Source organism: Manis javanica, chromosome 10 (assembly GCF_040802235.1).
Source record: "Manis javanica isolate MJ-LG chromosome 10, MJ_LKY, whole genome shotgun sequence".
NCBI lineage: Eukaryota > Metazoa > Chordata > Mammalia > Pholidota > Manidae > Manis > Manis javanica.
Genome location: NC_133165.1, coordinates 66,576,870 through 66,721,048, shown reverse-complemented (window position 1 = coordinate 66,721,048; position 144,179 = coordinate 66,576,870). Strand labels below are relative to the sequence as shown.

Here is a 144,179-nt window from a genome sequence, read left to right as displayed (position 1 = left end):
ATTAAAGAACTCAGAATAGTAGAATACATCTTCTATCCATTTTCTTGAATAAGATAAGGTCATAACAGAAAGGACTGGGAAACACTCAGAAACCAGAAAAATAAGTTACAAGGTGCATAAGGAAGTGCTCTATAGGGAAATTTTATTTCTTTTGGCTTTTAAAACTGAAATTTAAAAAAATATTGTGAATTTAAGACTCATCACAACTGTGGAAAGCATATTGACTCCAGCTGAAATTCTTGTCTCCCCTTTTAATATGTATGCTTAGTGTGTTTGTGAAATTTTAACTTTTTGTTTTAGTTTTTATGTTTTAAGTATTAGAAATAAGTGTGTATCATCTATGTCCATTCATTTATGTTAAACATGGACATTACTGTGTTTTCTGGAGACTGGAAGATGCCCCTGTACTCATGGAAAGTTCCCGAACAGATAGATAACAAATGAACAGAAAGCGTTCATTTTGTACACCAGGACTGAAAACACAGTCATAGCCTACACCCATTAATTAAAAAAAAAAAAAACTCAAATAAGAAATTCTTGCTTTCTTACTGATCGTTAAGATATCTCAAATTCTGCCAATTATGAAATAAAGGTGCATCACAGTGGAGATGGGAAAGGAGCGGAGAATCTAGTCAAATCCATCTATTTTCCTTGAAATCGGCATAAGAAGCTACTTTCCAATGCCATCCAAGTATGAGATCCTCTGCTTGTGCTAAAACAGTTGAATCTAAAGCTCATTTCCAAATATAATGTTCTACCAAAGGCACTTAACCAGGGAAATAATGAAAGAATTGTACAGAAAATGAAATTCTGCCTGTTACTAAAAAGCAGACAGGACCCTATGAGGTTCTTTCTGTGACTAACTGCTGAATACAACTGACAGGAAAAATTATTACCAAAGAGGAATAAGTGGGCTCACAGAGAGTAATTTTAAGTCAAAGCTCCCACTGCGCATGCCGAAGAACTCACCATTCTTCCTTTCATTCAGAGAGGTAAGTGCTGGCTGGGCTGCAGCGAGAGTTCCTGGAACTCATGGGCAACGGATTCACTCTGAGGACTTGGGGCAAGACGGCCTAAAGGTCCCAGTTCATCCTTGGTGTCTAGTGCACCTGTGTGATCCATTGTGTTCCAGCCACGGGCAACAGGAGCTATGAAACACCGCTTAAATGTGGCCTGCTGAAGAGACTGACAAAATAAAGAATGTGTAATTAACAGCATATTCATCTTTTCTCCAGTTTGCACAAAAATATTAAAATGGGAACTCTGGGTTCAGGTTCAGTTTCACTGCTGTGTGACAACTGCCAATTAACTTACTCTTTTTGAACCTCACTTTCCTTGTCCAACACACAGGAAAACATACTTCCCATCTCAAAAAGTACCTTTGAGATTTACCTTTGGTAAACGTTGAGAGGTATTTTGTGTAATTTTTTGTACTATGGCTTAAAGAAAGTTACAGGTATTGGTGTCACTGAAGATTTTAATGCACCCTAAAATGAGATAAAAGTCAGTGAATGCTGATGAAAATAAAAAGGCAGTCCATCTTGAAAATCTGCCTTAACTCCTATAAATCAAACAACTTTATGTCAACATTCACAGCAACCAGCAATGTTTCAGATCCTGACTTTTCCATCAGCCTGGGACTCAGAGTGACAACAGGGAACAGAACTCTCAGCTAACCCACAATGGACATATCACTCATGACAAAACTATTTTAAGCCACTGAGATTTGGGGTTATTATGACAGCATAACCTGGCCCTTTCTGACTGATAGAGACTTTGGTAAAGGAAGTACCAAAAGTGCTAAACATGTGATATGGACTTAGTGGCTGAGTAATGGGCAGTAAGAAAACTGTTACTGAAAGGTGAAAGCTAAAAGGACGACAGTCCACATTACGCAATGGCAAAACATTTGATGATACTGTTGCTTGCTTATTATCATCCCATACCACAGTTTGCTTATCCATTCCCCTATTGAGGGACATTTATTTCAAGTTTTTTACTATTATGTAGAAAGATGCTATGCGTATACGTGTGCAAGCATTTATGTGGATATATGCTTTCACTTCTCTTGGTTAAGTACCTAGAAATGAAATGGGTGGGTCATATGGCATTTGAATGTTTAAATTTTTAAGAAACTAACAAACTATTTTCCAAAGTGCTTGTGTCATTTTGCATTCTTACCAGCAGTGAATGAGAGTTCCACATCCTTGCCATCACTTGATTATGGTCAATCTCTTGAATTTTAGTTATTTTTAATTAATGTGTAATGGTCTCTCACTGTGGTTTAATTTGCATTTCCCTAATGATGTTGAGCATCTTTTAATGTGCTTATTTGCCAACTGTGTAGCTTCTTTGGTTAAGTAATCAAATCTTTTGTTCATTTTAATCTTTTGTTCACTCTTATTACTGTTCTGAGGGTTTATATACTCTGGACAAAAGTCCTTAGCAGATATGTGATTTGCAAATATTTTCTCCCAATGTGTGGCTTATCTTTTTATGCTTTCAAACAGTGTTTTTATAAAAAACATGTATTTTTAAGTTGATGAAGCCCAATTTGTCAATTTTTTTCTTTTTATAGATCATGTTTTAGTGTTGTAGCTAGGAAATCTTTACTTAACCCAAGGTCACAAATATTATCTCCTATGTTCTCTTCTAGATATTTTATAGTTTTATGTTTTACACTTAGTCTATGATCCACTTTGAGTTGATTTTTGTATGTGCTGTGAGATATGAATCAAAGTTTATTTTGTTTATGTTTTGGCATAAAGGTATTTGATTGTTCCAGCACCATTTGATGAAAATGTTATCTTTTCTCCACTGAACTGCCTTTGCACCTTTGCTGCAAGCCAACTGTCCATGTATATTGGGATCTGTTTCTTGACTCTATACTTAGGTTCCCCAAAAGAAGTGAGCTGTAAAAGAGGTGCCCCTAAATTCTGTGTGTAAACTCTGCTCAAGTCTCTGCTGATCCCTAAATTACGTACACACAGGGCAGCTTCCCAAAGCAAAAAAAAACAGAACTGAGATTTCAGCTCTTGCTCACCATAGGAAACAAAGAGTTTGCACAAGTGAGTTCAGTAACATTAACTGACTACTAAAATAAAACAATAATCTTAAGGAAGAACTTTATAGAATACAGAGTCTCTACAACTCTGCATCCAGAATTCCATACCCAACAAAAAAAAAATATCCTTTAATAATGAAGACAAAACTGTCACAAGCAAAACACACTACAAGAAATGTTACAAGAATTTCTTCAGGCTGAGGGGAAGTGATACCAGATAGAAATGTGGATTTCAGGAATGAAAAGCATTAGAAATGGTAAACATGTACATAAATGTGAAAGATTAGTTTTTCCTCTTGATTTAATATTATCACTCAAAGTAAAAATTGCAACACTGTTGCCTAGGTAGATGTAATACATATGACAATTAAAGCATAAAGGATGGTAGACCAATATCCATATTCCAACATGCTTAAATATCTACTATACATTATAAAGAAGTCATATAATTTTAACTTAAAGTAGATTGAGAAGTTAAGACTGCATATTGTAATTCTTATAGAAATCATTAAAAAAGTTTTTAGCTAAAAAACCAATAGGGAAATTAAAAAGGAATTGTAAAAATATTGAACCTAAAAAGAAAGCAGAAATAAAGAGGACAAAGAATCATAAAAATCATTACTAATAATGATATTAAGTGTCAAAGGACTAAACACTATGATTAAAAGACAAATACTGACAGAATGGATTTCTAAAAGTTTAAAATTGTATGTTCAGAGGTGACATACTTTCAATATTAAAACATAAATAAAATAGAGTAAAAGGAGAAAGATAGGTCACATAAACAAGAAGCACAGGAAGGCTGGAACAAAACTAATGTCAAATAAAGTAGACCTCAAAAGGATGTGTTAGGTAGGTAAATTTGCATGTACAATGACTTATTTTGCTATGGAATATTAAACTGACTCCTAGAGTTTTTTCTATGATTTTTCATTTCAAATTATGCATGTAAATAAAATCTGTTCATTGCAAATGAGTTCTTATGATACAAATACCATAATGCCCTTATAATAGCAAGATCTACAAACTTTAAACACAAGTGCTAATGACTTGGAAGATCCTTTAGGCATAAGATTTTAAAATATTTTCATGCAATATTACCTGTTCTTTATATTGAAGAATGTTTTTCAACCTATTATTCCTTGACATTATGCTCACCTTAAACTCCCACATATCCTTTCAAATTATGAAAATTGTAAGCTAAGAAAATCTTTACAAAATGTAGCAAGAGGAAAATAATAGGTGTTCCAAAATTTTTAACTTAATATTCATGAACATTTTTGACTGAGTGTAGACTGTACCTATTCGAAATTCTACTAACAAATTTGCAAGCAGTCACCTATTATCTACTTAACTACTTGATAACTGTCTTTTGAAATGAAAGTCCAACATCAAACATAAGGGAACACTTTTTGTCCAGTAGTCTCTAATTGACATGTTAAAGAAATGGCATTACAATGGATTCTTTCACTGGGTCACAATTTAATTACTAAAGTGAAGCAATCATTTAGCTTTAACTAGACAAACTGTGATAAAATATTAATTGATCTAGAATCAACAAAATGAATGGAGTTATTATCTTACACACTCCAATAACATAACTTCATTCCAAAATGAAACTAAATAGCATTGATCAAGCACCAGGTCAAAGAACAGCACAACACTAGTAACATCAACCTGGGATATGATTTCTACTCTCAAAAACCAAACCATTTCACTGTGAGATGTTATGCCAGAGACAGAAAAAGTAACACAGAAAAAAACAAGAGACCTTTGCACTCTCATTTGTTCATCTACTGATTCACTCACATCTTCTGAATGAACTCAGGATAACACCAATAATGGCCTTCATTTAAAAAGATGCTTAGCTACTGGGCTAAGATACTCCCAAAATCAGTGCTAACACTTGTTTTGAACAGAGTAAAGTCCAAACCCGAATCTCTGCACTGTACCTTATTGCTTGTAATGACTAATTACTATGAAATATTAGTAAATAAAGTGGTATATAATCATTGCTATATAGAAGAAACACTAAATAATAAAGGAGTTCAAAGAATATTAATACCAAGCTTCAGAAGTTTAATATATTATCAGCCAAATGTAAAAGTTTAATATATAAACAGCCAAAGGTAGAATATCCAAATATACTGAAAAGAAATGTTTTAGAAACAACAGAACTATTGTTTGTCCCTGCCCATTAAAGTTCCCCTGAATTACAAACGTCAGTAAAACACCTGACTAATAGCCTGTAAAAATTAATTTTTAAGTTCAAATAAGGTAAAACTTGCATCAAGAAATTAACTATATACACAAAGTAATTTCCTACAGTAGAAGACTATTTACTACTAAATCCTGTAATCAGACAAGTTGCATTCTTACCAAATGCAATTTTGAGAAACAGAATTTTGTCATTGTGTCAGGTAAATTATTGATATCAATTCTGGGTTATCTGTTCTTTTCCCAAAGCTCAGAGTGATAATGTTAAATACCTAATGATAGGGTTCAAAATGTATGTACTAATATAATAAATTCTTGTCAACTGTATATATAAAAACATTTTCTAATAATATATTACTATTTCTATATTGTCTTCCAAATGGAATTTAAGTATATCAATTATTCAGGATCAAATCTGTTTACATTTTTATATAAATAACATTCACCTCCCAGTTTTACAGTTGAAGAAAAAAAAGAATCACAGAAAGGAACACTTTATCTGATTTGTCTATATTCAGTCTTAACAATTAAGATGAACCAGAAAATCAGAGTTCTAAAGTTACAGGTGTTTAGACAAATATTACTTCACTTTATACTACTTTCACTCTCATTATGAGAAGTGTTTCTGTTCCCCTAATTTTTTTCTCATTTAATTCCTGGTTTGATTTTCCTAATTTAGTTCCTGGTTTGATTTTTAAATATGAAACAACTGACTTGAATGCTCTCATACTTAAAAGACTATAAGTTCACAGACTAACAATATTTCAGCTGAAAGTTGTCTTAGAACCAATGTTTGGTATAAGCCCTTCTCAACTCTCCTCACAGTGTAATGATCATTTGAGGAATTTAAAAAATCTCTGATGAGGAGGGGTTGGATACATAAGGAAGATCTCCAGGGATTTTGATTCAACTGGTCTTGGACAGACTGATTCTAATGTGTAGCCAGTGCTGAGAATCACTAACGTAGTGAAACCACCTTGGTTTATGGAGAGGATAAATCATTTGCTCAATGAGCAGGAAGAGAGGTCAGGAGTAAATTAGTACAGGATGTATGAAAAATGACAGAATTTAAGTAATTACAAAATGCAGTGGGAATCTGAAGAATTAAATGTCTGTCTTTGAATAAGTTAGTTAAATCTAACTTATTCAAAGTTTGCAGACACAGGAGTTTGCAGACACAGAAGTTTTTCTCTTCAGTAAAAGTACAGCAGCATGAGCAGTTAACACCTGACAGCAAAAAGTTTGATGGGGCTAGTGTACAAAGGATGGAGTGGCAGAAGATAAGGCTGATGTGGAAAGATAAAGTACAACTGTGAAGGAATGTGGACTCTAAAAAAAACAGTGATATGATCAGATTTGTATTTTACAAAGATAATTCTGGAAGAGACAGGTTTACTGATAAAATCTAATGCTGAAATGCTGAAGGGCTGTTAAAATAGTAGAGATGCAGAAAGGGAATCAATTCAAATAATATATAAGAGGCAAAATGTCAAGACTGGATGACTGGCTCATTTGAAAGATGAAAGAGAAAAGAATTGAGGGGGCTGATGTTTCTAGGTTCCGGCCACTGGAAAGCTGATGGTGTCATTACAACAAGGCAGGGCGAGTAGAGGGGAAGACGAGTGTTCGCTTTGGGAAGAAGCTACAGGCCCCCTTGGAGGCGGCTCTGAAAAAAGGATGGCTGGAAAGACAGCTTTTGATTTCAGGCAAATCACTAAACCTCTCAGGGGCCCAGTTTCCTAATTTTAAAAACTGGAATGAAAAATAAAAAGAAGAGAAGAGAAGAATACTTACTCCTTTTCTCCTCGGCTTGGCCCAAAGTCTATTCTATGTTTTCCTTACTTTTGCCCATTGCCTTCCCTGTGGATAGGTATTATTCTCATTTTAGATGAGAAAACCAAGGCTTGAAAAGATTAAACAACTTCAAGAAATTAGCATAGAAGCCTGGATTCCAACTTCAGGGCCCATGTTCCTTCTTCCACAATAACATGATATTTATGTGCCAAAATGGTATCTGAGTTGGAGCAAGTAATTGAGAGAGAGAGATGATTTTGGGGGCATGAGGAGTCGGTGAGGAAGGAAGCGAAGCTGTGCAAGGACCCATGTGTACAGCCCTTTAACGAACACGCTGAAGGCTGAGAAGGCACCATCTGGGGCACTGGGCTCCAATGATCACTCAGTCATAAGCCCTGTATCTCCTGGAGATAAAGACCTTGTCCATTGGGCAATTACAACGTGATGCTGGTAATTAATAGGAGCTAGTAGAACACACCTCTGTGCATCAGAGGGAGGAAACACTGTCCTCTTACTGTTCCACTTTACTGAACACTAAGAATGTAACCAGAATTAAACTCCAGACTAGAAGAAAATGAAATCTACATCTACAATGGTAGACGTACTGCACATAAACAGGGCATGTTTTTGACATCAGGTTACAATTTTTTCAAATACACCCCTTCTAGGCAGGGCTTTTATTTGTAGCAGCTGGGTTTTTATGTGTGGCCATTAAATACATTGCAAAAATGTACTATACATATACCAAATACTGATAACACAAATACGCTGTATAGAAAAAGTTATATAACTGTTCTTCTATGCTTGAAGTGGCTGTTATAATTCTAAAAATGCCAATGTCATGATTTATTTTTTAACTTCTTTACTGTAGATTTGTATCAAATGAACAGAACATGGAGCAAATTACATACTTAACACCCTGCGAAAGGATGCATTCTTAAGTACTGTAACTAATAGTTAAGTAAACAGTGTTTCTGAAATATTCAATCTATGAATAAAAACTTGAATCAGCAATAGTTTAAAACACATATGGCTTCTAAATTACTACACAAAAAAGACATAAAGAACTAGAAGATCTTTTTGTCCTCCAAATAAATTGACCAAAACTCATCTTTTTAGTTTGAACAATTGCATTTTCCAAGATTATTCAAAATGAATGATTCAAAGAGAATGAGGATTGACTGGAGAGTTAATTTTAAGCTGAGACAGTTTCCATATTTAGCAAATACCGGGTTAAAAACAAACTCTTTTGTTGAACCATAATTAGCACTTATTTAAATTCTAAGAAGTAAACATTTGTAAACAGATTAAGCAAATGTTTTATTTAACAAATAAAAAGTATATTGTACTCCTATTTCTAAGTTCTCTGAGGCAGGGAGGGAAGGAGGAAGTGAAAAGGAGGAAGGGAAGAGGAAAAGAGAGAAAAAGAAAGAAAGCAGAAGGGAAAGGGACACGACCAGAGAAGTACCTTCTTTTTGTTTTCTAGCTCTTCACTCTTATTGATATCAAGAGCCAGTAGAATTTAAAACAATTTTGCTAAACTCAAAAGTATTGCAAAATACACTAAAAAAAACCAACAAAGTTTAATTTACTTGTCCAAGGTAACCATGACTAGTTAAGCAGTAGCTGGGACCATGAGTTCCCTAACTTATCCAATTCTCTGGTACTTAATTAACCAGAGGAGAAACACCCTTGTCTAAGACAACCATGCCAGGCAGCTAGTTGGTAAATTGAAAAACTCATTTAAAAGGTAAGTCATTAAAAATGATACACAGGAATCTTAAAACATTTCTTTTGAATTAGAGTGCATAAATGTTTGCCAGTCTTCCAATACAGAGTCAACGCCTTCTCTCTGGAGGTGTGTCAGTTCTCTGGTGTAACAACCACTGCCTATGATTTCTAGTTTCCATTTCTTTAAAGTAGAAAAAAAAGTTAAAGGATTTTTGAGCACAGAATGCCTAAATTTTTACAATTTTTAACCCAATTTTTTTGGCTTCACCCACACCCAATTCAGTACTATTATAAGTAACATGCCTCTGTGTTTCCAAACATTTAGCTTTTTTTGCACTCATATTTCATCAGTTTATATAAAATTTAGTTAAAATACATAATTGTGATTGCTACCACTCTTTGCCTAAACAGATTAGGAATAAACACAGCTGATTTTTGGTTAGTATATAACTTAACTGGTGAGAACAGAAATGCATCACTAGACTTCAGTGTGACTTCCTCACCGTTACCATTCAGTATGTTCTGGAACAAAGGGGTTGGAGAAGGTTGGTTCTACCCCAAAGATCAACCTAAGGGTATCTCAAATTAGAACCTTAGGTCTTTTAAAGTTTTCTGGAATCTGTTAATACAAATTCCTACCTTAGATATTTTTTTCATTACGGTTTTCTATGCAAAATATGTTAATATTTTACTCTAAGAAAGATATTCAGAGTACATACCAAATAAAAGTTCATATTCAGAGTTTTATAACAGCACCCTAGCAAACAGTACAAGTATAAATAAAATTCTAATGGCTTTAAATATGAAATAATCTATTCTCATTGTACTATTTTCCTTCAAACATTTGTGAGTTCTTTGCATTAAATACACTTTGGCATATTTCATAAAACAGCAAGCTCAAACAGCTGTGAAAATTTTATTGGTTTTTACAATAGTCATGGATAACAGTTTTTTTGTTGAGACATAATGCAAATGCCATAAAATCCACATAGTGTACAATTGAGTGATTTTTAGTATATTCAAATTGTATAACCATCACTAATTCTAGAACATTTTCATCCCATCTAAAAGAAATCCCATATGCATTAGTACTCACTTCCTGTTCTCTCCCTGCAACCCATGGAAGACACTGATCTACTTCTGTCTCCATGGATTTACCTATTCTAGACATTTCCTATAAATACATTCATACACAGTATGTAGATTTTGTGTGTAGCTCCTCTCCTCCTCTTGTTTTCAAGATTCATCCATTTTGTACCACTGTCCTCCTTTTCCTCCGATATTTTAAACTTACTCCTAGTCTCCTCAAAACTCAAACACTGGCACCAACCCTTTCATTCTTACGAATGACTTTGCATTTTACTTCACAGAGAAAACAGACCTCCACACCACCAGATGTAAACTGGTGGTTCGTGCAATATTCACCCTCCCCTCCATTCTTCTCTTCTGTTTCAGAGGAAATATTTCAGTTTAAAATCAGTTCTTCAGTCTTGATCTCATTCTTTTTTGCTTCCTCAAGATTTTGCCCCTTCAATCATCCCCACGGCCCTGTATGGTCAACCTTTCCTCTGCTTTGGATTTTTCCCATAAGAAGAGTTAAATAAATATTTCTTATTAACAACCAAATACAACTTTAATCCTGCATATCTCTATCTCTGTATTGTCCTTCAAAGTCAGACTTGAAAAGGTTTTCAATATTTCCTGTTTCCTTACGCTCTTCAATCTATCACTTTATGAATTTCACCCTCACTGGAAGCTGTCTGACTAGAGTTACCGACTTCTTTATCAGTCAATCCACTGGCCTCTTTACCTTAACTCACTTCACTTCTTGGCAGTCAAGTGCTATCCACTGCCTCCTTTTATGATGCCCATTCTCTCTGTTTTTCTCCTGTTTCTCTGGCAGCTGATTTTCAGGCAATAATCGTCTCTCCTCTATGGCCCCCTAGTGCCTAAGGGCTTGTAACACTTATCATGTAACATTAATTATATATATACTCCATGCAGGCAATAACCCTTAGTATTCTTAGGCCCTAGTGGATATTTCTGGTGGCTAATAATCAATGTTTGTTGAATAGTGAATAAGTGAAAAATGGAGAAGTCAAGAAGATGTAAGGCTGTTTTCCAAAGGTAGGTAAAATCAGTGAGATCTATTACAGCATGCTGTCCTACAACAGTCTTCACACCACAATACAGGTTTTTCTTGCCCCCTGTATCTTTTGATTTCACCTTTCTCATCATGGCTTTCAGTATGTGATCTCTGGACCCCAAATCTGCTCTGTATAATTATTTGTCCAGCCTTCCTATTTCTGCTTCTCCCCTGTTTCTCAGAGGATTTTTTAAATTCTTACCTTAATATGTTACCCTAAGTATTTTTAAACTGAAGTAATATTTAATAAAATGCAGTTAAGCCAATGCATGAAACACACTGGAAACTTTTTGGGAGAGATAATGGATTAAACACAAACTTTTTAGTTCCTCCTCAAAACTCCTCTAAAACAAGGGATTTTCTAAAAGGCATAAACTTATAAGGATGGGGAGGATGGGAGAGAAGGCAGAAACAAAATCTTGTATCTAGAATACAAATGGCAAGTGGTATAGGGCAGTCCTGAGAGAGCTTGAGCAGTCAGACACAATAAACCACACAATTTGGGATTCAGAAACACCCCATGTTTCAAGAACTTGAGTTTGTAGGGATCTCTGGAAGTAAGGGAAGGGAGAAGAAGAGCTAGCAAAAAAAAACCTGGATGAGTTTGTTTAAGAAATATTAAGGTCCATACAGCTGAGAAGTTGCCTTTTATTTATCCCCATGGGATAAAACAGGTAAAGCAGAATCTCTGCACTGAAGAACACCAGTGCTGAGGGAGGAACACTGTATAGAAGATAGGCAGATTAGTCCGACATGTCTACCAGGGGCTAAGATTGGATCCCTCCCTTAACTCTTACAATGCTGGCCTTTGCTTTCTAGCAGGGAATAAGGACAGGATTCTCCAGGTAATCTGACCAGCCTAAGAAGAAAGAGCTAAGGATCCCTAATAAAACTGACCTGATCATCTTTCAACGAAGTACACATGGTCAAATTCACATAAGCCCTTGGAACTTCAAATTAGTTTCTTAGTTTCCCACTCCCAAATTTAAGTAGATAACCAAAGGTTACCAAATAACTGAGAAATGCCTCTAATATGAAAGATATAACCCCAAATAAATTAACAAAGTGGCAGACTAGAGGAAACCCTGGGAAGTAAACTAAAAACAAAGAACCAAACTATTGTTATTATATTCAGATGAAATTAAAAAATAGTAAATATGACACACCAAAAAGGAAAAAACATGCAGAGAGAACAAAAAATAACTTTTGAAAATTTGAAATGATAGCAGAAAAGAAAAACTCAATAAATGGTTGGAAGATAATATCAAAGAAATCACCCAGAAAGTAGAGCAAAAGACAGATGGAAAACTGGACAGAAAAGATAAGAATATCTCTATTAGTTTGCTAGGGCTGCCATAACAAAGTGCTATAGGCTGGGGCGTTTAAACAACAGAAATTGATTTTCTCACAGCTGGGGAGGCTAGAAGTCCAAGCTCAAGGTGGTGGCGGTTTGGTTTCTCCTGAGGCCTCTCTCCTTGGCTTGCAGATGTTGACCTTGCTGTGGCCTCACATGGCCTTTTCTCTGTGGACACACATCCCTCTTGTCTCTTCCTCTTCTTATAAGGACATTAGTTAGTCCTATTGGATTAGGACCCCACACTTATGACCTCATTTAATTTTAATTACCTCTTTATAGTCCCTATATTCAAATATACTCAGTTGGGGGTTAGTGCTTCCACATGTGAATTTTGGAGGGACACAATTCAGTGCATAACTATATCAGAGGACCGGTCGAGAAATACCAGAAAGAAAAAACAAAGAAAATGGAAGGAAGGAAATAGTCAAGAAGTGCCGGAATCCAGCTCCAGTGAGTCCAGGAGTCCCCGAAGGAGGAACAGTGTCGGTGATTGAATGATGAGGTCACAGACACCAGCCGAATTGCTAAGCTGAGCCTTTATTGCTGAAGTTTATTAAGGTTATATATGTTTTGGGCATGCAGTTTCATAAAGATTAGATCATTTGATTTTTCTCAAAAAAAAGTGTTCACATAAAGGTAAACCTTTACAGATTAGATTACCTGTGCCTTAATAATCATTAATTTTTTGCATTTATGCGTGCTTGTTTGGCTTCCCTGGTGGTGTTGGAACAAACATGATTTAATTCTCAAAATGTTCCCTCACGCATGGTTGGCCTAGGCCCTACTTGCAGTTTCTTTTTTATTGATTCTAAAATAGCCATGGTTAATATTCATCTGATTAACAAATATAGCTAAGTCTGCTTTTCCAGGTCTAGAGTATTACCTGCAGATCTTGAGAGAAACATCAAAACAGTGTAACATCAAAGCAGTGTAGCAGGACTAAGCTGATTGTAATTATGGGAACTGAAAACTCTGTACTCTTGGGTAGGTGCCCAGTTTCCTAGAGACGAAAGCGTTGCACCTGGGGGGATGAGGTGAGGGGAAAATGACCACTGAGTCAGAAGGCATAGGGGGCCAGTGGGGCCACTTCTCTTCCCAGGGAGGGCAGGGGCATGTCCTTTTTAGAGTTTCTTTAAGCCATTTACAATAATGTCTGCAATAATAATCTTTTTATTGGGAGAGTTTCTACAATCATGCCAGGCCCTTTCACACACAATATCCCATCTATTATACATGCTGGCTCTCCTTTATTCTATTTTTCCCCCGGGATCCAACAGGTCTAGGAGTCATTTGGAAATTCCTCATGGGGCCGACTTGGGCAGGGAGAGGGAACTGGAACCCACTCAAACAATCCCTGTTTATTATATCCTAATAGTTGTTCCCAGTGTCCTCTCCGCATCCCCTTCTTATCATCCTGTCCTCCCTTTCTGGGAGAAAAGGGGGTCTTGCTCCTGGCATTTCTCCCAGGGTATTTTAAATTTGGTTTTCCAATTTAGGTGTGTAAGTGAACAATAACACTTCCAACCACCATATTAATAAGGAGAGAGAGCGGGGTTGTTCCTCTCAGAAGTTCGCTTTGCGGTTCCTTCTTTCTGGGCGGTGTCTGGGCTCTGCCATCAGACGGGAGGTTCGGACTGGCTCCCGTCATCTCCCCCTTTTTTATTTTTTAATTTAAAAGTTTGAAGCTCTATCGCCACCTAATGGATGCTGCTTTTTAAGAGCGAGACCAGGACTGGAAGGGAAATAAGAAGTGCGAATATTATTCCACAAATTCCAATATTAATTAAGATGTAAAACTCGTTTTATGAAAGTAGGAAGAAAGATTATTGAAAAAAGTACTGGAAACACTGGAGGAGGGAAAGTCTTCTCCTGCTGGACTAATATCATGAATTTCTTGATGTAATTTGGAGAGGTCAAAACTTAAATCTGAGTGGTTCTAAATTCCCATAATATGATTTCTGATTTTTTCCTAAGAGTGAATAGACTTATTTACTTGTAGAGGTGTGACACATATCCAATGATAATCAGCATGACATCGAAGAGCTAATCGTACTTTTAATGTCATTAACTCTCTTCTAATAGTTAGTATAGCTTCCTCTAAAGCATTAACTTTGGATTCTAATTTTTGGTCAATAATTTCTTGGGTTGCTAAAGCCAAGGATATATTATTGGAAAGCTGATCAGTAAATGTGGCAGTATGTGTTTCTTGTACGAATACTACAGTCGAAAGGGAAAGGGAAGTAGAGTTATGAAGGTAACAATTTCAAGAACTAGAGAAACCACAGAACACCGACCGCGGAGTCGAAGGGCACTAGTATCTCTCGGGGCTTATAAGCCATAATCATCAAACCACGAATTTAAAGTTACAGGAACCATTAAATACGAAGAATGGTGAACTATCGATATAATCTTAGCATTATTCTTAGCAGAATGCAATTAGAAAGGGTACAATGAGTACAATTAATCACAAATTTATCAACATGTGTAATATTCATAGAGACATGATTTTGAGATAAAAGAAAGGCATAAGGTGTATGTAAACAGGCTTGTATCTGAAAAGTAGTTGTACTAGAAGGTCTATGAAGGCCAGCTGGACTGATACTGCAATAGTTCGCCACAGTTCTGACCGAAAGAAACTTTTACCATTCAGGAATGTGGTCAAAATGGGAGGGACCCAAGCATAGCGATAAAAACAGTTCTACTCTTAATAGGCAAACCCTGAAGGCGAACTACAGCCTCGGCTTCCTCCGTCAGCTTCTTTATTTGGTCCCACGTCGAAGGGTCATTCTTTTGACTTTATCTTGCAAATCGCCGCTGTGGGGGAAGAATTGGTCACGCCCGGCCAGCTTCTCAGGAATCTTGCAGAGTGAGGTTCTGTAAACGCTGTTACTAGAAGTTCTTCAAGGCTTTTTCTTGGGCGGGGACTTTCACTTCGTCTCGGGAAGTTGTGTGGGGGAGGAGGTGGTGGTTGAGACTTGTCTGATCAGTCTGGTACCCACACCGGCGTATCTGAGTCCTGTGGAAAAATACAAGAATATCCTCTCCCAAAGGTTTTTAAAACATCGGGCCCTTTCCATTGCCCTGTAAGGAGGTCGTTCCATTTTACTAAAGGATTGGAATTAGTTGAAGACAAAAAGCCACAAAATAATTTTCTTTAGTTTACTTAATCTTATGTAACCAATACTTGTTCTGCTGAAATCTAGTTTTTTACTAATTTAGGAATAATCGAATAGTGACTACAAATGACAACAGACTTACACATGACAATGTTTAAAGATCTGATGAGAGCTTACTGTAAAACAGTTGATATAAGGAAATTTGGATATTTCTGTAACACAAAACATTCAGTAACAAAGTTTAGCATCATTCCCTTTGACAGTGCTTTCCAGGTAAATATATGTCAGATAAATAAGGCAAACTAGCAAAATATTTTCCCTGATGACGAGAAAAAATTCCTCTGACATATTCCAAGGCCCATCTGGAAAATATCGGAGTAAACTAGAGGTAAAAGCACCCTTTTGAATTTGATTTTGGGAAGTTGTCAGAAGAAAGTTTCTTTGGCACTTGCTTAAATAAGATTATAGTTTGCCATGAAGCAATACCTATCCATTTAACCAGAATGACAACAAAATACTTCAAAGGTAAATGCAGAAGATTACACAGGTGCTAGCAAAGTTTAGCTTTTAGTTCTTTTAATATTAGTATCTCATTTTCTTAAATACTCAAACAATTCATTGAGACTTTAAGGATGAGAAACTACTTTGATAAAACAATTAGAAAACTTTTTGCAATTTTCCAACATTAAGAGCAGACTAACAGTTTAAGAAAACTTTGTCCTTTTATCTGAGAACAAAATTCTAATTTGCTGTGTACCTGATATCAAGACTCATTTGCTTTAATTTTACATAGCATGACCATATTAATTCTTCCACAAAGTTTCTACAATTTTTTTTAAAGATTAACAGATAACATCAACCTAAATGTCTTTAGGTAAACTTAGGTAGCAGATAACCATAAAGACATGTCTGTTTCAGTTTAAGGCATTCAGTTTAGCATTAATGCTTAATATCTTTTATTAGAATTTTCTGGAATTTTAAGAATGTCCACTTTTTACAAGCGCTTGTCTTTAAATCAATTTTTAGTAATACCATCTGGAAGTAAAAAAAATATTTTTCATTTACACACTTAGACACAAACATACAGATTGAGACACAATGACTATAGTTAGCAACACTTTTCACAAAAGAACATATACACAGACAAACTGACACAAAATTTGAGTTACTCACAGTGAAGACAAGTAGTGATTCTACCACATCTTACTACGCTGATGGACAGTGAATGTAATGGGGTGTGTTGGGGGGATTTGGTGAATGGGGGAGCCTAGTAAACATAATGTTCTTCATGTAATTGTAGATTAATTATAACAAAAAAAGATTTGAGTTACTAATATTCAATTGCCTTCTTTCTTTTTAGCTTACTTGATTACAGATACCTTGGAATCTGGAGGCCTTTTAGCTAGTTGAGCAGCACCTATTCTAAAAGGATTATATTGGGCTGCAGTTTCTTCTAAATTCTCTTCTTCTTCTGGAGTTAATCTTTCATCATAAGGCAGGGGCAGAGGCCAGCATCACTCGAGGTTTTGCTATAGAGAGAAGCGGTGTCTTTTCCTCTGGGCTGTCTTCTGCAAGGAGGCTCTTCCTCTGAGGGAGCTTTTCTGCCTCCTGTTGGGGTTCTAAAACTTATTTAATTAAGTTCCAAGAGCAAAAGCATCAACAAGGACCATTTTGTGTATAATATTTTCTAAGCTGATTTCTAACTTTATTCCATATCTGCATATTAACAGTTCCCTCTTCAGGGAACCAAGGACAACATTCTTGCACAAAGTGTAAGAATTTTGCTAATTGTCCATTGGTGACTCTTATACCTTTACCTCCAAGCACATGCATTAAAATTTCAATAAAGAGTCTTCTTTCTTTAGACTCAGTATGGCCCATGACTTCTCAACCTTTAGTTCTGACCTACACACTATCTCTCACCCTGCCTATCTCTATGGTTGACAGCACCTTAGTGTGAAATTCCAACTGTCCCATATCGAGGGGGCTTACCTTCAGGTCCCTGTTCAGGCGTCACTTGCTGGAGTCAAGCTCCAGTGAGTCCAGGAGACTCCAAAGGAGGAATGGCATTGGCAACTGAATGATGAGGACACAGACACCAGCAGAGTTGCTAAGCTGAGCCTTTATTGCTGAAGTTTATTGAGGTTATATATGTTTTGGGCATGCAGTTTCATGATTAGTGATTCAAGAAATGTTTCCAGTAGTTAACAATGTAAGTTTCCAAACTAAAGATCCTACCTGGCACCCTTAACAAGATGAAAACAGGTTCACATCAAGGTACATCCCTGTGATCTTTTAGAACATTGGAAATAAAGAGAAGGTCCCATAGACTTCCAGGTTATAAAGACTCCAAATTCAGAATGGCTTTAGATTGCTCAAAAGCAACATTGTAATCGAGGGTACAGTGGAAGTCCCTAGGTGACACCATTGCAGTTGGCCACCTTCCAAATTCTGAAGGAAAGTTAATTCCTTGAAACTGCAGAATAGGAACTATTGTCAATAATATTGTAATATCTCTGTATGTTGACAGATATCAATTACCCCTATCATGATGAGCATTTAGTAATATATATAATTGTCAAATCACTATGTTGTACACTTGAAACCAGTATAATATTGTATATCAACTGTATTTCAATTAAAATAAATCTAAAAATTAAAATTACTTCCAACTAAACATTCCATAAATATTCCAACTAAAATATTCCATACCCAGGCAACTGTCAACCAAGTGTGTGAATAGAATAATGACAATTTCAGATATGCTAAGTGTCACCAAAAGAACCTCTTATATACCCATTCTCAGGAATAGTCTGGCAATGTGATCCCGCAAAATGAGGGAATAAACTAAGAAGGAGGAAATTATGAAACACAGGAAATACAATAAATATAGAACATGGAGAGAAATGAAAAGATCCCAAAATGATGCTGAAAGAAAGAGCCCAGTAAGATAGCTATGTAGTAGGCATAGACAACAACCAGTCCCAGTTAGATATGGTGGTGGTGAGAAATCCTCTTGAATAACTGCTGTAGAAAGATGACATTGACACAATTATAGCTGCATCTGGAGGCTGGAGAGATTTTAATATCAGACCAAGAATTTGGGAGTTGAACTAACAACTGATACACAGAAAAGTAAACATATTTAAGAATCATGCAGTTAGCACAAAGAAAAATTAAAATCTTATGTAAGAGAAGAAGTTATTGTATTTTGTCTAAGTGTAGGGAAAATGGAAATTTTATGGCCAGGATTCTCACCTGATTCTAATATCGCCCATTGTATACACGTGATGATGTAATACTTAGCCTGCTTGCATACCTGTTGACAGAAAGCTGTTCACAGACCACAGAGCTCCACCCAGAGCAAACTCCGCCTTGGAAGTATGGACCAGGGGAGGGGTGGAGAGGAAACAAACAAGCACCTGGCCGTAATTGGTCAGGCTTCCATCAGTCAACGTAAAGACCCACCCACAGAGTTCTGCTGAGTGTTACGAGCCGGAGGGGCAGAAAAGGAGGATGGCAGAGGGAAGTCCTTGAGCCCAGAGCTGGCGAGCAGGAGGGAGAGAAGACAGTGCCAGCAGCACGGCAGTGCCTGGGGAGCAGGGGCTGTAGCCAGGCCAGCGAAGGAAATGGTTTTGCTGCTTGTACATAGCTGGGTGACTGCTGTGAGAATAAAGCTTGGTATAAGCCTCTTTTATACCCACAATATTCTTTGTTATTATCGCTCTAACAAATTCATAGTGAACTTCCACAAGAGGGGAACCCCTCCTCCTGAGCAACACTAAGTAAATACTGAATATCTAAGAAAAAATAATACGATTACATTGCAAGAATGGGCTTTGAGGAAGGGGGCCATGTGTAATGGAGACGGGGGAAGAGGAAATAATGCCTAATTCTTAACTTCCATAGGGGGATATAAATACCCTAATGAGGAAAAATCAAGGAGCAATATAAACCAAATACTTAAAAATATGGAAGTAATATAAAAATGTTAATATTAAGCTAAAAAGGTAGAAAGTGGTTTGTGTGAAGGGGGAGAAATGGAGAGGTATCTCTTTCATAACACACCTTGTAGAATTATCTGACTCTGTAAACACTGAAAATTTATAACTTTATTAAAAGTTAAAATGACTTTAAAAAATAATTTGCTTAATAGACATGATTTTACTGAAAAATATTATGTCTATGAATGACATTTGTCTCTCCTGATTATAATTTTTAGTAATTCCCTTTAGCAACTTCAAGAAAAGATTTTTTAAATGAGTCCACAAAATAGAAGTGCAAGAAATACACTCAGGGCTTATAATAATAATAATACTAATAATAATTAGTGCCATGTCAAGAATTCAGTATCATCTGGAATATCACTCTGCATTTCAAATAATATCCTGAAATGACACTAAGCAACAGGAATTGAGTTTCTTCTAAAAATGATTAAACATTGATATTTTAATCCATTCCCTGTATAAGAGCAGAAATTTGGTTTGGGGACTTGATTGTACCAAAATAAAAGATATTTATCAAAAACATTAAACAAAATCATTAACAAACATTGCTTTCCCTCTTAGCCAATTTTTGCTAATCTCTGGCTGTTTCTTCAGTCAGACTATGTTATTGGGGTATCCAGGTGCTTCTTGAATATATCCCATCTCTGCATCTGAACTGTCACTCTTGAAGTCTCTCTTCCCTACTTTGAGTCATTCTTTGTACACCTCTGAATATCCCAATATGAATAAACCCATGATTTTTCTGCATATATTGTTGTCAGAGTGGTGCCAGAATCTTGAAACTTAAGGCTGCACCTATGTTGGGGCTCTCTGCTGCCCTCCCATGGCGAGTCTCTGCACTACAGTTCCGTAGACCGGAGACACAACCCTTGGAATGCAGAAGCCGCTGTCCTGGAATCAGAGGGGCTTGAAAAGTAAGAAAAATCTTAGAATGCTCACCGTGGGGGAATACACTAAATAATCAGAAATAGGTTCATTCAATCAGTTGTTACTTACTGAGCATGATGTTCCAGACATTGTCTTAGGTGTTTGGAATACGGGTGCAAACAAGAGTAAAAAATTTCTACCCTCCTTCCTATCAGGACACGGTTCTGGCATGGTGTGTCAGAGAGGAAGCACAGGAAAGAGGGTGTACAGATGTGGGAAAAGGGGCAGCGCAGTAAGGGACATCAGAGCCTGAGTGGAGAGCATCTATTCCATGGTGCGGCAGTATTGGGAGATTGTTACATACAGCCAAATTCATCAGATACATACATGTACACAAGGATCCACTTTAAGGTTATCAAGGACAATGGGTGCCAGGTTTCTCAAGATCACAGAAGGCAGTTACCAACATGGAAAAAGGAAAATTAGAATGAACACTATAGTGTAGGATTGGAATTAGAAATATTGAAGTGAATTCAATATAAATAGACACAGAAATAAATATGGGTAAATACATATATCCTCTAGCTCTGTCCATTGATGGTGTTTAGGAACAGTGACACTCTAGTCCACAGATCTTGCTTTTTAAATACCACAGTGGATAATATCCACTATGAGGAGTAGGGCTCTTTGGACAAATGGTTGATTCCAGGCTTTGAACAGGGGGAGAACACAAGGAGTCTTAGAACATTTTGTGACAGAAAACAAGAAAGTGCTCAAAGAATGCTGTCAAAATGTCACAGTGACACAGAAGCTAGCTTGCAGAGGTTCTACTGGTCAAATCAGGGACAATGTGAACATCAAAATAAATGATAGTAATGGGTTATAACTCAATTAATTTGAATACAATAGGAAGCCATAGGTCCATAGTGATATAATAAATTGCACAAATTGAAATTTTGATGAGGAATAGTCTCAAGTACCTTACCCCTCCCAAATACTTCACAGGAAGACAACTTGCAGACATCGCTCTAAGAAAATGCTCAAAGTGAACATCATCAGTGACAGAACATGTCGAACTGCACACCACCCCGGAGGGTGCAATGAGAGGAGCTCAGCGTCACTTCTGCGGTATTTCTGCCAAAGATACATAACCTCATCTAATCAAGGGGACATCAGCAAAACCTTAGGACATTTTACAATGGGACTGGTCTGCGGCCTTCAAAAGTGTTAAAGTCATAAAGTCAGAGGAAAAAAACTGAAGAAATGATCAAAACTGAGGGAAACAAAAAAAATAACAAAACATGACAATCAAATACAACACACGATTCTGCATTAGATCTTTTATCATGAAGGACTTATGGAGACAATTGATGAAATTAAAGGGGATCTGATGACTAGGCAGTTGTGATGCATCAGTGTTAATGTCCTGATTTGGTGATGTTTTGAGGTTATGTAAAAATTATACACTGAAAGGCACTGGGTACCTTGCTGGTAATTTACTCTCAAACTGTTCAGAAAACGTGAAACGCCTTTGTACTGTACTTGCAAATTTGGGAAAGATTGAGATTATTTCAGTATCTTAAAAACGGGTGGAAAACTCTGGTTGTTTGGATATTGTATTTCAGCAAAAAGAGACAAATAAGTAAAACACGTAGTCTATCAAATGGCTGTAGGCTTGAATGTCGGAGCACTCCCCCAGCAGAGAAGTAAGCATCAGAGAAGCAAATAGAAAAGTTAGGTAACAGAGGAAGAGCCATCCAAGAAGGAATGAGAAGGAGCAGTGAGTCAGGATGTAAACGAGAAGCTAGGAGAGGAAAACTTTTCTAGAACTATGAAGTGGTTCACTTTGTCAAATGCTGCAGAGAGACCAAGTAAGACACACAGAGAACAAGTTATCACTAGAACTGGCCCCAAGGAATCTAAGGAGGAATCTCAGAGGAGCCTTGTTAACTGAGTGAGGATAGCAGCCTGATTAAGAAGTGTTGAAAAGACAATGGGACATGGGGTTGATGTCGTTTTCTCATCCCAGAAGTCTTGCTGTAAAAGAGAGCAGAAAACGATGCAGTTGGAGGGTTATGTAGTGTTAACGGAGGGTTCTTTGTAGGGCGGGAGGTTACCAGAGCAGTTTACACAATGGCAGGGGTGGTCAGCGAAGAGGGAGAAACTCGGGATGCAGGAAACACTGAGCTGACTTGGAGGAGTGAGAGGGACAGGAAGGAGACTGCGTGTGCAGGCACTGTGGTGGGCAGGGAGCAGAGGAAGGTGGGGCCACTGCTGTGGGTGCCCGCAGGGGAGAAGACCATCTGAGGGGCCTCTATTCTCTCAGGGTAGACTGGGGCCAGCTCATCTGCTGAGAACAGAGAGGGGTGGAAGGGCAGGGTTGGGTGTGGGCCAGGGCTATGAAGAGAGAGGAGAAATAAAGCAGTAATAGTCATTTTGGGGAGTGGGGACACCACCACAGAAGCATCATAGAGAAGTGACTAAAATGGCCAGACAGATTTGATGGCTCATTTGAGATTTGCAGTTGTGAATTCAAAGTGAGAACTGTCAGCCTGCTTGTGGATTTTTCTCCAGCAACATCCAGTGGCTGTTCAGGCACAGATGTAAATATAGGATATATTAAGAGTGTCAAATCTTTTTTATTCATATATATATGTTCTGTTCAGAGATACTAGATAGGTCTAAAAAAGAAAGACAAGGTATGCATTGCAAAGCATTTAATAATTTTTTTTCAACATGCATAATTTCACACTGGTGGTTAATTAGGAATTACTTCAATACTTGTAAACCCATCTGCCTCAGGATTTAGTCATAATGTATGAGTCTAAGTCAGTAAAATTAAAGAACAGCAACAGCTCATCTAATCCTTTATATTCCTTTATGATCAGCAAGATGCATAAAAGAATGCCGTAAAGGGCTAAAATAGACTGATGTGTAAAATGTGAATGTCTTTCTAAAGCAACATTTCTAAGGAAACATTTAAACCAAAGGTCCCACTTTATAAAAGCAAAATTCTTAATTCAGGCTGCCTCCATTTTTAGCCATTTGCCATTAATCTCCTTTAAAAATTTTATATTCCCTGACAAAGAGTGTTTTTTGCTTTTTTGTTTTTTTTTTTTCCATGTTTGGAGATGATGGAATACTTGAAGATGTCACATGTATACAGCTGGCATTTTGCCTAAGATCAACTTGTTTTGAGGTAATCTTTTGTTACATTTTTATTTACTAGGGAGTACTTGTAGCATTCAAGATTAAGTCTGGGTTATTTCTTTGATTAATAACTGAATGTACACTGGAGATGTACTTCAGAGCTGAAATTTTGGATATATCTTCACCAGCATTATTTCTTTCAGCAAATTGAAAAATGTGGGCTTAATTTCAAATAATAAACACAGTAGTAAATAGTAAGCCTCGTAAAAGAAAGACTGTATTTTGTTCCTGTTCGAAAGACTAAAACCTTTGTTTGAAGGAATGATAGCATGAACTTTCACTCAACTACTCCTCGTTTAATGTGGAAAAAGATACAAAATATGCTGAGGAAAGAGAACTTCATAGTTAAATGCGACAGTTCCGGACATACTTGGAGACATCTCGGTTTTGACAATGACTTCTCCATGCCACCCTGTAAAGAAAGGTCAAACAATGATAGGTTAAACCCTACCTTCATTAAATGTATGTACTTCAAATCCTTTGGAAGAACAAATATTTTATAAGTAAATGAAATACAGGCTACAAATAGATCCAGGCATTGCTAGTTATTAAAAGGAAATATGTAAACCAAGTACTTCACATCTCCCCAAAGTCCCCAGGCATGTAATTCTGAACATAAATGTTAAGTTATGTGTATCCTACAACAGCAACTGCAAAGTGCCTTCCCCATTTATGTAATTCCAAAAATAATTTCAAGAAATGACCTGGAACTGGGAGAGCGCTCAGAATCTTAAAAACTCTAGGAGTCCCATAAAATAAATCATAGTGTTCAAGAGTCAAGATTCTAAATTGAAGTAGATTGTTTCTAGGTAATATATTGGTTGGCATAATTCTCAGCTCTCAGTAACATGTTTTGGTCTTTGATAATCTCTTACTTCTCTCATAATAGTAAGATAAAATAGTTTTCCCTTTTAATGCTACAACATACCAGGCTTTAATGCCTTGTGGATCACTGACAACCCTCTTTGCACATGTGACGGCTTGACTGATGTCATCTTTCAGCAAAGCTGTAAAAGAAGTGGTGAGGAATGAAGACAACTTTCATAGAAATTTCATTTCAAGCTTAGGATAACCATTTTTAAGTTTAAGAGTAAGCCAGCTTTATTCTCTTAGGCTGAGGAAAGAACATTAAAATTATTTTCTAAGAGTCCATGTATCTGTGAATGTTAGGGAAAAACCTTTTCTTTATTCCATCCCATTTGGCATGAAATAAAGGATTCTGTTTCATTTACCAAAGTCATTGGATGTTCTGGAATATGTCAGTAATGTGATAGGAGGTTCTCTTTACTAAGCACGTAAAAGAAACAGCAATTTTTTAATCAGAAATTCTCCTACAGGAATTTATCCTAAATAAATAATAGGAAATGCTCCCAAACATATATGTACAAGGCATTTCATAGCAATTAATAAAGGGGAAAAATGGAAAACAACCTAAGTGCTTAACAGTGAGAGTTAGGTCAATAAATTATAGAATATTTATATAGTGGAATTCTATTCATCCTTCAAAAATAATACAGATTTGTATTTAGTGACATAGAAATAATTCTGTGATAAAGAGAAAATTGCAAAACAGTATATATAGTACAATTTCATTTTTGTTAATACATGGCTGACATGTTTGTATGTATGTACATATGTACATGATAAAGTTTGATATTCATATACATGACTGATATATATTCTGGAAGAATATATACCTAAGGTCACCATGATGATAAATGTCTGGGTAGTAACAATGTTTATTTGAAGACCTCAAATTATTATAAAACACAAAATATTTTTTATATTGAATTAACTGGTTACAAAATAATACTCTAAGACTAATCTCTATTAGGAACTTTAACATTTAAAAATGTAACTATTAATTTTTCACTACTTTCCTAATATTTTATACACTAAAAAAATCCACATTATTTCTATTTTTATAAGTTCAATACAACATTTGTTTTATCCCAATTAAATAAATCCATAAATTAACCTGTTAGGTATAACAATGATTATATAAGAACTGTAGTTTTTGGAGGTGCAAACTAAAGAATTTAGAAATGAAATGTTACCATGTTCCTAATTCACTTTAAAATTGTTCAGCAAAAAAAAAAATACATACATATATATATATATATATATATATATATATATATATACATATATACACACATAAAAGAGGTAAATATGACAAAATGTTAACTGTTAAAGTGCATGATGGGAATATGGCTCTTTATTATAATAATGTCTCCAAATATCTATTTAGACTATTTCATAATAAAAAGTAAAAACAATTTTTTTAAAAGGTCTGCACCATCAAATTATCCTTAAACCTCCCCAAAGTAGGTGGGAGGAATGGCATTATTTTTGACAAATCATCAAAAAGTTCATTTGCAATAAATTAATAGGTCATTGCAGAAACTGTTGTATATTAGAAAAGAACAATCTTTTATAACAGCTCTACAACTTCTTAGGGAATTATGAGGAGGATAATAAAGAGGTGAGGACTTTTTATTTGTATAGAGTCTCTATTCTTGTAAGTATAACCAGATGAGGCTTATGCCATTCCACAAATATTGTCTGGCCTTACCGCTGCAGGGTATGCGACAGGCATTAACTGATTTTGGGGTTTTGCCATCCTCACACCAGTAGCGGCTGTTGATCTGAAATATCCCATAATCAGTGCTTTTGCTTGGACGATTGTAGTTTGTAGCCCGTGTGTTATAGTTACTTTCCCATTTCATCAAACACATCCCTGAAAAGAAGTTATATTTAGTGATGAATGGCAATACCACGTGACTTAAAACTGCATATCATAATCAGTCTATTTAGCTATTGTATTTCAATAATGACGTACTTATAACTATAAAGATGTATTTTACTTGTAAAATACTTAAACATTTTAGTGTTAAAAGACCCTTAAGGAGAATCTTTTTATTAGAAAATCATTTTGTGATATTAATGAAGCAAGATAACAGTTTTAAAATAGCTGTTTTCTTTTATTGCTACTACCCTTTCCTGCTCCCATCCCTCAGGCAAGGTTCATACTAGAACAGAAGAATCAACAGAGTTGTTGAGTGGATTTTTGTACTTAATAAAAGATACCTATGCTGACGGGAAATACTTTTTATTAGGAAAAATAAGGATTTTCTAGGAGAAAGCAATTTTCTTATGATACCTCAAGGAGAAGTTGGATATTAGGTTAGAATTGGGAAAACAAGAGTTATGGAACAGGAAAGACTATTTCATCTATCCCTCCATCCCTCCATCCCTCCCTCCATCCCTCCATCCCTCCCTCCATCCATCTATCCCTCCATCCATCCATCCATCCATCCCTCTATCCATCCATCCCTCCCTCCATCCATCTATCCATCCATCCATCCACCCATCCATCCCTTCACTCAGTCAATCAAAAATAATCATTGAGGGGAATTATTTGAATTCAATTTGACAAATACAGTGATTACATTGACATATACGGACTAAAATATAAGGTAACTTTTATTCAGGGAGTATCTTGAACTATATGGAAAAAAAGGAAGAAGAATTAATCAACCGGAGTAAGAAAACAAAATATCATTTCAAGCTACATTTCAGGGATCCTTATTTAAACAGTGATTGAGGGGAAGTAGGTTCTTATTGCCCCTGTATTGAGAGTTCAACATAATTTTTTAGTTGTTGATTTTGCTGTTAAAACCTCCATGCCATGGCAGGGGAATAAAAAAAGAGAAAAATACTGCATTACTCTAGGCTCACAGAATTCACCTTCTAAACAGGAACTGGAGAGAATCAGTACCCAGAACTTTACAGCTATCCCAGGTGCTCAACTGTATCTTCTAGGCAGCCTACATGTGCCTACGGGTCTGAGGCAACTGGCAAATGCAGTGTTACTAGAGGGATACGATGGGTCCTGGCTTATAGAATGGGATTGAATTTTATCCTCCCATGCCCTCCTCATTCCTTCATTTGGTGTATCTGATTCTAAAGGAAAAAGTTGATGTTTTTAACCTGTTTTAGGAGGTAGTATACAAACCCTCAAAAAAAATTAAGAAGTCCATTCACTCAGAGCCCCTCTCTTATTATTCATCCTCTGTAAGCCTCTGTTCCACACTTGGCTAATTATTTGAATGGAGAAAGAAGAGTTAACTTACAGTTTGCCAGGCTGACGCCCTTAAAGCCATCCATTCCAAGCCTTTTCAGAGTTCTGGCCAACTCACACCTTTCAAAGACCTTGCCATGGACAGTGACAGAAAGGAGAAGAAAGCCCAGAATAAGGAGAGCCTTCATGTTGGCTGGAAAGACAGATGTCTATGCTGACCAGAGTGAGCTGGTCCCAGTATTTAAAGTCTTTTAACTTCCTTCTCTTAGTGGTTTGGAGGCTCCACCCTTTGAGATATGTAGGAATTGGGAGCTATTTGTTCTGATGTCCTATGAACTAACCCATAGGAAAATGATGAAATGACATTGTTGAAAGAGCTGGCTCACAAAGAATTGGGAAGTAGTACTGAGACAGGGACCGTGGGTATAGTCAGAGTAGGGTGAGGGCCTCCAAGAAAAAAAAGGCAATGCAAGATAATCACAGTCAGAACAATGTAACAATATGCAAAGAAGTCCATATCAAAACTCTGTGTTAAGCGTTATGCAAAGTCAGAGTCACATTCATTCTCTAGGGTAAAGATTTGCAGACATCACTAGGAATATAGACATTCTTCAGTGAAATCAGTTAAAGCTCAAAAGGCCAGGAGCAACTTGGCCTGGAATGCTTGAGTGTTCTGCATATACAGAAAAGTATCTCAGCATAAACCATCACTTTAATGTATCGACTACATCATGACACTGTAAAATTTACTTTAGCCTGCTAAAAGGCCCAGTTTATGTTAATTGTAACTAGGTGTTATTTTCCCTTCTCTAACTGTAATCAAGTAATCTGCAACCTAGGCAAAAGACTAATTTGGTAAGCAATCTCAACTAAACAACCCAAGCAAACAGACCACAACCCAGCCCACCTTGGGGGCAGGGCAGGCAGTCTTACAAGTCTGCACCCCTAGCTCTTTACCCTCATTCCTGAAAATCCTCAACCGACCATAAAACCCCTAGACAATGAGCAAACCACGGAATCTCTTGTGTCCTCCTGGCGAGAGCCAGGAGCTCTGTCCTTTCACTTTATCTCTAAATAAAAGCCTCTACCTTGCTCTCCTACCTTGAGTGTTTGCAAAGTTCATTCTTTGGCTCCGTTAACAAGAACCCTGACATCATCTTTGGGGGCTCATCCGGGATAACTTCGGAGGTGAGTATCCGCATCCAAGGCTGCCTTTTTCTTTCACTGTCCTTATAGAAGGAAGCCGTCCATGGCACACAACATCGGGCACTTGACAGCCACTTAAATGGGCCTAGCCCGGCTGCTGTTCTCAAAGTCTCAAATGACAGGTTCCCCAGTGTTTCCCTCAGTGGATCCCCCATCTCCCTTGGGAGCGGGGAATGTCACTGGAGTGGAGGCCAGGATTCCCTTTCAGAGGCATTTCCTCAGATGCGAGGGACTGAGGAAAGCCGCGGGCAACTGCGAGAGTCTAGGCTGAGGCTACACTTCAGCGGTTCCTCAAAGGTCTGCGTGTCTGGAATCAGACCCTGACAGCCTGACTGGGTATCCATGGGGAGTGTCTCTCTCTGTCTCTGACTTCCAGCCTGCTTTTTCAGGCCGCTATGACCTCCGGGTGAGGCAAGGATGGTCTTTATTTCCTTTACAGGCTCTATGTGTGCCTCTAACTTTGTCAAATTTCATGGAACACGATGCTCACCACGACAAGGTAGGAGATCCATGCCTCGCTCTTATTCCCCTCTAAATGCTGCACTTTTTATCTCATGAAAAGTGTCTGGGCACCCGTTAGCCACTAAAAGATAGTTAGCATCAGCTACGAATCTTAAGTCTTGGGTGAAAGGTTTCCTGGTTTCTGCCGCTCCTTGATCGCCTGCCTCCAGACGGACAAGAATGTCAGGGAGTGACTGTGCTGATTTCCTACTTTCCTACCCTAATCTGTGGGCTCCAAGGGCAGACCAGACTAGTACACAGAGGTCCTGGATCTCAGCTCCGGCCAATTCATTTGATGGCGCTGAGTGAACACCTGGCTAAGCTGCTGCCTATGCAAGAGTTGCAGATGACCCCTGACCTCTTGTCTCACAGATCAGATTTCTTACAGTGAGTGACTAGCAGGATAATTACTATGCAGTGGCAGAAACTGGTGTTTAAGAGTATAGAACTCCCACCCCCATAAATGTCCATGGCAGCCTCTGAATTTTACGTCTGGCCTTGGAAAATGTTCCCCTGCTCCTCATTCAAAGCAGTCCTCTTAGGCCTGCACCACTTTCTCCTGCATAATGTAAATGAAGTCTGTGAAGAAGTCAGACTGAAACCTGAGCCCAACAAGTAAATGGCTCTATTCTGTTGACCTCCCTTCCTTAGAGGCAGCCATCCTGAGGCTAGGCATTTCCTTTTCTGTGGCCCCGGGGAAGCAAAACAGCCAGAGGTCACACAGTCCTTGCACTTATCAGACACGCAGGGGGCTCTCAAGGAATGATCCCGAGTGTACTCTGCTAAAGTCCATGCAGAGAAACTAGGGTCTTGATCAGGACTCCCAGAAGGCTTAAAGTAAGAGCATACTGGTGAGGTTCCCACTAGAAACAGGGCTCTGAAGCAACTCTCGCTGAATGGGAAGGCAAGAGGGGAATCAAGGCAAGGTACAAGCCACACTGGTAAGGAGTGGTTAAGTCCAGTAGGCCCGGCAGAGGAAGTGACTGACCACTCTCACCCAGGCTGCAAGGCAAGGGGATGCCTGCACAGAGGAAAGGCGGACAATGCATTGCACACCTGTCTCTCTCTCTCTTAGGGATGAGAGTTTCCTCTTCAAGTTCAAAGCCGGACACGCCTCTGACATGCATTCTAAAGAACTGGGAGCAATTTGATCCCCAGACCCTGAAAAAGAAGAGTCTTATCTTCTGCACACTAGCCTGGCCTCAATATAAACTCTCTAATGAAGAGGCTTGGCCCCTGAGAGAAGTATACAATATAATGTTATGCAGCTAAATTAATTTTGCCACAAGGAAGGAAAATGGTCAAAAGTCCCACGGACTACTACATTATGGTACTAATTTTCTAAATTCTTTTGGTGAAAATCTATTCTACTTACTGGGTTCATCATTAACCTCAAAATTGGGAGGTTTTTGAACTAGACTCCTTGAGACAGAAAAAATTTATCTTCTGCAGTACAGCCTGGCTTTAAATGACTGGTGCTAAAATCATACTTGCATTTCATTTCCAGCCCCCTGGACACACACCGTTCCCATCAGTTCAGAGCCTTCATCGGCCTTGTTAGTCTGGGGCCATCTAGATCTTAACCCAGTTATGTAAACTGATCACCCTTAGAGTATATTCTTAAAAATTGAGATACTTTTAATCAGATAAGCTAAAAGAAAGAAGCTGATTTCCTTCTATAATGCCACTTGGCCTCAATACAAACTGCCAAGCAGGGAAAAATGGCCCCAAGTGAGATCTTTAATTACAACATCATTTTGCAATTAGATACTGGTAACTCAAAAATCTTTGTATCAGTTTGTCTGTGTATGTGTTCTTTTATGAACAGTACCTGTAGTCATTATGTCACAATCTGTATGTTGGTGTGTCTAAATGTATAAATGAAAGATATTTTTCTACCTCCAGATGGTATTAATAAAAAGAGATTCAAAGACAAGCGCATGTAAAAATTGGCCATTCTAAAACTTTCAGAAAATTCTAGTAGGAAATATTAAGCATTAATGCTAATTTTAGTTGAACCTAAACAGATATGTCCTTATGGTTATCAGTTGCCTTAATTTACCTAGAGTCATTTAAGTTGATGTTATCTGTTAAATCTTTCAAGAAAAAAATGGTTAAAAAGAGGTTGACTTTGTCTAATGTTTGGTAAAAGTTTTGTGCATAATCTAACATGGTTGTTAGGAATGAGTAAACTAAATAAGTGTAGCAAGTGAACATCTTAATAATAGTGTGTTACAGTGTATTACGGTGTATATACCTACAAACAGCCTGAGAATCTTTGTGGTAACCTAAAACCTTAATGTTTTGCTAAGTTAAGTAGACACATTTTGTGCTTAGTGAGAAATTGTGCCAGAAATTATAAAATGTGTTCATAAATTTGTCAATCTAAGAATGCTAGTATAACAGTTTACAATAGTCTACTTCTCAGTGTTCCCTAAAAATTAAGGTACCTAATGGTTTTAAATTCTAATTAAAACTACTTAAAGTAGTAAGTAAAACATTTCTGTATGCAAAAAATGTGTCTTTTGATAAAAGAAGGTAATTTTGTTCTAAAGTAGAGCTGTTTATTTAAAGAGAGAGAACTATGAATGTAAAATTGTAGAATGTTTGTGGAAGAATTGATATGGTCATGCTATGTAAAATTAAAGCAAATGCGTCTCAATATCAAGTACACAGCAAAACTTTTTTCTGTTCGTTAAAAGGACAAAGGTTTATTAGTCTACTGTTAAAGTAGAAAGATTGCAAAGGATTTTCATTGTTTTATCAAAGCAGTTTCTCATGCCTAAAGTCTCAGTGAGTTGTCTGAGTACTTAAGAAAACAGGGTCTTAATATTTAAAGGACTAAAAGCTAAGTTTTGCTAACAACTGTGTAACCTTCTGTATTTGCCTTTAAAACCTTTTATTGTCATTCTGGTTAAATAAAGAAGTATTGTTTCATAGTGATCTTCATACATTCTATTTAGGCAAGTGCCTTAAAAACTTTCTTACAGCTCCCCAAAATCAAATTCAAAAAGGTGCTTTTCACTCTAATTAACTCTGATATTTTCCAGATATTTTCCATGTTTCCCTGGAACATGTGAGAGGAATTTTTTCTCCTTATTGGGGAAAATATTTGGCTAATTTGGCTTACTTATCTGATATATAATAACCTGCTTAATTACCTGGAAAGCACTGTCAAAGGGAATGATGCTAAGCTTTGTTACTGAATGTTTTATGTTACAGAGATATCCAAGTTTCCTTATGTCTACTGTAGTATAGTAACCTTTCATCAGATCTTTAACCAGTCATTTATAGTCACTGTTTTATTACTCCTAAACTAGTAAAAAACTAGATTTCAGTAGAGCAAGTGTTAGTTACATAAGATTAAGTAAACTAAGGAAAATAATTTTATGACTTTTTGTTTCCAATGTTGCTAATAAAAAGTGTTTTAAAATTTTCTTGTAAGCTGACAACAGTTTAGTAAATGACAATACCTTTATAAGCAAAATTGAAACATTTATCTTTCTCTCTATCTGATCCCTCCAAAATTTAAAAACTCTTAGTGAGTATTTTTATATTTTATGGCAGTATGTTTACTTACATAAGTCCAATAAGAATCTGCTTTCCTTGTAAAACACTGGTTATATTACCAAGGCTTTAACTGGAATGTCATACCTGAGAGAAACGTGCATAAATTCAGATCTGAACAGACAGCTTTAAGTAACTAAGATTGACTTTATAGAGCCAAAAAAGCCCCTTGGAAAACTGGCCTGGTACCTTGCTTACAGGGTTCCCAGCATCCTTACCAGGTGAGTAAGGAAGGTCACTTCCTGGCAGGTGCAGGAATCACCCAAATCTACAGGTACTGCAGGCAAAACCTGATGGCAAGTCTGGCTTGGATTTCTGGCCTTGTGAGGCATTTAAACGTCCAATCGGAAATTCTTTATAAAAAGTTGCAGCAGACTTACAAAAATTGCTGGGTTTTCTTTGTCCCTGGGGCACCGGCTGCGGGGACCTGCTCACAGGTCTTACTGTCCTGTTTCCCTAGTTTCCAGCACACCATGCATGCACTGTGTGTCTGCGCTCCAGTGCGGATGGCTAGGGCTGGGTGATTAGCAGTCCTGGGCTCCCTCTCCCTCCCCACTCCAACTCCTCTCCTCCCACCGGGAGCTGGGGTGAGGGGCGCTCAGGTCCCACCAGGCCACAGCTTGTATGTTATCCCCTTTGCGAGGTGCTGGGTTCTTGTGGGTGTGGATGTGGTCTGGCGGTTGTCCTGTGTCTTCTGGTCTCTCTTTTAGGATTAGTTGTATTTGTTGTGTTTTCAAAAATATATATGGTTTTGGGAGGAGATTCCCACTGCTCTACTCAGGCCACTATCTTGGTTCCCAGTCTTAAAGGGACAGGGACCCCACAGCTGGACGGAAGCGCCCTGCGACACTTAGCCCAGCAGCTGCGAATCCCAGAGAACTCTGGGTGCCCGAACCACCACAGCGCAGCTCAGAGGCCCCTCACTGTGATAAACAGCCTCCCGCCTGTTCCCCACCAATGCGGCTCTGCCATATTGGAGCAGCAGCCTGAGGCAGGCCACACCCACAGCAACTGCAGGGCTAAATGAACTCCACAGCGGCCGGGCAAGGTCACAAGCTCCATCTGCATGCAGCTGCCCAGCACAAGCTGCTAGAGGCCACTGTTCTCCCAGGAGAGGAAGGCCTCAAACAGGCAAGAAGGAACTTCCTCTTACCCAACACATGTGCCAGCTCCCCACAAATATATCTATCACCATGAAAAGGCAGAAGAAATTGATACAGACCAAGATCACAGAGACAAACCCTGAGGAGATAGACCTATCCAGTCTTCCTGAAAAAGAATTAAAAATAAAGCTCATAACCATGCTGATGGAGCTGCAGAGAAATATGCAAGAGCTAAGGGATGATGTCCAGAGGGAGATTACAGATGTCCAGAGGGAGATTACAGAAATGAAACAATCTCTGGAAGGATTTATAAACAGAATGGATAAGATGCAAGAGGCCATTGATGGAGTAGAAACCAGAGAACAGGAACACATACAAGCTGACACAGAGAGAGATAAAAGGATCTCCAGGAATGAAACAATATTAAGAGAACTGTGTGACCAATCCAAAAGGAACAATATCCGCATTATAGGGGTACCAGAAGAAGAAGAGAGAGAAAAAGGAATAGAAAGAGTATTTGAAGAAATAATTGCTGAAAACTTCCCCAAACTGGGGGAGGAAATAATCAATCAGACCATGGAAGTATACAGAACTCCCAACAGAAAGGACCCAAAGAGGACAACACCAAGACACATAATAATTAAAATGGCAAAGATCAATGACAAGGACAGAGTTTTAAAGGCAGCTAGAGAGAGGAAAAAGGTCACCTACAAAAGAAAACCCATCAGGCTATCATCAGACTTCTCAACAGAAACCTTACAGGCCAAAAGAGAATGGCATGATATATTTAATGCAATGAAGAAGAAGGGCCTTGAACCAAGAATACTGTATCCAGCATGACTATCATTTAAATATGAAGGAGGGATTAAATAATTCCCAGACAAGCAAAAGTTAAGGGAATTTGCCTCCCACAAAAATACCTCTACAGGGTATTTTAGAGGGACTGCTCCAGATGATAGCACTTCTAAGACTACATAGATGTCACCAGAGAAAATAAAATCACAGCAAAGAAAGCATAGCAACCAAATGCTAACTAAAGGCAAAAAATAAAATCAACTACCCACAAAATCAGTTAAAGGAAGCACAAAAGAGCACAGAATAAAACAACCAACATATAAAGAACGGAGGAGGAGGAATAAGAAGGGAGAAAAATAAAGAATGACCAGACAGTGTTTAAAATAGCTCAATAAGTGAGTTAAGTTAGACAGTAAGATACTAAAGAAGCTAACCTTGAACCTTTGGGAACCACGAATCTAAAGCCTACAATGGCAATAAGTACATAAGTTTCAATAATCACCCTAAATGTAAATGGACTGAATGCACCAATCAAAAGACACAGAATAATAGAATGGATAAAAAAGCAAGACCCATCTCTATGCTGCTTACAAGAGACTCACCTCAAACCCACAGACTACAGGAACAAAGAAAGACTGAAGGAACAAAACAGCAGCAGAATCATAGAACCGAAGAGTGGACTAACACCAAAGGGAAAGGGACTGGGGAGAAAGGGATGGAAGGGAGGGATAAAGGTGGGGAAAAAGAAAGGGGACATTATGATTAGCATGTATAATGTGGGGGGCGGAATGGGGAGGGCTATGCTACACAGAGAAGACAAGTAGTGATTCTACAGCATCTTACTACGCTGATGGACAGTGACTGTAATGGGGTTTGTGGGGGGGATTTGGTGAAGGGGGGACCCTAGTAAACATAATATTCTTCATGTAATTGTAGATTAATGACAACAAAATAAATTAATCAATTTAAAAAAAGTTGCAGCAGAGGGAGGAGCCAAGATGGCGTGTGAGTAGGGCAGCAGAAATCTCTTCCCAAAACCATATATATTTTTGAAAATACAACAAATACAACTATTCCTAAAAGTGAGACCAGAAGATACAGTACAACAGCCAGGCTACATCTACATCTTCGAGAACCCAGCACCTCACAAAGGGGGTAAGACACAAGCCACAGCCTGACAGGACCCGAGTGCCCCCCCACCTCAGCTTTCTGGCAGGAGGAAAGGAGTTGGAGTGGGGAGGGAGTGGGAGCCTAGGACTGCTAAATCCCCAGCTCTAGTCATCCACACAGGGAGCACAGACACACAGTGCATAGTGTGCTGGATATTAGGGAAATGGAACAGTAAAATCTGTGAGCAGGTCACCACAGCTGGTGCTCCTGGGACAAAAGAAAAGTGAGTGCATTTTGAAAGTCTTAAAGAGACAGCAGCCTCAAAGCTGGATGGAAGCTTCCTGGCACACAGCTGGGAATCCTGGGGAACTCTGAGTGCCCTAACTGTCTGGTGGGCAGCGCAGCTCTGAAGCCTCTCAAGGCGATAAACAGCCTCCTGTCCATTCCCCTTTGGCATGGCGCCATCATAGCAGGGGAGAAGCCTGAGAGCAGTGGCGCCCACAGCAACCACCCAGAGCCCCCTTCGCAGTCACTCGGGCCTGACTCAGAGGCCTCGTCAGCATGCAGCTGTCCAGCAGAAGCCGCCAGGGGTCACCATTCTCACAGGAGAGGAAGGTGACCAGCAAGCAAGAAGGGACTTTTTTCTCCCAGCTGACACACGCACCAACTGCCCACGACTACCTCTATTGCCATGAAAAGGCAGAAGAATTTGATCAGTCAAGAATAATCCAGATAATCCCTGAGAGAGAACCTGGGGAGATAGATTTAACCAATCTTCCTGAAAAAGAATTCAAAATAAAGGTCATAACCATGCTGATGGAGCTGCAGAGAAATATGCAGGAACTAATGGATAAAGTTGGGAGGGAGAATACAGAAATAAAGCAATCTCTGGAAGGACTTAGGAGCAGACTGGATGAAGTGCAAGAGGCCATTAATGGAATGGAAAGCAGAGAAGAGGAACACAGAGAAGCTGAGACAGAGAGAGAAAAAAGAATCTCCAGGAATGAAACAATATTAAGAGAACTGTGTGACCAATCCAAATGGAAGAATATCTACATATAGGGGTACCAGAAGAAGAAGAGAGAAAAAAGGGATAGAAAGTATATTTGAAGAAATAATCACCAAAAACTCCCCCAAAGTGGGGGAGGAAATAGTCTCTCAGACCACAGAAGCACACAGAACTCCCAACAGAAAGGACCCAAGGAGGACAACACCAAGACACATAATAATTAAAATGGCAAAGATCAAAGGCAAGGACAGAGTATTAAAGGCAGCCAGAGAGAGAAAAAGGTCACCTACAAAAGAAAACCCATTAAGCTGTCATCAGACTTCTCAACAGAAACCTTACAGGCCAGAAGAGAATAGCATGATATATTTAATGCAATGAAACAGAAGTGTCTTGAACCAAGGATACTGCATTCAGCATGATTATCATTTAAATATGAAGGAGGGATTAAACAATTCCCAGACAAGCAAAAGTTAAGGGAATTTGCCTCCCACAAACCACCTCTACAGGGTATTTTAGAGGGACTGCTCCAGATGAGAGCACTTCTAAGACTACATAGATGTCACCAGAGAAAATAAAATCACAGCAAAGAAAGCAGACCAACAAAATACTAACTAAAGGCAAAAAATAAAATCAACTACTCACAAAAGCAGTCAAAGGAAGCACAAAAGAACATAGAATAAAACACCTAATATATAAATGATGGAGAAGGGAGAATAAGAAGGGAGAGAAATAAAGAATCATCAATAACTGAAATAAGTTAGACACTTAGATAGTAAAGAAGCTAAACTTGAACCTCTGGTAACCACAAATCTAAAGCCTGCAACAGCAATGATTACATCTCTTCCAATAATCACCCTAAATGTAAATGGACTGAATGCACCAATCAAAAGACACCGAGTAATAGAATAGATAAAAAAGCAAGACCCATCTATATGCTGCTTACAAGAGACTCACCTCAAACCCAAAGACATACACAGACTAAAAGTCAAGGGATGGAAAAAGATATTTCATGCAAACAACAGGGAGAAAAATCAGGTGTTGCAGTACTTGTATCAGACAAAATGGACTTCAAAGCAAAGAAAGTAACAAAAGATAAAGAAGGACATTACATAATGATAAAGGAGTAAGTCCAACAAGAGGATATAACCATTATAAATATATATGCATCCAATACAGGAGCACCAACATTTGTGAAACAAATACTAACAGAATTAAAGGAGGAAACAGAATGCAATGCATTCATTCCAGGAGACTTTAACACACCACTCATTCCAAAGGACAGATCCATCAGTCAGAAAATAAGTAAGGACACAGAAGCACTGAACAACACACTAGAACAGATGGACTTAACAGACATCTACAGAACTCTATAACCAAAAGCAGCAGGATACACATTCTTCTCAAGTGCACATGGGACATTCTCCAGAATAGACTACATACTAGGTCACAAAAAGAGCCTCAGTAAATTCCAAAAGACTGAAATTCTACCAACCAACTTCTTGGACCACAAAGGTATAAAACTAGAAATAAATTGTACAAAGAAAAAAAAATGCTCACAAATACATGGAGGCTTAACAACATGCTCCTAAACAATCAATGGATCAATGACCAAATTAAATGGAGATCCAGCAATATATGGAGACAAATGACAGCAACAACACAAAGCCCCAACTTCTGTGGTACACAGCAAAAGCAGTTCTAAGAGGAAAGTATATAGCAATCCAGGCATATTTAAAGAAGGAAGAACAATCCCAAATGAATAGTCTAATGTCACAATTATTGAAATTGGAAAAGGAAGAACAAATGAGGCCTAAAGCGAGCAGAAGGAGGGACATAATAAAGATCAGAGAAGAAACAAATAAAATTGAGAAGAATAAAATAATAGAAAAAATCAATGAAACCAAGAGCTGGTTCTTTGACAAAATAAACAAAATACATAAGCCCCTATCCAGACTTATTAAGAGAAAAAGAGAATCAACACACATCAACAGAATCAGAAATGAGAAAGGAAAAATTATGACAGACCCCACAGAAATACAAAGAACTATTAGAGAATACTATGAAAACCTATATGCTAACAACCTGGAAAACCTAGAAGAATGGACCACTTCCTAGAAAAATACAACCTCCCAAGACTGACCAAGGAAGAAACAGAAAATCTAAACAGACCAATTATCAGCAATAAAACTGAAGTGGTCATCAAAAAACTACCCAAGAACAAAACCCCCAGATCAGATGGATTTACCATGGAATTTTATCAGACATACAGAGAAGACATAATACCCATTCCCCTTAAAGTTTTCCAAAAAATAGAAGAGGTGAGAACACTCCCAAACTCACTCTATGAAGCCAGCACCACCCTAATATCAAAACCAGGCAAAGATGCGACCAAAAAAGAAAACTAGAGACCAATATCCCTGATGAACATAGATGCAAAAACACTCAACAAAATATTAGCAAACCGAATTCAAAAATACATCAGGAGTATCATACACTATGACGAAGTGGGATTCATCTCCGGGATGCAAGGATGGTACAACATTAAAAAATCCATCAACATCAACCACCACATAAACAAAAAAAAGACAAAAACCACATGATCATCTCAATAGATGCTGAAAAAGCATTCGACAAAATTCAACATCCATTCATGATAAAAACTCTCAACAAAATGGGTATAGAGGGCAAGTACCTCAACATAATAAAGGCCATATATGATAAATCCACAGCAAACATCATACTGAACAGCGAGAAGCTGAAAGCTTTTCCTCTAAGATCAGGAACGAGACAGGGATGCCCACTCTCTCCACTGTTATTCAACATAGTACTGGAGGTCCTAGCTATGGCAATTAGACAAAACAAAGAAATACAAGGAACCCAGATTGGTAAAGAGGAGGTCAAACTGTCACTATTTGCAGATGACATGATATTGTACATAAAAAACCCTGAAGACTCCACTTCAAAACTACTAGAACTAACATCTGGATTCAGCAAAGATGCAGGATACAAAATTTATACACAGAAAACGGTGGCTTTCCTATGCAATAACAATGAACTATCAGAAGGAGAAATCAGTAAAACAATTCCATTCACAATTGCATCAAAAAGAATAAAATACCTAGGAATAAGACCTATACCCTGAAAACTACAAAACACTCTTAAGAGACATTAAAGAGGACACTAACAAATGGAAACAAATCCCATGCTCTTGGCTAGGAAGAATTAATATTGCCAAAATGGCCATCCTGCCCAAAGCAATCTACAGATTCATGCAATCCCTATCAAATTACCAATAGCATTCTTCAACGAACTGGAACAAATAGTTCTAAAATTCATATGGAACCACCAAAGACCCCAAATAGCCAAAGCAATCCTGAGAAGGAAGAATAAAGTGGGGGGTACCTCGCTCCTCAACTACAAGCTCTACTACAGAGCCACAGTAATCAAGACAATTTGGTACTGGCACAGGAACAGAGCCACAGACCAGTGGAACAGAATAGAGACTCCAGACATTAACCCAAACATATATGATCAATTAATATATAATAAAGGAGTTATGGACATACAATGGGGAAATGACAGCCTCTTCAACAGCTGGTGTTGGCAAAACATGGACAGCTACATGTAAGAGAATGAAAGTGAATCATTGTCTAACCACATACACCAAAGTAAATTCGAAATAGATCAAAGACCTAAATGTAAGTCTTGAAACCATAAAACTCTTAGAAAAAAAACATAGGCAAAAATCTCTTGGACATAAACATTAGCGAATTCTTCATGAACATATCTCCCCGGGCAAGGGAAACAAAAGCAAAAATCAACAAGTGGGATTATATCAAGCTGAAAAGCTTCTGTACAGCAAACGACACCATCAATAGAACAAAAAGGCATCCTACAGTATGGGAGGATATATTCATAAATGACAGATCTGATAGAGGCTTGACACCCAAATATGTAAAGAGCTCACACACCTTAACAAACAAATAGCAAATAATCCAATTTAAAAATGGGCAGAGGAGCTGAACAGACAGTTCTCCAAAGAAGAAATTCAGATGGCCAACAGACACATGAAAAGATGTTCCACATCACTAGTCATCACAGAAATGCAAATTAAAACCACAATGAGATATCACCTCACACCAGTAAGGATCACCACCATCCAAAAGACAAACAACAACAGATGTTGGTGAGGTTGTAGAGAAAGGGGAACCCTCCTACACTGCTGGTGGGAATGTAAATTAGCTCAACCATTGTGGAAAGCAGTATGGAGGTTCCTGAAAAAGCTCAAAATAGAAATACCATTTAACCAAGGAATTCCACTCCTAGGAATTTACCCTAAGAATGCAGCAGCCCAGTTTGAAAAAGACAGATGTACCCCTATGTTTATTGCAGCACTATTTACAATAGCCAAGAAATGGAAGCAACCTAAGTGTCCATTAGTAGATGAATGGATAAAGAAGATGTGGTACATATACACAATGGAATATTACTCAGCCATAAGAAGAAAACAAATCTTCCATTTGCAACAACATGGATGGAGCTAGAGGGTATTATACTCAGTGAAATAAGCCAGGCGAAGAAAGACAAGTACCAAATGATTTCACTCACATGTGGAGTATAAGAACAAAGAAAAAACTGAAGGGACAAAACAGCAGCAGAATCAGAGAACCCAAGAATGGACTAACAGTTACCAAAGGGAAAGAAACTGGGAGGATGGGTGGGAAGGGAGGGATAAGGGGGTGGAAAAAGGAAGGGTGCATTACGATTAGCATGTATAACGTGGTGGGAGGAACAGGGAAGGCTATGCAACACAGAGAAGATAAGTAGTGATTCTACAGCATCTTACTACGCTGATGGACAATGACTGTAATGGGGTTTGTGGGGGGTCTTGGTGAAGGGGGGAGTCTAGTAAATATAATGTTCTTCATGTAATTGTAGATTAATGACACCAAAAAAAAAAAAGTTCCAGCAAAGCACATTTAAAAGGGCCTATATAATCAATTGCTGTTCTTGCTGTACTTATGGAAATAATCAAGCCAAGTGTTAATTACTTTCTTAATCCGGTTGCTTATAATAAAAATGAGGGTGACTTTAGAGGAAAGAATTGTTTCAGTAATGCAGCCTTATCTATACTAAATCCTAATACTAGTCATTGGAACGTAGACTAAATCCAGAATTCTAGTTTCCCCAAAATATCTGGCTATGATTCTCCAGATGTTTGTTTTCTCCCATCATTTAAATTAGAATCGTACTTTTCTTAATCCTCATATTTAGCCATACATTCTTTAATCTACTTGTCAAGTTTGTTCTTCCAGAATGGAAAATCCAACTCCAGATGTTGCTACTTAACCTAATAACATGATTTGTTCTATCTTGCCTAGAAGCCATAAAACGCAATTAGTAATAGAAATGGAATCAGAATAGAAGTGCCCATGTTCCAAGGTCCTCTCAACTAACCAGTGACAGAGACCTAGCTGCATCCCTATGCCCCTTTATCATGAAGCAGCCAGAGCAGTCATTGCCCCCTTTACTTAGCAGCAGCTAGGGCCTCCATGTGTGAAGGGGGAAATGAGACAGGGACTATGGGTGTAGTAAGAATAGGGAGAGGATCTCTGAAAAAAAAGGCAATGCAAGATAATTACAGTCAGAACAATGAAATAATATGCAAAGAAGTCCATATCAAAACTCTCTGTTAAGCATTACACAAAGTCAGAGTCACACTAATTCTGTAGGGTAAAGATTTGTATACATAACTAGGAATATAGAAATTCTTCAGTGAAATCAGTTAAAGCTCAAAAGGCCAGGAGCAACTTGGCCTGGAATGTTTGAGTGTTGTGCAGATAAAGAAAAGTATCTCGGAATAAACCATCACTTTATTGCATCAATTACACCATGACAATGTAAAAAGGTCCATCCCTTCTCTAATCGTAATCAAGTAATCTGGAACCTAGGCAAAAGACTACTTTGGTAAGCAGTCTCAACTATAAACAACCCAAGCAAACAGACAACAACTCAGCCCACCTTGGGGACAGGGCAGGCGGTCTTACAAGTCTGCACCCCTAGCCCTTTCTTTACCTTCATTCTTGAAAATCCTCAACTGACTGTAAAAGCCCAAGACAACAAGCCAACCATGGACTCTCTTGTCCCCTCCTGGCATGAGCCAGGAGCTCTGTCCTTTCACTTATCTCTAAATAAAAGCCTCTACCTTGCTCTCCTACCTTGAGTGTTTGCAAAGTTCATTCTTTGGCTCTGTGAACAAGAACCCTGGTATCAGTACTGTTTCCAAAACAAGAACTTTTTCCTATTTTATTATGAACCTGAAAAACTGTTAAGGAAAAAAATGAACAGTTTACACAATGAAAAATGAACTTTAATTCAGGACTAACATTCATTTTCATCAAATTGCTTTGTGTGCATTCACTATGTTTCCATCTCTCTCCCTTAAACTTATTTAATACACACTTTGCACAAAAGAACATGACACACTGCCTGCCATTTTAATAGGTATATAGCATGATACCATGCTATTCAGCCTGATTCCTGCTCTAATTTTTTGTTACATGTATAAATTTATTATTTATAAATAAATGTTTTACTGTTACAAATAAGCTTCATGTGAACAATATTCCTAACTCCTTTATAATAATCCAGAATCACTAAAATAAGGGTAACTCTTGAAATCTTCAACATTCCTCTGCATACAGGAACTCAGTGATATACTGAGATATTCTGTCATTTAACTTTTATAATCATCTTTCTCCAGTACAGCTCATCTGTACCCAGATCAGTGGTCTCTCAAATTTCAAAGTATTAATTTTCACTGAGCTTCATGACCTGCATTAAAATGGCATATAAACTACATAAAAAGTAACTACAGAGAATATCTCAGTACAATGCTGTTTCTGCAGGATCATTTTTATTGCATAGTTAATATTTTAAAAAGACTAAAAATGACTCTCACAAGTTTGGCATTTCATTTCTTGGAAAAAAACACAAGTTGCCAAACACATGGAACACTACATCCTATCCAGACTTTTCTTTTGTTTGTTTTGTTGTAGATACCCCAGCAGTTAACCTTGCTGTAATGTAGTTCTGCTAAAGTTTAATCTACAGCCGAAACTAATCTAAGAGAAAGAACAATATGTTTTCTGTTTAAGCTTGATTTGTAGCTGAAACTAATCTAACATAAAAGAAAAATACGTGTTGCACCTTGGAATCTGGTGTGAGTCATGAGCAGTGTGCGACAAGAACTGCAAACAGTTCTCCTGATCCTTCTGAAGATCAAGGAACATGCTGTGAAACTCACCTAACCAGATGACTTGACTCAACATAATGATGCCGGGATTCTTGTTTGCAGAGTCGAAGAATGAACTTAGCAAACACCCAAGGCAGGGGAGCCAGGGAGAGGCTTTTATTGAGAGATAGAGTGAGAGGACAGAGCTGCTGGCTCATGCCAGGAGGGGACAAGAGAGCCCCTGATGGTGTGTTGTCTAGGGGTTTTATAGGCAACTGAGGATTTTTGGGAACGTGAAAAAAAAGGCTTAGGGGTGTGGACTTGTACCACTTGTGTTACCCTCAAAGTGGGCTGGGTTGTTGTCTGTTTGCTAGGGCTGTTTACAGTAAGTCACAGTTTGTGCTGTGATACCTTCATTTCTGAAACAAACATTCCAGGCCATGTTGCTCCTGGCCTTTTGACATTTAAGTGATCTCACTGAAGATGTCTATATTCCTAGTCTGGTATATTTACCCTAGAGAATTAGTGTGATCTTGACTTTGTATAATGCGTAACACAAAGTTTTGGTAGGGAATTCTTTGCCCACTGTTGCATTGCTCTGACTGTAAATATCCTGCCTGGCTTTTTCCGGAGGCCCTCACCCTACTCTGACTACACCCACAGTCCCTGTCTCAATAAGAGGGACTTAAAAAACACATATTTAGTTTTCAGTTGTTGGGCTTGATGAAAAAAACACATCCTATAATCATTAATAGATGCTTGTCTTTCTGCTTGCTGTAACTTAATGAAAGCACAGGGCAGCACTGACTTGGTGCTCAGTCTCCAGAGAAAGTCTAAGACCTCTGCTTAAAATGCCATTTTGACTGGGTTTCTCATTTTCGTGGTCCCTAACTGCAATATTTTATAAGTTCATTGATGGAGGGTAAACGGGAGGAGATTCCCCTGAGACCATGGATATTGACTGGGGAGGCAAATCTGGCCCATATCTAAGATGACAGTGGTAGTGATAAGGGAAATATTCAGCATAACTGTCAAGGTCAGCAAACCGCTATTTTCCTCCGGTTGACAAAGTCAGCAGAGCACTCCCGGCCCCCTCCTCCCCTCCTCTGGGCTCCTCTTTTGCCCTGTGCACCCCGAAATGCCACATATCAAAATAATATAAATCGCCCCCCTTCCTTGTGCCCAGGGCTCAGTCCTTGGGAGATTACTCCCCTCTGCGCCCGCCAGTGTACAATAAAACCTCAACCCTCTAAGGCCTCCGAGTGCCGCCTGGTTCTTCTGTCAGTGACCCACTCCAGGTTTTCCAGTTTTTTCCATAACAGTAGCACATTTGAATGGCAGGGCCCTGCATCCCATTCCCACATAGGACCCAGAGCACTGGCAGGTGTGTTGCATGGCATGTAGCTGCCAGGGAAATTGACCACTAATAACCCTCTCTTGGGAATCAGTGAAGCTCAGAAAAGAGGCGTCCTGCCTTTGAATGAGCCTCATCAGCTTGGGCAACAATCAGTGGTTGAATATCTCAGCCACAGCCGGGACAGGCAGGAGTTTTGAGGTCTTCAAGTTTTCTAAACTTTATAATGTCTTGAGATGCTTGGAAGCTCCCAGGCAGGGTATCAGCTAAAGAAGTGAAAAAAAGACTATCGTTGCCCCATTACTGGGGAAGTGGGACTTAGTGGCAAAATTGTGTTGGCTTAGAAAAGTAAAGCAAAGTGATGTTCCTTGCACCCATTTATGGAATCACATACTTACACCCAGGACACTGTGTCATCTAGACTTGCCTGTTCTAATTAGAATGTGATTGGAGCATGGAAAGTGAGATGGTGCCTCAGAGCCCTAGAAATTGAACTGTTTCCCTGAAAATGGCTCTTGGGTTCCATGACTCAGGCTTGCCCTGGAGGTAAGCCTAGGTTTGTGCTTTTCCTTGACTCAGACCATTGGGACAGATCTCTCTGTCTTTATGGCCTTATTTCACTATAATTCATGCCACCACTATTTTGTTATTGTTTTGTTCCTGCAATTTTGTTTTATCTATCAATAATAAATAATTAAATCCATTTGTGTTAGTACACGAGGGACATGAAAAACTGTATGATAAAAACACAGCCTCAGAATGTGCTAAATCACTGGTAAATCAAAACTGTATTAATGGGAGGCATCAGCATCGGTGTTGTCACAGGGCATAAATAGCCTCTTGCCCATGAAGCAGGGCCACTTCCTTGCAGCCCTTAAGGACCCAGGGAGACCTCATTACTCAGCTTGTAATGTCCCTGTGGGCTTGGCTCAGAGATGCCCAGAACCCAGGCTCATCACTGCCATGGGATGTGGCTCCTCAGAGAACATGCAGGGAGGGGGAGCTTGTGGGGGGTGTTGGGGCCAGAGGGGTGCATCTTCTGGCTGTTCCATGAGCCCATATGCTAGAAGGTTAAGGTGAATAATTTCTCACTCAACTATGGGAGCTGCCTTTCATCTAGCTGTGTATCAAACAGGACCAGCACCCCTGACAGCTGCTCCCTGCAAGTCCAGCAGCCAGGCCATGGGTCCTAGTGACTTTTTGTGGGAACTTTTCCTGCCTCAGAAACAGGGCTTGACCCCAATCCAAAGGTGGCATTTTCTTCACCCTTCTGTAGATGATTTCAGTTTGCCTAATCAAGAGCAGTGTATTTTCCCCCAAAGCTTAGGGATTACTTTCTGTTCTTTTAGCTCTCCAAATCCGCATGATTCAAGCTCCTGTTTTTTGCAAAATAGATCAAGCAAGCAAGGTAATTTCTTTACCAGGTCTCTGGACACCATCCAAACTCCAGAAATCATTTCACTTCCACATTAATTTAACTCATAGTCTTGCTGTTGTATTTGGAGCCGGGTGACTGGGTCATACTCAGAGGAAATAGGACTATTTAACATGCACCAGAGGAATTATTTCTACTATACTGCCAATACTATGTTACCTGAGTCAGGAGTTCCTGTGCTGTGTCATAGAGCCACAAGTCTCTGTGTTTGAAACTCATCACTTGATCACTAAGCCTAAGTCACAGCGTTAGCCTAATGGAATCTGCTGTGGACTTAATGACCAGCTACAGAGATTTTACCAGCCTGGTATTTGCATTGCTCTCACCCTCTCCTCTACCTTCATGCCCCCTGTTTCCCCAGTCTGCTGGGCAGACACAAAGAGAAGTGCAGAGGTATCTGGTGAAACATGGCCAAGAGAAAGGAGGCTGGAGTGGGCAGGGTGAGACCTCAGCTCTTAATCGCAAAGACAGTGAAGTTTAGGCTTCACCCCAAAGGCAAATGGAAACTATTCATGAGTAATTAACCGGAGAGTAACAAGAGCAAAGTATTTTTTTTTTTAAATCCCTCTAGCCCTGGACTTGGCGACTGCAGCTAGAGGACTGATAAGCAGGCCAGATGCCAATGATGGTGGGTGTGCGGGAAGTGAGGGCGTTCGAGACACACTTAGGTTTGCATGATCAAGGCTGGTGACTACCCAGACTCACTGAGGCTAAAGGAAAAAGGAGAGGTAAATAATACCAGCTTCTGTTTATCGAATGCTTCTAAAGTATTAGTCACTTAATAACTATTACCTATATTTATTCCAGGAGTCTTATAGGTCGGTCTTATTTTCATTTTACAAGTGAAAACAATATGTGTCCCAGAGAAGTGAAGTTATATGCTCTGAGAAATATAGCAATTAGGGATTTGGACTCAGTTCCATGGTCTTTTCAGTGTGCCACACTACCTTGTAACAATTGAAAAGGAAAGAGAAGAAATTCTATTGAAAACCAATTCTCACCCTTAAAGCTATAACTTCTTTGCCTACCTCTTACCTGATTTTAGAGCCTGTTAGTTGTGTAAATCCATTTTATATATTTAAAGTATGAGTTTTCTCTAAAAGGTTGGCCGGACACCTCTTAGATGCTGCTGAACAATTAGAGGCTATTTTACAAATCAGTGTGCTTGGTGTATGAGCGACTAGTAAAATAATTTTGGATGGCTTTTGATTTTTTTGTGAATACTCTGAAAATCAATTATTTCTGCTATCTTCAAGCTTCAGGGCCAATGCAGGTAGACCTTTGGCTGGATCACACTTCCCCTTCTCACATTATAAAAAAATTATATTCCTTCCCACATCAGTCAAGGACAAAACTTGTTTCCTGATTTACACAATAATTGGGCATTTGACATTGAGAAATTATAACGAAATAGCTAACTGATTTTTCAAATGTGATAAAATGTAGTCTTGTCTGGAAAGAGATGGGAATGTTCCCATTTTGACTTCCTCTTTCAGAAGAGCATTCTGATTTCATTTCTTTGTTAAGTATGATCTTTGGGCTTAAGGTTCCTCATAACCAATTGTGCAAATGCAACTGCATATTCACTAAATTTCTTTTGATTGAACTAGAAATCAGTGAATTCAGTCTGTAAATGAGCTCTGGTAACATCACTAAATGTTGGGGGAGAAGAAATTGTTGCAAATAGGGAAATGAGATCACATATGTGTATTTTTGTCCCTTCTTGATGAATGAACATTTTATTGCTACCCTTAACAAGCAAAGAAGATAATATGCTAAGTATCTTATTAACGATAATGTGTATGTACACATTTAATTGCATATAATGCTATTCTCTTTCTGGGCATCACTCTAAGTGGTTTGGGATGCAGCTCCTCCATCTTCTCACCCCCCACCCCCACTCAGGTCAGTATAATCCCACTGCCAGGTGGCTAGTTGCTGGCATGGGAACAGTTACTTCCAGCTCAGTCAAACAAAAGCTGAACTCACAAACATAGTGCATTTACACCTGGGCCTCTCAACGAACGCACCCAAAATGATAAGGGCTGATATCAGTGTTTCACATGTTTGTTTTAGAAAACAGTTTCCTTGACGGTTGATTCAAAATGATTTTCAATTAAAGAGTAACTTAGTAAATTAGGGAAGTAATATAGAATGATAAACTCTAATCTGCTTTAAAAAAATGAATAGATATTTTAACATCTAGGGACTTAAAATATTTTCAGGTTTCATCATAAGTACACTATCTTCTAAAATAGAAAAGTTTATGCACACACACACAAACTACTATTTGTGAAAAAGAGTGGGAATAAAATAAACCTAAATGCAGAAGAACTGTCTTTAAAATATCTTCCTTATGTAAGAAATTCGATTACACTGTAAGTTAAATATCTGTGTGTACTGTGGTGTGTGAAAAATGGTTTAGACCTGAATATCATGATGGGACCATGACATGGCTTTCTAAGTAGTCTCCTTACCTCCAGTTTCTCTCCCCTCCAACGTATTCTGCAACCAGGGCATGCCAGTCTGGAACTCAGAGGACTTGGTGTTTATACCACACATTTGTCAGTCACATGTCATTCATAACATCATTGTCCTTTATTGTAGTTTACTATCACATTGTCCTTACATTCATCATCATGAGCTCTGAGGGCTTATGCTCTAAGTCTTCTTCTCTGCCTTCTCAGTGTACAATATAGATACTCAACAAAAGTAGTAAAAGCACTGTGCAAAATATGCTTTCCACCTATTAAGGTGTTTCTCCTCTCTTGACCACATGTGCTGAAACAGGTTTCTGACATTACCACTGATTCAACAAAGCAATACAAACTTGCAACTTAAAACCAACCACAAACTATGGAAAGGATGTTTGTCTGAAACACTAGAAAGTGGTTACAAAAGGTAGCCCAGAATTTTGAAAAGAGAATAACTTTTTTATAGAGTTAACTCAGGCCCCTGGAATAAAGCAGAAATAAGACCATATGTTTATTCTTCATGCAAAAGCAGGTTAAAAAAATTGAAGGCATGACTCAACACTTTATTTAAAGTTAGCAAGGGAAAAAAGTTTTATATTTAAATTGCCAAAAAATTATTTATGAGTAATTGTATTATGGAAGAAGGTTCTGTGTAGTTATAAAGCTAAGTTCTTTGTACATTCATTAACCAAGTACATAATAAATGTTGATTGAATATCTTCTATGGAATAGGCACTGTATCAATGCTGAGAATACCAAGGTGGAAAAGCATGATTGTTTTCCTCTATAGGACATACAGACCAGTAATCACAATCCAATGTAATATTTGTTTTAGTGTTGGTCTTCCCAAAGGGCTGATGAAACGTGCAGGGGATTTGACATCTGTGAGGAAGACACAGTGAAACCTTCACAGCATTTCAGCTGAATGAGAATTGGAGGAAGAATAGGATGTTTGGTGGACAACTGAGGTAGGAGATGTGGCAGAAACTTCTAGTGCTCACCCATGTCTGGCTCTTTCTCCTTCTAGGCACAAGGAAGAATTATACTTGCCTATTCCCTTATAGTCAGGCAGAGGTATGTAACTAATTCTGGCCAAAGAGATATAGGTAGATATGACAGGTGTCACTTCCAAGCTTAAGCATTTAATTACTAATGCAAAACACTCCAGCATTCTTTGTCTGCCTTAGCAACTGGTGAAGTGGTATGTGTCAGAATGTGTAGCTACCCAATGGTAGAGCATCTACGGATGGGCTTCATTTGTGTTGCAAATTCTCCACAATTATACAAAATTATAACATGTGTATTGTATATGTATGCTTTTGTCAAAATAAAGTAAAAAATTTTGTTTTTTATCCACTTATTCTTAAAGGAAAAAGTACCTAAAGTCTGTTAATAATCATTGCTGAAAGCTATGTAGAAACTGAAATATTATGAGCAGAAGAAATTTTTTTTCTGTAAAAAAGATCACTATTTGGTAGTTATAGACTAAAGTGATAGACTGCATGTGTTTGGAGAAGAAAGGCAGGAATTAAAGGCAAGGTAATAGTAGAGATGGCGATCTTCAAATGTCCACTTTGCAGAGAGAAGAAATGACCCCATAACTTACTTACCATACTGTTACCACTTCCTGAGTTAGAAGTACTCAGTCCTAAGGAAAAAGTACCGAAGATGAGATGTTTTCTTAAAACCAAAGTTTGGTGGGATTATATGTATATCTACATTAGCATTAGGTTTGTGAATGATCACTATTTGAATCAAAATGCACATACGCCTTCAAGTATTCGCTATAAACCTGAAGTTCAGTAGGGTAAATCTATGTTTATGGGAAATTTATTAGGATTAAAAAGCAAAAAAGCAGGAACTGAAAGCCATGACACTAATAAGAAGGCATCCTCTCTGAAAATTAGGGTAATTCCACCTATTTATGTATCATAACATTGTATTCAGCTGGGCTTCTTTGTAGAATACAGTTTAGAGTAATCAGTAAATCCTATTACTGTGCTAAGTTTAGTTAACTAATACAAAGTTTCAGTAAAACTTAGTAGCTCACTTAGGTAGTTATTAATAATTAATCCTTTGGTGTATATACAAATACATGGAATTGAGCACCATTAGTCCATGAAAATGAAATCTCTCATTTTAGATTCATTCATGGTCTCTTAGCAGGATTGTGGACTGCAAATCATTCTTTGAGGGTTTGCTGTTACAACAGATGAGAGAAACAGTGAAAGGCCAAGAAAAAATAAGGCAGGAGGTACAGAGAGAAGGGGTCAGGTAAGAGATATGAGGGATCAGAATCAACAGAATTTTTTGATTGCTTGTGTGGGGAAATATAAGGTAGAAGGAAAAAAACTAGCTTGAGTTTTGAGTTTCTAGTGGGTCAGTGATGGGGATGCAGGATGGTAGATAAACTTGGAGGACGACAGGGTGCATAGGAGATGATGAGTCCAGTTTTGAGTGTGCTGTGTTTGAGATCTCAAGTGGATATGCTCGGTAGGCAGCTGGATCCTGGGATTCTTCAGCTCAGAAAAAAGGGCCTGGGCTGGAACTGTAAGTTCCTAACTTAGAAAAGTGAAACATTCATACCATAGTTTGATTCCTCTAACATTTATAATAATAAATAGGAACTCCAATTTTCAAAAATAATTCTATTATATCTCCTGATAAATATAGACAACCAGGATTAGGGGAGGGAGAAGCCAGAGCCAATTAACATTCTTGAAATACAGTGTTGGAGAGGAAAACTTTTTCTCTGCCCTTTACCTGGTCTAAGAATCAACTTGATATGAAGTGGCTTAACGGGAGAAAACAAAATCTCTGAAACTATGGGGAATCCATGAAGACATGAGGTTCCAAAGTCAGCCAGGAACAATGATATATATCTGTCATCCTGAACTAAGGAAGGGAGCAGAGTTCTGGGACTTCAAAGGGAAAGGGAAGCAATTCACAGCAATTCACAGCAGTAAATGTTTGGTAAATAAATGTTCGCTGGGTCACAACTGCATACAGGAAGGAATTTTAACAGACAGACTTTGCTAAAATCCTCCTTGTCTACCACTCGTAGTTCATATTACAATGTAGGTATCTATGGAGAGAGCGCTATTCATGGAGCAGGCCCTCTGCGTAAACTCTTTTTAGGCTGTTAAGAGGAAAGTCACAGTTTCTTTCTGAGACTTTTGGGCCTTGATTTTTTCAGGTCTGACATAATCTGCCTGCCAAAGTGGTGCATCTTGGGGCAGCCTGCCTTTGACCCCTACAACTGCAGGAGCAACTACATATTTATAATCAGAAATTCTCGATGAGTGAAGCCTCCACTGCCCAGTTTCTTGGAATTATATTCTACACGTCCTTTTTTTCCTTATCAACTTCTCCCTTTGTAAATCATGACATTTGTGTTACCATTTATGTTGCTGCTGTTTGAATTTTCATTGCTGTATAACTTACATTTAGTAAAGTTTGCAAATTTTAAGTGTGCAGCTGAAGGAATTCTTACATGTTTCTATGTAATCAACACAGGGACCAACATAGAGAATATATCCAGCAACCCAGAAGGTTCACTTAGCCTCCTTCCAATCGACAGTTCTCCAAAGGTAGCTACTATTTGGATCTGATTTACCATTAGTTTTTCCTATTCTGAGCTTCATAAAAATGGAACCAGAGAGCATGTTTTCTTCATGTGTGGCTCATCTCATTCCACCTGACATCTTTGAGATTCATCATGTGTTACCACTCTGTAACAGTAGCTCATTTTTTTTCTGTGTTGTATTATTTTGTGTAAATATACCACAACTTATTCATTCTAATATTGATAGATTATTTTTCATCTGTAAACAGGAAGTTACTATGAACAGTCCTGCACATGTGTTTGGTAGACATATGCACTTGCTTCTCTTGAGTATCATCCAGGAAGTGGAATTGTTGGGTCATGAGATAGGTTTATTGACCTTTCATAAATCCTGTCAGTTTTCCAAAATAGTCATGCATATTTAGGCTTCCCCCAACAGTGATGAAAGTTCTCATTTCTCCACACTCTAGGTATTACCAAAACTTTTCATGGTAGCCTATCTGGTGAGTAGGAAGTGGTATCTTAGTGTTTCATGAAAACAGCTTTCTTGAGGTATAATATGCATGAAATAAGCTTCACCTATTTACAGTGTACAAGTTGACATGTTTTGACATACATATACATCCTTGAAACAACAGAACATGCCTGAAAGTGAGCCAGCATAGGAAATATCAAGAAGGACTACATTTTACGTTAAACCTTCATCTTGAGGCTCAAAGGTTAAAAGGTAAAATTCCTAAAATGTCTTTTAAGAAGAATTTATAGTAAGCCATAAGCCAGCCATATGGTCAACAATCAACTGACCATATCATAAGCCAACGATAGGTGCTGGTGGGAATATAAAATGGTAAAACCCCTTTGGAAAATAGTTTGGAAGCTTCTGAAAAAGTTAAACATACACTTGTTATTCAATTCAGGCATTCTAATGTACCAAGGATCAATGACCAGTCCCTGTTTAAGCCAGGAGAATCATTGCCTGAGGTGAGAAAGAGAAATTACAAAAATTATTTGTGTCATCTTATCTTATAAAAACATAAAAAAGGTCCACTCCAGAACTAGTAGACCTAGTATCTGAATTCAGCAAAGTTGTGGGATACAAAATTAACACACAGAAATCTGTTGCATTCCTATACACTAATGGTGAACTAGCAGAAAGAGAAATCAGGAAAACAAGTCCATTCACAAATGCATCAAAAAGAATAAAATACCAGGAATAAACCTAACCAAGGAAGTGAAAGACCTGTACCCTGTAAATGATAAGACACTCTTAAGAGAAATTAAAGAGGACACTAATAATGGAAATTCATCCCATTGTCCTGGCTAGGAAGAATTAATAGTGTCAAAATGGCCATCCTGCCTAAACCAATCTATAGATTCAATGTAATCCCTATCAAAATACCAACAGCATTCTTCAATGAACTAGAGCAAATCATTCTAAAAGTCATATGGAATGACAAAAGACCCCGAATAGCCAAAGCAGTCCTGAGAAGGCAGAATAAAGCAGGGGGAATTACACTCCCCAACTTCAAGCTCTACTACAAAGCCACAGTAATCAAGGCAATTTGGTACTGGCACAAGAACAGACCCATAGAACCACAGGAACAGAATAGAGAGCCCAGATATAAACCCAAGCATATATGGTCAATTAATATACAATAAAGGAGCCATGGATATACAATGGGGAAGTGATAGCCTCTCCAACAGCTGGTGTTGGCAAATCTGGATAGCTACATGTAAGAGAATGAAACTGGATTATTGTCTAACCCCATACACAAAAGTAAACTCAAAATGCATCAAACACCTGAATGTAAGTCATGAAACCATAAAATACTTAGAAAAATTATAGGCAAAAATCTCTGGGACATAAACATGAGCAACTTCTTCATGAACATATCACCCTGGGCAAGGGAAATAAAAGCAAAAATGAAGAAGTGGGACTATATCAAACTAAAAAACTTCGGTGCAGCAAAAGACACCATCAGTAGAACAAAGAGACATCCTACAGCATGGGAGAATATATTCATAAATGACATATCCAATAAGGGGTTGACATCCAAATTATATGAAGAGCTCATGTATCTCAACAAACAAAAAGCAAATAAGCCTATTAAAAAATGGGTAGAAGAGCTGAACAGACACTTTTCCAAAGAAGAAATTTAGATGGCCAACAGGCACATGAAAAGATGCTCCACATCATTACTCATCAGGGAAATGCAAATTAAAACCACAATGAGATATCACCTCACACCAGTAAGGATGGCCAGCATCGAAAAGACTAAGAAAAACAAATACTGGCGAGGATGTGGAGAAAGGGGAACCCTCCTACACTTCTGGTGGAAATGTAAGCTAGTTCAACCATTGTGGAAAGCAATATGGGAGTTCCCCCAAAAACTAAAAATAGAAATACCATTTGATCTGGGAATCCCACTCCTTGGAATTTACCCACAGAATACAATTTCTCAGATTCAAAAAGACATATGCACCCCTATGTTTATCACAGCACTTTTTACAATAGTCAAGATATGGAAGCAACCTAAGTGTCCATCAGTACATGAATGGCTAAAGAAGATGTGGTACATATACACAATGGAATACTATTCAGCCATAAGAAAGAAACAAATCCTACCATTTGCCATAACATGGATGGAACTGGAGGATATTATGCTCAGTGAAATAAGCCAGGTGAAGAAAGACAAGTGCCAAATGATTTCCCTTGTTTATGGAGTATAACAATGAAGCAAGACTGAAGGAACAAAATAGCAGGAGACTCAGAAACTCCAAGAAGGAACTAGTCGTTACCAAAGGGGTGTGGGAGGGTAGGTGGGGAGGGAGGGAGAAGGGGACTGAGAAGTATTATGTTTAGTACATGTGGTGTGGGGGATCACGGGGAAAACAGTGTAGCACAGAAGAGGCAAATAGTGAATCTGTGGCATCTTGCTGCACTGATGGACAGTGACTGCATTGGGGTATGGGTGGGACTTGATAATATGGATAAATGTAGTAACCACATTGTTGATTCATGTGAAACCTTCATAAGAGTGTATATCAATAATACCTTAATCAAAAATAAATAAATGAATAAATAAATAAAATAAATAAAAATGTAACTTCACCAGATAAATAAATATATAAAGAGAGCAGAAGAAAACTTTGAGAGGTGATGTTTATGGCATAGAGAGTAGTGATGATTTCAAGGATGTTTATGTATCTCCAAACTCATCAAGTTTATACATTAAATATGTACAGCTTTGCCTGTATCAATTATACTTTACTAAAATGCTTTCAAAAAAAGAAAGAAAATAAAATTGCAGCCTCATCCATGCTCACCCCCAGAACTCCCAAATCCCTTGCCTTGCTCTAATTTTCTTTAACTTAATTCTCCCAACCTAATACTTCAGTCAACTTACTTATTATTACTATATTTAATGTTTATTTTCTGACTTTCTCCTCTAGAATGCTAGCACCATAGTGCTGGGACCTTTATTTACTGACTGATAAACTTCAAAGTGCTGAGAACAGTACCTGGCACTCACCAGGTGCTTAATAAAGATTTTTGAAGAAACGTTTACAGATGCCTGCTTATGTACATAGTCCATAGTTTCAATTTATCGTTACTATTAGGTTGGTAAGGTCAACCAGGAGGCCAACTCTTCTAGGTGAGAAAAGCAAGGACTTCTTCATTTGCAAGTTTGACATAATGCCCTAGATAGATTACATCTAAATGGAGCTTCTCAACAAAGGGACTTTGCCCAAAGCCCCATCTTTGCGCAGCGTCCAACACTGTCTTTGGCAGTAAGGATGCTCCGCTATCTGGGTGTGGCCCCGCCCATGTGGTCTTGACTGAATGTCCCGCTTAGTTTTCAGATGCGCCTGAGCAGCTCTGAGGAATGGCTTGTCGGTTCAGGTCTCACCACGAGGAACGTTTCTCATTAGCAGGTCTGTGGAGATCCTTCCTGGGCTGTTTATCCTCCTGCGACTCAAAAAAGCATTCTTCCTCATAATCTCTCTCTTTGTTTTTTAATTGAAATATAGATATGCAATCCTAATAGTCTCTTTTGTCAATCTTTTTCATTATCGATTGCTAAAAACAAAGTGATAATTTCTTAATTTATGATTACAATGGTGATTTGGGCTGAATATTTCAATCCCTTTTCAACTACTCTGTGGTATATAAAACAGTTTCTGATTTACTTATATTACAAATAGAAATATGTTACTGTGTACATTATAGGACAGTAGATTTGGACTCAATATAAGAAATTTTAACAAATAGACAATCAGGATATAGAACAGGCTGACTCCTAATATATAAATTATCCCAATCATTGGAGATGATTTAACTGAAATGCCCGGAAAAGGCAAATCTATAGAGACAGTGAAAATTAGTGGTTGCCTGGGCATAAAGAAGAGAATGGGAGTGACTGCAAACTGGTTGCTTTCTTTTAGGAGTGACGAAAATATTCTAATATTAAAATAATACAACTCTGTTAGTTTACAGAAAGTCGTTGAATTGTACACTAAAACGGGTGACTTCTATGGGGGTGCATATCAGTTTGCTAGGGCTGCTGTACCAAAGTGCCAAGCTCTGGAGGCTGAACGTCCGAGGCCAAGGGGGCAGTTGGGTGGGATCCCTCTGAGGGCTGGGAGGTGCCTGCTGGAGGCTGAGACGGCTGGATTAAGTTCTTAAAATAAGACAGCAGCAATGAGGTTTGTCACGCTGATTGACTCTCCCTTTCATGAACGACTCCTCTGCAGCACAAGATGCTGTTTGATAGCATTTCACCCACAGCAGAACTTCTTTCAAAATTAGAGTTAATCCTCTCAAACTCTGCCTCTGCTTCATCAACTACATTTATGGAATATTCTAAATTGTTTCTTGTTACTTCAGCAATTGTCACAGAATCTTTACCAGGAGTAGTTTCCATCTCAAAAAACCACTTTCTCTGCTCATCCATAAGAAGCAACTCCTCATCCTTCAATTTTTACCACTGGAGGCAGCAATTCAGTCACATCCTCAAGCCCCACTTCTAGCTCTAGTCCTTTTGCTATTTCTACCTCACCTGCAGTTCCTTCCACACAGTAGCTGCACAGCATAATAAACCAAAGTGCAATACAAGGAGGTATGCAAATTATATAATAAAATTATTTAAGAAAAACAACTAATATTAATTGAGCACTTAGTAGGTACTATGCTAAATACCTTACATTTATCGTCTAATTTGATCCACTCAATAACACTGTGAGGTAAGTATAATCATGTCCACTTTACCCATGAAGGAAGTAAGGTTAAATTATTTATGTGGTCATAAAGCCAGTAAGCAGTGCAAACATGATTCAAACCATATTAGTCAGCCTAGATAGTCTATACTTTTAATCCCTATGTTAACACCTCCATGTGCTGGGCCATCAGGTCCTCCAACATCAGTTTTGTAATCTCAATTGAATGCAAGAGAAAACTGAGACTCAGAAAAATTAAGCAACCTGTCCAAGTTCACACAGTCTATAATTGGGCTTTCTCCAAAACTCAAGCCATTTCTAAGTATGATGGTATTTCTCGTTGGATATAACTGTGGCTCTCACCGTTTTGATGGGAGATTTCCAGGGCAAGAAAAAACCTCTTGACACAGAACAGATTCTCAATAGATAGCTGTGGAATAAAGAGAACATACGCAAAAAGGGCTAGTCTATATTTTTAACTTCACAATGATGGTCAAAGGAATCCGCTCATGCTGGAGACTGAGCTGCCACAAGCCTGCAATTCTGGAAACTAATTGGGAAGCAAGTCAGGGGAATCATCTTACATGTAGTTCATGATACAGACCCCAGAAGGTATCTCTGGGCTGAATATCTTTGTATGGGGAAATGGGCATCCTCATAATCTGCTGGTACAAGTGCCACCTGGAGTGAACTTTTCATGGGGCTACCTGGCAATGCTTCTCAAAAACCGTACACACACACACACACACACACACACACACACACACACACACACAAACCCTTATGTCCCAACAACGCCTCATCTAAGAATTTGTGTTAAAGAAATGATTGGAAACAACCTAAACATTCAGTAATAAAAGAATAATTATGGTATAATCATAGAAAGGGGTGATATGCAGTCCTAATTGATGTTGCTTTTTATTATTGTTCTAGATAAAGGTCATGATATAGAGCAAAAAATAAAACCAGTTACAAAGCAGTTCACAGTAAAAGAAATGCAAGTAGCCAGTAGGGATATGAAAGGATAGCTAATCTCATTCAGAATGTAAAGTGATGCAAATGAAAGGAAGAAAACATTTTTCACTATGTTATTGGCAAAGAGTTGCCCAGTGGATAGGGTAACAGGCACATTAATGCACACAGTTGTTGAAAGTATAGATTGGAACACATTTGGGGGAAATTTGGCAATATCATTAAAATTTTAAAAATACATATGCCCTTTTTTGACCTAGCAATATTACTCCTAGCAATTTTACTTTGTCCTATAGAAATACATATATATACAGATATGTTCATTACAGCACAAACTGTGGTAGCAAAAAACTTGGAAACAAGTTAAATGTTCATCAATAGTTAAATGATTAAATAAATGTTAGAACATTCATAGAACATTCATACAGTGAAACATAGGTACATCTTAAGTGATGTCAACCTTGATGTGCTATTTTGAAAGGTGTTTATATCAGTCAGGGTGCAGCCAAGAACACAAAACTCACATTAGAAAACCAAAGGAATTTAATACAAGAATTAATTACTAAAGTTTAGAGGCAAACTATTTTATATGCAGAGAATGGGGATCCAAGGACACAGGCAGCTTTCAGGCGAGGCACAGGCAGGCAGGGAGTTGGGAGGGCAGGGTCAAGTTTCCTCTGACCAAGGCCATGTCTTCTACTCTCCCTGCCTTTCTTTGTGTACAACTTCACTCTCTGTAGACCAACTTTCTACTCTTTCCCAAGCATATTGCTGCATGAGCCCTAGTTTGAGCATCAGAAATTGCTGAAGATAATCGTAGGAGATAATCTGATTAATCTAGAGTGAGTTCAACATCTGTCCAAATCCAATCATCTCTAGGAAGGCAGAAGGGCCAGAGAGTTCACCTCTGTAAGTGAGGATTGCCTTTCTCACCAGAGCAGCCTTGGCTGAGGAGATCCTGTACTATTGGCAACATGGGAAACTGGATTGGTACCGCTGCCATCTAAGGTAGGGAATTCATAGTGGGCAGAAGATCAGAACGGAAGAGGGTCACTTAAGTTTTGGACATGTTCAATTGAGATGCCAATAGAACATCCAAATACATTATCTAGGAGGGAACTGAATATAGAGTCCAGAGATCAGCATGGAAATTCAAACTGGAAATCTGGGGCTGGGACAATCAGCATAAAACAGTATTTGAAACCATGGGTAAGAAAAAAAATGCTGGCCCAAGACAGAACCCTAAAGAATAAAAAATATTTATGGGATAAACAGAGGAAGAGGGAAAGCTAAAAGAAATGGAGAAAAATTGGACAAAAGAATTGATGAAAATATAAACAAAAATCTTAGAGAAGGGAAAGAGTAAGTTTCAAGGGAAAGGAAGTGGTCAATTCTGTTAAATTACGATAACCCCTGTAAACTGCCCAGTGGAATATGGTCCCAAGGACTCTGATGATATGGGCATCAGAGTGAAGGAAGGATGAGTTTAGGTTAGGAAATGGACTCCTCATTTTTAATGCTTTGCAGTCACTCATGAAACAGGGAGGTGCCATGCCTTGGTGAGGTGAAATAGAAGAAGTCAGTCTGTGTTTATGCTTCACAGTTCTGCCAACCTCTTTTCCACAGGGTAACTTGGACTAACCTAGTCAGCTCTGGACATTTACAAAGGCCCAATATTACGTTTTTACTCTGAATTCAGAGAGCAAATCTGAGAGTTCCTCCCTCTGGACGTTGGTGATTCCTGAATATTCCTAGCCTGAAACATTAGAAGGCTCGGTCACCTGCGGCCCTGGGGTGCCATGTGGTCGTCTGCCTGTTTGAGTATGGCCTGTGAACTAAAGATGTTTCTTACATTTTTCAAAGTTTGACAAAATGTCAAATGAAGGATATAACACTTTGTGATGTGAAAATTACATGGCATTCAAATTTTAGTGTCTTAGACAGATTGTCTAAGAACACAGTGCCCATTTGTTTAGGAGTGGCTGCTTTCATGCTACAATAGCAGTGGCAGAATGTATAGTCCACAAAGCCTAAAGTAGTTACTACCTGGCCCTTTTCAAAACACGTTTGCAGACCTCTACCCTAGAAGATTGGACAGTGCAGTGCTGGGACTTCAGGTTGCTCTTAGAGAGATAAAAATAGCTTAGCTCTGGTGGCCAAACCTCAATAAAAACTTACTCTAATTTTGTCAAATCTTCTCAGGTCTTAAATATAGGAACAACCCTGGTATAAGTTGTTCTGAATGCCCTCATTTCTGGCCAAATCCAGGAGTTTTTGCCTTTGACTTATTTGTGTTTCCTTGAGACACAGCTAGGCAAGACTCTGTGCCTAGTATTGGGACAGGCCAAAGCAGATGGAGGGAAAGCCAAGATCTGTAACTAGACTCGTGTTTTGGTGTGGAATGGAGCCAGGCAGGTACTGGAAGTTAAGCAGCAGAGAACAATAAACTGCCAGCCACCGTTTATTGAGTACTTCCTGTATGCTGGGCATGCCAAGTGCTTTACATAGTTATCAAGATAAACAAAACTAACTCCCTTTTTCCACCAAGAGTGCGAACTTCGAATGATGATAAAATGAGTACATCATTGTTTCACATGGATCTGGGAAACCACCGATTCCAGATTTCCGTTTTCAGGTGAGTGAACCACAATACGAAAGAGAGGCAAGCAAGATGCTGCGTCTGGCAGTTCAGAGGAAGGTGAGCTTATCTGGGAGTGGGGAAAGGGATATTTGGGCCTGGAGGAAGGAAATATTTATAAAAAGGAAGAAGATGGAAGGTGTGAGAGACAGGAGATTGCAGGGTACATGAAGATTCTACTGGTGGAAATGGAAGGTTCGAATTAAAATTTTTAACTTACAAATTTATTTTCAATTTGCCATGAAAGCCCTTCTGACTATGCCTAACAGCAGAGGTCTTCCTACCGTCAATTACACACTGACTCACAACCCTACTGCAGACTGCATTGAGGTGCTCCAAAGGGTGTGGCCCAGGATCCCCAGGATCCCCTGGATGGGCAGCAAGGTATGGGCAAGTGCTTGCGGGAGTCCCAGCAGCAGCCACTGATCATGCAGCTTAGATGGGAGGGAGGAAGGCGCTCACCAGCCAGCATGGAAGCTGCCTCAGCTGACAGGCCTCACTCCCCTCAGGAGCTGATACCTCTTTTAACAACTTCATAGGTATGGCTTCCAGGGTTTCTGTGAGAGACACATCGATTACTAGAGTCACAGCACTCAGGGAAGCCCCAAGATGTGACTTCATGCCTGGGACTGATAGTTCCTCACTCCAGATGCAGTTTACCCAAGAGGGGTCATTTTTCTCCTATGCGCAGTGCTGCCTAGCAGCAGGGTTGACACACTGTCCTCATCACGTTGCCTCAGAAACAAGCTAGAAAGTTAACTAAGTGTCAAATTCTCATGCAGAAAGGGAAGAGGTTTTGTTAACCCTTTACCCATTCTCCCTAAAACCCACTTCAATTTCAGTGCTTTCCTCAAAAGTAACTCCTGTTAATAACTTTCAAATATTTATTGACCACCATTTGTATTTTTTCTTTTGTGAATTATGTTATATATGTTCCATAGTATATATAATAAATACACATAATACAACATATTACATGTTACTACTATCTATGGCATATATATATATTGAAGTACTGCTGTATACACACATATAAATATTTTTATTTGAGTATTATCAGATATGTAACCATTTTTTTTATCAGGGCAGCTTGTTGCTGGGAGTGATTAAGTGTTGGGGCTTCGGAATTACTTGAGTTTTCTCAGCTCAAGTGCTTCCTAGTATGTGCCCTCCTTCAACCTTGAGCAAAGCATTTAATCTCCTTCAACCTCACTTTTCTTATTTGTTAAATGGGGATAATAATATGCATTAATTGGACTGTCTCTAGCTAAGTGTGGGGCCATAAAGCACTCATTAAATATAACACTTGGCATTATTTTAAAAAGTGAGATAAAATTCACACACTACAAAGTCCTCAAATCAGTGGCTTTTTAGTATATTCACAAGGTTGTGCAGCCATCATCAATATCTAATGCCAGAGTATTTTCATCACCCCAAAAGGAAATTCTGTATCCTATTACTTCTGACCCTACCCCATCCTCATCCCTTGGAAACCCCTAAACACTTTCTATCTCTACAGACTTGCCCATTCTGGGCATCTCATGTAAGTGAATGGTACATATGTGGTCTTTGTGTCTGGCCCCTTTCATTTATCATAGTGTTTACACAGTTCATCTATACTGTATATGGCATTTTTCAGCACTCCATTCATTTTTATTGCTGAATAATAATCCATTGTATTGATATACACCATTTGATTTATCCATTTGTCAGTTGATGGACATTTGGGTTGTTTCCACTTTTGGCTATTATGAATAATCCTGCTAGACATACTCATGTACAAGTTTTCGTGTGAATATATGTTTTCAGTTCTCTTAGGCATATACCTAGGAGTAGAATTGCTGGGTCATGTAACTCTGTTTAACTTTTTGAGGAGCTCTCGAACTATTTTCCTCAACAGCCACACCATTTGACATTCTCACCAGCAATGTGTGCTTCAATTTCTTCACAACCTTATGAACACTGTTATTGTCTGTCTTTTATCACAGTCATCCTAGTAGGTGTGAAGTGGTATCTCATGATGGTTCTGATTTGCACTTCCTTAATGACAAGTGGTCTTGAGCATCTTTTCATGTGCATATTATTCATTTATATTTCTTCTTTGGAGAAATGTCTATTCAAATCTTTTGCCCAACTTTTAATTGGCTGTCTTTTTATTATTGAGTTGTGAATTCTTTATATGTCCTGGATACTAGCCTCTTTTCAGACATAATGATTTGTAAATATTTTCTCCCATTCTGTAGATTGTTTCATTTACTTGATAGGGTCCTTTGAAGCATAAGAGATTTTAATGATGAAATACAATTTATCCATTTTTTTCTTTGGTTCCTTGAGCTTTTGATGACATATCCCTATGTATTTTTTTTAAGTTATTATAAATGGAATTGTTTTCTTACTTTCATTTTCAATTCACTGTTAGTATATGGAAATAAATTGATTTTTGTGTATTGATCTTGTATCCTGCAAACTTGCTGAATCCATTTATTAGCCCTAGTTTTTGCGTATAGCTCATAGGATTATCTGGGTTCAAGATCTTATCATCTGCAAATAGAAATAATTTTACTTCTTCCTTTCTGATCTCAATGCCTTTTATTTCTTTTCCTTGCCTAATTGCCCTGGCTAGAATCTCCAGCACAGTGTTGACTAGATGAGGTAAATGCAAACATCCTCATCTTGTTCCTGATCTTAGGAACTGAAAGCATCCTGTCTTTCACAATTATGTGCGATGTTAATTGTGCATTTTTCATAAATGCTCTTCATCAAATTGAGGAAGTCTCTTATATTCTTAGTTTGTTGAATGGTTTTTTTGTTTGTTTCCACTCATTTAAAAATATGTATTACTTTTTTAAAAAGGTATCATTGATATACAATCTTATGAGGGTTTCACATGAGCAGCATTGTGGTTACTACATTAACCCATATAATTGAGCCCCACACTCCCACCGAATAGCACAGTCTATCAGCATAGTAAGATGCTATGGAGTCATTGTTTTCTCTGTGCTATACTGCCTTCCCCATGTCACCCCTACATTATATGTGCTAATCATAACACCCCTTAATCCCCTTCTCCCTCCCTCCCCACCCTTCCTTCTCCACCCCTTCCCTTTGGTAACTGCTAGTCCCTTCTTGGAGTCAGTGTGTCTGCTGCTGTTTTGTTCCTTCAGTTTTGCTTCATTACACTCCACAAATGAGGGAAATCATTTGGTACTTGTCTTTCTCTGTCTGGCTTATTTCACTGAGCATAATATCCTCCAGCTCCATCCATGTTGCAAATGGTAGGATTTGTTTCTTTCTTATGGCTGAATAGTATTTCATTGTGTATATGTACCACATCTTCTTTAGCCACTCATCGACGGACGGACACTTAGGTTGCTTCCATATCTTGGCTACTATAAAAAGTGCTGCAATAGCACTAAACTATGTTTTCTACCTTTATCTTGCATCTACCTACCACTTCAGCATTTTATTAAAAATAAAAATAATAATAATAATAGGAGAAATGTGGGATCAACATATAAATCAAGTACAAAAATCAAATGAATATTCATATTTGACCTGATGGTTTATAGGTCATATTGCATGATCAAAACCGAAAGTTTCTGTGATGACTGCCCTTGTACTGTTCACCATGTAAGAATTTATTCACTCTGTAAGAATTCGTTCACCATGTAAGAACTTGTTCGTTATGCTTCAGAAGATTGGAGACTGACGAGAATTAGGCTTGAGATGGATTAATGATTGTACATTGAGCATTGACCCCCCTATACTGAATTTTATTGTTGTTAACAACCATTTGATCAATAAATATGAGAGATGTCCTCTCAAAAAAAAAAAAAAAAAAAAAAAAAAAAAAGTGCTGCAATAAACATAGGGGTGCATATATCTTCTTGAATCTGAGAAGTTGTATTCTTTGGGTTAATTCCAAGGAGTGGGATTCTGGGGTCAAATGGTATTTCTATTTTTAGTTTTTTGAGGGACCTCCATATTGCCTTCACAATAGTTGAACTAGCTTACATTCCCATCAGCAGTGTAGAAGGGTTCCCCTTTCTCCACATCCTCGCTAGCATTTGTTGTTCTTAGTCTTTTTGATGCTGGCCATCCTTACTGGTGTGAAGTGATATGTTATTGTGGTTTTAATTTGCATTTCCCTGATGATTAGTGATTTGGAGCATCTTTTCATGTGTCTGTTGGCCGTCTGCATTTCTTCTTTGGAGAACTGTCTCTTCATATCCTCTGCCCATTTGTTAATCAGGTTATTTGCTTTTTGGGTGTTGCAGTGTGTAAGTTCTTTGTATATTTTGGAGGTTAACCCCTTGTTGGATATGTCATTTACAAATATATTCTTCCATACTGTAGGATGTCTTTTTGTTCTACTGATGGTGTCCTTTGCTGTACAGAAGCTTTTTAGTTTGATGCAGTCCCATGTGTTCATTTTTGCTTTTGTTTCCCTTGCTTGAGGAGATGTATTCATGAAAAAGTTGCTCATGTTTATATTCAGGAGATTTTTGCCTATGTTGTCTTCTAAGAGTTTTATGGTTTCATGACTTACATTCAGGTCTTTGATCCATTTTGAATTTATTTTGGTGTATGGGATTAAAAAATAATCCAGTTTCATTCTCTTATATGTAGCTGTCCAGTTTTGCCAACACCAGTTGTTGAAGAGGCTGTCGTTTCCCCATTGTATGTCCATGGCTCCTTTATCGTATATTAATTTACCATTTATGCATGAGTTTATATCTGGCTCTCTAGTCTGTTCCATTGGTCTATGGTTCTGTTCTTGTGCCAGTACCAAATTGTCAATTACTGTGGCTTTGTAGTAGAGCTTGAGGTTGGAGAGTGTAATCCCCCAAGCTTTATGCTTCCTTTTCAGGATTGCTTTGGCTATTCAGGGTCTTTTGTGGTTCCATATGAATTTAATAACTATTTGCTCTAGTTCGTTGAAGAATGCTGTTGGTATTTTGATAGGAATTGCATTGAATCTGTAGATTGCTTTAGGCAGGGTGGTCATTTTGACAATATTAATTCTTCCTATTCATGAGAACAGGATGTTTCCATTGATTGGTATCTTCTTTGATTTCTCTCATGACTGTCTTGTAGTTTTCAGAGTATAGGTCTTTCACTTCCTTCCTTAGGTTTATTCCTATGTATTTTATTTGTTTTTATGGAATTGTGAATGAAATTGTTTTCCTGATTTCTCTGCTAGTTCATGATTAGTGTGTAGGTATGCAACAGATTTCTGCATATTTTGTATCTGGCAACTTTGCTGAATTCAGATATTAGATCTAGTAGTTTGGGAGTGGATTCGTTAAGGTTTTTTATGTACAATATCACGTCATCTGCAAACAGTTTAACTTCTTCCTTGCCAATCTGGATGCCCTTTATTTCTTTGTGTTGTCTGATTGCCGTGGCTAGGACCTCCAGAACTATGTTGAATAGAAGTGGGGAGAGTGGTCATCCTTGTCTTCTTCCCAACCTTAAAGGAAAAGCTTTCAGTTTCTTACTGTTCAGTATGATGTTGGCTATGGGTTTGTCATATATGGCCTTTATTATGTTGAGGTATCTGCCATCTATACCCATTTTATTGAGAGTTTTTATCAAGTATGGATGTTGAATTTTGTCAAATGCTTTTTCTACATCTATGGAGATGATCATGTGGCTTTTGTTCTTTTTGTTGATGTGGTGGATGATGTTGATGTATTTTCCATGTATTATTTTAAAGCAGATCTCAGGAGATTGCTAAACTCATTCAATTTTGATCCAGAACTTCATGATTTCCGGTTTCCCACTGTGCTGTAAAAGTTCTTCCATCTCCAAAAAAAGAAAAAACAGTTACTTTTTTTTTTTTTTTTTTTAGCTAGTACCTATATGATCTCCTTGTCTTTGGTCTCAACCTCAAGAGTTTGAAGTCTATTACTATTTAAAAGAAAAAGAAACAACACTGGAGACAATGGGACTAATGCTAGAGAACTGGTACCTGAAATGTCTTCTACAAGAAATTTCAAATGATCTGTTCTTTTAATATTCCATCCAATAGGATTTACCACCACCGTAATCTTCTTACTAATGGCTAGCAAGGTTCTTCTTAGTGTTTTGCATTTATGCCACCTAATGTTTGTATTTGATATAGTTGTAAATTATTCCATTAGTTAAAGAAAGGTTTGAGAAGTTTTAGGCATGAGCAACATATAATTAAAAATGCAACATTTTGAACATGAGAATTAGTATTATTAAGGCAGAAAGGCCTTAATTGTAGATTACTAGTCTGAGTCACACTGCTGGTTGACACAGTTAACTACATAGTCCCATAATCTCCTACCTATAAAATATGAATAGAAGCACTACAGACCTATCGTACTGCTGAGAAAATAAGTTACCTTTTTATCTTCTTTAAAGAAGTGAGCTGTTTAATTAGCTGAGTTTCCTTTAATTGTTCTTAGTCTTATCTTTGTGAAGTAATTAATCCTTAGTAAATATTCTCTTCTACTTGTGGAAGAATGGAGAAATAGAGATCAAGACCTTGTACAATATTTTTTTAATTTTTATAATTCTAAACAAAATTTGCCACTTAAATCAAAAAACTGTTAAGATAAAACTCACATAGTATTCGTTTAAAGCATTTTTAAAATATAGGATTCAATGTTTTTGGTATATTCACAAGATTGTGCGATCACCACTATCTACACAGTATTTCATCACACCAAATGGAAATCCCCTTCTCCCCGTCCCCTGGCAACAACTAGTCAACTCTTTTTTTTTGCAGATTTGCCTATTCCGGACATATCATATAAATGAATCATACATTATGTGGCTTTTGTGTTTTCCTTCTTTCATGTTGTAGCAGAATCATTTCCTTCTTTGGGTTGAATATTCTATTGTATGGATATACCACATTTTATTCATCAGCTGATGGATATTTTGTATTGTTTTATTTTTGGTTATTATGTACAATTCTGTCACAAACATATGCACAAGTTTTGTGTGAACATGTTTTCATTTCTCTGGGATACATATCAAGAGTAGAATTGCTGGATCATCAGGGTAACTAAGCTTAACTTTCTAAGGAATTGCCAAACTATTTTTTAAAGTGGCTATACCATTTTACATTCTTACCATGAGGGTTCCAAATTCTCCACATCTTTATCAACTTTAGTTTTGTTTAAAATAATAGCCATCCTAACAGGTATGAGGTGGTATCATCTTCTTGTGGTTCTGACTTGCATTTTCCTAATGACTAATGATATTCAGCATATTTCCTCATGTGCTTATTGACTATTTGTATTTCCATGAGAAACTTCTATTCCTTTGCCCACTTTAAAATTGTGTTGTCTTTTTGAGTTATAAGTTCTTCGCATACTTATGGGAGATGCTACTTAAAGCTAACACAAAAGTAAGAGGTGACAGAGGGCAAGACTAAGACATGACATATTTTGAACTCTTGTATTCACCCATGCATAAAGTCAGACTTAACCTCTATGAACTTAATTTTATAAACAAACATATTTTGGGGGACTAATCTGACTAGGATAATGGAGGGACGATCTCCCATGTCAGGATTCCTCAAGTAAAATGGGACTTGTCCCCGCTAGTTTTTCTTATCTATCCCCAGACCTTACCCTATACTGTGAGCACTGGGGCAAGAGGAGAGGAAAGCTGAATGACAACTGGCACATTCAGAAGTGCCACTCCAAACCCCAGAAGGGCCCTGGCAGAAATTTCAGGCCACAGAGACCTCTGCACAACCCCCATAATGCTAATAAATACAACTTAAAAAATAAAACAACAAAATAAAAAATAACCAATCCACCAGGGCAGGTAAGTAAAACTTAAGTATCTTGTTAACATGCTAGAGCAACTTGTCACATTTTTCAAAATACTCTGCTACTTATGTTGATTGCTCCACAGCTTAGGCAACATGGCATTCAGAGTTAAGTACTACTGAATATTCATATTAGATGAGTCCAAAAGCAGAGAGCTCATCATGTGGACTGGAGAAGAAAAGTAGAGAAATTAGGGATAGTATGTGAAGCTGACACACAGCTGCTTCCCATGTGTCTTTGGAATATGCATGAGGGATTAAATATTTCCCTAAGTGAAAACAAGACACTGGTATTACAGGCAGAACGATACTTAAGATACGATCTTTGCTGTCAAAGAGCTTCTGTATGTTATGTTTGCCAGAGATACGTGGTCACAATGCTATAGACACACATTAATTGTAATGAGAGAGTTCTAGGTACTCTGAAGAGGAAGAAACATATCAAGATGCAGAAATAGGATCTGTAATCCACATTTATTGGGTAGTTACTGGGCACTGGGCATACCAGTTACAAGAGTTAGGATAGGGAAAGGTAAGAATTTAAGAAATTAAATACACACAGTAATTTTACCACTCATCTAACTACTAGGGAAGTACAAAATCTGTACAAGTTATACTTTATAATGAAATGCTGATACTTGTTAAAAGGATAAGCTCTACACACAATGTAATAAAAAAAATTTTTGTGTTTAACATCACTGGCATTAATATGGGTGGCACTAATATGGGTGGATAAAATGCCTATACAGCACTCATTCTTATTATACACATATTACTTCACAATAAAGATTGCTTGAAAAGACAAATACTTTGACCCCATTGCTGAGAAATGGTCGACAGTATTAAGTTCCTCTAAGAAACATCAGAGCAGTTGTAGTCCATTTCTTCTTTAAAGTCCACCTTATTTTCAGTTTAGCTTACTATCAAGTTCTCTTCAGAACTGTTTATATCTCTTTTGTCTGATCATCTTCTTCGAGTTTTCTGATTTCATTTTTTAAGCAATTTATAGTTTCACGACTTGCTTTTAGTCTCTCCTTAAGCTCTGCAATTTCAAAGCTTGTTTTCTTTTTCGCAGCCTCTAACTTTTCTCTGGTTTTCACTTCAAGTTCTGCAACTAAGGAAAACATTTTTATTTAATCACATATGTCTACGATATGTCACAGAGTAATAAATAATGGCATTTCATTTTTCAGCTTCCATGATGAAATGTGGACAACTTAAAATACGTAACATTAAACATAAGGAGGTAGGTAAAAAAGTCTGAAGACTTTCTTAGAGTGAATCTAAAACGTTTTTTACAACTAAGAATGAAATTCTGGCCACTAATATTTTAATTAAGTTAAAGATTTTAAGACATAAAGTCCTTTTTTTTCTCCATATTCATTTGGAAATAAGAGGACAACAATCTACATCGAGCTAGTAGGAAGAGCTAACCAAATAAAGTATTTTTAAATTTATGTACAGGTAAAACTTACATAAAGAAAATCACACTGGTAAAACAAACCCACCTATTTTCAAAAAATAACTGTGCAGGTGTAAGGTCCAGCTTCACCATTTATTAGCTGTGCCACTCTGAATAAGTTAATTATCTCTATGCTTGTTTCCTCATTTCTAAAACAGAGATTAAAACAGCAAACTCCTCATAATATTTGTTGAGATTTTAAGTGAATTAATGTATATAAAGTATATAGAATGCTGTCTGGTACATAAGCCATATTAACCACTATTATGACAGAGGAACATTAAATGTTTAAAATATTCTAGCTGGCTACATAGTAAATTACTAAAGGAAATACACCTCTGCAAAATAGGAAGCCTATTTAAATATTCTCCTTGGGCAGTGTAGCATCAATGTTTTACAAAGAAAAATGCCTACTTTCATTCAACATTTCCATCTTGTGGGCATTTCAGGTAATAGCTGCTAGTGACTACTAAAGCATAGTTGTATTTTTGCTAATATAAGATGATCACTAATTGGAGGCAGCATTGTTTGGTAAGAAAAAAACAGACTTTGAAATGAGACTGAGTTCAAATACAACCCTGGCTTCTTATTACCTAAATGCTAGTATCTCTAAGTCTCTCTCAATCTCTTCTTTCTTCATGATATGGTTAAAATTTTGTATTTTTCAGAGGACTTGTGAGGATTAAGTAGTACATGTAAAAATAAGCAATAATGAGTCCTTTTTTGGTTCACTGCTGATAACTTTTTTTGTGACACATTTTGTAATACAATTGTTTTATTACCAAAGCAAACTATATTTTGTTTATAATTTTTCATTTTTATTGTAAAAATTGTTTTTGAAAAATACATAGTGCATACATGATACAAAATTAAAAGGCCAAGAAAGTGTAGATAATGAATAAAAATGTCTCCTTCCACCCCTGCCCACCAACCAGGGCTTCTTCCCAGAGACAATCACTGTTAGGTTTTTGGTATCTTTCTAGAAATAACCTGTTCATAGACAAGTATATACCTAAGTGTGATTCTTCTTGCCCCCAAGTGGTATCATACTATCCACATTACTCTGTACCTTGCTGTTTCACTTAATGTTCTATCTGAAAGCTCATTCCACATTAAAGATGTCTCATTTTGTAATGGCTGCAGAGGACCTCAGTGAATGGATTAATTACTCTGTACCCTTTGATGTACATTTGGAGCATTTCCATTTTTTTCTATTACAAATGTTACAATGTGTAAGCTGTGCACGATCATTTCGGTACACTTATAGGATAATCAGTATACTTGTAGGATAAATTAAGGTAAGTATAATTGTTAGGTTGAAGGACGTTACGTACTTGTAATTTTGGAAGAATGCCAAGTAACTGTTAGAGGTTCCATTAATTTATAATCCCAGTAGTACTGTATGTCTTTTTTCCTACTGTATCAACTTTTTGCTCTTCATCAGCATGAAAGGTGAAAAATGATATTTCAGAGTAGTTTTAATTCACATTTCTCTTATTACTAACTGAGGCTGATTCACCTTTGTATATGTTTAGGAGACATTTCTCCCTTTTTATGAATTGTCTTTTTCTCTGCTCATTTTTTTCTATTAGGTTACTGGCTTTTTAAAAAATTGTTTTGGAGGTGTAGTTGACATACTAGTTTCAGGGGTAAAACATAATGACTCAATATTTGTATATATTGCAAAATGATCACCACAACATCTGTCACCACACATAGTCACAAAATAATCTTTTTCTCTTAGCAACTTTCAAATATATAACACAGAACTATTAACTACAGTCATCACACAGTACCTTATATCCCCACGCCTTACTTTATAACTGCAAGTTTGTGCCTTTTGACTTTCTTCACCCATTTCACCAACTCCCTAACACTCCACCTCTGGGAACCACCAATCTGTTCTCTGTATCTAGGGGCTTGTTTTTGTTCTTCTTTTTTACTTAATATTGCACATTTAAATGAGATCATCTGGCATTTGTCTTTCCCTGTCTGACTGATTTCACTTGGCATAATGCCCTCAAGGTCCATCCATGTTGCTGCAAATGGCAAGATTTCCTTTTTTTTTATAAAGAAATCATATATATTCCATATTCCATATATACACACACCACATTTTCTTTATCCATTCACCCATTCGTGAACACTTAGGTTGTTTTCATACATTGGCTACTGTAGATAATGCTGCAATGAACATAGGGTTGCACATGTCTTTTTGAGTAAGTGCTATCATTTCCTTCAGATAAACACCCATAAGTGGAATTGCTGTATCACATGGTAATTCTACTTTTAATTTTTTTGAGGAGCCTCCATACTGTTTTCCATTTACATTCCTACCAACAATGCACAGGGTTCCCTTCTCTCCACATCCTCACCTATTTCTTGTTTTTTTTAATAGCCACTCTGACAGGTGTGAGGTGATATCTCACTGTGGTTCTGATTTGTATTTCAATTATGATCAGTGATATTGAGGACCTTTTCCTGAACCTGCTACCCATCTGGTATGTCTTCTTTGGAAAAATGTCTATTCATGTCTTTTGCCCACTTAATTGGATTGTTTACTTTTTTGGCTACTGAGTCATATGACTTCTTTATATATATATCAGATATATAATTTGAAAATATTTTCCCCTGTTCAGTAGATCGCCTTTTGATTTTGTTGATAGTTTCCTTCATTGTGAGGAAGCTTTTAGCTACTGGTCACTGGCCTTTCTTACTGATGTGTAGGAGCTCTTTATATATTAATCACCCTTGTGATATGAATACAATATTTTTTCATGGTTTGTCTGTATTTAGATTTTGTTTATAGTGGTTTTTACTATGCAGAAATCTTTATTCCCTTGCTCCCTCTCAGTCCATGTCAATTAAAGAACGTATACTGAGTGAAAAGCACTTTGTTAAATGCTGGGGTCAGAGTCAGGAGACAGACAAGAAAGAAAATGCAGTACAAGGTCATGATGCAATCACAGAGAACTATGAGAGCCGACTAGATTCATACCAAGGCGAATATTAAGGCAGACGTCTTGTCAGTAGCAAAATCTGAACTGAGTTTTAAAGAATGAGAAAGGAATCAGGTAGATGAAGTAGACCTACCAGGCCCTAGAAACAACACATATACATTTGGGAAACAATCAAGAGTCCTGTATGACTGTAACAGGCAGTTTTACATCTAGTCAGGAAGATCTGACTTAATTCATTTGTCAGAAGGACAACATTCACTGTACTTATAGACACTTATTGTTTGATTTAGTCATTACATATTATTTTTGAAAAATAGTTAAGGCTGCAAAGGGCATGATACATCTGGAAGAAGACCTGGGTTAATTAACAATGAGATCTTAAGGGAAAACATTTTAAAATTTCTTTTATCATGTTCCAGGTTTCTGCTTCCTATATTAAATGATTATGTAAGAAAGAACATTTTCAGTTTTAAATTTCCAAATGAAGCCTAAATTTAAAGCAAAGCAATCCAAAGAAGAATTACTATTTTTGCAGAGTCAATACTAACTTACAGGTTAAAAGCACTGACTATAAGGTTTTAAAAAAAAAGAGATAGAACACCTTATAGCTTAAGAGCATGGACGCTGGATTTAAATCCTGGCTCTGCTGGGTGACTTGGGGCAACTTAATCAAATCTCTCTATGCTTTAGGGTCTTCACATAAAATGGGGCTAACAGCAGTACCTTCCTCCTAGGGCAGTTAAGGGTATTCACTAAGTTAGAAAATGTAAAGCGTTTGTCTAGTACACAGTAAGCTCTCACTAAGTGCCCCCCATCATTTTAGTTACTCCTCAAAGAAGCAGTTACTACCATTAAAAGCTAGATCATTAGTGCTTAAGTGAATTTCCACGAGTTTACTAGCATATAAGTATCTTTACAAACTTTTAATATGCTTCATACTGATCAACCTTTTTCCTGAAAACTACTCCATCTAAAAATACTAATATTTTCAGAGCCTAAGTTCTGAGAACTGGGTGGGATAAAGTCCTGGCTCAACCACTAACTAGCTGGGTTAACCTGGGCATGTTTCTTAATCTCTCTGTGCCTCAGTTTCCTTTTCTAGTGGACTACCCATTAAAGTTACTGTAGATTTAAATGATTGTTTATACATGTACACATTTAGGAGAGTATAAATAATAAGCATTCAGTATATCTGATATTTTATTGGCAAATATTAAGTATAATGCCCTCAAATTGGTAAAGGTATATACATATCTTTTTCAGTCCTTTGAATAATGGTCCCACATTGCTTTCCTAAAAGGCTAAAACAATTTATATTCACACAGACAATTCATGAGAATGAAAGGTTCACCACATCCTTAGTAGGTGCAACTATTTAAAGACTCCTTTTGCTGATTTGATACAAATCATTGTGACACCCATTACTGTTTGGCTTACATTTTAAAAATAACCAGTAGGGTTAAATATTTTCCCATTTTTTTTTACTACTCATCTCCTCTTTTATCTGTCTGTCCATGTCTTTTATCCCTTTATCAACTGAAGTTTAAAATTCTTTCATATTTATCTATTTTAGGGTTTTAAAGATATTAATCCTTTGCATATTTTCCACAAATTTATTTTTCTTCTTTGTCCTTTTGGAATGCCAAAGTTAAATATGTTTTACAAAATCAAGTTTCTCTCTTTTAATGTGATTTCTTCTAACACCTCAAATTTAGAAAGGCTTCCCTGGACAGAATAACCTTACCTCTAATTTTTTTTTGGCAACAGGTTGACTGACTTGAAAAAAACTTTATCTTTAATTAAACTGGAATTTGTTTTGGTAAATGCTATGATGCAATGATCAAAATTAAGTTTTCCTCCTAAAAGCTTATCAATTATGCCAATACCATTTACAGAATTATCTTTCTTTCCTATTGATTTGATACTATTAAGAAAATAAACTGACAATGATACAAAACATGCAATTTACTGATAAAAACTTCCCAAGGTTATATAGCTCCATATAGCCAAATAGAACGGCCTTTTTATAAAATACATTATTTGTATTTACTTATTATACATAAATAAATGATACTAGTTTTACTCAAACCATGAAAGTGTGGGCACTTGAATTATAAAAGAGAATGAATTGGGTACATTTCATGGTATAGGAGGAAGAGAAAAGATCTATAATGGAGAGGAAATGACTGAAACCAAGTTAAAACAGCATTATTAGTAATGTTTTTACTTTTCCAAAGTGATCATATACATATCTGTTTTATGTTCATAACAAAACAGGCCAGGTAAATATTTTTACAAATGTAGAAAGTGAAGCATACAGATTTTAAATGAGTGTGATTTTAAACTTTACATCACTACCAAGCATCAACATTATTCAGACTTTTTAAAACTCTTAATCATGGGTTTCATGAAAACACAAACAGAACAGTACTATGACCATTAAACAGCCACCTCCATCCCACTTCTCCCCTGCATTCTCATCCTCCACACCTTCTATTACTTCTATTATTTCTTTCATCCTATAAATATAGTAGTTTATTTCCCCTGAATACTACTCTCTTGACCCCATATCCCACTTCTGCTACCCCTTCAAGGATTACTGCTTCCCTTTTCAGCCAAGCTCCAAAACAGAGTTGTCCGTGGTGCTCCTCTCATCTCATTATCTCTTGATCCACTCCAATGATCTCCTGTCCTTACTGTTCTCCTTCAACTGCTCTTGTTAAGGTTACCAAGGACCTTCACCTTGCTGTAGCTCGTATCCTGGCTCTCATCTTACCTGACCGATTAGCAGTACTGGACACACCTAATGACTTTCTTGATACACTTCCACATCACAGGCACCTAGGTTTTCTGCATCCATACTCATTGTCCTTCCTTCGCTTTCTTTGCTCGTCATCTTAATCTCTAAATGTTGGTATGTCCAGGGCTCAGTCTTTAGATCTCTGTTCTATTTTCACTCACTCCTTTGATGGTACGATTTGGTCTCACAATTTATAAGCCCATCTGCATGTTAACTTCCAAATGTGTATCTTTAGCCTAGACCCCTCCTCAAATACTAGACTTTTGGGCACAATTCTCTTTCCAACAGCATCTCCACTTAGATGTCTTGCAGGCATCCCACACCCAACATGTCTAAAATTGTACTATTGATCTTTCTCCAAACACCTGCCCGTCTCAGAATTCCCCATCACTATGAAAAGCAATGATAGTTTTCTTTGGTTCCTCAGACCCCACACCCTAAGAGTCATTCTTTGTTCATTTCCTCTCCTGTTTTACTATTCAAACCATCAGGAAATCCTATTGCACTTATTGTCAAAACAGATCCAGAATCTGACCCTTTCTCATCACCTCTATTGCTATCACTGTGGCATCACCCACCTTTCTTTCTTACCTGGATTTCTGCACCTGCCTCCCAACTACTGTCTCTGCTTATTCTATCTACCCTTTCTGCTTTATATTCTATTCTCAACAGCAGCCAGCATAATCGATCTTTTTAAAATGTTAGTCTTACAATAATGTCCCTCTTCTGCTCAAAACCCACAAGTGAGTTCACATCTCTTTCTGTTTAATAATCAACTCAGAAGTCTGTAATACGACCTGGTGCCCTACTAACTTCTCTGGCCTCAGCTCCATTCCTTGCTCCCTCTGCTCCAGTCACAATGGCCTTCTTGCCTCCTTCGATACGCCAGGCATGCTCTGGCCCCAGGGCTCTTGCCCTTGGTGCTCGCCCTACAGGTAACATTCTTCCCTCAGCCACGTGGCTCACTTCCTTACTCCTTTAGGTATTTCCTCAAATGCCAAATTTCAGGAAGCATTCTCTGACCTGATATTTAAAACTCCAAGTACCTCCTCCCACCAAAGGCACTCCCTCCCCTGCTTTATTTTTCCCATACCACCCAACCACAACCTTGTTCTATTTATTTAGTATCTGCCTTTCTCCCACTAGAACGTAAGCTCCATAAGGGCAAGGCCTTTTGTCTGGTCTGGACACTGCTCTATCTTCAGAATCTACAATGCCTGTCATATAACTTGTGCTTAATATATGCTCTAAGCCAATGAATCAAAGATCACAGGAACAACTGAATGAATGGTGACATAAATGTTAACACAGGGATAGCAAATAGGTTTCATCTTCAATGCCAACTGCAAATGATTGGCAACAGGTGCATTTAGTGATATGCAGGGGATTCTGAAGCCATGTCAGCTAAGAGGGAAATACAACATGACTGATATTAATGTGTATTTTAGTATTCACACTCCAGCATTAATCTGAAACTATGTAAACATGACAGATTTTTTAAAAAGAGAGATGAACTTGTTTACAGCACAGTATCCCCCCTTACCAACTGGGGCTATGTCCCAAGACACCCAGTGGATGCCTGAGCCCATGGAATAGTACCAAACCCTATATATATTATATTATTCCTACACATACAAACCTATGATAAAGCTTAATTTATAAATTAGGCACACTTAGAGATTAACAACAATAATAAGGTACAACAATCATAACAACGTACATGCAGTAGAAGTTATGTGAATGTGGCCTCTCTCTCAAAATATCTTACTGTGGTGTACTCACTCACCCTTCATTGTGTGATGATGTGAGATGAGAAATGCCTATTGATGAGATGTAAGGTGAATGATGTGGGCATCATGATGGCATTTAGGCTACTTTTGACCTCCTGAGATTTTCGGAGGAAGATTAGCTGTAACTAAACCTTTAGAAAGTAAACTATATTCTGCAAGGTTCTTTACACAGATTTGATTAGCAAAGACTAGAAAACAAAATGATTGACAGGTTAAGTCAGATTAGTAAAAAGCTATGCTTAAGTATATTTAGGGAACATAATTAGGCATTTTAGAGACTGTGAGAGGCTTGTCTTTCACCTTTTTGAAAGTAGGCCTACTTTGGGAACACTTTAAAACATTCTTCATACATGTGTACTGTAATACATACTTTATTTTTTAACTCCTAAAAAAATTTACCTAAATAAATCACTTGGAAAAAAATCAGCAGTCATTAACTGTATAATCCCTTCACCATTACAGAATACATTATTCTCCAAGATTATGAACTCATGGCACTTACATTCAGTTTCATGCTTATAGGCTCCTAAAGTTAGCTGACGAGATGTTGTTAGTAATTGTTGCATCATTGCTGTTGGATCTTGAAATATCTAATGGGATAGATTGAAAAAAAGCCCTGTAATGTCAAAGTTCTACAATTTAACATGCTTTGAAAACTTCCATTATAAAATCTTACCATTTCATCATAGAACTCTGAAACCACTGTTTTTTTCCCCAGCATTGCATTGGTATCTGACTGAAATAGCTTTAATAAATGATACAGGGTTACCTGTGAAACAAAACCAGATGTCACATCCATGCAATGTTTTCATCATCACTGTGAGACACTGGCATTTCTGTAACTGAATTAGTGGCTAAAATTGGTTAACACATCAAATTCAGTATCTTAACTACAACTTATTGTGGCAAATCACCCATGTTCTCTGTACTTCTATTTTCCTATTACATATTAACATTCATCCACATCTACTAAACATGAATGTTTGAAGAGGATTCATAAGGATCTGCTACAAAGCCTCTCTAGAGAGTGACTGTATATGAAAATAATACAAGATAAAGCAATGGAAATTAAACTGGGAAATCACTAAGATTTACACAAGTATAAATAATTAGAGCAACTGTGAGTTATTCTGTGAAGATTAAAATTTACCAATTTATTGTGGGGGGAAAAGATCTGATACTTTCAAAAGGAATGATCAATACTAAGATGCTCAGTGATGGCAACATCATTTCTTTGGTGATTTATAAGATTATTACATAAATAATACAGTAAACAAACAAAAAGTTAGTGATGTTACTTTGGCAAGAGCAAAGTTGTCTTCAAAATATTTAAAAATAGGTGCATCAAAGGAAACACTTTGCAGCAAAAAGTGTGATGACTTGAGCAAAATAAAACCTAGCTGGCAAAACATCAGTTGAAGAAGTTGTAGAAACCAAGTCAGAGGCCTCAAAGAATTTTCCAAAAAGTAAAGCTAAAATCATTACAAGGAGCATGCATCATATGCCATATTTAAAGAAGATAATTTGACAAATTGCTGGAATAGGCAGAAAGCAGACGAGACTATACAGATGGATAAACTCTATTAAAGAAATCCATACCCTGAAAACTAAGGGAGAAAACTGCATCAGAGGTGGGAGCCAGAGCTCCTAGTGGAGACCAAGAGAGCTCCAAGCTCAGAGTTGGCAGGTACAGAAATCAAGAATGCTGTGGGGTGGCTGAGCATGTTAATCTCCCTTTCTTCTTCACTCACAGAGCAGAGAGCATTCATACCCATAGAAGATAGAATTTTCCACCCCAAAAAATCAAGTATGAGGTAAAAATAAAGAATTTTCCAGAAGCAATGCTTATCTCTCAGGCATCCTTTCTGAAGAAATTCCTCCAGCAAAAGGAAAAAAGAAACCTATAGTAAGAGTCAAAGAAAAAGGATCATCTACCATCACTAGGCGCTGACAGACACTATCTAAAATTGAAAATCCAGACTTAGAGATTTAAATATATGAGATGCATGAGAGTAATTTCTAGAGGAACTAAAAACAGTTAACAGTTGTTTTCCTGGGGAAGGGACCAGAGATGGGGAAAAGATGACATTATGGGTTGAATTGTGTCCCCTTAAAAGATACGTTGGAGTCCTAACCCTTAGAGTCTATGCAGATGTATATTAAAACCTATTCAATAAATTAATCACTGCAGAAGTGCAAAAGATCATATTTTCTTACTTTTCCAAGAGTGGACATTGTGAGCTGCCTCATAATAAGGTTACAAGATACAACGATTTCTTTCAGAGATATAATTTTCCATTTGGAGGCAAGAAAGATGACAAATGAGGAGACATATAAGGCAGCACATTATCAAAATAAAAATGAATTTAAAACAACCATTCAAAGTTAAAAGGAATTTCTGTTCTAGTAACATTACCAACTTCTCTTCCTCCTTGTCTCTCACCATCTGTTGAATTCTGTGCTCTGTTCTCCCCAACAGACTATTTTCATTAAGGACAGGAGTAGTATCTCATCTTTGTATCCTACCCCTTAACAGTATCTTGCAAATCACAGATATTTAATAATTTCTTGCCAAATAGAATATAATGCCTGTGAGAGTATTCCGGAGGGACAAGAATCGTAGGAGACCTGGAAACCTTATCACCTGGAAAATGAGCAACAGATGTTTATCCAGGAGAAAAGAAAACTAATTTATGAATAGTTACCAGTAAAAAGTTCAAGGGAGCCTAACATAAAGTAGAGATTTCCTTAAATTAGAACTACCCCAAACCTGAATATGATGTTTCACTTAATGACAGAAATCACTATTCTCTGTAGTGGAAATATAAGGCCCAAATTAGATTCTCTTTTGAAAGACTGCCTAAAGGAACACCTATGTAGGAAGACTATAGAATGTGTCTACTGAACTGAAATCTGACTGCACACCCAAATCCCATAGGGTGCTGGCCCCTGTCCAAATCTACCGAATCAGGATCTCCAGACACTGGGCCTTACGAGTTTGAGTTTTCGAAAAATACCTAGGGTATTTCTGATGCAGCCAGTTAGGAACTAATTCTCTGAACCACTGGCCCAGGTGATATTGGATTCCTTTAAAAGCACATACAGTTTTAAAATGTATTCTGATAATTAAAGTGTAAATGTTTCGTGCTAAGGAATGAGCTGAGTCTATTAAGATGAAAATTAACGGTGATGAATGGTGAAGCCCTAAAGCTGGCATTAAACACCAGCTACACAAATGTGGAATGAGAGCCTTAACTGAGTGTGGCCCTGTAGGTTTAAAAATAAAACAGGCTCAGTGGTTTTAGTCAAAAGAAAGAGTAATGGAAAGACTATATGGTGTGAATACAAATATTTGGTTCAAAAACTAGCTCTACCATAATTGACTGTTTCTTTTTGAGCACAGGACTTGATCTCTGAGCCTTAGTATCTTCATGAGGGTATATCAGAACCTCACAAAGTAGCCAAGGGATCAAAGTGAAAGCTTTGAGGGAACTTTTACATTATCAAGCAACAATCTGATAGTAAGAAATCAAAAGATGAAAAAGTTAGTGTTTAAAAATAAGGATTCAGCCTACCATTTGCAGCAACATGGATGGAGCTATAGGGTATTCTGCTCAGTGAAATAAGCCAGGCAGAGAAAGACAAGTACCAAATGATTTCACTCATACGTGGAGTATAAGAACAAAGAAAAAAATGGAAGGAACAAAACAGCAGCAGACTCACAGAACCCAAGAATGGACTAACAGTTACCAAAGGGAAAGGGACTAAGGAGGATGGGTGGGAAGGGAGGGATAAGGGAGGAGGAGAAAGGGGGCATTACGATTAGCATGTATAATGTGGGGGGAGGCACGGGGAGGGCTGTGCAACAGAGAAGACAAGTAGTGATTCTACAGCATCTTACTACGCTGATGGACAGTGACCATAATGGGGGTTGTGGGGGGGACTTGGTGGGGCAACCTAGTAAACATAATGTTCCTCATGTAATTGTAGATTAATGATACCAAAAAAAATAAAGTTAAGAAATAAAAAAAATAAGGATTCATACATACCATTTGCAACAACATGGATGGAGCTAGAGGGTGTTATACTCAGTGAAATAAGCCAGGCGGAGAATAACAAGTACCAAATGATTTCACTCATATGTGGAGTATAAGAACAAAGAAAAAACGGAAGGAACAAAACAGCAGCAGAATCACAGAACCCAAGAATGGACTAACAGTTACCAAAGGGAACGGGAGTGGGGAGGATGGGTGGGCAGGGAGGGATGGGGGGGGGAAGAAAGGGGGCATTACGATTAGCATGTATAATGTGGGGGGAGGCATGGGGAGGGCTGTGCAACACAGAGAAGACTAGTGATTCTATAGCATCTTACTACGCTGATGGACAGTGACTGTAATGGGGTTTGTGGGGAGGACTTGGTGAAAGGGAGAGTCTAGTAAACATAATGTTCCTCATCTAATTGTAGATCAATGATACGAAAATTTTAAAAAAAATTAGGATTGATGAATAAAATATAAAGTAAAGCTGCTAGTACTGATGGCAATTTGAGAAAGCAAAAAGACTATTTCAAGGGCTTTTAATTATAAAAAATTGATTACTACTATTTCAGACAGTATATGGACTCAACTTGTTTATTACTAATAAGCAAATCATACTAATGAATTTTAAATGTTTTCGCTATAGTAATGAAATGATTTTGTTTCTTTCCAATATTCACATTTTATCTTCATTCCATACTTGAAAAATAAGTTTTGAAAGGCACTTCATTTAAAAATGAAAAACCTTAACTCATAGCAAGAGTCACCCTGCCATAAGCTTACATAACATCTGAAAAAAATGTCAACATATAACAAGCTATTCATTAAGTATTCTTTTATTTTCACAAAAATCTATTTTGTATTTCCAAAGATTCACATTACTTACAGGTCTCTCATTAGGATCAATGAAAAATATTTTGATGATTATTTCAAATTCACCCCATCCTGTTTCAGTAATTTCATATGGAGGCTTAGTAACAACTGAAGTGAGAGAAAAATAAACATAAATTGTTAGATACTGATAGTTTCCTAGCTCTTTTTAAATTTGTATATTATGGATCAAAAAACTGTACTGTACCTCTTAAAGGATTGCCATAGCTTTCATGTAATTTAAATTGGATTTTCTTCACATACGCTGACATATCCTAAAATACACAGGAATTAGTTTTGCCGTCCACATATAAAGATTAGGAGGGAAATACACTGAGCATATGTACCCAGTTTTATAAAATATATTTCCCCTCAAATTTTATGGAATCCAATTTTCTAAAAAATAGAAATTGTACCTGGGAGGTTTGTTTTTCATTTTAAACAAAGGAAGCCTGTGCTGAATTTTGTAATTTGAAATATATGGGAATATGCATGTCCTTAATTGACTTGTTCAGCAAATCCTGTTTTTATATATCTCTAACAGACAATACTCTAACTTAATTTTTATTTTTCCATAAAAAAACAACAGTACATTTCCAATATTTTTTGTCAAAATAATCACATAAACCAAAGAAATCTAATAAGCAACACCAAAGAACAAATTATACAAAGCTAAGGTCAACCAAACTAAGCAACCCAAAACTGTTGGATATAAAACTCCTTTTAATTTTGCTTTGAGGCACAGGAAAATAATCATTAGTTCTGGCACATAAATGGAATTAGCTTTTTCAAACAATTTATTATAGAAAAATAGAAAATGGAAAATAGAGTAAATAACAGTAGTAATGTTAACTTTTTACTTGCTCTCAGAAATTTTTTGTGTTTATTAGCCACATATTTTTTTTTTGAGAGGGCATCTCTCATATTTATTGATCAAATGGTTGTTAACAGTTAACAACAATAAAATTCTGTACAGGGGACTCAATGTAGAATCATTAATCAACCCCAAGCCTAATTCTCATCAGTCTCGGATCTTCTGAAGCATAACAAACAAGTTCTTACATGGTGTACAAATTCTTACATAGTGAATAAGTTCTTACATGGTGAACAGTACAAGGGCAGTCATCACAGAAACTTTCGGTTTTGATCACGCATTATGAACTATAAACAATCAGGTCAAATATGAATATTCGTTTGATTTTTATACTTGATTTATATGTGAATCCCACATTTCTCCCTTATTATTATTATTATTATTATTATTATATTTTTGTAAATAAAATGCTGAAGTGGTAGGTAGATGCAAGATAAAGGTAGAAAGCATAGTTTAGTGCTGGAAGAAAGCAAATGTAGATGATCAGGTGTGTGCCTATAGGCTAAGTATTAATCCAAGCTAGAAGGGCAACAAAACATCCACGGATGCAGAAGATTTCTCTCAAAACAGTGGGGGTGGGGTTCTAAGCCTCACCTCTGTTGATCCCCAATTTCTCACCTGATGGCCCCCCTGCGACTGTGCCTGTCTTAGGTTGTTCCTCCCTTGAGGAATCTTACCCGTCTCTGGCTAACCAGTCATCTTCCGGGGCCATACAGGGAAATGTAAAGCTGGTAAGTGAGAGAAGCAATACTGTTTGAAAAGGTTAGCTTTTTACTTCTTTGCAGATTTATGCCCTGTGGGTTTTATGATTAGCCACATTTTTTTTTTTGAGAGGGCATCTCTCATATTTATTGATCAAATGGTTGTTAACAACAATAAAATTCTGTATAGGGGGGTTATGCTCAATGTACATCATTAATCCATCTTAAGCCTAATTGTCGTCAGTCTCCAATCTTCTGAAGCATAACGAACAAGTTCTTACATGGTGAACGAATTCTTACATAGTGAATAAATTCTTACATGGTGAACAGTACAAGGGCATTCATCACAGAAACTTTCAGTTTTGATCACGCATTATGAACTATAAACAATCAGGTCAAATATGAATATTCGTTTGATTTTTATACTTGATTTATATGTGGATCCCACATTTCTCCCTTTATTATTATTATTATTTTTTTTTAATAAAATGCTGAAGTGGTAGGTAGATGCAAGATAAAGGTAGAAAACATAATTTAGTGCTGTAAGAGGGCAAATGTAGATGATTAGGTGTGTGCCTATGGACTAAGTATTAATCCAAGCTAGACAAGGGCAGCAAAACATCCACAGATGCAGAAGATTTCTCTCAAAACAGGCGGGGTAAGGTTCTAAGCCTCACCTCTGTTGATCCCCAATTTCTCACCTGATGGCCCGCCTGCGACTGTGCCTGTCTTAGGTTGTTCCTCCCTTGAGGAATCTTGCCACATATTTTTTATTAAAATATTTTTATTATCAACTTTTTAAAAAATTGGGATCATACTGTAACAATACATTAATATCTGCTTCCATCATTTAACTTTTTGGTGATATAATATATCACTTACTGAGGACATTTTTTTCTGAGGCAAATTTTCATAAGCATCTTTGAAAACTCTTTTGGACTACTTTCATTCATTTTTTTCTACAAATGTGAGTGACTACCAATACTGGGTACTAAATGCTATAATGGTAAATAATAGAGTCTTGCCCTCAGGATCTCATAGATTAGGGGCAGACAAGAAAATCAGCATTTCAAGGTAATCTGTGGTATGAGGGCATTAGGTGTAAATCGATAGGAAAGGCAGCAATTTAGTGTTCGGAGATGAACGAAATAGTTCTAAAAAAAAATTCACTTAACTAAATAACACCTAAGGGAAACACAAAAATGGACTAGGTGGGAAGGAATGAATGAAGAGGTTTATGTGTTCCTTTGATAAACTGGGAATAATTTAGTATTGGTAGAATATGGGGTATAAGGAAATTGACGAGGCAAAAACAGACGAGGGACAGGATTGGGAGAGATCATGGCACGCATTCTAAAACATGACAGTTCTAATTTTATCATGTAGGCTACAAGTAGTCAATAAAGGGTTTCTTAATAAAGGTTTGTTGAGATATTCACACAGCACACAATCCACCCACTTAAAATATACTTCTCAATGGTTTTAGTATATTCACACACTTGTACAACTATCACCACAATCGATCTTAGAATGTTTTATCTCACAAAAAGAAACTCGCTCCTAAATCCTGCTTCCTCTCACCCACTGGCAACCATAACCATTAGCCTATTTTCTATGTCTACAGTTTTGCCTATTCTGGACATTTAAAACTGGAATCATATAGTATATGGCCTTTTGTCTGGCTTCCTTCACTTAGTGTTTCTAAACTTCTTCCACACGGCAGTAGCATGCATAAGTACCTCTTTTTATTGCCTAATAATATTTCATTGTATGGATATACCACTTTATTTGTTCAATAGTTCAGAGGCTTGGGTTTCTACTTTTTGGGCTATTAGGAATAATGCTGCTACAAATATTCATATGCAAGTTTTGTGTTTGGATTTTGAAGGGTTTTAAACAGAGGAACAGTTTATTCATACAAATAAGTATTTGTTGAATACCTACTGTGTACTGGCTGCATACTGGGCATTATAATAGATTCAGCAGCAGCAAAGCAAAATTACCAGAAGCCGGATTGTACAGTAGTTTTGTGTTTCATTTCTGATAGTCTTATTACCAAATTACCACTTAACAAGTATTAACTACTATTCCTGAAATATCTGTGTAAATATTAAGCTAACTTAAGATATGCTGATTGGAAGATGGACTGGTTCATTGCGTAGTTCTTATTAAGCACAGCTTAATTTTAATTAGAAAACATTTTTGGAAAACTGGTTTCTACTAACAATTATATGAAGATGACAGCTCTCACTCTTTGGCGGTAACATTTCTACAATGGGCCAATTTCAATAATCAGAAAATTACTGTAAGATAACATTAAAATTTATCTTCAAGCAAAACAAACTAAAGCTTCAAAAAGGTTATAGGAAAAACAGTGCCTACCTCATTTCTATACGGTTTTACATATACTGTCCACTGATGAGTGTGCCCATCCTCTTCTCTTTTTTTTCCAAAATACCGAGCAACATTACCGTAAACTATTGGTTTAACGATAGTAACCCCCTAAAAGAAACATAATTTCAACACCAGTTAATATTGTGTCATTACCTAAATAAACAGGACAGCTCTGAAAGCTGGTTTTAAGGAATGGCAGGCAATCTACCTAGAATTTGCTTATAACATGGATCTTTCAACAAATCAATTTCAGACAATCACTCTCCTTTTGTATTAACACAAGTAACTACACAGTAGATTAACTACAGTGCTCCCACTTTGAAAATGTCTATTTAAATCATGTAAATTACTTTGAGAGCTTTTTTTAAAGAAACACAAAAGGTTTTTTACTTAAAAATTTTGAAACAAGGTTCTGGAATTAAGATCACCAACTTTGACTTCCATCATCTGAGTTTATGAAAGTGTTTTCCAAAGCACAGTACAAATATTAAAGGCAGTTTAGGAGAGGATTTTAGGTAGGATAAGAACGTTTATCATTTTATTACTTATGTGTTTATATGGGTATTAGAAAAACCCTGACTAGCAATTCAAAACCACAATTTCCAAAATATTAATACTTAGGAAGAAATTTAAAAAAAACTGATTTAAATAAAAATGTGAATATTACAGTTGCATTCAGATAATGATAAAGTGGCACTTGGTGACTTGAAGCTTGTTAAATAAACATTGGAAGACTGGCCTGTTTGGTACGTTTGTGCTCAGTCCTGAGACGTTCATGTTTCTCATCACATCTGGTAAGTGTAAAGGTTTTGAGTGTTGACAGATTATAAGGAAGAGATAACAAATTTCAAGAGGAGGAAATGCTGAATGTTGCACATGAATTTGAAACCAATTGTTCAACAGTAAAATGTATCTGAAGATCAAAGAGCAAGATATACCCCATGTGAAAAGTGTACCAATGTGCTCAACAGTAAGAAATGCGGAAAAGCAGTGGACAATGGAAAAGGAGCTGTGGCTGGGTGATTAACAAATAAATCCAATACCTATTGACCTAAAGTTAGCTCAGAATGCGCAAGCAGTTTGTAGAACTTCAATATGATCAATCAGTGCTATTGGCACTTTTTGGCAATCACAGACTGGAGCCTCAGGTTCCATGCTTGAATAAGTAAGTACAAGAACACTGACAAGGTGAGTGGATTAACAGATCCTTGTAGCTAGAAACTTGCAGAGTTCTTCAATGATGAAAAGGGGGCCCATCCATCAACAGACTCTATGAGTGAAATTTACACTGGAAAAAGATGCCTACAAAACCACAAAACAATCAATCAGCAAGGAGAAATCAGCAAGGTTTCCAAAGGTACCTAATTTTAAAGCTTTCATAACTAAGTCACCCATTTTTGGTCGAAGAGCATTTGAAAACAACAGGCCTAATCTCAAGTCCTTTTGAACTTAACTTCAAACCTTTAGACACTAACATGATCAAAAGAGAAGTCTGTAAATTCTTCTCCAAAATCTAATGTTTTGACTTCTGTTCAGTAATACTTTCCCATCAGTCCAAAACCTTGCCTGACAGCTTGGGCAAAATGTGTACGTGTATGAAGCTTCTGGCAGTATGAATTTTACCTGGCATCCTTTTCCCAGACCATTAAATTTCAATAGCTTTTGAAATTTCCAAACAACTCCCACTTTAAATGTGGTATCAAAGCACTGTCTGATAGCTGTCTACATAGTATAGTTTAAACTATGAGAAAATAATGACTCAGATGAGGGCTCTAAAACAACCTAGATTAAATAGGCTGGTTCAAAAGTGGGTAATTTCTTTTTAAAGAAAAGCTTCCTTTCTGTGTCAGTAAAAATCAGGTTTTTTTCAAGTGTTACATCAGGAACCAGTTAGTCCTGCCTTAAAAATTAAGTGCCAGGAGATGTAGGTAAATGGGAGGAAAATGTGTCAGAGTCAAAAATTATGTTAGGCTTTATGCTTTTATGAAAAACAAAAGCAGTTAACATTTACTGAATGCTCCGTACAGGCCAGCTAGTTCTTTGCAGCCTTTAACTGTGAACACCATGCTTTGTGAAGACCATGATCCTGGGGCACCGTTTTTTAAAAATTTCTACACCCCTAGGTACTGTGGGTGAGGCTGCCTTTGTAAGGTCGCTGGGGGGACTGAATCACAGAATCGGGGAAGGCCTTTTGGAGGGAATCAAGTAATTTCTTGAGCCGGCAGAGGGCGAGCATCAAGCCAGGATTTCCCAGCCCAGGAGACGGCTCGCTTCCTCGGCCACAGATTTCTCTCTCCCAGGCCACCCCCGACGATGGCTGGTTTTTGGCAGGGATATCAGGGGAGTGCGGACGCCAGCAAGGCGGGGCCTAACGAAACACCGACTTCCCTTCAAGGGCTCTGCGTCGCCCTTTGCCTGGACAACGCGGTTTCAAGCCGCGCAGGAGGGCTCGAGAGGAAAAAGAGCGCGCCCGCCGCACGCTCGCAGGGAGGAGCCAGGGAGGAGCCAGGGCGGGGAGCCCTCCCGGGAGGCGGTGCCAACACTGACCTTCACTCTACCGCCGGAGTCAGGCCCAAATTCGGCCATTCTCTTGAACATATTGCCCTACGGAAGAAGCCGCTGCCGCCAGGGAAAGAGACCGGGGCCGGCGGGCTCGCCGCTCCCCGCAGAGGCCCGCTGCTCCCGCGCGGGCCCAGGCGGAGGGTTTTGGCCGACGGAGAGCGGGTCAGCGAGACTCGCGGCGCGGAGGAACCGCCAACACCCTGCGGCGGGTGGCGTCCCGGAAGCCCATTCAGCCCCGCGCACGCGGAGAGCGGAGCGGGAGGGCGTTGGCGACTCCGCGCGCAGGCGCGACGAGCTGGAGAGCGTATTGCGCCTGCGCCGGGCTGCAGTTGTGCCGGGGTGGCGGGGGCGGGTCTCGGTTCCCGCGCCCGCTGGGAGTGGAACATGTGCATTCATCCTGTCACCCTGTCTGACGGCTTGGCTACGAACGACCGGTGAATTGGCTTTGGGGGCCAATATCTTGTCGTTGCCAAAGCGTTCCGATTCTGAAATCAAGTTCGTTAAATGTACTTGCCCACCTACAGCTTTTCGTTGTCATCCAGACCTCCGTGCTCGAAACGCTAAGTGCTTATTTACCCCCTATTTCGTTGCCCGCATTCTTTATTTCTCTACTGAGTTTAAACTCCAGGGTCCATAACTGGACACAGACCTCTCCTCTATTACCCTTCCGTGGCACTAATTCCTGCTCAGATTAGTGCAGTTCTCAATGGTCCCCAATTTAATTGAGGTTTTAGATGCTAGCCAGAGGTTCTCTCCTCCTTTTCATCCGATATTTTAAACTTACTCCTAGTCTCTTCAAACCCTCTCTTTCTTACGGATGATTTTGCATCTTACTTCACAGAGAAAACAGACCTCCACACCATCAGATATGAACTGGTGGTTCGTGCAATATTCACCCTCCCCTCCTTCTCTTTTGTTCCAGAGGAAATATTTCAGTTTAAAATCAGTTCTTCAGTCTTGATCTCATTCTTTTTTGCTTCCTCAAGATTTTGCCCCTGCAGTCATCCCCATGGCCCTGTATGGTCAACCTTTCCTCTGCTTTGATTTTTTTCTCATAAGAAGAGTTAAATCTTTCTTATTAACAACCGAATACAACTTTAATCCTGCATATCTCTATTCCTGTATTGTCCTTCAAAGTCAGACTTTGTAAGAATAGAAATAGGTTAGCATAAGCATAGCCATCTTAAAGGCCTAGAAGCCATTTTCTGAGTATGTGACTTAGAAAGAAAAACTGGAACTGGGTAAGGCCTTGAAAAACAAGTTAATCATGAGCACCGGGTGGTGGGCAGCTGTGACCCTTGGTCAGCTAACCTTGGTCAGTAAATCTTACATACCAAGCTTATCGTGCAGAACCTCCCTAACCATTGAGGAGTAGTCTTACCCTGCCCTTGCTTAACCCCAGGATATGTCTTGCAAGAATAATGTATAGTTATAGAAAATTGCTATGAGTTAAGTGCTTTGAAATTGCTATATAAACCCTTGGCTCTGAGTGCTCGGGGTCCTTGTTGAGACCCGCTGCGTCGGGCTGACTTGGACCCCAACTAGTTGGCTGAATAAAGACTTTGCTTGAATTTACATCTCTATGCCTGTGTAGTTTGTTCTCTGGAGAAGCCTTGGAAGCCTGGACCCTAACATTTGGGGGCTCGTCCGGGATACGAGCAGCTTCCCTGAGAACAAAGGACAGCTGGAGGCAAGGTCTAATTGTCTGGACGGGGCAGTGTAATTCGAGGGTCGCCCCCTCGTGTCTGCATAAATCCATTATAAAGCGGGAGTCGCCATCCCGTGTATGGTCTCGGGTTAGTGGTCCCGAGTGAGGAAGTCCGGGCTGGTAGTCCCGGCCCCCAGGTTAGCGACCCTGGGTAAAAGCCCAGGTAACCAATCCTGGCCCTAGGGTCCGAGTGACTCGGCCTAAGGAAGGCAAATCCGATCGGCAGAAAACTGGCGCCCGAGGAGGAAAAGATCGAGCTCGTCACCCTGCGGCAGTCCGAGTGGACGCCCTTCAGGAGAATTACGAGAGTTTTTGAAGACCCTGAAAGTGGTGAGTGTGGTGCGCACCAGAGTGAGAGAAGGACCGGTCTGAACGAGTGCGATCAGATGTGGTGTGTGTGTGCTTAGTGTTATCATTGACTGTTTTACTGTGTTTTGGTTTCGGTTTATATTTTTTTGTGCTTCTCATTTTAAGTTTCCTTGTTCTAAGGTTCTCCTGCTCTCTCCGTTCCTCCTTTCTGCCACTACATCATTCCCCGCGGGCACGGGTCGGGCAATTAAGAGCCATTAGGGCACCCGCCGCTAGAAGACTCCCGTGACAGGATAAGGAGGTCACAGCTGCGAATCCCAGATAAATTCGCGTCCCCCGTGGAAGGAAAACTGTGCAACGACAGGCACTCGTTCACAAGCACATACAACAGTCATTTTGTTTGAAGTGGCATCTTCATCCTTCGCCTTTGTCTCCCTCATATTCTTTTTCCTTCTTTCTCACCATGAGACAGACTCAGACGACCCCCTAAGTGTGTAAATGAATATATCTTTCTACCTCCGGATGGTATTAATGAAATTGATTTAAAGACAAGCGCTTGTGAAAATTGGGTATTCTAAAACTTCCAGAAAACCTGATAAAAAGTGTTAAGCATTAATGCTAATTTGAGTTTGCCTGAGGCGGGCATGTCCTTGTAGTTATCAGCTGCCTAAATTTACCTGAGGTCATTTAAGTCATGTTATCTGCTAAATCTTTTAAAAATAAAATGCTTAAAGGCTTGGCTTTGTCTAATCAGTAAAGGTCTTGTAAGTAATCTAGAATAGTTGTTACGAATGAGTGAACTAAATGACTGAAGCAAGTGAACCTCTTTTTAATTGTGTGTTACAGTGTGTATACCTACCTACTGCCTAAGAATCTTTGTAGAAACCTAAAACCTTAAAGTTTTGCTAAGTTAAGAAGATATACTCTATGAGAGATTGTGCTGTAAAGCTCATGGTTACAGAAATTATAAAATGTGTTCATAAATTTGTCAATCTAAAGAATGTTAGTTTAACAGTTTACAATGGCCTGCTTCTCGGTGTTCACTGGAAATTAAAGTTTCTAATGGTTTTAAGTTTTAATTAAAACTACTCAAAGTAATAAAACATTTACGCTAAAAAATGTATGTTTTAATAAGAAAAAGTATAAAGAATGAAAAGTCTTCTGCATGCTAAAGAATGTGTTTTGTGATAAAGAAAGTAACTTTGTTCTAAAGTACAGCTATTTGTTTAAAGAGAGAAAACAGCGTGGTGCCTTTTGTTGTGGAAGACCCGCTCAGCCTGTTGCTTTGGGGGGGAGGGTCAAGATGTTTAGAGATTAAGTGAGATAAACCCAGTCAAGCCGCAGGCAAGCCCAGGTTAATTCTCACCGGCTTATGTGCTTGGGACCATAGGGCAAATGAAGAATAAATTACTATATTCTTACAGATATAGTCGTGCCTAGTGAAATTAAAGCAAGTGAGTCCTGATATCAAGTGCACAGCAAAATTAGAATCTCGTTTCTAGTTAAACAGTTTTCTTTAACTGTTAGTCTGCTCTTAATGTTGAAAGATCAAAGCAGTTTCTCATGCTTAAAGTCTCAGTGAGTTGCCAGAATATTAAAAAAAAAAAAAAAATGAAATCGTAATATTAACAAGACTAAAAGCTAAAGTTTGTTAACAACTGTATAAGCTTTATTTGCCTTTGAAATATTTTGTTATTGAAAACGATTGCATGGCCTGAGAAATTGAATTATTTATTCCATATATTTTTATAAGTGGAAAAATCTCTAACCAACAAATGATTAAAGTTGTTACTGATTATTTGTTTTCTTAATTTATCCTCCTAAGCAGAATGGTAACTGAAGGGTCCCCACCAGTAAGATGGCGAACTTCCGGCTTCTTTTCGGGGTCCTCGGTTCCCGCCGGCGCCACCTGAAGCCCAATCACCTCTCGCCCCCCTCCCAATCCCAGCACCTAGCCAACAGCCACCAGCCCCGTAGAAGTAACACCACAATCACCCTATGCCCCATCCTATATATCCCAGCACCTTTCCCTAATAAAGCGGAACTCTCTGGTAAATTGCTGTTATGTGTCGCTCCTTTCCTTTCATTGGTGCCGAAACCCGGGAGACGGGACACCCCAACTGGGCCCCGTCTTCCCCCAACACCAGCAGCAGCTTGCCCTCGTCCTCTTTTTCCGGCGCTGGCTCATCACACTCACCACTCCTCTCTGGCCTTTAGGTAAGTCCCCCCCCCCCACCCCCCCCGGGGCCACTCTTCCCTGAGCTATCGCAGTGCCATTGACCGTGATCGTCCGGCAAGGCCCTGACGCTCGGGGACGAGGAGGGAACGCTCCCCGCCTCAGGCCTTCACTGCTGCGGCGGACCCTCAGGCCCCTCCTCCAAAAGCCATAAACCCCCGCCTCAGGCCTTCACAGCTGCAGCAGACTCTCAGCCCCCCCCCCAACAGCCATAAATGAGGTGACTCCTTTGCGGATAAGAACGCTCCTTTTCCCGCTCCCTCCTCCTTCTGTTCCGTCCGCCGAAACCTGTTCGGCCTGCCGAAAATGCCTAGCGCTAGGTACCTCGTGACTCCGGCACTCTGCCTTCTTAGGGAAGTTTGGGTGACGACCCACACTTCCCAAGAAATTCCAACTCGTATACGAGTTTCCGCAGACCACCAAGGACCATCGGGGACGCCCTTTGTCTCCTTGTGGTCTGCCTCCAGTCCGAGGATCCCCGTTCGTCTTCCCCTGTTTGTCTCCTTCTCTGTCCTTTAGCCATTTTGTCTCCTTGTGGTCTGCCTCCAGTCTGAGGATCTCCGTTTGTCTTCCCCTGTTTGTCTCCTTCTCTGTCCTTTATCCATGGGAGCCTCCTCATCCCTCCCTGAAAGTTCACCTCTTGAATGCCTGCTTAAGCATCTAGCTACCCTCTCCCTGACGCCTGATATAAAACCAAAACTTCTCCGTAAATATTGCTCCCAAGACTGGCCGACATACCCCCTAGACAATAACAACCAATGGCCCGCAGGGGGAACTCTTGATCCTAACATCACTCGCAATCTCTTTAACTACTGCCAGCGCCTGAAAAAATGGAAGGAGATTCCCTATATCGAAGCTTTTCGCCTCCTAGCTCAAAATCCCAGCCTCTGCACCACCTGCTCCCCGCCCCAAGTTCTCCTAGCCTGCAAGCCGTCTCCGTCCCATCCACACACTCCCAGTCCCTCTTCAATTACCTTTGACCCGGCCGACGAGCCTCCGCCATACAGACTTCCCCCTTCAGCGTGTCCCCCTCCTACAACCCCTCCACCCTCCGCCGCCACTGCGGCCTCTTTCCCCATGGCAGAAGCCTCCCGTCCCCTCCCTTCCCCTTCTTCTCCTACAACAGCCCCTCCCCCTTCCTCTACCGCCGCCACCGCTGCCGCTTTCCCCGCGGCAGAAGCTTCCCATCCTCTACCTTCCCCTTCTTCTCCTACAACAGCCCCTCCCCCTTCCTCTATCGCCGCCGCCGCCTCCACCCCCGCAGAAGCCTCCCATCCTCTCCCTTCCCCCTCCTCCACCATCTCCTCCTGCACCTCACCACCTCCTCCTCCGTCCCCCTCACCTTCCCCCCTCCCGCAAATCAAGCCTGAGCCTTTCAGCCCCCCTCTAACTAAGTTCCAAGAGCCTCGTCCATCTTTGCCCCCTCAGATTCGGTCCCGAAAGCCTCCCAAAATTATCGCGGCTTTGCCCCCATTACCTGTTTCCCCTGCACAGACTGAGCCAGAACCCTTCAGTCCCCCTCAGACTCGGTCCCGAGGGCCTCCCAAAATTATTGCCCCGCTCCGGGAAGTAGCAGGATCCGAAGGCATCTTGCGTGTTCACGTCCCTTTCTCCTTAGGAGATTTAGCCCAACTAGAGAAACGCCTAGGTTCCTTTTCCACTGATCCCACGACCTACATCAGGGAGTTTCAATGGACCCTCCAGTCTTACAGCCTCACGCATCATGACATCTTCATGCTCCTGGCCAATACTCTCCTCCCTGAGGAGCGTAGACGAGCTTGGGACTTCGCCCAAATGCATGCTACCGAAACCCACAGGACTGACCCCACCTGTCCCCCTGGTCCCACTGCTGTCCCCGAACAAGACCCACACTGGGATTATAACACCGCTGTGGGTCTCCACTCTCGAGATATTTTTGCCTCCTGCTTAATAGCAGGTCTAAAAAAGGCAGCTCGTAAAGTAGTCAATTTTCAAAAGCTCCAAGACATAATTCAAAAGAGAGACGAAACCCCCTCCGAGTTCTTAGATAGACTCACTCAAGCCCTATTACAGTATACCAGCCTGGACCCAGAAACACCTGAAGGAAGACAGGTCCTTATGACATACTTCCTAGCTCAAAGCTACCCCGACATTAAAGCTAAACTCAAAAAGTTAGAACAGGGCCCCGCTACTCCACAGACTGAGATCCTAACAGTGGCCTTTAAAGTCTTCCATAACCGGGAGGAGGAGAAAGAACGCCGTAAACAAAAAGCTGATCAGGTCAATTTCCAGATGTTCGCCCAGCTGATAAAACCACAACCTGGGCGCCCCTCTACAGACAAGCCCCCCCAAGGAGCTTGTTTCAAGTGCGGAAAAGAGGGACATTGGTCAAGGGCGTGCCCCTCCCCCAGATCTCCTACCACCCCATGCCCCAGATGCCACAAAAAGGGCCACTGGGGGTCTGATTGCCCAACCACCCGAAGGGGAGGCTGGACGAACAACCCCCATCCTAAGCCCACCGTAGTGGGGCTGGCAGAAGAAGATTGACGGGGCCCGGGGGCTTCTCGCCCGACCATTTCCATCACCAAACAGGAGCCCAGGGTTACTTTAACAGTAGACGGTCGCCCCATCTCCTTCCTCCTAGATACAGGAGCCACCTTCTCAGTCTTGCGAGAATACCGGGGCCCTACCACGCCAGCCATTACTCCTATAGTCGGGGTAGGAGGTAAACAGATTTTCCCATTAAAACCCCCCTCCCTTTTATGCACAATCCTAGACAGTCCCATACCTTTCTCCCACTCCTTCCTAGTTATGCCCCAGTGTCCCATCCCCTTACTAGGACGGGACATCCTTTCCCTCCTCCACGTTTCCATAACTATATCCAATCCCACAGCCCCCAGTACTCCCTTTCTGATGGCCCTCATAGCCGACAACCCCCCTCTACCCAATGAAAGCTCCAGTTCTGCCCTTATACACCCTGTAAATCCCAAAGTTTGGGACATTACAAGCCCCTCCATGGCCCTATGTCCCCCTGCCTCTATCAAATTACGTGACCCCTCTCAGTATATCTGTCAGGCCCAATACCCCCTAACCACTTCAGCCCTCATAGGCCTCCAACCCATCATTCAAGATCTCTTAAACAAAAACTACCTCAGACCCACTCACTCCCCATTTAATACCCCCATATTAGCTGTTAAAAAAAAACAACGGATCTTTCTGCCTTGTCCAAGACCTTCGCCTCATCAACATAGCCGTTGTCCCTATCCATCCCTTAGTTCCAAATCCATACACCCTTTTATCGCAGATCCCTGCTTCTGCATCCCACTTCTCAGTCCTAGATCTCAAGGACGCATTTTTTTCTATTCCCCTAGACCCCTCCTCCCAAGATTTTTTTGCCTTCACCTGGACGGACCCATACACCAGACATTCTGTTCAGCTTACTTGGACAGTTTTACCACAAGGCTTCCGAGATAGTCCCCATATTTTTGGACAAGTCCTAGCTCAAGACCTCAAACAGTTTCACCATGATCACCCCGAGTCCACTTTATTACAATATGTAGATGATCTTCTGCTCTGCAGTCCCTCGTGGGAACAGTCTCAACTTGACACTGCGTCTCTACTTAACCTTCTAGCTTCCAGAGGTTACCGAGTATCCCCTGCCAAAGCTCAAATCTCTTCCCCTTGGATTCCTTCTGTCTCAGCAAAGAAAGTCCATTACCTTAGACAGAAAATGACTCCTCTCTGACCTGCCCGTTCCCAAAACCAAGACAGAAATCCTTTCCTTTCTAGGCTTGGCTGGGTATTTTAGAGCGTGGATCCCTAACTTCTCCCTGTTGGCAAGACCCCTATACGACCTCAGCAAGGGCCCCCCTGAAGAACCATTATCATCCTCACCCCGACACTCCTTCATTAAGCTCTGTCAAGCCCTTGTAAAAGCTCCAGCTCTCCATCTCCCTGATTTGTCAAAACCCTTCTCATTATACATTCATGAGAGGTCCAGTCAAGCTCTAGGAGTCCTAGGCCAATATTATGGCCCATCCTTTGCCCCAGTAGCTTATCTCTCCAAGCAATTAGACCCCACAGTTCGGGGATGGGCCCCCTGCCTACGGGCATTAGCCGCTGGACAGCTCTTGCAGAAAGAAGCTCATAAACTAACATTCGGAGCGCCACTTACCATTCTGTCCCCACATCACCTAAAAGATCTCTTAACCTACAAAAGTTTACAGACTCTCCCCCCCTCCAGACTCCTCACCTTACTGTCCTCTTTCCTCCAAAATCCAAACATTTCTTTCCTCCCCTGCCCGCCCCTAAATCCGGCCACTCTTCTTCCTCTGCCCTACTCTCCTCATACTCCCTCGCATGATTGCCTAGAAGCCCTTCACAACTTCCTTCCATGCCACTCCACGATCTCCGAAGGAGCCCTCTCACACTCCCTCATCTGGTTTACTGATGGGTCCTCCTTTAAACATGAGGGCATCCACTACTCAGGATATGCAGTAGTCTCCCTCGAAGATGTCATTGAAGCACGAGCCCTACCCCCTGGTACAACCAATCAGCAGGCTGAACTCATTGCAGCCACCAGAGCTTGCACTCTGGCCCAGGACACGTCTCTCACATTGTACACTGACTCCAAGTACGTATTCCACATTCTCTTGTCCCACACGGCAGTATGGAAAGAACGAGGCCTCCTCACCACAAAAGGGAATTCCATAACTAATTCAGCCTTAATTACTAAACTTTTAGAAGCTTCACAACTCCCACACCGACTAGGCATAGTCCACTGCAAATCACATCAAAAAGATGACTCCCCCATTGCAAGAGGTAACAACAAGGCCGACAGAGTAGCCCGGTCAGTTGCCCTATCAGAAAACGCACCAGGCAACAATCCGTCTGCCCTTGCAGTTTTAGCCTTATCACAAGATGCCCTCTGCTCTCAGGACAAAGAGTCTCTCTTCCGCCTCTTACATGACCTGTTCCACCCCAGCCCCCAATCCTTAATCCATTTTTTACAATCTTTTTTTCCTCTCTCTCCTGAAGACACAACCCTACTTAACCAAATCACCTGCAAGTGCACCATCTGCCAACGCACTAACCCTAATACCCCCCTCAAAGCCCGACCCTTCCCGGCTCATCAAGCAAGGGGTAATGTCCCCGCTGCAGATTGGCAAATAGACTTCACTAACATGCCCCCTGTACGACGTACCAGATACCTACTCGTGCTAGTAGATACATTTTCAGGATGGGTTGAAGCTTTCCCCACCACTAACAAACGAGCATCCGTAGTTGCCTCTATCCTCCTCACCCAGATCTTTCCTAGGTTTGGGATGCCCACTTCCCTCCAATCAGATAACGGCCCTGAGTTCACTGCCCAAATTATCCAGAACCTCTCCAAGTCGCTCTCGCTCCCCTGGCATTTACATTGTCCTTATCGACCACAAGCTTCAGGAAAAGTAGAAAGAGCCAATAGGACTCTAAAAGACATCCTGACCAAACTATCTCTAGAACTACACCTTGACTGGGTTCGCTTACTTCCCTTAGCTCTACTCCGCATTCGAGCCCTCCCAAAGAAACCTTCCTTCTTGTCACCCTTTGAGATCATGTACGGCCGCCCGATTCTACCCCCGGGGCTCCCTTCCCACAAAGGACCAATTCCTCCCAATATAGCCCTTCCACTACTCTCTCTCCTCCGCACTGAATTGTGGAAATATCAAGATTGGCTCCTTCCTGATCCATCCGCCTCCCAAAATCCTCCTGTCTTACAGCCCGGCCAACTAGTGTTTTATAAGCCACCAGAGGATCAGCCCTCTCTCACCCCGAAATGGGAAGGTCCACACCCAGTTATTCTCTGCACCCCCTCGGCTGCCAAGCTCTCACTGCCTGATAACTCTGTCACCCCTTGGATTCATATCTCCAGGTTGAAACCAAATACCCAAGACTCACCTTCTCTGGACACCCAAGACCCATCAGTCACAATCCAGAGTCCTTCGGACACAGCCCAAGACGCTGTCTACTCTACCACGCCTCATCCCTCTGATCCCTTGAAGCTCCGCATCTCCCGTGCACCCTCTTTGCCATCCATACCTGAATCATGACTTTTTCCTCCTTTACTGCTCTCTCGCTTTTTTCCCTCATTCCTATTGTCTTCCCTGCCGCCCCATCCTCCTTTGTATGGCGATTCAAAGTCAAGCAGACTTACACACAGCATCAAACAAAAGTTACTGCCCTCATTGCCACATCAGACTGCCCTCTGAAAGGCTGCTCTGAGCCTTTGTACCTCCACTTTCCTCCCTCCACTGAAGTATTCATTTACAGCTACCTTTATTCTCCCTACCTCTGCTTCCTCTATGACCAAAGACAAGCCTATTGCAGGCGATGGCCAGACACCTACGGGGGATGTCCCTACTGGTCTTGCACCATTCACTACATGGGTGACTTCCAGTACCCACAGTATTACTCCTCCAACCGTTTCATGAAATATCCCAACGGCTCATTCTCCTTATCAATCCCAGATCCCTGGGACTCTCGATGGGCTGCTGGAGTAACAGCCTCAGTTTACTACAAGGGGTCCTCGACCCCCCATGGTACCCTTCATATCTCTCGAGAGTATGTTCCCTCTCGCTCCCAGATCTCTCAAGTTGCATCAGATATCAGACATTCCGAAAAAGTCATTATCCAAACTCCTGACGGCGCCTCTTCATCTTCTTATTCCTCCTACTCTTGGTTACAGCTCATTGAAGACACCACCATCTTTCTCAACCACACCCTCAACACCGCCAATTGTTTCTTGTGCGCATCACTACAGCGCCCACTGCTGGCCGCCGTGCGCCTTAATATTTCCAACTACTCCCTCCATGCAGAAGGACAACCCCTCCGTCCCCTGGTAGACATACCCCTATGGGAGCCAGAATACCCAGATAATCTCACCATCCACCACTGTGTAGGCCCAACTCCACCCCCCTCCAGTGCACTTCACTGCCTCTCTATCTACACCCCTACCTCCGGCTCTAAGACTTTTACACAACCGGGACACTTCTTTTGGTGTAATGGCAGCCTTTTCAACTCACTGCCTCTCAACTCCGATACACCTTGCATTCTCGTCACCCTAATCCCACAGCTTACACTTTACAGCATGGCAGAATTCCTTGAACTCCAACCTCCCTTGCACTCGCGCACAAAAAGGGCTGCTTTCCTTCCCATCATGGTCGGTATCTCTTTGATCACCTCAGCCATTGGGGTGGGGTTTTCAGGAGGAGCCTTGGGTCACTCTCTATGGGCAGTTAGAGATCTCGACGCCAAACTTGAGGGAGCCCTGGCATCCACTGCCGATTCCCTAGCCTCTCTCCAAAGACAAGTCACTTCGCTAGCTAAAGTCACCCTTCAAAACCGGCGGGCCCTAGATCTGCTTACAGCCGAGAAGGGCGGCACCTGCGTCTTCCTCCAGGAAGAGTGCTGCTATTACATCAACGAATCCGGCATTGTAGAAACTGACATCACCAAACTCACTGACCTTGCCTCCAGCCTCCACTCTGCTTCCAATTCCAACCCATTCTTGTCAATACTAACAAACCCCCTCCTCACCTGGCTCTGGCCCATTGCAGGCCCCATAATAGTCATTCTTCTTGTCTGTCTCTTCTTACCCTGTATAATAAAGTTCATCAAATCCCAAGTCGGGAAAATCTCTAATCAAGCTTTCAACCAGCTTTTACTCAGGAACTACCAGCTTCTGGCCACGGAAGACCCCTCACCCTCACGTGACCTCCTCACCACATGCTGAGATGGACCCCTCTCTCCGCTGGAAACTGTTCCTGGAAACAATAGCCACAGACGCCTGGCTCCTGACACCCATATCCTCTTGGCACCATTAGAATCAACAGGTCCTCAACCTATGGTTACAGGGAACCTTCATTGATTTCCAACCTGAAGAAGTCCACATCTACTCATCCTTACTGTGGGGAGTCCTATCAACCCTTTCCTCCCAATCCTCAAACCCTCAGTCCCTTCTCCGCCCCTGTTCAGCAGGAAGCAGTCAGAGAGAAAGCAATGTCCACAAACCCATAGAGGAGAAAGGGGGGAATGAAGGGTCCCCACCAGTAAGATGGCGAACTTCCGGCTTCTTTTCGGGGTCCTCGGTTCCCGCCGGCGCCACCTGAAGCCCAATCACCTCTCGCCCCCCTCCCAATCCCAGCACCTAGCCAACAGCCACCAGCCCCGTAGAAGTAACACCACAATCACCCTATGCCCCATCCTATATATCCCAGCACCTTTCCCTAATAAAGCGGAACTCTCCGGTAAATTGCTGTTGTGTGTCGCTCCTTTCCTTTCAGTAACAAAGCTTTTTTCAGCTGATTAAATGCACTTAGTTAACAAACCAAAATTTATTCTTAAAAATTAAACTAGAATCTAGACAAGATTATGTTTCTCCCAGAAAAACAAGTTTCACTGTAAAAGTTTAAATGGACAAACGTGTGACCACTTTTGAGAAAGGTTGTAATAGATTTTTTTGACAACCACCAGGTCTTCTTGTTTAATTTATATGCTGTATGTTTTAAAAAAAAAAACATGGGGGATGAAAGGAAAGGAGCGACACATAGCAGCAATTAACCGGAGAGTTCCGCTTTATTAGGGAAAGGTGCTAGGTTATATAGGAAGGGGCATGAATTGATTGAGGTGTCACTTCTACGGAGCTAGTGGCTGTTGGCTAGGTGCTGGGATTGGGAGGGGAGCGAGAGGTGATTGGGCTTCAGGTGGCGCTGGCGGAAACCAAGGACCCCGAAGAGAAGCCGGAAGTTTGCCATCTTACTAGTAGTAGTCCTTCAGAGGACTCTTCATATTTTTTTAATGCAAATGATCTTAGAGCTTTTAATAGAATTTGCATAGCAGCTTATATCTACTATTAAAGAGTAAAACATTCTTGAAGCTTTCAGAGAAGACCTGTAGACTTAAGCACTTTCTCTGCTTTTTTTGTATCTGGTCTTGGACACTTATGCTAAGTTCAAAAAAAAGTGCTTTTACCTCTAGTTAACTCTGATATTTTCCAGAGGGCCCCTGGAACATGTCAGAAGAATTTTTTCTCATTAGAGAAAGCATTTGACTAATTTGGCTTATTTATCTGATATATATTTATTTATTTACCAGGAAAGCACTGTCAAAGAGAATGATGCTAAACTTTGTTACTAAATGTTTTGTATTACAGAAATATCAGAATTTCCTTATGTCAACTGTCTTACAGTAAGCTCTCATCCGATCTTTAACCATTGTCATTTGTAAGTCTTTTGTCATTTATAGTATTATCCCTAAACTGGTAAAGAACTAGATTTCAGCAGAACAAGTATTAGCTACATAAGATTACATAAACTAAAGAAAATGATTTTGTGTCTTTTTGTTTCAAATGTTGCTGATAAAGTGTTTTAACCTTGTTCTCTTAAACTGACAACAGTTTAGTAAATAACTATCTTTATGAGCAGAATTGAAACTTCCTTCTCTCTACCTGATCCCTCCAGAGTTTAAAAACTTTCAGTGACTGTTTTTGTATTCCATGGCAGTATGTTTATTTGCATGAGTTCAATAAGAATCTGCTTTCCTTGTGAGAAGACTACTTAAGAACACTAGTTATACTGCCAGGGCTTTGACTAGAATGTCATACCTGAGAGACATGTGCATAGACTCAGATGTGAACAACTTTAAGGAACTAAGATTGACTTTATAAAGCCAACAAAGCCCCTTGGAAGAACTGGCCTGGTACCTTGCTTACAGAGTTCCCAGCAGCCTTACCAGGTGAGTAAAGAAGGTCACTTCCTGGCAGGTTCAGAGACCTCGAGAAGAGAAGGATTCATCCAAATCTACAGGTACTGCAGGCAAAGCCTGATGGCAAGTCTAGCTTGGCTGTCTGGCCTCAAGAGGCCTTTAAAAGTTCAATCTGAAATTCCTTACAAAAAGTTCCAGCAAAGCATATTTAAAAGAGCCTGTGTAACAATTGCTCTTCTTGCTGCACTTGTGCAAATGATCAAGCCAGCTGTTAATTATTTTCTTAACCTGGTTACTTCTAATAAAAATGAGGGTGATTTTAGAGAAAAGTATTGTTTCAATAACTGCAGCCTCCAGAATAGAAAATCCAACTCCAGATGTTGCTACATAACCTAATAACACAATTTGTTTTATCTTGCCTAGAAGCCACAAAACTGCAAATAGTAATAGAAGCGCCAGCCTTCTGAAGCCCTCTCAACTGACCAGTAATAGAGACCTAGCTGCACCCTTTACTGCACCCCCTTCTCAGCACGAAGCAGCCAGAGCGGTCATTGCCCCTTTTCCCTAGCAGCAGCTAGAGTCCCTATCTGTAGAAGACAAAGACCGAGACTCACTTTATCCTCTGCAAGTAGGCAAAGAACCTGCATTGAGAGAGTTCCTAAAACTTACACCTCCCTCTACAACAAAACAGAAGTAATCAGCACCACCCCAGCTTATTCTAACAAGTAGTAGGCCCGCCAAACCGGAGTCACTCCATGTGTTACCTTTATCAAAGAACACATTAGCACCGTGCAAATCATAGTGTTGAGACAGAACTATCAGAGTGTTAACCAAACAGATGACCCCTAATTTCATGATTGAAATAGATACAAGAAGAAGAGGAGAATGTAAGAATAGAAATAGGTTAGCATAAGCATAGCCATCTTAAAGGCCTAGAAGCCATTTTCTGAGTATGTGACTTAGAAAGAAAAACTGGAACTGGGTAAGGCCTTGAAAAACAAGTTAATCATGAGCACCGGGTGGTGGGCAGCTGTGACCCTTGGTCAGCTAACCTTGGTCAGTAAATCTTACATACCAAGCTTATCGTGCAGAACCTCCCTAACCATTGAGGAGTAGTCTTACCCTGCCCTTGCTTAACCCCAGGATATGTCTTGCAAGAATAATGTATAGTTATAGAAAATTGCTATGAGTTAAGTGCTTTGAAATTGCTATATAAACCCTTGGCTCTGAGTGCTCGGGGTCCTTGTTGAGACCCGCTGCGTCGGGCTGACTTGGACCCCAACTAGTTGGCTGAATAAAGACTTTGCTTGAATTTACATCTCTATGCCTGTGTAGTTTGTTCTCTGGAGAAGCCTCGGAAGCCTGGACCCTAACAACTTGAAAAGGCTTTCAGTATTTCCTGTTTCCTTACGCTCCTCAATCCATCACCTTATGAATTTCACCCTCACTGGAAGCTGTCTGACTAGAGTTACCGACTTTTTATCAGTCAATCCATTGGCCTCTTTGCCTTAACTCACTTGAATTCTTCTCAGGTTTTGACCACTGCTGTCCCCTGCCTCCTTTTATGATGCCCATTCTCTCTGTTTTTTCTCTTATTTCTCTGGTAGCTGATTTTCAGGCAGTAATCGTCTCTCTTCTATGGCCCCATAGTGCCTAAGGGCTTGTAACACTTATCATGTAACATTAATTACATATATACTCCATGCAGGCAATAACCCTTAGTATTCTTAGGCCCTAGTGGATATTTCTGGTGGCTAATAATGGTTGAATAGTGAATAAGTGAAAAAATGGAGAAGTCAAGAAGATGTAAGGCTGTTTTCCAAAGGTAGGTGAAATCAGTGAGATCTATTACAGCGTGCTGTCCTGCAACAGTCTTCACACCACAATACGGGGTGTTTTGCCCCCTGTAACTTCTCCTGATTTCACCTTTCTCATCATGGCTTTCAGTATGTGATCTCTGGACCCCAAATTTGCTCTGTATAATTATTTGTCCAGGCTTCCTTTTTCTGCTTCTCCCCTGCTTCTCAGAGATTTTTTAAATTCTTACCTTAATATGTTACCCTAAGTATTTTTAAACTAAAGTAACATTTAATAAAATGCAGTTAAGCCAATGCATGAAACACATTGGGAGCTTTCTTGGAAAGGTAATGGATTAAACACACACTTTTTGCTTCCTTCCCAAACCTCCTTTAAAACAAGGGATTTTCTAAAAGGCCTAAACTTATAAGGATGGGGAGGATGGGAGAGAAGGCAGAAACAAAATCTTGTATCTAGAATACAAATGTCAAGTGGTATAGGGCAGTCTTGAGAGAACTTGAGCAGTCAGACACAATAAGCCACAAAATTTAGGATTCAGAAACACTCCATGTCTCAAGAATTTGAGTTTGTAGGGATCTCTGGAAGTAAGGGAAGGGAGAAGAACAGCTAGCAAAAAAAAGCTGGTTGAGTTTGTTTAAGAAATATTAAGGTCCATACAGCTGAGCAGTTGCCCTTTATTTATCCCCATGGGATAAAACAGGTAAAGCAGAATCTCTCCACTGAAAACACCAGTGTTGAGGGAGGAACACCGTATAGAAGATAGGCAGATTAGTCCGACATGTCTACCAGGGGCTAAGATTGGATCCCTCCCTTAACTCTTACAATGCTGGCCTTTGCTTTCTAGCAGGGAATAAGGACAGGATTCTCCAGGTAATCTGACCAGCCTAAGAAGAAAGAGCTAAGGATCCCTAATAAAACTGACCTGATAATCTTCCAACGAAGTACACATGGTCAAATTCACAAAAGCCCTTGGAATTTCAAATTAGTTTCTTAGTTTCCAACTCCTAAATTTAAGTAGATAACCAAGGGTTACCAAATAACTGAGAAATGCCTCTAATATGAAAGATATAACCCCAAATAAACAAAATGGCAGACTAAGCACAGGGAAGTAAACTAAAAACAACAGAGAACCAAACTATTATTATTGCATTTGGATGAAATAAAAAAATAGTAAATATGACACACAAAAAGGCAAAAACATGCAGAGAACAAAAAATAACTTCTGAAAATTTAAAATGATAGTAGAAATGAAAAACTCAATAAATAGGTTGGAAGATAATATCAAAGAAATCTCCCAGAAAGTAGAGCAAAAGACAGATGGAAAACTGGACAGAAAAGATAAGAACATCTATATTAGTTTGCTAGGGCTCCCATAACAAAGTGGAATAAGGCTGTGGAGCTTAAACAACAGAAATTGATTTTCTCTGTCCTTACATGGCCTTTTCTCTGTGGACACACATCCCTCTTGTCTCTTCCTCTTCTTATAAGGACACTAGTCCTATTGGATTAGGACCCCACACTTATGACCTCATTTAATTTTAATTACCTCTTTATAGTCCCTATATTCAAATATAGTCAACTGGGGTTAGTGCTTCCACATGTGAATTGTGGAGGGACACAATTCAGTGCATAACAGTATCAGAGGACTGGTCGAGAAATAACAGAGAAAACAAAGAAAATGGAAGGAAGGAAATAGTCAATAAGTGATTCAAGAAAGTTTTCCAGTAGTTAACTATGGTAAGTTTCCAAACTTAAATATCCTACCTGGCACCCAGAACAAAGAAGAAAACAGATTCAAATCCAGGTACATCCCTGTGAACTTTTAGAACATTGAAAATATAGAGAAGGTCCCATATACTTCCAGGTTATAAAAGGCTCCATATACAGAATCGCTTTAGATTCCTCAAAAGCAACATTGTAATAGAGGGTACAGTGGAGTTCCCTAGGTGACACCATTGCAATGGACCACCTTTCAAATTCTGAAGGAACGTTAATTCCTTGAAACTGCAGAATAGGAACTACTGTCAATAATATTGTAATATCTTTGTATGTTGACATATCAATTACACCTATCATGATGAGCATTTAGTAATACATATAACTGTCAAATCACTATGTTGTACATTTGAAACCAGTATAATATTGTATATCAACTGTATTTCAATTAAAATAAATTTAATTCCAACTTAATATTCCATACCCAGGCAACTGTCAACCAAGTGTGTGAATAGAATAATGACAATTTCAGATATGCTAAGTGTCACCAAAACCACCTCTTATATACCTGTTCTCAGGAATAGTCTGTCAATCTGATCCCACAAAATGAGGGAATAAACTAAGAATGAGGAAATTATGAAACACAGGAAATACAATAAATATAGAACATGGAGAGAAACGAAAAGATCCCAAAATGATGCTGAAAGAAAGAGCCCAGTAAGATAGCTATGTAGTAGGCATAGACAACAACCAGTCCGTTAGATATGGTGGTGGTGAGAAATCCTCATGAATAACTGCTGTAGAAAGATGACATTGACACAATTATAGCTGCATCTGGAGGCTGGAGAGATTTTAATATCAGACCGAGAATTTTGGAGTTGAACTAACTACAGATACACGGAAAACTAAACATACTTAAGAATCATACAGTTAGCTCGAAAAAAAATTAATATCTTATATAAGAGAAGAAGTTATTGTATTTATGTCTATGTGTAGGGAAAATGGAAATTTTATGGCCAGGATTCTCACCTGATTCTAATATCGCCCATTGTATACATGTGATGATGTAATACTTAGCCTGCTTGCGTACCTGTTGACAGAAAGCTTAGAGCTCCACCCAGAGCAAACTCTGTCTTGGAAGTATGGACCAGGGGAGGGGTGGAGAGGAAACAAACAAGCACCTGGCCGTAATTGGTCAGGCTTCCATCGGTCACCGTCAAGACCCACCCACAGAGTTCTGCTGAGTGTTAAGAGCAGGAGGGGCAGAAAAGGAGGATGGCAGAGGGAAGTCCTTGAGCCCAGAGCTGGCGAGCAGGAGGGAGAGAAGACAGTGCCAGCAGCACGGCAGTGACTGGGGAGCAGGGGCTGTAGCCAGGCCAGCGAAGGAAATGGTTTTGCTGCTTGTACATAGCTGGGTGACTGCTGTGAGAATAAAGCTTGGTATAAGCCTCTTTTATACCCACAATATTCTTTGTTATTATCGCTCTAACAAATTCATAGTGAACTTCCACAAGAGGGGAACCCCTCCTCCTGAGCAACACTAAGTAAATACTGAATATCTAAGAAAAAATAATACGATTACATTGCAAGAATGGGCTTTGAGGAAGGGGGCCATGTGTAATGGAGACGGGGGAAGAGGAAATAATACCTAATTCTATAGGGGGATATAAATACCCTAATGAGGAAAAATCAAGGAGCAATATAAACCAAATACTTAAAAACATGGAAGTAATATGAAAATGTTAATATTAAGCTAAAAGAGTAGAATGTGGTTTCCTGTGAAGGGGGAGAAAGGGGGAGGTATGTCTTTCATAACACAACTTGTAGAATGATCGACTCTGTAAACACTGAAAATTTATAACCTCATTAAAAGTTAAAATGACTTTTAAAATAATTTGCATAATAGACATGATTTTACTGAAAAATATGTCTATGAATGACATTTGTCATTCCTGATTATAATTTTTAATAATTCCCTTTAGCAACTTCAAGAAAAGATTTTTTAAATGAGTCCACTAAACAGAAGTGCAAGAAATACACTCAGGGCTTATAATAATAATACTAATAATAATTAGTGCTACCCGAAGAGCTCAGTATCAGCTGGAATATCACTCTGCATTTCAAATTATATCTTGGAATGACACTAAGCAACAGGAATTGAGTTTCTTCTAAAAATTATTAAACATTGATATTTTAATCCATTCCCTAGGTAAGAGCAGAAATTTGGTTTGGGAACTTGATTGTACCAAATAAAAGGTATAGGGGAGCATGATATTTATCAAAAACATTAAACAAAATCATTAACAAACATTACTTTCCCTCTTAGCCAACTTTTGCTAATCTCTGGCTGTTTCTTCAGTCAGCCTGTGTTGTTGGGGTATCCAGGTGCTTCTTGAATATATCCCATCTCTGCATCTGAACTGTCACTCTTGAAGTGTCTCTGCCCTACTTTGAGTCATTCTTTGTACACCTCTGAATATCTCAATATGAATAAACCCATGATTTTTCTGCATATATTGTTGTCAGAGTGGTGCAAGAATCTTGAAACTTAAGGCTGCACCTATGTTGGGGCTCTCTGCTGCCCTCCCATGGCGAGTCTCTGCACTACAGTTCTGTAGACTTCAGACCCAACCCTTGGAATGCAGAAGCCGCTGTCCTGGAATCAGAGGGGCTTGAAAAGTAAGAAAAATCTTAGAATGCTCATCGTGGGGGAATACACTAAATAATAAGATTTAGATCTAAATAGATTATTTAGATCTGCATTTCTAAATAATCAGAAATAGGTTCATTCAATCAGTTGTTACTTACTGAGCATGATGTTCCAGACATTGTTCTAGGTGTTTGGAATATGGGTGCAAACAAAAGTAAAAAATTTCTGCCCTCCTTCCTATCAGGACACGGTTCTGGCATGGTGTGTCAGAGAGGAAGCACAGGAAAGAGGGTGTCCAGATGTGGGAGAAGGGGCAGCGCAGTAAGGGACATCAGAGCCTGAGTGGAGAGCATCCATTCCATGGTGTGGCAGTATTGGGAGATTGTTACATACAGCCAAATTCATCAGATACATACATGTACTAAGGATCCACTTTAAGGTTATCAAGGACAATGGGTGCCAGGTTTCTCACTGTCACAGCAAGGAGTTACCAACATGGAATAACGAGAACTAGAATGAACACTGTAGTGTAGAATTGGAATTAGAAATATTGAAGTGAATTCAACATAAATAAACACAAAAAAAAATATGGGTAAATACATGTATTCTCTAGCTCTGTCCATTGATGTTGCTTAGGAACAGTGACACTCTAGTCCACAGATCTTGCTTTTTAAATACCACAGTGGATAATATCCACTATGAGGAGTAGGGCTCTTTGGACAAATGGTTGATTCCAGGCTTTGAACAGGGGGAGAACACAAGGAGTCTTAGAACATTTTGTGACAGAAAACAAGAAAGTGCTCAAAGAATGCTGTCAAAATGTCACAGTGACACAGAAGCTAGCTTGCAGAGGTTCTACTGGTCAAATCAGGGACAATGTGAACATCAAAATAAATGATAGTAATGGGTTATAACTCAATTAATTTGAATAAAATAGGAAGCCATAGGTCCGTAGTGATATAATAAATTGCACAAATTGAAATTTTGATGAGGAATAGTCTCAAGTACCTTACCCCTCCCAAATACTTCACAGGAAGACAACTTGCAGACATCGCTCTAAGAAAATGCCCAAAGTGAACATCATCAGTGACAGAACATGTCGAACTGCACACCACCCCGGAGGGTGCAGTGAGAGGAGCTCGGCGTCACTTCTGCGGTATTTCTGCCAAAGATACATAACCTCATCTAATCAAGGGGACATCAGCAAAACCTTAGGACATTTTACAATGGGACTGGTCTGCGGCCTTCAAAAGTGTTAAAGTCATAAAGTCAGAGGAAAAAAACTGAAGAAATGATCAAAACTGAGGGAAACAAAAAAAATAACAAAACATGACAATCAAATACAACACACGATTCTGCATTAGAACTTTTATCATGAAGGACTTATGGAGACAATTGATGAAATTAAAGGGGATCTGATGACTAGGCAGTTGTGATGCATCAGTGTTAATGTCCTGATTTGGTGATGTTTTGAGGTTATGTAAAAATTATACACTGAAAGCCACTGGGTACCTTGCTGGTAATTTACTCTCAAACTGTTCAGAAAACGTGAAATGCCTTTGTACTGTACTTGTAAATTTGGGAAAGATTGTGATTATTTCAATATCTTAAAAATGGGTGGAAAACTCTGGTCTTTTGGACATTGTATTTCAGCAAAAAGAGACAAATAAGTAAAACACGTAGTCTATCAAATGGCTGTAGGCTTGAATGTCGGAGCACTCCCCCAGCAGAGAAGTAAGCATCAGAGAAGCAAATAGAAAAGTTAGGTAACAGAGGAAGAGCCATCCAAGAAGGAATGAGAAGGAGCAGTGAGTCAGGATGTAAACGAGAAGCTAGTAGAGGAAAAGTTTTCTAGAACTATGAAGTGGTTCAATTTATCAAATGCTGTTGAGAGACCAAGTAAGATACAGAGAGAGCAGGTGATCACTAGAATTGGCCCCAAGCGATCTAACACCAGTGTCGTTTTCTCATCCCAGAAGTCTTGCTGTAAAAGAGAGCAGAAAACGATGCAGTTGGAGGGTTATGTAGTGTTAACGGAGGGTTCTTTGTAGGGCGGGAGGTTACCAGAGCAGTTTACACAATGGCAGGGGTGGTCAGCGAAGAGGGAGAAACTCGGGATGCAGGAAACACTGAGCTGACTTGGAGGAGTGAGAGGGACAGGAAGGAGACTGCGTGTGCAGGCACTGTGGTGGGCAGGGAGCAGAGGAAGGTGGGGCCACTGCTGTGGGTGCCCGCAGGGGAGAAGACCATCTGAGGGGCCTCTATTCTCTCAGGGTAGACTGGGGCCAGCTCATCTGCTGAGAACAGAGAGGGGTGGAAGGGCAGGGTTGGGTGTGGGCCAGGGCTATGAAGAGAGAGGAGAAATAAAGCAGTAATAGTCATTTTGGGGAGTGGGGACACCACCACAGAAGCATTGTAGAGAAGTGACTAAAATGGCCAGACAGATTTGATGGCTCATTTGAGATTTGCAGTTGTGAATTCAAAGTGAGAACTGTCAGCCTGCTTGTGGATTTTTCTCCAGCAACATCCAGTGGCTGTTCAGGCACAGATGTAAATATAGGATATATTAAGAGTGTCAAATCATTTTTATTCATATATATATATATATTCTGTTCAGAGATACTAGATAGGTGTAAACAAAGAAAGACAAGGTATGCATTGCAAAGCATTTAATAATTTTTTTTACAACATGCATAATTTCACACTGGTGGTTAATTAGGAATTACTTCAATACTTGTAAACCCATCTGCCTCAGGATTTAGTCATAATGTGTGAATCTAAGTTAGTAAAATTAAAGAACAGCAAGAGTTCATCTAATCCTTTATATTCCTTTGTGATCAGCAAGATGCATAAAAGAATGCCGTAAAGGGCTAAAATAGACTGATGTGTAAAATGTGAATTTCTTTCTAAAGCAACATTTCTAAGAAAACATTTAAACCAAAGGTCCCACTTTATAAAAGCAAAATTCTTAATTCAGGCTACCTCCATTTTTAGCCATTTGCTATTAAGCTCCTGTAAAAATTTTATATTCTCCAACAAAGCGTGTTTTTTGCTTTTTTGTTTTTTTTCCATGTTTGGAGATGATGGAATACTTGAAGATGTCACGTGTATACAGCTGGCATTTTGCCTAAGACCAACTTGTTTTGAGATAATCTTTTGTTACATTTTTAGAGTACTTATAGCATTCAAGATTAGGCCTGGGTTATTTCTTTGATTAATAACTGAATGTACACTGGAGATGTATTTGAGAGCTGAAATTTTGGATAAATTTTCACCAGCATTATTTCTTTTAGCAAATTGAAAAATGTGGGCTTAATTTCAAATAGTAAACACATTAGTAAATAGTAAGCCTCATAAAAGAAAGACCGTATTTTGTTCCTGTTCGAAAGACTAAAACCTTTGTTTGAAAGAATGGTAGTATGAACTTTCACTCAACTACTCATTCAATGTGAAAAAAGAGACAAAATACGCTGAGGAAAGAGAACTGCATAGTTAAACACCACAGTTCCGGACATATTCGGAGACATCTTGGTTTTGACAATGACTTCTCCATGCCACCCTGTAAAAAAAGGTCAAACAATAATAGGTTAAACTGTATCTTCATTAAATGTACATACTTCAACCCTTTGGAGGGACAAAATATTTTATCAGTAAATGAAATACAGGCTACAAATAGATCCAGGCATTGCTAGTTATTAAATGGAAATATGTAAACTAAGTACTTCACATCTCCCCAAAGTCCCCAAGCATGGAATTCCAAACATGAATGTTAAGTTATGTGTATCCTACAACAGCAACTGCAAAGTGCCTTCCCCATTTATAATTCCCAAAATAATTTCAAGACATGACCCGGAACTGGTAGAGCACTCAGAATCTTAAAAACTCTAGAAGTCCCATAAAATAAATCAAGGAGTTCAAGAGTCAAGATTCTAAATTAGTTAAAGTAGATTGTTTCTAGGTAATACATTGGTTGGCATAAGCCTTAAGCTGCAATTCTCAGCTCTCAGTAACATGTTTTGGTCTTTGAAATTTTCTTACTTCTCTCATAACAGTAAGGTTAAATAGTTCTCCCTTTTAATGCTTCAACATACCAGGCTTTAATGCCTTGTGGATCACTGACAACCCTCTTTGCACATGTGACGGCTTGAGTGATGTCATCTTTCAACAAAGCTGAAAAAGAAGTGGTGAGGAATGAAGACAACTTTCATGGAAATTTCATTTCAAGCTTAGGATAACCATTTTTAAGTTTAAGAGTAAGCCAGCTTTATACTCTTAGGCTGAGGAAAGAACATTAAAATTATTTTCTAAGACTCCTGTGAATGTTAGGGAAAACCCTTTTCTTCATTCCATCCCATTTGGCATGAAATAAAGGATTCTGTTTCATTTACCAAAGTCATTGGAAGTTTTGGAATACATCAGTAATGTGATAGGAGGTTCTCTTTATACTAAGTACATAAAAAACAACCAGCCTAGCAATTTTTTAATCAGTAATTCTACTACAGAAATTCATCCTAAATAAATAATAGGAAATGCTCCCAAACGTATATGCACAAGGCATTTCATAGCAATTAATAAAGGGGGAAAATGGAAAAAAACCTAAGTGCTTAACAATGAGAGATCAATAAATTATAGAATATTTATATAGTGGAATTCTATTCATCCTTCAAAAATAATACAGATTTGTATTATTAGGATGTGTGCCATTATTAGAAATAATTCTGTGATAAAGAACAAATTGCAAAACAGTATATACAGTACAATTTCAGTTTTGTTAATACATGGCTTACATGCTTGTATGTGTGTACATATGTACATGATATAGCTTGATATTCATATACATGACCGATATATATGCTGGAAGAATATATACCAAAGGTCACCATAGTGATAAATGTCTGGGTAGTAACAATTTTTATTTGAAGACCTTAAGTTATTATAAACACAAAATATTTTTATATTAAATTAACTGGACACAAAATAATATTCTAAGACTAATCTCTATTGGGAATTTTAACATTTAAAAATGTAACTATCAATTTTTCACTACTTCCCCAATATTTTACACTAAAAAAAATCTACATTATTTCTATTTTTATAAGTTCAATAGAATATTTGTTTTATCCCAATTAAATAAATCCATAAATTAACTTGTTAGGTATAACAATGATTATATAAGAACTGTATTTTTTTCGAGATGCAAACTAAAGAATTTAGAAATGAAATGTTATCGTGTTTCTAATCCACTTTAAAATTGCACAGCAAAAACAAAATACATACATATATATATTTATATGTATATATACATAGACACACATAAAAGAATTGACAAAATGTTAACTGTTAAAGTACATGATGGGCATATGGCTGTTTATTATAATAATGTCTCCAAATTTCTATCTATTTAGACTATTTCATAATAAAAAGTAAAAACAATTTTTTGAAAAGGTCTGCACCCTCAAATTATCCTTAAACCTCCCCAAAGTAGGTGGGAGGAATGGCATTATTTTTGACAAATCATCAAAAACTTCGTTTGCAATAAATAGGTCATTGCAAAAACTGTTGTATATTAGAAAAGAACAATCTTTTATAACAACTCTACAACTTCTTAGGGAATTATGAGGAGGATAATAAAGAGGTGAGAACTTTTCATTTGTATAGAGTCTCTATTCTTGTAAGTATAACCAGATGAGGCTTATGCCATTACACAAATATTGTCTGGCCTTACCGCTGCAGGGTATGTGACAGGCGTTAACTGATCCTGGGGTTTTGCCATCCTCACACCAGTAGCGGCTGTTGATCTGAAATATCCCATAATCAGTGCTTTTGCTTCCAGGATTGTAGTTTGTAGCCCGTGTGTTATAGCTACTTTCCCATTTGGCCAAACACACCCCTGAAAAGAAGTTATATTTAGTGATGAATGGCAATACCACGTGACTTTAAACTGCATATCATAATCAGTCTATTTAGCTATTGTATTTCAATAATGACTTACTTATAACTATAAAGATGTATTTTATTTGTAAATAGTGTTAAAAGGCCCTTAGGATAATCTCTTTATTAGGAAATCATTTTGTGATATTAATGAAGCAAGATAACAGTTTTTAAAATAGCTATTTTCTTTCATTGCTACTATCCTTTCCCTGCTCCCATCCCTCAGGCAAGGTTCATCCTAGAATAGAAGAATCAACAGAGTTGTTGAGTGGATTTTTGTACTTAATAAAAGATACCTATGCTGATGGGAAATACTTTTTATTAGGAAAAATAAGGATTTTCTGGAGAAAGCAATTTTCTTATGATACCTCAAGGAGAATTTGGATATCAGGTTGGAATCAGGAAAGCAAGGGCTATGGAACAGGAAAGACTATTTCATCCACCCATCCATCCATCCATCCATCCACCCATCCCTTCACTCAGTCAATCAAAAATAATCATTGAGGGGAATTATTTGAATTCAATTTGACAAATACAGTCATTACATTGACATATACAGACTAAAATATAAGGTAACTTTTATTCAGGGAGTATCTTGAACTATATGGAAAAAAAGAAAGAAGAATTAATCAACCGGAGTAAGAAAAGAAAATATCATTTCAAGCTACATTTCAGAGATCCTTATTTAAACAGTGATTGAGGGGAAGTAGGTTCTTATTGCCCCTGTATTGAGAGTTCAACATAATTTTTTAGTTGTTGATTTTGCTGTTAAAACCTCCATGCCATGGCAGGGGAATTAAAAAAGAGAAAAATACTGCATTACTCTAGGCTCACAGAATTCACCTTCTAAACAGGAATTGGAGAGAATCAGTACCCAGAACTTTACAGCTATCCCAGGTGCTCAACTGTATCTTCTAGGCAGCCTACATGTGCCTACGGGTCTGAGGCAACTGGCAAATGCAGTGTTACTAGAGGGATACGATGGGCCTTGGCTTATAGAATGGGATTGAATTTTATCCTCCCATGCCCTCCTCATTCCTTCATTTGGTGTATCTGATTCTAAAGGAAAAAGTTGATGTTTTTAACCTGTTTTATGAGGTAGTATACAAACCCTCAAAAAAAATTAAGAAGTCCATTCACTCAGAGCCCCTCCTTTATTCATCCTCTGTAAGTCTGTGTTCCACACCTGGCTAATTAATTGAATGGAGAAAGAAGAGTTAACTTACAGTTTGCCAGGCTGACGCCCTTAAAGCCATCCATTCCAAGACTTTTCATATTTCTGGCCAACTCACACCTTTCAAAGACCTTGCCATGGACAGTGACAGAAAGGAGAAGAAAGCCCAGAATAAGGAGAGCCTTCATGTTGGCTGGAAAGACAGATGTCTATGCTGACTAGAGTGAGCTGGTCCCAGTATTTAAAGTCTTTTAAATTCCTTCTCTTAGTGGTTTGGGAGCCCCACCCCTTTGAGATATGTAGGAAATGGGAACTATTTATTCTGATGTCCTAAGAACTAACCCACAGGAAAATGATGAAATGACATTGTTGAAAGAGCTGGCTCACAAAGAATTGGGAAGTAGTACTAAGACAGGGACCGTGGGTATAGTCAGAGTAGGGTGAGGGCCTCCAAGAAAAAAAAGGCAATGCAAGATAATTACAGTCAGAACAATGTAACAATATGCAATGAAGTCCATATCAAAACTCTGTGTTAAGCATTATGCAAAGTCAAAGTCACTAATTCTCTAGAGTAAATATTTGCATACATGGCTAGGGAAATAGACATTCTTCAGTGAAATCAGATAAAGCTCAAAAGGCCAGGAGCAACTTGGCCTGCAATATTTGAGTGTTCTGCAGATAAAGAAAAGTATCTCAGCATAAAGTGTCACTTTATTGTATCAATTACATCATGACAATGTAAAATTTACCTTATCTTGCTAAAAGGCCCAGTTTATGTTAATTGTAACTAGGTGTTATTTTCCCTTCTCTAATCATAATCAAGTAATCTGCAACCTAGGCAAAAGACTAATTTGGTAAGCAATCTCAACTATAAACAACCTAAGCAAACAGATAACCACCAAGCCCACCTTGGGGGCAGGGCAGGCAGTCTTACAAGTTTGCACCCCTAGCCCTTTACCCTCATTCCTGAAAATCCTCAACAGACTATAAAACCCCTAGACAATGAGCGAACCACGGAATCTCTTTTCCCCTCCTGGCATGAGCCAGGAGCGCTCTGTCCTTTCACTTTATCTCTAAATAAAAGCCTCTACCTTGCTCTCCTACCTTGAGTGTTTGCAAAGTTCATTCTTTGGCTCCATGAACAAGAACCCTGGCATCATCTTTGGGGGCTCATTCGGGATAACTTCAGAGGTGAGTATCCGCATCCAAGGCTGCCTTTTTCTTTCACTGTCCTTATAGAAGGAAGCCGTCCATGGCACACATCGGGCACTTGTCAGCCACTTAAATGGGCCTAGCCCGGCTGCTGTTCTCAAAGTCTCAAACGAGAGGTTCCACAGCATCTCCCTCAGTGCATCCCCCATCTCCCTTGGGAGCTGGGAATGTCACCGGAGTGGAGGCCAGAATTCCCTTTCAGAGGCATCTCCCTGGACGTGAGGGACTGAGGAAAGCCGCGGGCAACTGCGAGAGTCTAGGCTGAGGCTACACTTCAGCGGCTCCTCAAAGGTCCGCGTGTCTGGAATCAGACCCCAACAGCCTGACTGGGTATCCATGAGGAGTGTCTCTCTCTGTCTCTGACTTCCAGCCTGCCTCTTCAGGCTGCCCTGGCCTTTGGGTGAGGCAAGGATGCTCTTTATTTCCTTTACACACTCTATGTGTGCCTCTAACTTTCTCAATTCCATGGAACCCAATGCTCATCAACGTAAGGTAGGAAATCCATGATTCACTCTTATTCCTGACTAAATGCTGCACTTTTTATCTCATAAAATGTGCCTGGGCACCCATTAGCCACTTAAAAGATGATTAGTATTGGCTACCAGTCTTAAGTCTCGGGTGAAAGGTTTCCCTGTGTCTGCTGCTCCTTGATCCCCTGCCTCTGGATGGACAGGAATGTCAGGGAGTGGCTGCCCCTATTTTCTACTTTCGTGTCCTAATCTGTGGGCTCTGAGGGCAGACCAGCTAGTAGACAGAGGTCCTGGATCTCACCTAGGGCCAAGTCATTTGATGGCGCTGAGTGAACCCCCGGCTAGGCTGCTGCCTATGTGAGAGTTGCAGATGACCCCTGACCTCTTGTCTCACAGATCAGATTTTTTACAATGAGTGACTAGCAGGATAATTACCATGCAGTGGTAGAAACTGGTGTTTACGAGTATAGACCCCCCACCCCCATAAATGTCTGTGGCAGCCTCTGAATTTTATCTCTGGCCTTGGAAAATGTTCCCCTGCTCCTCATTCAAAGCAGTCCTCTTAGGCCTGCACCACTTTCTCCTGCGTAATGTAAATGAAATCTGTGAAGTAGTCAGACTGAAACCTGAGCCCAACAAATAAATGGCTCTATTCTGTTGACCTCCCTTCCTTAGAGGCAGCCATCCTGAGGCTAGGCATTTTCTTTTCTGTGGCCCCGGGGAAGCAAAACAGCCAGAGGTCACACAGTCCCTGCACTTATCAGACACGCAGGGGGCTCTCAAGGAATGATCCCGAGTGTACTCTGCTAAAGTCCATGCAGAGAAACTAGGGTCTTGATCAGGACTCCCAGAAGGCTTAAAGTAAGAGCATACTGGTGAGTTTCCCACGAGATCCAGGGCTCTGAAGCAACTCTCGCTGAATGGGAAGGCAAGAGGGGAATCAAGGCAAGGTACAAGCCACACTGGTAAGGAGTGGTTAAGTCCAGTAGGCCCAGCAGAGGAAGTGACTGACCACTCTCACCCAGGCTGCAAGGCAAGGGGATGCCCTCAGAGAGGAAAGGCCGACCAGGCATTGCACAGCTGTCTCTCTTCAGGACGGGAGCTTCCTCTTCAAGTCCAAAGCTGGACACGCCTCTGGCATGCATTCTAAAGAACTGTGAGCAATTTGATACCCAGACCCTGAAAAAGAAGAGTCTTATCTTCTGCACACTAGCCTGGCCTCAATACAAACTCTCTAATGAAGAGGCTTGGCCCCTGAGAGAAGTATAAAATATAATGTTATGCAGCTAAATTTATTTTGCCACAGGGAAGGGAAATGGTCAAAAGTCCCATGGACTACTATATTATGGAACTAGTTTTCTAAATTATTTTGGTGGAAATCTATTCTACTTACTGCATTCATCATTAACCTCAAAATTGGGAGGTTTTTAAACTAGACTACTTGAGACAGAAAAAATTTATATTCTGCAGTACAGCCTGGCTTTAAATGACTGGTGCTAAAATCATACTTGCATTTCATTTCCAGCCCCCTGGACACACACAGTTCCCATCAGTTCAGAGCCTTCATCGGCTCTGTTAGTCTGGGGACCTCTAGGTGTTAACCCAGTTATGTAAACTGATCACCCTAAGAGTATATTTTAAAAACTGAGATACTTTTAATCAGATAAGCTAAAAGAAAGAAGCTGATTTCCTTCTATAATGCCACTTGGCCTCAATACAAACTGCCAAGCAGGGAAAAATGGCCCTAAATGAGATCTTTAATTACAACATCATTTTGCAATTAGATACTGGTAACTCAAAAATCTTTGTATCAGTTTGTCTGTGTATGTGTTCTTTTATGAACAGTATTGCTACCTGTAGTCATTATGTCTCAAGCTGTATGTTGGTGTGTCTAAATGTATAAATTAAAGAAATTTTTCTACCTCTGGATGGTATTAATAAAAATAGATTTAAAGACAAGTGCGTGGAAAAATTGGCCATTCTAAAACTTTCAGAAAATTCTAATAGAAAATATTAAGCATTAATGCTAATTTAAGTTGAATTGAAACAGACATTTCCTTATGGTTATCAGCTGCCTTAGTTTACCTAAAGTCATTAAAGTTGATGTTATCTGTTAAATCTTTCAAGAAAAAAATGGTTAAAAGGAGGTTGACTTTGTCTAATGTTTGGTAAAAGTTTTGTGCATTATCTAGCATCGTTGTTAGGAACGAGTAAACTAAATAAGTGTAGCAAGTGAACATCTTAATAATAGTGTGTTACAGTGTATTACGGTGTATTTACCTACAAACAGCCTGAGAATCTTTGTGGTAACCTAAAACCTTAAAGTTTTGCTAAGTAGACACATTTTGTGCTTAGTGAAAAATTGTGCTGTAAAGCACATGGTTCCAGAAATTATAAAATGCATTCATAAATTTGTCAATCTAAGAATGCTAGTGTTAACAGTTTACAATAGCCTACTTCTCAGTGTTCACTAAAAATTAAGATACCTAATGGTTTTAGATTCTAATAAAAAGTACTTAAAGTAGTAAGTAAAACATTTCTGTATGCTAAAGAATGTGTCTTTTGATAAAAGTAGGTAACTTTGTTCTAAAGTACAGCTGTTTATTTAAAGAGGGAGAGCTCTGAATGTAAAATTATAGAAAGTTTGTGGAAGAATTGATATGGTCATGCTATGTAAAATTAAAGCAAATGTTATTATGTCATTATGTCTCAATCTGTATGTTGGTGTGTCTGAATGTATAAATGAAAGATATTTTTCTACCTGCAGATGGTATTAATAAAAATAGATTTAAAGACAAGTGTGTGATATCAAATACACAACAAAACTAAAATTTTTTGTTTGTTAAAAGGACAATGGTTTATCAGTCTATTGTTAATGTTGAAAGATTGCAAAGGATTTTCTAATGGTTTTATCAAAGCAGTTACTCATGCTTAAAGCCTCAATGAGTTGTCTGAGTAATTAAGAAAATAAGATCTTAATATTTATAGAACTAAAAGCTAAGTTTTGCTAACTGTGTGACCTTCTGTATTTGCCTTTAAAATCTTTTATTGTCATTCTGGTTAGATAGACAAGTATTGTTTCATAGTGACCTATGATTCTATTTAGGCAAGTGCCTTAAAAACTTTCTCACAACTCCCCAAAATCAAATTCAAAAAGGTGCTTTTATCTCTAATTTACTCTTTTATTTTCCATGTTTCCCTGGAACATGTCAGAGGAATTTTTTCTCCTCATTGGGGAAAATATTTGGCTATCTTGGCTTATTTATCTGATATATAATAACCTGCTTAATTACCTGGAAAGCACTGTCAAAGGGAATGATACTAAACTTTGTTACTGAATGTTTTATGCTACAGAAATATCCAAATTTCCTTATGTCAACTGTTGTATAGTAAACTTTCATCAGGTCTTTAACCATCGTCATTTATAAGTCTTTTGTCATTTATAGTCACTGTTTTATTACTCCTAAACTAGTAAAGAACTAGATTTCAGTAGAGCAAGTGTCAGTTACATAAGATTAAGTAAACTAAGGAAAGTAATTATATGACTTTTTGTTTCAAATGTTGCTAATAAAGTGTTTTAAAATTTCTTGTAAGCTGACAACAGTTTAGTAAATGACAATACCTTTATAAGCAAAATTGAAACACTGATCTTTCTCTCTACCTGATCCCTCCAAAATTTAAAAACTCTCAGTGAGTATTTTTATATTTTATGGCAGTATGTTTATTTGCATAAGTCCAATAAGAATCTGCTTTCCTTGTAAGAGGACCAATTAAAAACACAGGTTATACTACCAAGGCTTTGACTGGAATGTCATACCTGAGAGACATGTGCATAAACTCAGATATGGACAGACAGCTTTAAGCAACTAAGATTGACTTTACAGAGCCAACAAAAAGCACCTTGGAAGAACTGGCCTGGTTCCTTGCTTACAGGGTTCCCAGCAGCCTTACCAGGTGAGTAAGGAAGGTCACTTCCTGTCAGGTGTAGGAACCTCAAAATGTCTTGGGGACCTCAAGAAGAGAGGAATTTACTCAAATCTACAGGTACTGCAGGCAAAACCTGATGGCAAGTCTGGCTTGGCTTTCTGGCCTCGAGAGGCCTTTAAAAGTCCAATCTGAAATTCCTTATAAAAAGTTGCAGCAAAGCACATATAAAAGAGCCTATGTAATCAATTGCTGTTCTTGCTGCACTTGTGCAAATAATCAAGCCAAGTATTAATTACTTTCTTTATCTGCTTACTTATAATAAAAATGAGGGTGTCTTTAGAGAAAAGTATTGTTTCAGTAATGCAGCCTTATGTATACTAAATCCTAATACTAGTCATTGGGACGTAGACTAAATTCAGAATTCTAGTTTCCCCAAAATATCTGGCTATGATTCTCCAGATGTTTGTTTTTTTTCCCATCATTTAAATTACAATCTTACTATTCTTAATGCTCATATTTAGCCATGCATTCTTTAATCTCCTTGTCAAGTTTGTTCTTCCAGAATGGAAAACCCAACTCCAGATGTTGCTACTTAACCTAATAACACGATTTGTTCTGTCTTGCCTAGAAGCCATAAAACTGCAATTAATAATAGAAATGGAACCCGGAAAAGAAGTGCCCATCTTCTGAGGCCCTCTCAACTAACCAGTGATGGAGACCTAGCTGCATCCCTGACTGTGCCCCTTCTCAGCATGAAGCAGCCAGAGCAGTCATTGCCCCTTTTACCTAGCAGCAGCTAAGGCCTCCATGTGTAGAGGGAGAAATGAGACAGGGACCATGGGTGTAGTCAGAATAGGGTGAGGGCCTCTGAAAAAAAAGGCAATGCAAGATAATTACAGTCAGAACAATGAAATAATATGCAAAGAAGTCCATATCAAAACTCTGTGTTAAGCATTATGCAAAGTCAAAGTCACACTAATTCTCTAGGGTAAAGATTTGTATACATGACTAGGAATACAGACATTCTTCAGTGAAGTCAGTTAAAGCTCAAAAGACCAGGAGCAACTTGACCTGGAATGTTTGAGTGTTCTGCAGATAAAGAAAAGTATCTCAGCATAAACCATCACTGTATTGTATCAATTACATCATGACAATGCAAAATTTACCATATCCTGCTAAAAGGCCCAGTTTATTTTAATTGTAACTATGTGCTATTTTCCCTTCTCTAATCATAATCAAGTAATCTGCAACCTGGGCAAAAGACTAATTTCCTAAGCAATCTCAACTATAAACAACCCAAGCAAACAGACAACAACCCAGCCCACCTTGGGGGCAAGGCAGGTGGTCTTACAAGGCTGCACCCCTTAGCCCTTTATCCCCATTCTTAAAAATCCGCAACTGACTGTAAAACCCCTAGATAACAAGCCAACTATGGACACTCTTGTCCCCTCCTAGGTGAGCCAGGAGCTCTGTCCTTTCACTTATCTCTAAATAAAAGCCTCTACCTTGCTCTCCTACCTTGAGTGTTTGCAAAGTTCATTCTTTGGCTCTGTGAACAAGAACCCTGATATCAGTACTGTTTCCAAAACAAGAACTTTTTCCTATTTTATTATGAATCTGAAAAACTGTTAAGGAAAAAAATGAACAGTTTACACAATGAAAAATGAACTTTAATTCAGGACTAACATTCATTTTCATCAAATTGCTTTGTGTGCATTCACTATGTTTCCATCTCTCTCCCTTAAACTTATTTAATACACTTTCACAAAAGAACATGACACATTGCCTGCAATTTTAATAGGTATATAGCATGATACCATGCTACTCAGACTGATTCCTGCTCTAATTTTTTGTTACATGTATAAATTTATTATTTATAAATAAATGTTTTACTGTTACAAATAAGCTTCATGTGAACAATATTCCTAACTCCTTTATAATAATGCAGAATCACTAAAATAAGGGTAATTCTTTTGAAATCTCTAACATTCCTCTGCATACATGAACTCGGTGATATGCTGAGATATTCTCTCATTTAACTTTTATAATCATCTTTCTCCAGTACAGCTCATCTGTACCCAGATCAGTGGTCTCTCAAATTTCAATCAAAGTATTAATTTTCACTGAGCTTCACACATGACCTGCATTAAAATGGCATATAAGCTATATAAAAAGTAACTACAGAGAATATCGCAGTACAATGCTGTTTTTGCAAGATAGGATCATTTTTATTGCATAATTAATATTTTTAAAAGACTAAAAACTACTCTCACAAGATTGGCATTTTATTTCTTGGAATAAAACACAAGTTGCCAAACATATGAAACACTACATCCTATCCAGACTTTTCTTTTGTTTGTTTTGTTGTAGATACCCCAGCAGTTAACCTTGCTGTAATGTAGTTCCTGCTTAAGCTTAATCACAGCCAAAACTAATCTAAGAGAAAGAACAATATGTTTACTGCTTAAGCTTGATTTGTAACTGAAACTAATCTAAGATAAAAGAATAATATGTGTTGCACCTTGGAATCTGGTGTGAGTCATGGACAAGAACTGCAAACAGTTCTCCTGATCCTTCTGAAGATCAAGGAACATGCTGTGAAACTCACCTAACCAGATGACTTGACTCAACATAATGATGCCGGGATTCTTGTTTGCAGAGTCCAAGAATGAACTTAGCAAACACCCAAGACAGGGGAGCCAGGGAGAGGCTTTTATTGAGAGATAGAGTGAGAGGACAGAGCTGCTGGCTCACGCCAGGAGGGGACAAGAGAGCCCGTGATGGTGCGTTGTCTAGGGGTTTTATAGGCAACTGAGGATTTTTGGAAACATGAAAAAAGGCTTAGGCTGTGGACTTGTACCACTTGTGTTACCCTCAAGGTGGGCTGGGTTGTTGTCTGTTTGCTAGGGCTGTTTACAGTAAGTCACAGGTTATGCTGTGACACCTTCATTTGTTGAAACACTAACATTCCAGGTCAAGTTGCTCCTAGGCTTTTGACATTTAACTGATTTCACTGAAGATGTCTATATTCCTAGTCATGTATACAAATCTTAACTCTGGAGAATTAGTGTGACCTTGACTTTGCATAATGCTTAACACAGAGTTTCAGTAGGGACTTATTTGCCTATTGTTACATTGTTCTGACTCCTGCCTGGCTTTTTCCGGAGGCCCTCACCCTACTCTGACTACACCCACAGCCCCTGTCTCAATAAGAGGGACTTAAAAAACACATATTTAGATTGCAGTTGTTTAGCTCGATGAAAAATACACATCCTATAATCATTAATAGATGCTTGTCTTTCTGCTTGCTGTAACACAATGAAAGCACAGGGCAGCGCTGACTTGGTGCTCAGTCTCCAGAGAAAGTCTAAGCCCTCTGCTTAAAACGCCATTTTGACTCGGTTTCTCATTTTCGTGGTCCCTAACTGCAACATTTTAGAAGTTCATTGATGGAGGATAAACGGGAGGAGATTCCCCTGAGACCATGGATATTGACTGGGGAGGCAAATCTGGCCCATATCTAAGATGACAGTGGTAGTGATAAGAGAAATATTCAGCATAACCGTCAAGGTCAGTGAACTGCTATTTTCCCCCATTGGCAAAGTCAGCAGAGTAGTCCCGGCTCCCTCCTCCCCTCCTCTGGGCTCCTCTTTTGCCCTGCGCACCCCGAAATGCCACATATCAAAATAATATAAATCGCCCCCCATCCTTGTGCCCAGGACTCAGTCCTTGGGAGATTACTCCCCTCTGCGCCCGCCAGTGTACAATAAAACCTCAACCCTCTAAGGCCTCCGAGTGCCGCTTGGTTCTTCCGTTAGTGATCCAGCCCAGGTTTTCCAGTTTTTTCCATAACAGTAGCACATTTGAATGGCAGGGCCCTGCATCCCATTCCCACATAGGACCCAGAGCAGTGGTAGATGTGTTGAATGGCATGTAGCTGCCAGGGAAATTGACCACTAATGACCCTGACTTGGGAATCAGTGAAGCTCAGAAAAGAGGCGTCCTGCCTTTGAATGAGCCTCATCAGCTTGGGCAATAATCAGTGGTTGAACATCTTGGCCACAGCCGGGACAGGCAGGAGTTCTGAGGTCTTCCTCAAGTTTTCTGAACTTTATAAGGTTATGAGATGCTTGGAAGATCCCAGGCAGGGTATCATCTAAAGAAATTAAAGACTATCATTACCCCATTACTGGGGAAGTGGGGCTTAGTGGCAAATTGTGCTTGCCTTAGAAAAGTAAAGCAAAGTGATGTTCCTTGCACCCATTTATGGAATCACATACACCCAGGACACTGTGTCATCTAGACTTGCCTGCTCTAATCAGAATGTGATTGGAGCATGGAAAGTGAGATGGTGCCTCAGAGCCCTAGAAATTGAACTGTTTCCCTGAAAATGGCTCTTGGGTTCCATGACTCAGGCTTGCCCTGGAGGTAAGCCTAGGTTTGTGCTTTTCCTTGACTCAGACCATTGGGACAGATCTCTCTGTCTTTATGGCCTTATTTCACTATAATTCATGCCACCACTATTTTGTTATTGTTTTGTTCCTGCAATTTTGTTTTATCTATCAATAATAAATAATTAAATCCATTTGTGTTAGTACATGAGGGACATGAAAAACTATGAAAAACACACAGCCTCAGAATGATAAATCACTGGTAAATCAAAACTGCATTAATGGGAGGCATCAGCATCGGTGTTGTCTTGCCCATGAAGCAGGGCCACTTCCTTGCAGCCCTTAAGGACCCAGGGAGACCTCATTACTCAGCTTGTGATGTCCCTGTGGGCTTGGCTCAGAGATGCCCAGAACCCAGGCTCATCACTGCCATGGGATGTGGCTCCTCAGAGAACATGCAGGGAGGGGGAGCTTGTGGGGGGTGTTGGGGCCAGAGGGGTGCATCTTCTGGCTGTTCCATGAGCCCATATGCTAGAAGGTTAAGGTGAATAATTTCTCACTCAACTATGGGAGCTGCCTTTCATCTAGCTGTGTATCAAACAGGACCAGCACCCCTGACAGCTGCTCCCTGCAAGTCCAGCAGCCAGGCCATGGGTCCTAGTGACTTTTTGTGGGAACTTTTCCTGCCTCAGAAACAGGGCTTGACCCCAATCCAAAGGTGGCATTTTCTTCACCCTTCTGTAGATGATTTCAGTTTGCCTAATCAAGAGCAGTGTATTTTCCCCCAAAGCTTAGGGATTACTTTGTTCTTTTAGCTCTCCAAATCCGCATGATTCAAGCTCCTGTTTTTTGCAAAATAGATCAAGCAAGCAAGGTAATTTCTTTACCAGGTCCCTGGACACCACCCAAACTCCAGAAATCCACCTGGATTTAATTTACCTCATAGTCTTGCCGTTGTATTTGGAGCCAGGTAACTGGGTCATACTTGGAGGAAATAATACTTTTTAGCATGCACCAGAGGAATTATTTCTGCTATACTGCCAATACTATGTTACCTGAATCTGGAGTCCTTGTGCTGTGTCATAGAGCCACAAGTCACTGTGTTTGAAACTCATCACTCCATCACTAAGCCTAAGTCACAGCGTTAGCCTAATGGAATCTGCTGTGGACTTAATGGCCAGTTACAGAGATTTTACCAGCCTGGTATTTGCATTGCTCTCACCCTCTCCTCTACCTTCATGCCCCCTGTTTCCCCAGTCTGCTGGGCAGACACAAAGAGAAGTGCAGAGGTATCTGGTGAAATATGGCCAAGAGAAAGGAGGCTGGAGTGGGCAGGGTGAGACCTCTGCTCTTAATCGCAAAGACAGTGAGGTTTAGGCTTCCCCCCAAAGGCAAAGGGAAGCTATCCATGAGTATTAAACTGGAGAGTAACAAGATCAAAATATTTTTTTAAAAATCCCTCTAGCCCTGGACTTGGCGACTGCAGCTAGAGGACTGATAAGCAGGCCAGATGCCAATGATGGTGGGTGTGCAGGAAGTGAGGGCGTTCGAGACACACTTAGGTTTGCATGATCAAGGCTGGTGACTACCCAGACTCACTGAGGCTAAAGGAAAAAGGAGAGGTAAATAATACCAGCTTCTGTTTATCGAATGTTTCTAAAGTATTAGTCACTTAATAACTATTACCTATAATTATTCCAGGAGTCTTATAGGTAGGTCTTATTTGCATTTAACAAGTGAAAACAATATATGTCCCAGAGAAGTGAAGTCACATACTTGGAGAAATACAACAATTAGGGATTTGGACTCAGTTCCATCGTCTTTTCAGTCTACCACACTACCTTGTAACAATTGAAAAGGAAAGAGAAGAAATTCTATTGAAAACCAATTCTCACCCCTTAAAGCTATAACTTCTTTGCCTACCTCTTACCTGATTTTAGAGCCTGTTAGCTGTGTAAATCCATTTTATATATTTATGTTTAAAGTATGAGTTTTCTACCGAACAATTAGAGGCTATTTCACAAATCAGTGTGCTTGGTGTATGAGCGACTAGTAAAATAATTTTGGATGGCTTTTTTTTTTTTTTTTGTGAGTACTCTGAATACTCAATTATTTCTGCTATCTTCAAGCTTCAGGGCCAATGCAGTTAGACCTTTGGCTGGATTACACTTCCCCTTTTCACATTATAAAAAATTTTATTCCTTCTCACATTGGTCAAGGACAAAACTTGTTTCCTGATTTACACAATAATTGAGAATTCAACATTGAGAAACTATAACGAAATAGCTAACTGATTTTTCAAATGTGATAAAATGTAGTCTTGTCTGCAAAGAGACGGAAATGTTCCCATTTTGACTTCCTCTTTCAGAAGAGTATTCTGATTTCATTTCTTTGTTAAGTATGATCCTTGGGCTTAAGGTTCCGCAAGATCTATTGTGCAAATCCAACTGCATATTCATTAAATTTCTTTTGATTGAACTAGAAATCAGTGAATTCAGTCTGTAAATGAGCTCTGGTAACATCACAAAATGTTGGGGGAGAAGAAATTGTTGCAAATAGGGAAATTAGATTACATATGTGTATTTTTGTCCCTTCTTGACTAATGAACATTTTATTGCTACCCTTAACAAGCAAAGAAGATAATATGCTAAGTATCTTATTAACGATAATGTGTATGTACACATTTAATTGCATATAATGCTATTCTCTTTCTGGGCATCACTCTAAGTGGTTTGGGATGCAGCTCCTCCATCTTCTCACCCCCCACCCCCACTCAGGTCAGTATAATCCCACTGCCAGGTGGCTAGTTGCTGGCATGGGAACAGTTACTTCCAGCTCAGTCAAACAAAAGCTGAACTCACAAACATAGTGCATTTACACCTGGGTCTCTCAACGAACGGACCCAAAATGATAAGGGCTGATATCAGTGTTTCACATGTTTGTTTTAGAAAACAGTTTCCTTGACGGTTGATTCAAAATGATTTTCAATTAAAGAGTAACTTAGTAAATTAGGGAAGTTATAAAATATAAAATGGTAAACTCTAATCTGCTTTAAAAAATTGAATGGATATTTTAACATCTAGGGACTTAAAATATTTTCAAGTTTCGTCATAAGTACACTATCTTCTAAAATAGAAAAATTTATGCACACACACACAAACTACTATTTGTGAAAAAGAGTGGGAATAAAATAAATACAAAAGAACTGTATTTAAAATATCCTCCTTATATAAGAAATTCAATTACACTGAGAGTTAAATATCTGTGTGTACTGTGGTGTGTGAAAAATGGTTTAGACCTGAATATCATGATGGGACCATGACATGGCTTTCTAAGTAGTCTCCTTACCTCCAGTTTCTCTCCCCTCCAACGTATTCTGCAACCAGGGCATGCCAGTCTGGAACTCAGAGGACTTGGTGTTTATACCACACATTTGTCAGCCACATGTCATCCATAACATCATTGTCCTTTATTGTAGTTTACTATCACATTGTCCTTACATTCATCATCATGAGCTCTGAGGGCTTATGCTGTAAGTCTTCTTCTCTGCCTTCTCAGTGTACAATATAGATACTCAACAAAATTGGTAAATCCATTGTGCAAAATGTGCTTTCCACCTACTATTAAGGTGTTACTCCTCTCCTGACCATATGTGCTGAAACAGGTTTCTGACATTACCACTGATTCAACAAAGCAATACAAACTTGCAACTTAAAACCAACCACAAACTATGGAAAGGATGTTCGTCTGAAACACTAGAAAGTGGTTACAAAAGGTAGCCCAGAATTTTGAAAAGAGAATAACTTTTTTATAGAGTTAACTCAGGCCCCTGGAATAAAGCAGAAATAAGACCATATGTTTATTCTTCATGCAAAAGCAGGTTAAAAAAATTGAAGGCATGACTCAACACTTTATTTAAAGTTAGCAAGGGAAAAAAGTTTTATATTTAAATTGCCAAGAAATTATTTATGAGTAATTGTATTATGGAAGAAGGCTCTGTGTAGTTATAAAGCTGAGTTCTTTGTCCATTCATTCATTAAGTACATAATAAATGTTGATTGAATATCTTCTATGGAATAGGCACTGTATCAATGCTGAGAATACCAAGGTGGAAAAGCATGATTGTTTTCCTCTACAGGACATGCAAACCAGTAATTACAATCCAATGTAATATCTGCTTTAATGTTGGTCTTCCCAAAGGGCTGATGAAACATGCAGGGGATTTGACATCTGTGAGGAAGACACAGTGAAACCTTCACAGCATTTCAGCTGAATGAGAATTGGAGGAAGAATAGGATGTTTGGTGGACAACTGAGGTAGGAGATGTGGCAGAAACTTCTAGTGCTCACCCATGTCTGGCTCTTTCTCCTTCTAGGCACAAGGCAGAATTATACTTGCCTATTCCCTTATAGTCAAACAGAGCTATGTAACTAATTCTGGCCAAAGAGATACGGGTAGATATGACAGGTGTCACTTCCAAGCTTAAGCATTTAATTACTAATGCAAAACACTCTAGTGTTCTTTGTCTGCCTTAGCAACTGGTGAAGTGGTATGTGTCAGAAGGTGTAGTTACCCAATGGTGGAGCATCTGTCAGCCAGGGTGCCTGAGTGACTACATGGACCAGAACCACTTGCTGAGCCATGGTAGACATAGTGGTATGGACAAGAAATAAATTGTGTGTTAAGCCATTCTAATTTGGAAATTGTTTTGTTATGTCAGCATTTGATAGAGGCAAACATATTTAAAAATAAAAGGAAGGGAGAATAGATAAATTTCCCATGTGGAAGAATTTCAAGTTATTTATGTAGATACTCTACCCTTAAGGTAGTGGAATATAACTCTTCATTTCTTAAGTGTGGGTTTTGCATAGTGACTCCCTTCCTAAGGATACAGTAGGAAATACTGTAGGACATGGAAAGGGGGAATAGAGTAATTTTGCAGTGGAGAAGCCTGACAAATGCTACTTCATCCAGGGGACTAGGGCTAATATCAGCAGTGATAAATTATTTTGATAGTGTGTATCCTGGATATGATGTGATGAAAATGGTATGTTGCCTCTGCAGCCTTCCGCCCCTGAACATTTAACTCTAGCTAATCATAAGAGACACATCAGACACATCCCAATCAAGGATCATTCTACAACGTACCTACTCAGTACTCAAAATTGTCAAGGTCATCAAAAACAAGGAAAACCTGAGAAACTCTTTCATCCAAGAGGAGTCAAAAGAGACGTAACAACTAAAGGCAGTACAGCACCCGCATAGGGTCCTGGACCAGGAAAATGGCATACGGTAAAAACTAAGGATATCTGAATAAAGTATGAACTTCAGTTAACAATAACAAATCAATATTGACTCATTAACTGTAACAAATGTATCACACTGATGGAAGAAGTTAATAATAGGGGAAAGTGGAGTATATAGAAACTGTACCATTGTTGCAATTTTTACATAAATCCCAAACTATTCTAAAATTAAAAGATTTTTTTTTTTACAAAAAGGAGGAATAAGAGATAACATAGTATGTTCTGGAAATTCCTTTGGAAGTAGGGAGTGAAAATGAGGAGTTTGGTAAGGTAGGCAAAAGATCTTTCATACTATTCAGAGATTCCATTTTTAAACTATGTTGACTGAGGGAATCCCTAGAGTATCTATGGATGGGCTTCATGGGTGTTGCAAAATCTCCACAATTATACAAAATTATAACATGTGTATTGCATATGTATGTTTTTGTCAAAGTAATTCAAAAATTTTGTTTATTATCCACTTATTCTTAAAGGGAAAAGTACCTAAAATCTGTTAATAATCATTGCTGAAAGCTATGTAGAAACTGAAATATTCTGAGCAGGAGAAATTTTTTTTTTCTGTAAAGAAGATCACTGTTTGGTAGTTATAGACTAAGTGATAGTGTGTGTGTGTTTGGAGAAGAAAGGCAGGAATTAAAGGCAAGGTAATAGTAGAGATGGCGATCTTCAAACGTCCACTTTGCAGAGAAGAAATGACCCCATAACTTACTTACCATACTGTCTCCACTTCCTGAGTTAGAAGTACTCAGTCCTAAGGAAAAAGTACTGAGGATGAGGTGTTGTTTTTTTAAAACCAAAGTTTGGTGGGATTATATGTATATCTACATTAGCATTAGGGTTGTGAATGATCACTATTTGAATCAAAATGCACATACGCCTTCAAGTATTAGCTATAAACCTGAAGTTCAGTAGGATAAATCTACGTTTATGGGAAATTAGGATTAAAAAGCATAAAAGCAGGAACTGAAAACCATGACACTAATAAGAAGGCATCCTCTCTGAAAATTAGGGTAATTCCACCTATTTATGTATCATAACATTGTATTCAGCTGGGCTTCTTTGTAGAATACAGTTTAGAGTAATCAGTAAATCCTATTACTGTGCTAACCTTAGTTAACTAATACAAAGTTTCAGTAATACTTAGTAACTCACCTAGGTAGTTATTGATAATTAATCCTTTGGTGTATATACAAATACATGGAATTGTGCACCTTAGTCCATGAAAATGAAATCCTCATTTTTGATTCATTCATGGTCTCTTAGCAGGACTGTGGACTGCAAATCATTCTTTGAGGGGTTGCTGTTACAGCAGATGAGAGAAATAATGAAAGGCCAAGATAGAATAAGGCAGGAGGTACAGAGAGGAGGGGTCAGGTAAGAGATATGAGGGATCAGAATTAATGGAATTTTTTGATTGCTTGTGTGGGGAAATATAAGATAGAACGAAAAAAACTAGCTTGATTTTTGAGTTTCTGGTGGGTCAGTGATGGGGATGCAGGATGGTGGATAAACTTGGAGGACAAGAGGGTGCATGGGAGATGATGAGTCCAGTTTTGAGTGTGCTGTGTTTGAGATCTCAAGTGGATATGCTTGATAGGCAGCTGGATCCTGGGATTCTTCAGCTCAGAAAAAAGGGCCTGACTGGAACTGTAAGTTCCTAACTTACAAAAGTGAAACATTCATACCATAGTTTGATTCCTCTAACATTTACAACAATAAATAGGAACTCCAATTTTCAAAAATAATTCTATTATATCTCCTGATAAATATAGACAACCAAGATTAGGGGAGGGAGAAGTCAGAGCCAATTAAAATTCCTGAGATACAGTGTTGGAGAGGAAAACTTTTTCTCTGCCCTTTACCTGGTCTAAGAATCAACTTGACATGAAGTGGCTTAACGGGAGAAAACAAAATCTCTGAAACTATGGGGAATCCATGCAGACATGAGGTTCCAAAGTCAGCCAGGAACAATGATATATATCTGTCATCCTGAACTAAGGAAGGGAGCAGAGTTCTGGGACTTCAAAGGGAAAGGGAAGCAATTCACAGCAATTCACAGCAGTAAATGTTTGGTAAATAAATGTTCGCTGGGTCACAACTGCATACAGGAAGGAATTTTAACAGACAGACTTTGCTAAAATCCTCCTTGTCTACCACTCGTAGTTCATATTACAATGTAGGTATCTATGGAGAGAGCGCTATTCATGGAGCAGGCCCTCTGCGTAAACTCTTTTTAGGCTGTTAAGAGGAAAGTCACAGTTTCTTTCTGAGACTTTTGGGCCTTGATTTTTTCAGGTCTGACATAATCTGCCTGCCAAAGCGGTGCATCTTGGGGCAGCCTGCCTTTGACCCCTACAACTGCAGGAGCAACTACATATTTATAATCAGAAATTCTCGGTGAGTGAAGCCTCCACTGCCCAGTTTCTTCGAATTATATTCTATACATCCTTTTTTCTCCTTACCAACTTCTCCCTTTATAAATTATGACATTTGAGTGGCCATTTATGTTGCTGCTGTTTGAATTTTCATTGCTGTATAACTTCATTTAGTATAGTTTGCAAATTTTAAGTGTACAGCTGAAGGAATTCTTACATGTTTCTATGTAATCAACACAGAGACCAACATAGAGAATATATCCAGCAACCCAGAAGGTTCACTTAGCCTCCTTCCAATCGACAGTTCTCCAAAGGTAGCTACTATTTGGATCTGATTTACCATTAGTTTTTCCTATCTGAGCCTCATAAAAATGGAACCAGAGAGCATGTTTTCTTCATGTGTGGCTCATCTCATTCCACCTCACATCTTTGAGATTCATCATGTGTTACCACTCTGTAACAGTAGCTCATTTTTTTTCTGTGTTGTATTATTTTGTGTAAATATACCACAGCTTATTCATTCTAATATTGATAGATTATTTTTCACTTGTAAACATGAAGTTACTATGAACAGTCCTGCACATGTGTTTGGTAGACATATGCACTTGCTTCTCTTGAGTATCATCCAGGAAGTGGAATTGTTGGGTCATGAGATAGGTTTGTTGACCTTTCATAAATCCTGTCAGTTTTCCAAAATAGTCATGCATATTTAGGCTTCCCCCAACAGTGATGAAAGTTCTCATTTCTCCACACTCTAGGTATTACCAAAACTTTTCATGGTAGCCTATCTGGTGAGTAGGAAGTGGTATCTTAGTGTTTCATGAAAACAGCTTTCTTGAGGTATAATATGCATGAAATAAGCTTCACCTATTTACAGTGTACAGGTTGACATGTTTTGACATACATATACATCCTTGAAACAACGGAACATGCCTGAAAGTGAGCCAGCATAGGAAATATCAAGAAGGACTACATTTTACGTTAAACCTTCATCTTGAGGCTCAAAGGTTAAAAGGTAAAATTCCTAAAATGTCTTTTAAGAAGAATTTATAGTAAGCCATAAGCCAGCCATACGGTCAACATCAACCGACCATATCATAAGCCAACGATAGGTGCTGGTGGGAATATAAATGGTAAAACCACTTTGGAAAACAGTTTGGCAGCTTCTGAAAAAGTTAAACATACACTTATTATTCAATTCAGGCATTCTAATGTACCAAGGATCAATGATCAATGACCAGTCCCTGTTCTAGTCAGGAGAATCATTGCCTTGGGGGAGAAAGAGAAATTACAAAAATTATTTGTGTCATCTTATAAAAACATAAAAAAGGGAGGTCCCTGACCATGTTTGGAGAAAGCTAGTGAGTCAGCATGTGCTGATGGGAAGTGGGTGAGCAGAAGCTAAGTGATGGAGGTGACACCATGATATAATTCAGTACCATACCTCCCAAACCCCTCACCCTCTGCAACGGCACAACCCCCTGAGGAGCTCGACTTCCCTCTTTTTTGTGGACTCTCTTGCATACAAGCTATCTCTGATAAACTCCATCTGCTTTCTTTCCCCAAGTTCAGTGCTCTTTTCTGTAGCATCGGAATGCACGAACCTGGTAACACATCCGCCGTCTCCATAAGTTTTCTGAGCCCCTTTATAATCTCTCCCTGGCCTCATCCTCACCCTCCTTTTTTGAAGCAACCACTGATTTGTTTTCTGTTACTATAAATTTGCATTTTCTGGAGTTTTACATAAATGGAATTGCAGTGTCTATTCTGTTGTCTAGTTTAACTCAGCATGATTATTCTGAGATTCATCCACATCAGATAGCCCAATATTTTGATTGCTAAGCACTATTCAATTATATGAATACTGCAATTTGTTATTCCATTCATCTGTTGATGGGCATTTGGGTTGTTTCCAATTTTTGACTGCTACAAATAAAGCTGTTATGAATATTTGTGTCCACGTCTTTGTATGGACATATATTTTCTTTCTTTTGGGTAAATACCTAGGTTTAGGATGTCTGAATCACATAATAAATGTTTAACTTTTTCAGAAGCTGCCAAACTGTTTCCCGAGGTGGTTTTACCATTTTACATTCCCACCAGCACCCTATGAGTTTCAGTTACAACACATCCTTGTCAACACATAGTATGATCAGTCTTTTTAATCTTAGCTCTTCTAATAGGCACATAGTAGTATCTCATTTTGATTTTAATTTGCACTTCCCTAGTGAGATTAATTATGTTGAACATTTTTTCTCCTTTGCTTTTGCTGTCTGTTTCTTGGTAAAGTGTCTGCTGAAATCGTTTGTTTGTCCATTAAAAAAAATAGGTTGTTTGTTTTCTTATTGCTCTGTTTTAAGAGTTCTTTATATATTCTAGATACAAGTCCTTTATCAGATATTTGCTTTGTAAACAAGTCTGTGTCTCCTAGCCTGTGATCTATGGCTTGTCTTTCAGTCTTTGAACATTGTCTTTTGAAGAATGGCAGTTTTTAATTTTGATAAAGTCCAATTTATTGATTTGTTCTTTTATGGATTGCATTTTTGGTATTTTATCTATGGTACAAATATTTTCTCCTGTTTTTTTTCTAGACATTTTATCGTTTTAGGTTTTACATTTTAGTTTATGATCCATTTCGAGATAATGTTTCTATGTGGTGACGTGGCACAATGTGTGAATCTAAACTGATTTTTTAAAATTGTTTTGCATATAGATACAAATGCATACACAATTTAAGCTTCCTAAATAACCAGAGATAAAATTATAATCTCAAAGAAAATACAGATTTCTTTCTGGATAGTAATTGCCACTAAGAACCATTTCCAGATGTACCTCCTTGTCTTTCTCAGGCTAAGTCAATTCAATTTGTAGTTGACATGCATCTGTCTGCTGTAGTTTTAGTTTGATTCAGTTCATCACTGGCTTCAAATGTTAGGAGAGTGGGATCAGGACTTTCCTTTCAGGAGAGTCTGGCATGTGAGGATTAGCAAGATCCTAGAGACCCACCTGGGTTTCACAACTATGGGGAAATCCCCTGCTTTACAGCCAAGCTGCCAGGTTATTGGGCTGTGGGGGAGTTTTGCTTGTTTTTCTGCCTAGCCTCCTTCTACACTTGGAGATCTCTTTCAGCTGCCCTTCCCTCCACAAAGGCCCAGAATGGAAGAGAGGTTCTCTCAACTCTCCCACTGAGTCCTGGTAGTTGGAAGTCTGGGACTTTACTAGTTGGGCACTGGAATACCTGTGGCGAGTTTCTCTCCACTCTCTTGCCCTGTTCTTTTCTCTAGAAAATGGCTGCTTTGAACTCATTGGAGGCTTCCATACACCTCAGGAGGGGATCTCTTTCAGCTTTCCATCTTGCCTCCCAGTTTTCTGCCTGCTACCCCTGAGTAAACACCTGGAGGAGAGAGTGAATGGGTGGACGCAGACTTGCTCTGTGGCTGGGTGTCTTTGGAACTTGCATCTGTTACACAATCTCATATGTGGCCATCACATGTTGACTGAAATTTAGGAAAGGGTGAGGCAGGATAAACAGCTTGGGTTGGCTAGTTTGCATAATTTCAGTGGTTTCAGGCTATTGGGGTGGTTTCCAGTTGTTTGGTACCTGACCTTGGGCTGATTTAGGGAAGTAGAAGTTTTGGCTTGGTGTATCAGAGTTAGACAAAGGAGAACATTAAGAGTAGAGGCTCTGGATGGGTTGGTTTGCATGTGAAAGGCATGTTCCCAGGCAAGTTATTTACCATCTCTCGGAACTAGCGAGTCCTGTGAGGGGCAGTCCCTCCCGAGCCAGCAAAGCCCCAACATGTCAAACTGAGACAGGGACTGTGGGTTTAGGCAAAGTAGGGTGAGGGCCTCTGGAAAAAAAAAGCAAAGCAAGATAATTACAGACAGAACAATGTAACAATGTGCAAAGAAGTCTCTATCAAAATTCCGCATTAAGCATTATGCAAAGTCAATGTCACACTAATTCTCTAGGGTAAAGACACCAGACTAGGAATATAGACATCTTCAGTGAGATCAGTTAGAGCTCAAAAGGCCAGGAGCAACTTAACCTGGAATGTTTGAGTGTTCCACAAATAAAGAAGGGTATCTCAGCATCCCCTGTGACTTCACTGTATCTCAACTACAAACAGCCCTAGCAAACAGACAACAACCCAGCCCACCTTGGGGGTAGGGCAGGTGGTACAAGTCTGTACCCCTAGCCCTTTACCCCCATTCCTGAAAATACTCAACAGACTATGAATCCCCTAGACAATTCTCCAACCATCACAGGCTGTCTTGTCCCCTCCTGGTGTGAGCCAGCAGCTCTGTCCTCTCACTCTATCTCTCAATAAAAGCCTCTCCCTGGCTCCCCTGCCTTGGGTGTTTGCTAAATTCATTCTTCTACTATGCAAACAAGAACCCCAGCATCAAAACCATCATAAATACAAAAATGAAAACATTTTAATACATTATACTAGTTCTTGGTGTATTAGTATGAGCTTTATGAGTGTTTATCTCTTTCATTGTCCCTCTTTCTCTGTTAACCACACTCTCACCTCAGCAGCTTCTGAAAGATGATTCTTTGCTTTCCTCTGAGTAATCAGGCCTTGGTGTCTCTGTAACATAGCCACATTTTGAGGTACCCTGTCTGGGTAAGGATAAGAGCCCCATTGAGAAGGATCTTTCTAGACTCTGTTGGAGGTCAGGGGAGGGCAGAACTAGGGATTTGGTAGTATGGAAGGGACCAGCTTTGCTGGATGATAGACATCCCTGTTCTGGGGCTGGCAGAAAGGGAATCCCAGTTTCAAGCCCCAAGGTAGGTCAATCATAGATCACCTTGCATCAGGATCCTGGCAACAGAGAAGACAAGCAGACAATTTATTCTTCCTGACTTGGCTGCCCCCATGCTTCAACAACAGTTGCCTCTATGCTGGTGAAAGGGACAATCTTTTGGCCTCCCCTCAAGAAGGATCAAGGCTTAGCAACAGAAGCAACAGCTATGATTAACAGGCCATTTTCTTGAGTTGTGTAGGCCATCCAGGTCCATGATGAAGTGAGAGTAAACAGGGTAGACGCTCTGGACAGAGTAAGTATCCTTGGATTCTTGGAACATCAGGGAAAGGTGTTTATAGAGGACAGAACATAATTTTCTATTAATGTGGCCAAGTGGGACTTTAACTGGTAGAGCATCTTTGAATGTTGAAGCAGGGGCCTAAGACAGGACACCGTTCAGTATATAGACTTATAAACTGCACTAGATCAGTATCTTTTTGTTCCAACCTCATCCTTCCATGAAGAGGTTATTCAAGGCTGAATTAGCACCATCAGAGTCTACAGTTCCTGTGAGTAGTGTACAGGCCACACCTCATTTTATTGCACTTTGCTTTATTGCACTTCAAAGATACTGCATTTTTTCCAAACTGATGGTTTGTGGCAACCCTGAATCGAGCAGGTCTGTCAGTGCCATTTTTCCCACTGCATCTGCTCACTTCATGTCTCTGTGTCACATTTTGGTAATTTCTGCAATATTTCAGACTTTTTAATTATTATTATATTTCTTGTGATCTATGATCCACGATCTTTGATGTAACTATTGTAATTGTTTTGGGGGGCCACAAACAGCACACATATAAAGTGGCAAAACCTAATCAGTAAATGTTATATATGTTCTGACTGCTCCACTGACTCACCATTATTCTCTCTCTTTCTCCTCAGGCCTCCTTAGTCCCTGAGACACAACAAACAAAGAACAAACTACTGATACACAACAACTTGGAGAAGCCCCACAGGAAGTAACATAGTAATAGAGATGAGGATAGAGTGGTGTTTGCCAGGCTTAGGAGTAGGAGGGAGGAGATGGTTGTGGCTATACAGTGGTGACAGGAGGAAGCCTTATGGTGATGGGTACAGTTGAGTATCATGATTGTGGTGGTGATTATCAAAGCCTCCATGTGCAATATAATAGCATAGGGACACACACATACACACACACAAATGTGTGCATGTGTAACATGCTGGCAAGGAGGCAGGAAACTGGATCACTCATACACTGCAGATGGGAATATAAAATATTACAGCCATTCAGGAAAAAAGCCCAGCAATTCCTGTCAAAATTAAAAATGGACTTACCATACAACCCAACCATCTATTGTTGGACATTTATCCCAATGTCTTATTTCCACATAAGAACTTGTGCATGAATGTTCATAGCAACGTTATTCCTAATCATCCAAACTGTAAAATATCCAAATTTCCTTTAATTGGGTGAATAGTTAAACAAACTGTGGTGTGTCCACAGTATAGAGTACTAGGAAAAATATTTGCTGCTCATCTATAGATAAAGAACTTACCTTCCTAACTTATAGAGTTCCTATAAATCAATAAGAAAAAGACAAACAATTCTATGAAAAAAAGGAGTAACAAATAGACAAGTGTCAGAAAAGGAAATATACATGGCTTTTGAACATATGAAAAGGTGCTTCATGACACTCATAATACAAGAAATGTGAGTCAAAACTACAGAGTGATACCACTTTTGATTTATCACAATGAGAAAGATGAAAAGCCCTGATAAAACCCTATTTGGTAAGAGTATGGAGAAGCACTATTGTGCATTGTTGGTGGGAGAGTGAATTGGTACAATCTCTTCAAAATTATTTTAGCAATTTTGTCCAAACTACAGATTTATTCAGCACATCCATTTCCAGGATTTTGTCTCATAAATAATCTCACATGTGTAAAATAAGATCTGTGCAATAAATTCTCTGCATCATTGTTTATAACAGCAAAAGATTAGGAGAAGTTTACATGCATTTAAGAGAGAACTGGCTAAGTAAATTACATCACACATGTACAATTAGGTAATAGGTAGTCATAAAAAAAGATTAAGGAAGTTATTATATACAGTATATATTTGCAAGATATATCTAAACATTAAAAAGCAAGGTGCACAGGCTTTATACTGTGGGAAGGGAAGCAGACTTTATACTAAAATAATACAGCCACTCCTAAACAAATAATCAAGTGTTAATTACAAGCCCTAGAGGAGGTATACGATCAGTACCAAAAGTTGCTGCAATATATTATCTAAAATGGCTATTTTCCAACAAATACTGGAAACTATATTACACAGAACAAAGGAGGTGGGTTGGAGCAAAGTTCTACTGAACTAAGGAAATGACTACAGATAGTAAACTAATATTATAACAATGTACTATTAGGTTTCTAACACTAATAGATGTAGTATGTAGAACACCACCACAAAAATGGGGGAGAAAAGAAGAGAGATATTTATAAGCCACATTTCTGTATATGGCATTAAGGTGGTATAAATCAGAAGCTGATTTTGATATGATACATATAGTAAAAACTAGAACAACTACTAAAAAATAAACTAAAAATATTGAAAGATTATTAAATAAATTAAAATGCTATATTGGAAAAATTCACTCAATGCAAAGAAAAGCAGGGAGAAAAAGATGATGGAGTAGGAAGGCAAGGCAGAAACCACCTCCCAAAAGAAGAAAATAAAGCAAATACAACTAAACCTGAAAATGATCTGAAGACTGCAGAACAAACCACCTATACTTGGGGAAGAAGAAAAGACCATACAGAAAAGGGTAAAGTGGCACAGCCATGATCGAGTGGGACCCAAGCTCTACCCCAACCCCAGCCCACAGACGAGATAAAGAGGAATGGAGTGGGGAGGGAATAGGAGCCCAGGAACACAGCACACCTGGCCCTGGAGATCTGCTCTGGGAGCACAAGTCCACATTACATGGGGTTCTGGTGATTAGTGGGGCTTGACACCAGGCACACCTGGAACACTTTGGGAGGCTGAGACTCCAGCCACTTGTGGAGGACAGGCATGCTTTCCTGGTCCTGAGAACAAAGCAGAGCTGGCAATTTGAAAGACTTGCCAGCAGTGGGAGGGGTGCCAGAGGGGAGAGGATTGAACAGACCTCTCTCCTCAGGAGAAAGGGCAAGTGGACAGTACCTCCCAAGCCCTTCCTTGGCCTGGCCAGTTGGAAACTGCAGGAGTCCCAGATACTCCAACCCCCTCAATGGCAACTCAACCCCAAGCCACTTCCCTGTGTGCAGTGCCAGCCAACCCACTCAGCCCAGCAGCAGCATCAGACTTGCTGCTTGGCAGGCAGAGGGAGACTCTCCCAGCTTCCTTGGCCCTGTTTCAGCGCAATGGGGAGGTACCTGCAGGAGCCAGCTCCCAGAGCTCCTTTCTCCCCATGGGGAACCATGCCCAGTGCTGTGCATTCTGGCCAGGGCAGAGCTGCACAGCAGCCTGCCCACTCCATTAACTCTGCAGCCCTGCCATCACTTCCAGGCAGGCAGAGGGCAGCCCTGTCCAAGTGATCCCAGCAGATGCTTCTGCTTGGATAACAAAAGTGGTGGCTGAAGCAAACTGCCAGTGCAGACTCAGACCACTGTGGAAGACAGACAGAAAGGTGGCCACACCCACTGCACACCAACAGCTGGGGCTCCCACAAAGTAGAACCAGGCACTGGAGAATAAAGAGTCTTGAGCTTCTGGGCACCACAGGATGCCTCCTTCAGAAAGCTATTATTTTATAGGTCAGAAGCATAGCAGATACAAATGAAGAAACACAGAGCCCTGACAAAGTGAGGAGGCAGAGGAATATATTCCAAACAAAACTACAGGACAGGACACCTGGAAGAGGGCTAAGTGAAACGGAGATCACCAATTTTCTTGGTAAAGTTTCAAAATAAAGTCCTAAACATGCTCCTATTTACAGAAAAATATCCAAGATCTCAGGGAGGACTTCAACAAAGAGATAGAAGACCTGAAAATGAGCCACTCAGTGCTGAAGAATACAGTGACTGAAATGAAACACAATGGAGGGATTTAGAGTAGATTACTAAAAGTAAAGGAGGGAGTCAATGAGTCCGATATTAGAGAACAGAAACACAATGAAGCCAAGGAACAGAGAGAAAAAAGGATCTGTAGGACTGAAAGAATGGTAAGAGCTGTGTGACCAATCCAAATGAAACAATATTCACATAATAGGGGTACCAGAAGAAGAGAAAGACAAAGGGATAGAAAGTCTCTTTGAGGAAATAATTGTTGCAAACTTCTCCAATCTGGGGAAGGAAATGGACATCCTGGTCATGGAAGTGCACAGAGCCCCTAACAAATGTAACCCCAGGAAGACAACACCAAGGCATATAATTAAAATGGCA

General features: G+C 39.0%; 3 protein-coding genes and 5 long non-coding RNA genes across 12 annotated transcripts; 5 read left to right on the top strand and 3 right to left on the bottom strand.

Annotated features, from left to right (window-relative positions):
* Positions 1-23,001: 23,001 nt before the first annotated feature.
* LOC140844109 (lysozyme C-like) lies at positions 23,002-27,849 on the bottom strand. Its single transcript, XM_073215582.1, has 4 exons — positions 27,646-27,849; positions 26,085-26,249; positions 24,438-24,516; positions 23,002-23,921 (listed from the first exon to the last, which is right to left on the bottom strand). The coding sequence occupies exons 1-4, from the start codon at positions 27,779-27,781 to the stop codon at positions 23,855-23,857; spliced, it is 447 nt and encodes a 148-aa protein (XP_073071683.1). The 5' UTR covers positions 27,782-27,849; the 3' UTR covers positions 23,002-23,854.
* A 756-nt stretch (positions 27,850-28,605) lies between these two features.
* Positions 28,606-32,588, top strand: LOC140844108 (uncharacterized). The gene is made up of 3 exons (XR_012122347.1): positions 28,606-28,781; positions 29,239-29,298; positions 30,376-32,588. It is a non-coding gene; the product is annotated as an uncharacterized lncRNA (long non-coding RNA).
* A 14,929-nt stretch (positions 32,589-47,517) lies between these two features.
* On the top strand, positions 47,518-56,986 carry LOC118972183 (uncharacterized). Of its 2 annotated transcripts, none has more exons than XR_012122342.1 (4): positions 47,518-47,635; positions 50,217-50,349; positions 52,578-52,971; positions 56,804-56,986. It is a non-coding gene; the product is annotated as an uncharacterized lncRNA (long non-coding RNA). The 2 variants fall into 2 exon arrangements; XR_012122343.1 differs by lacking the exon at positions 56,804-56,986 and adding an exon at positions 56,400-56,778.
* A 4,336-nt stretch (positions 56,987-61,322) lies between these two features.
* Positions 61,323-94,116, top strand: LOC118972181 (uncharacterized). 3 transcript variants are annotated; one of them, XR_012122346.1, is made up of 5 exons: positions 61,323-61,770; positions 62,021-62,157; positions 69,380-69,585; positions 70,783-70,835; positions 93,885-94,116. It is a non-coding gene; the product is annotated as an uncharacterized lncRNA (long non-coding RNA). The 3 variants fall into 3 exon arrangements; XR_012122345.1 differs by lacking the exon at positions 69,380-69,585; XR_012122344.1 differs by lacking the exons at positions 62,021-62,157; positions 69,380-69,585; positions 70,783-70,835 and adding an exon at positions 91,974-92,077 and having other exon boundaries at positions 61,324-61,833.
* On the bottom strand, positions 70,045-90,274 carry YEATS4 (YEATS domain containing 4). Of its 2 annotated transcripts, XM_037017038.2 has the most exons (7): positions 90,025-90,274; positions 87,466-87,585; positions 83,717-83,783; positions 83,525-83,619; positions 79,278-79,370; positions 79,104-79,191; positions 70,045-70,703 (listed from the first exon to the last, which is right to left on the bottom strand). In XM_037017038.2, the coding sequence occupies exons 1-7, from the start codon at positions 90,073-90,075 to the stop codon at positions 70,534-70,536; spliced, it is 684 nt and encodes a 227-aa protein (XP_036872933.1). In that variant the 5' UTR covers positions 90,076-90,274; the 3' UTR covers positions 70,045-70,533. The 2 variants fall into 2 exon arrangements, with proteins under 2 accessions (XP_036872933.1, XP_036872934.1); XM_037017039.2 differs by lacking the exon at positions 79,278-79,370.
* Positions 94,117-102,622: 8,506 nt separating the features above from the next.
* On the top strand, positions 102,623-105,339 carry LOC140843746 (uncharacterized). Its single transcript, XR_012121763.1, has 2 exons — positions 102,623-104,045; positions 104,439-105,339. It is a non-coding gene; the product is annotated as an uncharacterized lncRNA (long non-coding RNA).
* A 7,514-nt stretch (positions 105,340-112,853) lies between these two features.
* Positions 112,854-117,607, bottom strand: LOC108387850 (lysozyme C). Its single transcript, XM_037017041.2, has 4 exons — positions 117,357-117,607; positions 115,925-116,089; positions 114,291-114,369; positions 112,854-113,758 (listed from the first exon to the last, which is right to left on the bottom strand). Exons 1-4 carry the CDS (start codon positions 117,490-117,492, stop codon positions 113,692-113,694), a joined length of 447 nt encoding a protein of 148 aa, XP_036872936.2. The 5' UTR covers positions 117,493-117,607; the 3' UTR covers positions 112,854-113,691.
* A 743-nt stretch (positions 117,608-118,350) lies between these two features.
* On the top strand, positions 118,351-141,745 carry LOC118972184 (uncharacterized). The gene is made up of 4 exons (XR_005061029.2): positions 118,351-118,495; positions 131,505-131,620; positions 134,906-135,007; positions 140,680-141,745. It is a non-coding gene; the product is annotated as an uncharacterized lncRNA (long non-coding RNA).
* The last annotated feature ends 2,434 nt before the right edge of the window (positions 141,746-144,179 follow it).

Excerpts from the sequence above, each read along its gene's own strand:
- LOC140844109 (XM_073215582.1), bottom strand. The coding sequence starts at position 27,781 with ATGAAGGCTCTCCTTATTCTGGGCTTTCTTCTCCTTTCTGTCACTGTC. Across the intron at positions 26,250-27,645 it reads GGGCGTCAGCCTGGCAAACT|GGATGTGTTTGATGAAATGG; the intron begins GTAAGTTAACTC and ends ACTTCTTTTCAG. Across the intron at positions 24,517-26,084 it reads CTGTCGCATACCCTGCAGCG|CTTTGCTGAAAGATGACATC; the intron begins GTAAGGCCAGAC and ends CTTCTTTTACAG.
- YEATS4 (XM_037017038.2), bottom strand. The coding sequence starts at position 90,075 with ATGTTCAAGAGAATGGCCGAATTTGGGCCTGACTCCGGCGGTAGAGTG. Across the intron at positions 83,620-83,716 it reads CTATGGCAATCCTTTAAGAG|TTGTTACTAAGCCTCCATAT; the intron begins GTACAGTACAGT and ends CTCTCACTTCAG. Across the intron at positions 79,371-83,524 it reads TTGATCCTAATGAGAGACCT|GTAACCCTGTATCATTTATT; the intron begins GTAAGTAATGTG and ends TTTGTTTCACAG.
- LOC108387850 (XM_037017041.2), bottom strand. The coding sequence starts at position 117,492 with ATGAAGGCTCTCCTTATTCTGGGCTTTCTTCTCCTTTCTGTCACTGTC. Across the intron at positions 116,090-117,356 it reads GGGCGTCAGCCTGGCAAACT|GGGTGTGTTTGGCCAAATGG; the intron begins GTAAGTTAACTC and ends ACTTCTTTTCAG. Across the intron at positions 113,759-114,290 it reads CCACAAGGCATTAAAGCCTG|GGTGGCATGGAGAAGTCATT; the intron begins GTATGTTGAAGC and ends CTTTTTTTACAG.